General features: G+C 45.8%; 5 protein-coding genes and 2 non-coding genes across 9 annotated transcripts in view; 3 read left to right on the top strand and 4 right to left on the bottom strand.

Moving 5' to 3' along the window:
• Positions 1 to 5859, bottom strand: part of KIAA1522 (KIAA1522 ortholog) — a 20899-nt gene extending 15040 nt beyond the window's left edge. The window contains 2 exon segments of the mRNA XM_054691638.1: positions 5770 to 5832; positions 5835 to 5859. Coding sequence (XP_054547613.1) covers positions 5770 to 5832; positions 5835 to 5859 — 88 coding nt within the window.
• A 38422-nt stretch (positions 5860 to 44281) lies between these two features.
• SYNC (syncoilin, intermediate filament protein) lies at positions 44282 to 56050 on the top strand. Its single transcript, XM_037499763.1, has 4 exons — positions 44282 to 44334; positions 48764 to 50420; positions 55680 to 55804; positions 55957 to 56050. The coding sequence occupies exons 1-4, from the start codon at positions 44282 to 44284 to the stop codon at positions 56048 to 56050; spliced, it is 1929 nt and encodes a 642-aa protein (XP_037355660.1).
• A 2014-nt stretch (positions 56051 to 58064) lies between these two features.
• Positions 58065 to 78047, bottom strand: RBBP4 (RB binding protein 4, chromatin remodeling factor). The gene is made up of 12 exons (XM_037498300.1): positions 77942 to 78047; positions 77247 to 77394; positions 73033 to 73178; positions 67110 to 67283; positions 66311 to 66426; positions 66032 to 66192; positions 65816 to 65942; positions 65596 to 65673; positions 63874 to 63950; positions 63710 to 63767; positions 63512 to 63622; positions 58065 to 59070 (listed from the first exon to the last, which is right to left on the bottom strand). The coding sequence occupies exons 1-12, from the start codon at positions 77955 to 77957 to the stop codon at positions 59005 to 59007; spliced, it is 1278 nt and encodes a 425-aa protein (XP_037354197.1). The 5' UTR covers positions 77958 to 78047; the 3' UTR covers positions 58065 to 59004.
• Positions 78048 to 78308: 261 nt separating this feature from the next.
• On the top strand, positions 78309 to 88901 carry ZBTB8OS (zinc finger and BTB domain containing 8 opposite strand). The gene is made up of 7 exons (XM_037498228.2): positions 78309 to 78837; positions 83071 to 83095; positions 83625 to 83746; positions 83951 to 84033; positions 85084 to 85136; positions 85800 to 85836; positions 87451 to 88901. Exons 1-7 carry the CDS (start codon positions 78705 to 78707, stop codon positions 87535 to 87537), a joined length of 540 nt encoding a protein of 179 aa, XP_037354125.1. The 5' UTR covers positions 78309 to 78704; the 3' UTR covers positions 87538 to 88901.
• A 2719-nt stretch (positions 88902 to 91620) lies between these two features.
• On the top strand, positions 91621 to 91727 carry LOC119237398 (U6 spliceosomal RNA). Its single transcript, XR_005123323.1, has one exon. It is a non-coding gene; the product is annotated as a U6 spliceosomal RNA (small nuclear RNA).
• A 646-nt stretch (positions 91728 to 92373) lies between these two features.
• Positions 92374 to 140790, bottom strand: ZBTB8A (zinc finger and BTB domain containing 8A). Of its 3 annotated transcripts, XM_037498224.2 has the most exons (7): positions 140526 to 140790; positions 126599 to 126697; positions 102953 to 103776; positions 100912 to 101081; positions 99230 to 99558; positions 97390 to 97467; positions 92374 to 93618 (listed from the first exon to the last, which is right to left on the bottom strand). In XM_037498224.2, the coding sequence occupies exons 3-7, from the start codon at positions 103773 to 103775 to the stop codon at positions 93477 to 93479; spliced, it is 1542 nt and encodes a 513-aa protein (XP_037354121.1). In that variant the 5' UTR covers position 103776; positions 126599 to 126697; positions 140526 to 140790; the 3' UTR covers positions 92374 to 93476. The 3 variants fall into 3 exon arrangements, with proteins under 3 accessions (XP_037354121.1, XP_037354123.1, XP_037354124.1); XM_037498226.2 differs by lacking the exons at positions 92374 to 93618; positions 97390 to 97467 and having other exon boundaries at positions 98876 to 99558; positions 140526 to 140786; XM_037498227.2 differs by lacking the exons at positions 92374 to 93618; positions 97390 to 97467 and having other exon boundaries at positions 99297 to 99377; positions 140526 to 140787.
• On the bottom strand, positions 111740 to 111843 carry LOC119237296 (U6 spliceosomal RNA). The gene has a single exon (XR_005123246.1). It is a non-coding gene; the product is annotated as a U6 spliceosomal RNA (small nuclear RNA).
• Positions 140791 to 142595: the final 1805 nt, after the last annotated feature.

Below are 142595 nucleotides of genomic sequence, written 5' to 3'. Positions count from 1 at the left end.
GGCAGCTCCGAAGCTCGGATACAGTCCACCAGCACAGGTATGCAGGCACGCACCTCCAAAGTCTCCCACTGGGTCACCTCTACAGGTGGGTGCCCTCTTCACACGCTAAGACACTCACAGACTCACACAGGGCCCTGCCAGGTGGCCGTGTGTAGTGAAGGCAGGTGCGTGTATCTATCTCTGTGGGGCTTTTCTCAGCCAGAGGACAGGGTGGGAGGGGGGCCAAGGCCACGGGCATGGGCACATGCAAATGTGCGCATGCTTACACACTGTCTTGGCAACATCCTCCTGGGGTGAGGCCTCAACCTGCCCCATTCCAAAGCAAGGGGCGGGGGCGCGGCTCACCCACAGTCAGGCAGGTCTGACTCAGGGGAGAGGAATGAGGGGGAGGGCACATCTGCCCAGGTGGCCTTGCTCAGGAACTGGAACCCTCTAGACTAGACCCTGCTCCCCACCCTTTTCTCCCACCCCCACTCCCATGACCTCCCCGGTCAGGCCAGGCCAGGAGCGAGGACTCGGCGTGTTCAGGGCTCTGAGTCTCAACCCCTCGCTGCACCAGGTGGACCAGCCAAGGCCCAGAGAGGGCCGGGGCCTCCCAGAGGAGCAGGATCCAGAGCACACCCAGACTTTCTTCTCTTAGAAGCAAGAGAAAGGGAAATGAATGTAACAAAAACTTTCAAGTGAAAGTGCTTTACAGTTCTCTAAACACTTTCTCTTCTGTCTCAAAAAAGCTGGAAGGTGTGTATGACAAGCCCTTTTCACAAAGGAGCACAGGTGGTGCAAGCAAAGTGACTTGCTCAAGGTCACCCTACCAGGAAGCAGTCCAGCCTCGGTCTCACTCCCGATGAGTGGATGAGTGTTCCTAAGTCTGAGGAAGCTAAGGGTCAGGGGGCCACAGCCTCACTTCCTGTCCAAAGGGGGGAGTTCTGTACCCTGCTTCTAAAGACAGGGAATCCCCTCCTTGCTTCCCTCTGTGAAACCCCACCCCAGCAGGAGCAGAGCTGACAGGCCGGTTCTAAGGTAAATATTGGGGGGCAGGGAGTGTCAGGACCGGGAGGGGAGGATCCCATCCAGCAGGTGCCTGGGGGAAGAGGCAGTTGTTCAGAGAAGAATTAGCTACAATAATATTAATAAATGTCATAATGAGTTTCCGGGTAGGTATCTGCTCCTAACAATGACATAATAGTCTCTTTCAGTCAGGGAGCAATTTTGACTTTCCAAAACCCTTTCCTCTGTTTCTTCAAGGCATGATTATCCTCGCTTTATAGATGCTGGAGAGGTAGCAGCCATGAAGCCAGGTGTTAAAGGCTGGGAGTCAGGAGGCCTGGATTCCAAGCCATGAACCTATGAATCAACTTCTGGCCTCAGTTGTCTCATCTGTAAAGAGGGACTAACATCCACCCCACAGCGCCTGGGAGAGATAAAGCAAGCCAGGCAACCACGTGTAAACACGAAATCTGGTAACGGGGGAGGGGGCTTTCCTTCTCCAGGGAATGATAAAGAGCTCTCAAGCCTTCTGCCTTTCTACTTCCAACACAATAACAACTAGCAGCTGTTGAGTACTAACTGATTAAGACAGACACGGTCTCACTAAGTTGGCTCACTTTACAGATACTCCCCCAAAAGTCAGGGACTTGCCCAAGGTCACACAGCTAGTAAACACAGTCAGGATTTGCACCAGCTATGACAGGCTGCAAAATCTCCCCAAGTCACAAGAGGCCGCCTCTCCCACCCACTTCCGGAGCGCTCTACAAATCTCAAGTGGCATTAAGGGCCATTATTAAGATAAGGTCTGATAAGGGACACTTAACATGAGCTCCCTATCACTCCTCAATGAGTCCGCCCAATCCGGCAGCCCAAACCCTCCTCTTGGGGAGGAAAGGGGATTCTGAGCGCAGACCAGACCATCCTGGGAATCAGGAGCCTAAGTTTGAGCTCTTGGTGCCCCTCAATGACAGCATGATCCTGAGCCCATGATTCTTCACCTGTAAGGTGGGAGAGTTGAAGAGATAACCTCTAAAGAGTCCCTGGGAGGCAGGCAGTGGGCCCCCCATTTTTTTGGTCAGGGTTTAGGGCAACAAGGGCAGTGGGCTTATCTCAGATCTCCCAGACCAGAGACAGCTGGGCCAGCCCTTTATCTGGAAGGCCAGGGCTCCCACAAGTAAGTCTGGATAGCAAGTTGCTCTCACATCTGCTCCCCAGGAAAGGGGAGGAGACAAAAGAAGCAGCTGGCCTCCCCCTCTCCCCACTGGAGGAGCGGCCTTCTCCCAGCTAGGGGACCGGCCTTCTCCCACCTAGGGGACCGACCAAAGACCCTGGCACAGCAGCCTAGAGGCAAGGGGAGGGGTGAAAAGAATTCCAACTGGTCTGACTGTCCCAATGATTGAGTCTCAGTTTCTTCATCTGCAAAATGAGAACCCTAACCCTACCAGGAGGAAGGCCATCTGTGTAAAAGACAGTGCAATGCATGTGAACAGGCGGGAGGTGCTCCTAATTCGGGTCCTCCAGTCATCCCCAACCTGCCAGGACCAAGTGTCTTGGCTGGCCCAGGAGAGGGTTGGGTTGGATTCCTACCAACCAAAACCAATCAATCTCAGCCGGTGACGGCATCGTTCCAGTGGTGGGGAGGCCCCTCTCCATCCACCCTCAGTCTTCTCTCCCGTTCAAGAGCATCTGATCAATGGGCCCAGCGCTTCCTTACACCTAGCTTTCTTCTCCCACTTCCCACCTGCTCCGTCTCGGAGCCCATGGGGGCTTCACTTCTTCATCCTCAACCCCTGCTCTTCACCCATAGTGCTTTCTCCACAGAGTCCAAATCCCCCACAGCCTCAGGCTTTCTTTGGCCAGAAGACCTGCAGGCCCCTCATTCATAGATGGAAACCCATCTATCCTAAAACTGGGTAAGGGCGCAGGTTTTGGAATCAGACAGGTTTGGGTGTGAATCCCGGTTTAGCCAGCTTCGTGCTGAGCAGCTTTGGAAACTGCCTTCACTTCTCGGAGTCCTCGCTGCCTTCTCTGTGCAAAGGGGAGAATGGCTTCCAGCCTGAAACTCTGTTGAAAGGCTTAGCATAGGGTCTTACTCTTTATCTCTGCATTATTATCTCTGCTACCATCCCCCAGCCAAGCAGCCCAGAGCACAGAGCCTTGACAACCCTCTCGGGCCCTTACTGCCAACATCTGATTAATTCCCTGTCCTATCACTTCTGCCACCTCCTCCACAGCGCCTCCGTAGCTGCCACTCCTCTCCACTCCCACAGCCCTCACCCTGTCTCTGGTCCTCACCTCATCACCTCTCCCCTGGATTGCTGCAACAGCCTCCTGACTCCTTGCTGAGCTTCCACTCTCACCGCCCTGCACCCCAACCTGTCCTGCCTCCACCTGCCCCCACCCTGGAGCCATCTTCCCAACACATCACTGTCCTCGGCCCTCCTTTGCTCAGACACCTTCACTGGCTCCCTGTGGTCTGTAGACTCCATCCTGCTGGCCTCACATCCCTTCCCTCATCCTCTCAGGCTAGTCAAGTGGCTAAGTAAGGACGCAAGCCCCAGCTTCACACCTGAACCTGTGACAGCAGAGGCGGAGAGGAAGACCCCGAATCCTCAGCACAAGTCATTTACTCAAAGGGACTGAAGTTTGCATTCACAGGCACAAGGAAGGAGCCTCAGCTACTGTTCTCTCCAACCTCCACACTCACTCCTATGGCATCCCTGGCCATATTCTCACATTTAATCAACAATTCAGGACTAATTCCAACTCTGCAACTGCTCAAAGACCAAACTAAGAAAACTTCCCAGTTTTCTAAAGCAGACCCCCACCCAAAAGCCTTTTGATATATAACCTAGAAGATTCCCCAGTCCTCACACTTCTGTGTTGCCTTGACATTGGTTTGGGGGGTGGGGAAGCACCTAAGCTTGGTAGATCCTTGAGGTGCACCAGGAACTGGAAGAGTACAAGTTTGCTAGAAGCCTCCTGTCTCTTAAGGGCCAGCAGGGAGGAGACTGAAAACATAGCCCTCTTAATCTCTCTCCCCCACCACAAAGAGTCACACGTCTGGACCCACAGTTGCTTCACAGGAAAACACCAGATTAGCGTGGTCATGGGAGGGCAGATGAAAAGCCCGTGTCCAGTCCCATCCACTTAAGGCAGATTCTAAGAGACTAGCGGGCACAGTCCAGATTTCAGGATTGCTGGAAGGTCCAGGAGTCCCTCATCAACTCACCTTCTGGAGACTCCTCAGAACTTAATTAAGCCTTGTCCCGTTGTTTCGATTATCATTATTACTCAAACCCATGCAACACAATGACCTTGCACAAGCCCCCCCTTTTCTAGACCCCATGTATTTATCCACAAGAAGGTGAGCCAGAGCTGTAAGGGTTCCAAGAAGTCACCTCAGCTAAGTCTCCCCCATAATTTCACAGACAGGCCCCCCGTAGAAGCCAGGGAGGTCCAGAGACGTGAAAGCAATCCACTCAAGGTCACCAGAGCCCAGGCCAGAGCTACAAGGAGAACCCAGATCCCCTAGTTCCCAGCCCAGGCTCGTCTATCACCCCCTGTGTGGAGGGATGAGATCATCCAGCTCAGCTCCCGAACCTCTAGGAATGTGGGCCATCCTAGGATGATATGGGTGGATTCTCTCCACACAGCAGGGGGCCCCACCCCACCCCTTATGCGGGATTCTCTCACTCCCTCAGACCTCTGTTAGAGACCCCTTATCTTCCAAGAGGGTAGGGGCTGACGCTCCCCACCCCATCTCTGGATTCACCAGGTAAGGGAACTAGGCATGCTCCACAGCCTCTCCTCCTGCACCCCTTGGTACTCTGGGGGATACCACGAACTGCGGCACCGAGTGGGGGAAACCAACAACACACATACATCCCCAGCCCTCGGGTGGAGGCCTCCCCATTTTCCACCCTGCCCCCACTTGGAAGCAGGAATGTGACCCGCGGAGGGATCCCGCAGCAGGGCGGGCAGGGCTGCGTTCCAGCCCGGTGGCTGCACTGAAAGGGGGGAGATGCGACAGCCAGCGACCACAGGGACCGTGGGTGGGGGGAAGGGGGCGGAGAGCGGCAGCAGCAGCGGGGGTGGGGGTGGGGAGGGCGCCCGGAGAACCAGTCCGACTCCCGCTCGCGCCAGATGGAGGCGGCCCCGAGCCTCCAGCCCCGGGTTTCCTGCTTCTCCCCTCCACCTTTGTCTCCCCTCCCTCCAGCAAACTTTCAGCCTGTGGGGGGGCGGGGGGGCTAAAGCCTCGGGAAAGCACGCGCCCACCTGTGCGTGTGTGCATGTGTGTGCGTGTGTGTGCACGTGTGTGTGCACCCACCCTGGGGTCAGCCTTCGACCCTGAGCGCCCCGTGGCTGGGCAGTTCTGCACCGTGCGTGCATGTAGACGTTGGGCAACTGTACCTGCATGACCGATGTGTGAGTGCGCCTGTGTCTGAAGCTGTGTGCAGCTCGGGTGGCTGTGTAAATCGCGTGCATAGGTGTATGTACCTGCGGCTCAGGATCTGTGCAGTCAGCAGCGTGGCGGGGGTGGGCTGTGTGTCTGCACGTCCGCACGTCTGAGTGGGTGCTCGGTGTGGCTGCGAAGTGTGCACCAGGACGTGTGCCCGCCTGTGGGCATTCATGTGTACGTGTGTCCGTGTGCATGTGAGGGGTGGGGTCTGCGCGGGGCTTCCCGGCCCCCCACGCTCACACCCTCCAGGCCCCGGAAGGGGGCAGCAGCGGCAGGGGGCCCCCTCCTCCCCGCTGCCCCGCCCCCACCCCGGCCCCTACCTGCAGCTCGCTTCGCCGCCCGCCCGAACCGCCAGAAGCTGCGGACCCGGGGGCCGCTGGGGCCTTCCTCTTGTGGTGCGAGTTGCCCATGGCGGGCGCGGAGCCGGCGCGGAAGCCGAGCGCGGCCCACCGAGCCGGCCGCCGGGCCCGCAGCCCCGGGAGGGAGGCAGCGAGACGCGCTAGCGGCCACCGCAGGCGCCCCCGGCCCAGCGCGGCCACACCCCCGGCCGCTGCGGCCAATGGCCGGGCCGGGGCGGGGCCTGGCGAGGGGCGGGGCCTGGCGAGGGGCGGGGCCTGGCGCGCGTCCCGTCGGCCCCGCCCCCCGGGGCCAGGGAGATCGGCTGAGCTGCCCGCCCGGGCCGGCGCCCCGGAAAAGGCCCCGCATGCCGCGGTGGGGCCGGCTGGTGCCCCCCTCCCGGCGGAGGCCGCCCCTCTGAGGACTGCAGTGGAGCTAAAGAGCTAGGGCCCAGGCTCCACGAGGCGGGCCTGCTGCGGCCAGGGCCCACCACCTCTGTGTCACGTGCCACGTGCATCACCTGGCCCCGTGCCTGTGTGTACAAATGTACGGATCTGGTTCTGTGTAATGGTCAAAATAATCGTAACACCCTTTTACATAGTGCTCACTATGTGCTAGGCACCGTGATAATTGCCTTCAAGCATTATTTCGTTTCATCCACAAAAGTTTTGTGGGCCTCCTGGGTGGTGCAGAGGTTAAAGTCAACGCTGCCAGCCACTGCGGCATGAGTTCGATCCCAGGCTAGGGAACTGACCCACATGGTGTAGCAGACCTGACCTGTCTCCCCCAAGGCTCCCCTCAGCAGTGTATTCCAGTAGATCTCCCTGTTCTGCTCCTCACTCTGTCTCTGGTAAATACACACACACACCCCTCTGACCTACACCCCACTTCTTGTATGCATTAATAAATCTTAAAAAAAAAAAAAAAAAAAAACTTGTAAGGTGGGTCCTTTTATCATTCCCATTTTATAGATGGGGAAATTGAGGTTCCATGAAGTCAACTGACTCATCCAGAGTCAAACAGCAATAAGCTACACAGAATTAGTACTCAAATCCAGATTGACTCCAAACTTGATCTTGGCCAAAAGGCCGAGAAGTGATCAGATTGACTCCAATATCTACTACTCCATCCTGCCACCCCTCCACTTTATGCCTCTGTATGGCCTTGAAGGGGGGCATGTGATTGGGCATTTGTAATTGCACACTTGAATGTGGCTGTGTAGTTCTTTTATCCGAGACCCTGAACATGTGGGTCCTCTCTATGTGATCATCTATATGTGACTGTGTGCCTGTATCAGTATAACTATGTCTATTTACATGTCTGGATATGTGCTTTTGTGCATCTGCCTATGTAACTGCAATTGTCTCCAAGAGTGGCTAAATAGGACTGACTTTTATATGTTTAAGTGTGTAGCAGTCTGCCTGTATACATGTAAGTTTTTTCTATAAGACTGCGTAACTGTATGTGGTTTTGCATAATGTGTAATTGCAATTATGTTTGTAGAGTGTTTGCCCATATCTACATTTGGGGTGTGTGTGTGTGTAAATAATGAAGCCATAGGTAAACCTGTAAAACCACCCATGAGGAGCTGTGTGTCCCTCACCCAGCTCTCCTTATACAAGTCTTTGTTTTTCAAAACCCATGCCAAGTGCCACCTCTTCTGAAAGCCTTCCAGGCTGTCAGGCTGCCCCTCCTCTGTATCCTCACAGAGCCCTATTCCCAAGGCCCTGGGCAGCGCTCTCCTTCACCATAATTCTGCCCTGTTTTTCTGAGGAAGGGCAGTGTGGTGTAGCTGAGAGTGGGCTAGACTGGAGGTCCCAAGCCCTCATTTCTAATCCCCATATATTTCATCCTTTCTGCCACTTGGACAAGTCCCTTCACTACACCATGCTGCCTCTCATACCCAGGATACCCTGTTCCCTCCCTGAAAAATGGAAGGGTCAAAGCTGATTCCCACCCTCCCTGAAGCCCATCTCTTGCTAAGAGTCTGAGATTGACCACAGAACAGTCCCAGGGACTGGTGTTTTATTCATCCATCCAGAAAATACTATTGAGCATATACTGTATACCAAGCTGTCCCCTTGCTTTACACAAAGAGGGTCCTACTCTCAAAGCTGGAAGAGACCTCAGAGACCTACTAGCCCAATTCCCTCAATTTACAGATGCAGGCACTGAGGCCCATAAAGAGAATAGCTGGTATGGGGAGCAGAGATAACACTCCAGAGTAAAGTTCAAATGCCTTGGTTTGAATTGAGTGAGAGCAGGTATGCAGAGCCTAGAAGGATGTCTGGAGCATAGCAGGTGCTTTGACTTTTGCAGGAGGCCTTCACAGAGCTGCCTCCCTGCCCATACACACTCTCACTGGTTCAGCCACATCTCCTGCCTCACCCCTCTCATTCTTACATACACAAAACTGCTTGCCACTACCCCATGCCCTCCCCATCGACCTCCAGGTTTCACTAGTGTTCCTTCCTCTTTCACTTTTGCTGGGAAGACTCCTCGTTGTCCCCAAGACCCTGCTCGACAGCCTACTCCATGAAGTCTTCCCCCAGCTCAGTTCTGTGCCCCCAAAGGCATCAGCATTGCCCTCTGATCAGAGGCCTCCTCAGCACCCTGTGTACCACCACCCCAGCACTTGTCTCAAGACACCCATTTGTTGGATTATGTGCCTTTCCAGCCAGAAAACAAGTTCCTCCCGGGCAGTAACTGCCTCGCTCCTCTTAGTAACTCAGGCTCACAGCAGGTGTGCCAGGTATGTGAACAGAAATTGGTGGATGGAGAGGGTGGGCCTGCATACTGGCCGAGGTGGTGGTGACAACTCTGTGGACAGGGACATCTGGAGGACAGGCGGGGGAGCCCAGGACCCCCTCACAGTCTTTCACTGCAGTGGCTGTGATTGCTCCAGGATGCTGGGGAAAGAGAATCTGCCAACAGCCAGGAGCATGGGAGAGCCCGGGGCAGGACTGGTGGAAGGAAGAGGTGGCATGAACAGGGGATGGACAGGAACTCCTGGGACGACAAGACTGGGCTTGAGTGCCTCTTAGAGAATGATGGCAAAGGCCTCACCGAGATGCTACGGCTGAGGTCTATCCCCGGCCAGGGAGCAATGCACATGGCGCAGCAGACCTCTCCTGTCTTGCCCGCTGCTCCCCTCAGCAGTGTATTTCACTCAGTCTGCCTGTTCTGTTCCCCACTCTGTCTCTGGTGAATCCTCTCACACACACATCTCTGGCCTACACCCTAGTCTTCTATGCAAAAAAAAAAAAAAATTGTAAACACTTAAAAAATTATATATATATAAAGAGGCTCACCTTGGGACAGAGCCCACCAGGAGCCTCCCGGAATCAAGCACTTTGCCACAAGATGAGAAGTTTAAACGCTTTGCAAGCTGAGCTGTCTGTCTGCCCCTCATGCCACACACAGAGCGGGCACCTGTGAGGGGGGCTGACAGTCTTCCTGAGTTGGCACAGAGGACAGGAGAACACAAAAGCACAGAACACAGTGGAGTATAATAATGGGGGGGTGTGACAGTTCTCATCCTCATGCCCCAGTAAACTGCTGCCACCTGCTTCCTTCCTCAAGTCAGTCAAGGGGCTAGAAGTGATAGTGGGGTTCAATGAGGGAAGGTGGAGGTAGCACACCTGCTCTCCCACCACACCCCACTCACTGTGGCCCAAACAACACATACACAATGACTCCTCTCATTAGTTTTCTTCAGCAAGTGCCAAGCCAGGAGCAGCTGAGACAGTGCTGAGGGTTGGGGTTGGGGAGTTTCCAAGGGGCAGGTGGGTGAGAGGAGGCTCTCCCCCGACGAACAACAGAGTATAGATTTTGCTGGCCACAAGGTTTAGCTACTCCAGGCAGGCAAACCTTGCTGACAGTTATGCTTCCGGAGCAGGAGAAGGAAAAGCAGGAGAGAATAATAGGGGGAGGGTCCCTGATAGAATAATGGGGGGAGGGCCCCTCCCAACCTGAGGGGGATTTCCAGAACACTGGGAAGTGTGCCATGGTGGAGAATCGGGGCCTCCAACAGGAGGGAGAAGCAGCTGGAAGGAACCCCCCGAAGGCTCTCAGAGAGGAAAGGGATAAAGGCCTTTTTGGCCTTGGCTTCCTGCTCCTATCCCCCAACCCTTGCAGCCACCTCTCTGGGGTGGGATTTTCCATTTGAAGTCTGAACAAAGGAGAGGGGAAGCTGAGGTGAGCCTGACAGGTGTGGCTCCTGGCCCACCTCTAACACTGTCTAGCTCTAATACTGTATGACCTTGAGCAAGTCACTTCCTCCTCTGGGCCTTACCTGCCATCTGTATGTGCCATGAGGACTCCCTGTGACATCTCAGGTCATCATCTCTGAGTGTCTAGGATCCCGATGCCGAGGTTCTGGGGATCCTTATCAGGGCACCCACCTATCACCCGGCTCCTACCCTCAGAAGCTGAACAGTGAGGTACAGTGGTCCCCAGACCCACAGAACCCCAGCCAGCAGTCCAGCCCCAGCCTCTACCAGATGCCTCACCTGATTCCAGGACTGCAAATCTTTCAGCCCAGCATGCCCTCGTCCTACCATTTTTTTTTTCAAGATTTATTTTTATTTATGCATGCATGCAATACTGGGGTATAGGCCAGAGGTAGGGGAGACAGAGTGGGGAGCAGAACAGGCAGATGTACGTACTGAAATACACTGCTGAGGGGAGCAGCAGGCAAGACAGAAGAGTCTGCTGCACCATGTGGGTCACCTCCCTGGCCAAGATCAAACTCATGCCGCAGTGACTGGTGATAGATTGACAGTGCTGAGACTTTAACTCCTGCGCCACCAGGGACCACCCACCCCCCCTTCCATTTCAGCATACGTGTCCTCCTCAGGGAAGCTGTCCTTGATCTCCTCTGGGATCACTGTGTTCCTTCTTTTGTCACACTCAACCCTTAAGTAGTTGTTCAGTGTCTGGTTCCCCCCTTTCAAATTGTGAGGTTCAGGAGGTCTGGGATTTTGTCTCTCATTAATACTGAGGACAGTATCTGACACATAGTAGGTACTTATTACTTCAAATCAAATATTTAATAACTGTGAAATAAGTTAGTAAGGTTTACTCTCCATCTGCACCCAAGGCAAATACAACAGGGCTAGAAGAAGCTCCCCTATGGAAACTTCTTCCCTAATGGATGTGTGCCCTAGAGGAGGGACCACTGACCCTATCACACAGACCCAGGCGCAGGCTGAGGAGGACACTGAGATGCCCCTGCCCAAGAAAAAGTTTCCAGAAAAAGCACATACTGTCTAACTCCAAATCTAAGCACCCTGCCCTAGAGTCTGAGGGCAGTAATTTCAGAGTCTACCATGGATAACGACATTGGCGATGTCACTGGAGCCAGGCCTTGAGAGATAAAGAGGAGTTCAAGCTTAGAAAAGCACATTCTCGGTAGGGGACTAGCACATGTAATGGCAAGAATGCGGAAATACATGGAGTGTTTACTGAACAGCAAATAGATAACATCCTAACATCAGAGAGGCCAAGCGCCTACTACCCAAAATGCCTTTGGGTCCTCACTTTGCTGCAGAGATACACAGGCCCCTTCCTCTGCAGGGATAGATGGCATTGTTCACAGCGCATTTTCCTTGCCCACTTTCTATGACATTCAGGTCACTGTCTTACCCACCTGACAGGCCAAAGGTAGGCTCTCCTTTCCTGGACACAGCTCGCACTTCCATACCCCAGTTCCTACCAGTTTGTTTCTCCAGCCCATTCTCAAACTATAGCATTCTAGAACTAGACTGGGTCCCAAAGGCCATTAACCCTATCTTCGTTAAGGTAGGTCACATCTGGCCCAGGGTGAGGCAGCACTTGCCCAAGGACATACAGTAGATCAATAGTCAAACTCAGGAGTCTCTGGGCAGCCAAGGTCAGCTCTCCCTGAGTGGGTGCAGAGTTCATGAGGGTAAATCTGCTGGGCCTGGCAGAGTGGTTCCAGAATTTTATCAATAGATGGGATCATTCCTATTCCCATTCCCACCTCCAGCCACTGCCCAGAACCAGAGAGAAGCCAAACCTTCGGGCAGGCGATGGACTCCTTTCCCCAAAGCTGGTGCTAAGACTACTACAGTGACTCCGCTCCAGAGTCAGAAACACATCCAACCTCACTATTTTGTTTGGAGAGGGTGGCCTCTGGAAGTAGACCGATTAGCTCTGTCCTTGCCGTGCCTGTGAACGTCCTGTCCACGTTGGCAGGAACCAGGCCTGCTTGTCCCAAGTATTTGAATTACCCTGAGCACAGACTAACATATGATGTCTTTTTTGAATGAATGAAGCTGAGTGACCTGCATCAACTCACTGTCACCCTCTGGGCCTGTTTTCTCACCTACAAATGGTGGTTAGTGCCCGCCTCCCAGACTGTTGTGAGGACAAGGGAAAACATTCATGACAACGGCACCCAGGGCCGGCACACAGCATCCTTCATGTCCCCCTGCACATTAGCCATCACCTTGCCTCCTTCCACACTTTGCTCACCTCCTCCAGAAGCCTCCCCTGATTATCTACCAGGCTCCAGTCCTGGCATCTGTCCCAGAAACACTTCTTCCCCACATACTTGTCTAGAGATCAAGTGACATTTCCGGAAAATATGGATTCCTGTTTGTTTACTTTTCCTTGGGCCTAAATCTTTCCACTGGACACAAGTAAGACTCCACCTTCTGTGGATTCTATCTCAAAGTAAGCATCAGGGGTATCGGAGGCATAATTAACTGAGTTGTTTTGCAAACCTGGACCAGGATGAACTTTGCTAATACCCAGAACAGCATCAGAACAGCAGAAACCTGTGGCCACCTGGACCGTGCTCCACAGTTCACAAGGCACTTGCATGTCTGCGCGTTTCATTGGCTCCTAGAGACCTCCATAAAGCTAGGATTTATTATCCCTTATTTTACAGATAGGGAAACTAGGCTTTGGAGGAGTTAATAACCTGAGGGCATCACGTGGCCTCAGAGGCACACCGGGGAGGCAGAGTTGTCCTGTCAGCCTCAGAGCCTGTTCCTTCCAGACTAGGACCTCAGAGCTCAGGTGACTCAACAAACACACCAACAGCAACCCCTTATCTCTCTCTGGCAACTTCACTTGTACAGAATTTTCACATCCTCTTTTATAAGGATCTTGCAGAGACAGAAAGGTTTCAGATTCACCAATACATGCTCTAGTCAGAGGGGCTCCCTGGAGAGAAAGGCCCCTCTGTTCCCTGGGACAGTGATGGACTCAGCGAGCCCACCAAGAAGCTGCTTGCCCAGTGTCAGTGGGCTTGCTGCTAGCTGAGGCGGGACTGGAACTCGCATTTGTCTGACTCTGATACTCTTCCCACCCTATCACATCCCCTTGCTTGCCCTGGGCCCTTCCCATCTTTAGATCTTTAAGGCTTTAAGACACCCTGGTCTGAGTCCTTGAGAGAATCATGGAGACAGTAGCAGTTTTTGGAGGCCGATGATCTGAGTTCAAATTTCAATTTAGGAAAATCAATCAGTCTCTAAGCCTCAATATTCTCATCTGCAAATGGGTGCAAATGAAATCAGGGATACAGAGCTGCTGGTACATTCCGAATAATCAATAAACGTCAGATTTTCTGTACAGGGCAGTGAGGAGTAGAAGAATCCCAGAAGAGAAGTGTTCATTTTTCCCATCTTGTAGCAGGGGAGTCAGATTAGGGGAGCCAAGACCTGAATCTTGAGTCTTTGGTACGGAGACTGTGATGGAAGCAACAGTGATGTTCCCAGCAAAGGTCCCTGACCTCCCAGGAAGATCAGGGTATCCCTCCTCCAGTCTGAACATTTCCCCCAGAAAGAGTTAACTCCTCTTTGGGCTTCCCCTTCCTAACCAGTGGTGCCAGCAAAGATTAGAGAGATCGGATTCATTTCTCTTAATAAACAGAAAAGAAACAGCTAGGCGAGTGACAAGGAAACAATTGGAATAATAGGAGGTTGGAGCAAAAGGGAGCAGGACTTCCTCCCGTCCTACCTGGGGCCACCCCCAGACCAGGGAAACAACAGCCAGGGGCGTGGGAGGTGTTGCCCACGCACATGCTCTCAAATCAGACTGACCTGCTGCCTGGAAAGCCCAGCGCTACCTGATACCAAATACAAGGCAGGGGGAGGCCTGGCTACTGACCCAGTGACCCCAAACAGTCTGTTGGGGCTCAGACCTACAGTGTCAGCTTTTCCAACCTCAGCCTCCAGGCTGGTCTCCTAGGAGAAAAGGCTCCCCTACACCACTAGCCTTCTACCTCCAGTCCTGACCATCTGACCACAATCCATCCTTTTGAGCGAGATGGGGCAGACTGCAGAGCCCTTGGAAACACCCCTCATTCCACTCCCCTTTTCAGGGCCGGGCCCACCCACCCTGGCCCCAGCATCCTGACTTTTATTAGTGGCTGGGCCGCAGAAGAGCAGGGCCTTTATCCAAAAGGAAGATCAGGCCGGATGCAATCACACAAGAGGCTTGTCACCCTCTTCCTGACCCCTAAAGTGTTCCTTCTAATTCTCCTCCAGAGGAGGTGGGTAAAGGACACTGGGAGGGTAAATGCAGGCCAGGAGGAATGGGAAGGGCCTCAATCACAGCGCCATTTCCTCACCTCAGGCACCCCAGCGAGCTGGAAAGGTAGACATCAGAGGACAGCAAGTCCCAAGGGAGCCTCACCCTCTTGCAGAGTCATGCCCACCCCCAAAACAGGAGACAGGAAGGGGGGAGGGGGTGCGGAATAAGCAAAGAACTAAGCAAGGGGCCGGAGAAAAGTGATCCTAGCAGGTCAGGTCAGTCTCCTCTCCCCTCAGGCTGATCTTTCCTCGCCCCCAGGCCAGAGGGAGCCCAAAGGCAAGGAATTAGCTGCCGTCTCTAAGCACACCCCCCCTCCCCGCCCCAACCAGGTACAGCCTCTACCTGAACTTGAGCCTCGGTTCCCCCATGTGTGAGCACATTTCCCACCCTGGAGGAATGTTAGACTGTTGCTACCAGGGTTGGGGGAAGGAGGGATGGGGAGGGACCTGGGCTCACCTGCGTGCTCACCCCCCTAGAAGGTGGATGTTTGCGGTTTGGCCCAGGTGAGGGGGTGGGGGGTGGGGGGAGCGGGCGAGCGGTGGGAAAAGCTAACACTCTGCTCCGCGCTAGATCCTCTGTGAACTGCAAACCTAGATCGACCCGGTCGGCTGAAACACCCCTTAAGAGCCGTTGCGGGAACCCCCCTCCCGCAGACACCAGGTCCCCAACCTCTCCCATTGGCCCCAGGCCAGAGTCAAGTCTCCGACCCCCTGACTCAGCAGAGGGCAGAACCCAGGTGCGCCCGGGGTAAGGGGCGGCTTCCCCGTCCCACGACCAGACTCCGGCTTCCAGCTTAAGCCGGGGGATCCCTGTGCCCGCCTGGGGTCCCCTCGAAGTCCCTAGAGCAGGGCAAGGGGCTGAGTCTGGGAAGCGCTGGGGGGCAGCGCAGAAAGGGGGTGCTCAGGCCCCGGTCTTGGCTCTTGCGCCCCCAGCGCCAGCCCGACGGGGGTCACCCCCTTCCCACGCGGCGGACCCCGGCGGAGCCAGCCCGGCCGCACCCTCGGCGCCGCCCCGGCGCGCAGCCCAGGTGCCGGCCGCCCTACCTCGGCCTTTCCCCTTGGGCTTCCTGGCCTTGTCGTCCGCCTTCTTGCCCCGGGGGGCGGCCGCCTCCGAGCCCTCGGGCCCCGCCGCCTTCTTCTTGCGCCGCTTGCCCCGCAGCCAGCTGAAGGCTCGGCGCAGACTGGCCGCGCCGGAGCGGGACTTCTTCCTGCGCGGGGCGCCGCCGGGGCCCCCCGGCTCCTCGGCCGCAGGTGCGGCGGGGGGCGCGCGGGCCGCCATGGCGGGCCGGGGACCGGGCGGGGGTCAGGCCCCCAGCGGCCGGGCGCCCATGAGCCGGGCGGCGGGCGGGCGGGCGGCCGGCGGGGAGACGCGCCCGGAGAAAAGTTTGGGCGGCGGAGCGCGGCGAGCGCGGCGGGAGCGGCGCGGGAGGGGCCGGCCGGGGCGGGCGGGGCGCCGGGGCCCGCGGGGAGGGAAGGAGCCGGCGAGGGAGCGGCCGCGGGGCGGGCGCTGGGCTGCGCGGCCCCTCCCCGCCTCCGCCGGCCCCGAGCCCCGCGCCGGGGGCTCCCGCGTCGGGGGAGGGCGCGGGCCGGCCCGGGGAGCGGGCCCGGAGGCCCCGGGGTCGGCGGCCTGGCCCGGCCCGCGCGGGCGGGGTCGCGGGGCGGGTCCGGGCTGGGTGGGCCGAGCGGCGGCACCCCACGGCCCCCTCCGGGCTCGCCGGGTGGGGTGGGGTGGGCAGGAGGACGCCCGGGGCCGGGGAAGAGAAACGCTGGGCTTGGACCCCCAGAAAGCCTGGTGTCCTGAGTTTGGTCTGGGAAGAGATGGGAGGTCCTGGAATTATTTTCCTGGAAATAAGGGATTCTGAGAATTCTTTCCGGCACCCAGACAGTGTCGGAGGTTTTGATCTAGACACAGGCTTCAGACCCGCCGGGGACCCGGGAGCGACAGGAGACATTCCTCTCCCTTCTGGCCCCTGGAGTAGCCACACCTCTCTTTTCTCCTCCCACGCCACACCTCCCCCTCCCCAAGCCCCCGCTCCCCAGGCTCCAACAATCCTCCCAGGCCTCTGGGTTCCCACTCACCCTGGGTCCCTAGGATGTGGAGAGTCGTGCCTCAGTTACCCTTGAGCTAGGCTGGGAGGCCCCAGGACATCCTGCCTGGATCTGGAATTCCCAGGAGGCATGTATTCAGCACTGATTAGGGCTAATCTTGGGTCTAATGAACTCAGCTTATAAGGTGCTTTGAGATGTTCTGCAGGTGAGACGTGTGAGTTAGAAAGCTGGTAGGGAAGAAACCTTTAAGAATCATGAAAATGCTGTGTTCATTTCCTCCAGGCCTCTGGCTTTTTATTATAGCTGACCAAGCACTTTTATATCATCTGATCCCACAACAAGCCATGAGAGAAGCAGGCAGGGCATATTCCCCCATAGTACAGAAAGGAAACTGAGCTCAAGAGGGGCCAGTGATTGCCTGGAGCAAAGAGGGGACCATCCACAGAGTAGCTGTGACCAGCAATCTAGGTCCTGGCTTCACCTGGTCCCCAGGGGCTATAAGTTACCCTAATGGGGGAGCTGTTCCTGTGCTCTTGGACTCTCTCCCTGGTGTCCCAGAAGGCCACTGCGATCACTACCTGTTAGAATTTGAACCTGACTCCAGTCAGTTTTTCCTGGTCCTAGTCTCCAGGGCAAAGACCCATTTGGAGCCCCCCAGTCCATTAGCCCTGACATGATGTAGATACTACCCACTATAGAGTAGGATAGTTAAAGTGTGGCCTCCCTAAACTGCCTCAACCCCCTGGGTATCTCCAGCAACTCAGCTGTGGCAAACCTGGGCCACCAGTGATACTCCCCCAATCTGGCAGTCAAGGGCACATCACTGTCCTTGCTGGGCCTCAGTTGCCCCTCTAACTGTCATTCATTCCCATGTAGCCCACAGTCCCAGCACACCCATCCCAAATCAGGCTCTGTGCCAGGCACAGGGATCACACTGGACCTTGATCTCCTGGTGCTCTCTGCCCAGCCCACCACTGGCCCTCAGTTGGTCAGTGTCAAAGGGAAAGTGTTATAGACAAGTTGAGACTTGGAGAGAGAGGGATGGATGTGCAGCGCCTTGGCCTGGGGGAAGTCTTGGATGCATAGGAGGACAAAGGAAGGCAAACACTGACTTGGGGAGGGGCGATCAGAAGAGGTAGGTAGATAGCCTTGCACTCATCAGTGCCGTCAGCACCTTCGTCCCTGTGGCCAGGACTGGCTACTTAGTTTGCAGGGTCCAGTGCAAAATGAAAATGCAGGGCTTTTTGTTTGAGAAGTAGTAAGAATTTCAAAAAGGCAATAGTAAAGGATTTACCCAAGGACAGCGCCTTTCTAAGCAAAGGGCCATGTGTGACTGTGCCCATGAAGGTGCCTGCTGGTGGCTCATAGAATTCCTCAGTGAAGTCTCCCCTCAAACCAGAATCCCCAGGAGTCAACCCACAGATTGGGCCCCTGATTTGGAGGTGGGAAGAGAAGGAGGAGAGTGGGGATAGGTCAGGGTTATATTCCCTTGACTGCTCCCAAGCCCAGCACCCAGGCATTCCCACCTCCGTTCCCAACCTGGACCACTCTCAGGCCAGCACCCCAGCTTTCCCTCTTGTCACTAGGCCTAAGGGACATTCTTCTGAGACACCCAGAGAGGGCTAACCTGGGAAGGGCTAGCCTGCAGCCCATCATCTAACCCACGATTGCTCAGCTCAGTTACTTTCCCTGCTGGTCCTACAGGCAGCCAAGGAAACTGACTTCCCAGCAGCCCCTAATCAGCAGGGCCCAAAGTCCATCCTGGAGCCAGGTCAACACCTGACCAGGGAGGAAGCTGTCAGCTGTCCCCAAGAAGGAACCAGCAACGACCAGGTCTGCAGTAGCAGCGCTAGGGCCCTCCAGCTCTGGAAAACTGTTTTTGGAAATTCCAGGACCACCCCAATATTGCTGGGTGAGAATCCACCCAGCACTCTCCCAACTCTCACTCTTGAGAACCCTGCTTCTTACAGAGACCTGTCCCCTGCTCGGCCTGGCCTCCTCCCCACAGACTCCAGCCTGGGCAGCCAGCCTAAGGTGTGGCTGAGCCTCCCTCATTTTATAGGGAACACCAGGCTGTAAATCATGCAGCAAGAGCGGGGGGAACAATTGTGACTTTCCTCAGTTCTTGGACCAATTGGAGAGGCCAGAATTGTACTGGAGGGCAGGGCATTTCTGCAAAGGTTGAAGATGTTAAGAGATAATCGTGTTCCTAGTGCACAGACAAGCCTAAGGAGAGTTGGGTGAGCTGCCAACAGCCACACAACTACCTCTGAGCAGAGTTAGAATTTAAAATTGATTTGTGTTCAAATCACGTGTATATGCACGTGTGCACCTGTGTGTATATTTCCTAACTGAGCACTTGCTTAGTGCCAGGCATTACCCACTTCCCCCCCTACACACACACACACACACACACACACACACACACACAACTCCCAGGTTGCTTCCGAGAGTTGGCAGTTAAGACCCTGAAAAAATGGAATACTTTTCCTGGGGCCACAGTGGGGCCTTCAGGAACTTCCAGGAATGTTCTGCTCAGTTTTGAATGCACGTACGTGCCTGCTTTTTCCAGAGAAAGGGCCCACAGCTTTAACCAGATTCTCAAAGGGGCTCCTGTGTCAGAATGAACTCAGAATTAACCCCTTGATCCTTTTCAGCGGGAGGCGAAGCTAGAAAGGGGCGCCTTGCTTCTAATGCCCTCCTCGGTTCCTCCCAACCTAGTGGCAGGGAGCAGTGGGGAGGTCCCACCCCCACAGCTAGCATCTCTCCGTTCCCTGTGCCATGGCTCCTGGCACTTGTGGCAGCCTGTTAACATTCAGACAACCTCCTTGCTGAGGTCTTTGATCCTCCCAGCATCTCCTAGACTCAAGCCCCAAGCCTAATTCCACCCATCTTCCCTGCTGGGTTGAGAGGTGCAGTAATGCCCCAGGTGTTAGGGTGTGTGGCTGGAATGGAGATGTAGTCTTGTGGGCTCTGAATTGGTGCCAGCTTCCAGCTCCTAGGAGACTGAGGGAAAGGAAGAAAGAGAAGGGAGCCAAGGATGAGGTGCAGGAGACTGCCAGCTGTTGCCCCTGCCCAGTCTCCAGGGTGAAGGCACCTGGTTGCCTCCATTCCTCCAGCAGACACTCCTGGGCCCCAGGGGCGTGCACCAGGCTTCCAGAGATCAGCCAGGATTACTCTGTGACCGGATGTCGCTCCTTAGCTGGAGACTATGCAAAAGTGGTTTTCAAACCTTTTTAGCCATGGAACTTTTCTTTTCCCCCCTTAAACAAAAGTCACCCTAATTTCATCTGACATAAAATGGATAAAAGCATTATTTTATAAATAGACATTTTTCTTCTTTTACAAAACCAAACTTACAACCTTTATTTACCACAAAATAAATCAGCGGAAACAATGACGACATGCTGATAAACTCAAAACTTAACCGAGTGCCTACATTCTGGTGATGTTTATGGCAGGCCATTGGTTTGGCTCAGTCATTCAAAAAATATTTGTCTCATAGACAAGCAGGGGCAAATGGAAAGAATTTTAACAAATTGGAAGAAATGTCAGGAGAGGGCCTCCCTGGTGGCGCAAGAGGTTAAGTGTCAGCAGGAGCTGACCCACATGGCACAGCAGACACCTCCTGTCTCCCTGCTGCTCCCCTCAGCAGTGTATTTCTGTCAGTCTGCCTGTTCTGTTCCCCACTGTCTCTGCTGAATCCTCTCACCCCTGCACCTCTAGCCTATACCCCAGTTCTTGTATGCATAAATAAATAAAAAATAATCTTAAGGAAAAAAAAGAAATGTCAGAAGAAATTTTATTCTGAGGTCTGTCTAGAAATGCATTTATTATTCCAGCCATCCCAGCTTCGTGGCTTCTCAAGAGTTAGCCTACCCTGCTTCTCAGCTCAGTCCTGCCATTAGCCTGCTGGGTGTCCTTGGGCAAGATATTGGTTTTACCATCTAAATATCCAATGTCACCGTAGGAAAGGGGTGCGTGTGTGGAGGTATTTGAGGGGGGGTGGGAGGGTGGAGTGCACATATACAGAAGTTCTATAACTCACCATCCACCCCCATGCTAGCCCCAGGTCTGAAGAAGGGGCCACAAAACCACTGAACTGCCCAAGTTCCAAGGAAGAGGCCGGTTGCCATAGAGACATGCTTTGTTTCCCAACTGTCTGCCTACATCTGACAAGCACAGAAAGCCAGGCCAGATGGATACTGACCTGGGCCGAGAGAACAGGGATTTCCCAACCTTACCACCGCCCCAAGATCCACAGAACTCACTGGTCTCCAAGGAGAGAGGCTTGGTTCTCAGTTCGCACCCCAAAACTGGGGGGTGAACTGATAAGGCTTCATAGAGAGGCCACTGGGTGAGACCCTCAAGGTGTTTGCAGACACCCACTCCAACAGTCCTGAGCAGCAAGGCTGGCCCTGTGCCCACCGGCAGGGTGAAGAGGAAAACGCCCACACTCAGGGCCTTCTGGAAACTGGGGGATGGGTCAGGATGCGTGGGCAGTGCTCCCCGCCTATGGTCAGAGGAAACCACTGGATGTGGATCCTCAGAGATCACCCACCCCATCCATGCAGGGGCCAATACAAACACTCTGAGACACAACACAGCTGACATTCCCACATGCACACCCAGTACATGGATACACGCACCTCCAGTACATGGACACAGTCACCAAAACACAAACCCAGACACACCACCACATTAGATACCCACAAACTCGCGGATCCTCAGACAGACATCTACACACACACACACACAGTAACACACTGAAGCATAAACACAAATCCACAGATGCACCACACACATGCACATTTTTTTTTAAAGATTTATTTATTTATTTATTTATTTATTTATATAAGAACCAACCGAGGTACAAGCCAGCTTCACAAGAGGGTGAGAAGATTCACCAGAGAGAGAGCAGGGAACAGAACAGGCAGACTGATGAAACACACTGCTGAGGGGAGCAGCGGGTGCAACAGGAGAGGTCTGCTGCACCATGTGGGACCCTCGCTGATGGGCCGGGATCGAACCGGCGCTGCAGAGGCTGTGGACAGCCTCACAGCACGGCACTCAACCACCTGCACTAACAGAGGAGGCCCCACATGCACATTATTAACACACCCATACACAAGCTCATTTCTACAGGACATGCTGATACACAAACACACAAAGACACACGAATGCACAGATTCCCAGAGGCACACACCCTGGTGCACAGACATCCATGAATACCAGAGTAGACACAGATGCTCCCTGGTCCACAAAGGTATACACAGGCCTGTTACACAGTATAACTACAAAAAGACAAACCACTAAAGTAGAAATGCAGATACACAAATACCCAGCACAAATCCAGGCAAGGAAAGAGAAGAAAAGGGAACAAATACTTGATGCAGGTCAATTCTCCAAGCAGCCCTGCAGGTTGAGTTCTCAGCACTATTTTGCAGCTGGCAATATGAGGCTCAGAGGGGGGAAGACATTGGCCCCAGGTCACACAGGGGCCAGAAGGGCAGATGCCTGAAAGTTTTATCTGTAGGGTTTTTTAAAAAACCCTTCTGACAGGGCCTCGTGGGTGGTGCGGTGGTTGAGCACTGGGTTGCGAAGCTGCCCACAGTCTCTGCAGTGCCAGTTCGATCCCCGGCTGCTCCCAGGCCACTGGAGGAGGGTCCCACATGGAGCGCAGACCTCTCCTGCCGCCCGCTGCTCCCCGCAGCAGTGTACTTCAGTCCTTCTGCCTGCTCTGCTCCCCGCTCTGGCTCTGGTGAATTCTCTCACCCTCCCGCGCTTCTGACTGTACCCAGTGCTTGTATGAATAAATAAAAATAAATCTTTAAAAAAAAAAAAAGAAAAATATTTCTTTAAAAAAAAAAACCCTTCTGACAATCTGTGAAGCTGGTAGCATTAACCTGGCTTTTTACAAATGTGATCACAGAGAGGGGCCTCCCTGGTGATGCAAGGGGTTAAGTCTCAGCACTATGAAGCTATCCACACCCTCTGCGGCATCCCAGACCAGGGAGCTACCCACATGGCGCAGCAGACCTCTCCTGACTCGCCTGCTGCTCCCCTCAGCGGTGTATTTCAGTCAATCTGCCTGTTCTGTTCCCCACTCTGTCTCTGGTGAATCCTTTCACACCCTGCACCTCTGGTCTGTACCCCAGCTCTTATATGCATAAATAAATAAATATTTTTTCAAAAATGTGATCACAGAGAACAGACGAGCCTCTGAAAGGGCCAAACAATGTGTAAAGAACGTGAAACGTGCGTGTACCTCTGCACACACATCCCGCCCCACCCCAGCGCTGCTAAGGCTGGTGGGCAGTATATACGTATGCTCGGCATTGACACACATGCATTTAAAGACAAGTCTGGGCATTTTCCGCAGAGAGGTGAAGACATTTGACCAGGGTCATACTGCTAGTTAATAGCAGAATCAGGATTTGGATTGAGAGCTCTGGCTCACTCCAAAAGGCTTTCTGCTGCCTCGGCCCACAGACAACCACAGAGACACAAATCCGCAAAGGGGAGGCCCCAGGTGGGGGCCACGCCTCGGGGCTGCAAAGCAAGGGCAGCCCAACAGGCTCTCTGCCTGATTGCCCTGAGTCCCTTGGGTGGCTCCTCTGGTTAAAGGCGTTGTTCCAGTGAATACCTATTAAGAGGCAGAGGTATTCCTGGGATGGGAACCTTTGAATTATTGACCCCAGGTGCGCTGCAGGCAGGTGATTAAGTGATAGGTGCACTGAGCCAACCCCCAGAACTAACACACCTTCTCCACTGGATCCACAAGGCTAAATCTGGAGCTTGTCCCTACACTGTTTAAATTCTTTCTGTTGTTTCCAAGAGAAATTTCAGCCTCTTGGACACAGGACCTCTCCAGGCCCGACCTGCCTCTCCCCATTTTTCCACTTAGAAAAACACTTTTCCTTTAAGAACAACTCAAAGGCTCCTTTTGTCAAATCTTCCCCAACTTCCCCATGCTGAGTTCCTCCCTGCCTCCCAGCCCCACAGGGCCACACCTCACAGATTGTCCAGCAGATTGTCCACCACAGGGTTTAGCATCATCACCACCGTCATAGCACCCCCACGGACAGACTGACCAGGTACCAGGTCCTGCCCCAAGTACATCCCAGGGTCACCTCTCTTTATCTTGACAATAGCCCTAAAAAGATAAGAACAATTATCCCATTTTACAGATGGTCAAGTGGCGGTGCAGAGAGGTTAAGTCCCTTCCTGATTTTTTAAAAGGTCTGATTTTTTGTTTTTAAATAGAGGCATGTTTTATTTATTTATTTATTTGTTTGTTTGTTTGTTTGTTTATACATGCACTGGGTACAGTCAGAAGCACGGGAGGGTGAGAGAATTCACCAGAGCCATAGCAGGGAGCAGAGCAGGCAGAAGGGCATAAGTACACTGCTGAGGGGAGCAGCGGGCGGCAGGAGAGGTCTGCGCGCCATGTGGGACCCTCCTCCAGTGGCCGGGGAGCAGCTGGGGATTGAACCGGTGCTGCAGAGACTGTGGGCAGCTTCGCAACCCAGCGCTCAACCGCTGCGCCACCAGGGAGTCCCAAAAGGTCTGATTTTTTAAAAGATTTAGTTATTTATGCATACAAGAACTGGGGTACAGGCCAGCAGTGTGGGGGGTGAGAAGTTTCACCAGAGACAGAGTGAGGAACAGAACAGGCGAATCTACTGAAATAAACTGCTGAAGGGAGCAGCGGGCAGGACAGGAGAGGTCTGCTGCGCCATGTGGGTCACTTCCCAGGCCAGGGATAGAACTCATGCTGCGGTAGTTGCGGTTAGCTTCATAGCGCTGACACTTAACCTCTAGCACCATCAGGGAGGCTCCTAGGTCTGATTTTTTGTCAGTCTGTAACAGGGTGGTCCCCAGGAAAGGGGGAGGTTCCAGGTTCCTTTGCCAAGCCAGAGACACAGTATAATAAACACATTCCCACCGGACTCTCTGCCCACAAGAGGCCCCAGGAAGCAGGGGCTGGTCTCCTTCATTCCCGAGTCTCTGGTGCCAGCACAGGTTGGCACAAAGTGAAGGCCGCATTGCCGAATGGGATACCCCTTCATTTGCTGTCTTCCTGAGTGACAGAATAAGAGAGGAAAAAGAGACGTGTTGGAGGGCAGGGATGCCCTGGGAGGGTCCCTGAAATCACTGAAGGCAAGAGTTCTCCCAGGATCTGGCTAGGGCTGCCCCTGGAGCCCAGGGACATCTGCAGACCCCACTGAGAGAGCAGGTGTCCGCTGGCTCCTCCACCTGTCCCTTAGGTCAGGAGCTCTGAGTCAATCTGTTATTAAATATTTACTGTTTCCCACTCTGCTCAGCGTGGTGCCAGGCTCTGGAGGAGGGGGCAGGAGAGCAGAGGACAGGGAAGCTGTTTACAGCTAATGATCACCTGCCAGTGCCACCGTATCCTCCCAGCAGCCCTGCAGGTTGAGTTCTCAGACCTATTTTGCAGCTGGAGAAATGAGGCTCAGACGGGGGAAGACACTGGCCCCAGGTCACACAGCCAGTGAGCCACAATCCAGAGTCAGGTGTGTGCACACCGCTCCACCGCAGGATCCTGCACCCCACCTCCAAGCCAGGAGAGTGTGGGCTGGGCTCAAAGGAGACTCCAGGAGGCCATTTTTGAGGTGGGGCTGTGGCTAGATCACAGCCTGCCCTGGTGGATAACAACAGCTTGCATTTGTCCAGCACTTTCTTTTCCATTAGCTCATTCAGCCCTCCCCCAACATGCCCTCGGGTGCCTATTATTATCTCCATTTGATGGATGAGGGATAGAAGCTCAGTGAGGTCAAGTGATTTTCCCAAGGTTGCACAGCCTTTGCATAGCAAAGCAGGAGTATATTTTCTGATCCTAATTCTCCTCCCGGGTCTCCCTGCCACCTCCTCTTCTGCCCCCTCCCAGCACGCCCAAGGAGACTCTAAAACACAAATGTATGCTTCTACCTCTATGGCCCTGGCTTATGCCCTCTCGTACCTCACACCTTCACATCAAATCCTTGCCCATGGTTATTTCCTTGGCTCTCCTGACCAGCCCACCTTTCAAGCTCCCGTTCAGCCTCCAAGTGGCACTCAAATGCTACCGTCTCTAGGAAGGCTGCCGGGATTGATTTCTTCCATAGAAACCTCTAATAGAGCAATTATCTTGTTACATTTAATTGTCTCCCTACCAGAGTGAGTTCCTTACGGGCAAAGACAATGGTTTTTCAAGTCCATCTTCCCTGCACAGAGCTTTGCATTCTCAGCAAATACTTGGTGAATGAATGTACACCCATGAGGCCTGGGCCTGGTAGAAGAGGATGGGGCATTAACAGAAACAGGGGCATCAAGAAGAGAAGCTGAGAGCCTCCCTGGTGGCGCAAGGGGTTAAGACGCAACCTATGAAGCTATCTGCAGACACTGCAGCAAGAGTTCGATCCCTGGTCGGGAGCTACCTACATGGTACAGCAGACCTCTCCTGACTCTCCCGTTGCACCCCTCAGCAGTGTATTTCATTATATCTGCCTGTTCTGTTCCCCACTCTGTCTCTGGTGAATCCTCCCACCCCCCACACCTCTGGCCTACACCCAGTTCTTCTACACAAAAATAAATAAAATCTTTGTTAAGGAGTGGGTTTATAGAATACCTACCTTTAAGGGGGAGAGTTAGAAGCCACTATCAGAGTCCCAAAAGATAGGAGAGCAATGAGTGTGGTGGTGTTTGAGGCCAAGAAAAGGAACTCCAATAAGGGCCGGGTAGCAGGCCCCCCATCCCTGAGAAATCAAATTACAATTGTGAGGGACTTAGCAACTAGGAGGCAAACTTCCAGGGAGCCAGTGCCATGCGTTTCTCTTCAAAGAGTCAAAATAGGACTGGTCGAGTGGGAGGTGAGGAAGCGGAGGTGCTTTCGGCTGGAAGGAGGAGGAGAAAGAGAGAAGAGAGAAGACAGGGAGCATCTTCTGGGTATGCAGGCCTGGGGGGCGGGGCAAATGAGTTGGGGCTGGGCTAGAAATATTGGGGAAGCCGTGCAAGCAGGTGGGAGCAGAGGGGTGAATCTGAGAGATTTTAGATCGAGTCTGGGATGGATTCAAGTCCACCCTCAATCTCTTCCTTGAAAGCCTCTGCCATTGCCCCTCCTCCTTCTCCCCGAGCCCATCTTGCCGGCCAAGCCACCCTATCTTCACTCTTCCTTTGCTCTCCCGCCCCTACTCTGCCCCACTACTCCCCCTGAGGTTGTTCAGGACCTGCCACCCCCACCTCCAATCCGCTGTCTCACCCTTCCTGGCCCAGCCTGGTGAGGCAGGCAGGGAGGAGTTTCCAGGCAGGAAAGGGCTGAGTCACTCAGCTACACATCTGGTCTCAGATCTTGATACCCAGCTGGAAGGGGCAGGAAGGAAGAGGGCTCCTCCCCCACCAGCTCTCCTGGCCAGTCCTCTCAGTGCCAGCTGTGTGGGGCAGGCTGGGAAAGAGAGCCCCTGGCATATTAACCACCAGCATTTGCTGGGCTGCTTTGCCTGCTCCAGCTGCGAGTCTTTGCTTCTGCGATTGCAGTTTAATGCTCAGAACGGCCCTGAAAAGCAGGGGTTGTCACCTCTATTTCACTGGTGAGAAAGCTCAGAGAAGTGGCTGGGCAAGGTCACACAGACTTGGAGAGCGAGTCCTTCCGCGTCCCTGGCCCATGCTCTGGAGACACAGGAGAGGGCAGTGTTTAGAGACAATGGACAAAGGGGCCAAGGGGCTCAGTGGGTGATGGTTGCACAAGCTGGGTGAGGGAGGCACATGGTCCACACCCATGCCCCAAACAGGCCCTTCCCAAAGTCCCAGTGAAGGGAGGACCCTCCTTCCTCCCTCACCCCCTGTGGGACTCCTGCTACTGTTGGCTCAGCTCTGGGTGACCCCTACCCCTTCCTGAGTATCTTTTATCCTCTCCTCACTACTCCATGCTGAGAGGGGTAGCAGGGGCCTTGCAGCAGGTGTCCTGCCAGTCCTGCACTTTGCTGGGGCACAGTGTCCCATTGTCCTGAACAGGGAGTGGTGTCCAGGTCCTGGGGAGGGGCCAGGCTTCTGTTCTCTCCCCAGGCTGCCCAGCAGCCTTCTCTGCGGCCCAGGCTGTTTTTCCACAGGCCAGCCAGGGTGTAATTGGGCAAGTCACTTCCCTCCTCCCAAATGGGGGAATCCCACATATATTATAGAGAAGAGCATGCAAATCAGCATTCTTCCCTAGACCAGACTATCCCCAGTATAAACCGCTGATTGATTCACTAGTATATAATAATATGGCCTAGAGTCACAGCGGTGCCACTTACTGTGACCTAGGGACAAATGTCTGCACTTGTCTTGGTTTCTTCTTTTTCTTTTCTTTTTTTTTTTTTAAGGATTTATTTATTTATGCATACAAGAACCGGAGTACAGGCCAGAGGTGTAGGGGTGAGAGGATTCACCAGAGACAAAGTGGGGAACAGAATAGGCAGACTGACTGAAATACACTGCTGAGGGGAGCAGAGGGTCAGACAGGAGAGGTCTGCTGCACCATGTGGGCAGGGATTGAACTGGTGCTGCAGAGGCTGAAGATAGCTTCATAGTGCTGCATCTTAACCCCTTGCACCACCAGGGAGGCCCCTGGTTTCTTCTTTAAAATGGGAAATAGGGCCTCCCCTGGTGCGCAGCAGTTGAGCGCTGGGTTGCTTACGAGGCTGCCTGCAGCCTCTGCCGCGCCAGTTCGATCCCCAGCCACCAGCGAGGGTCCCACCAAAAAAAAAAAAAAAAAAAAAAAGGGAAATAACAGGGCCTCCTTGGTGGTACAAGGGATTAAATCACAGCACTATGAAGTTGTCTGCAGCCACTGCAGCAAGAGTTCGATCCCTGGCCAAGGAGATGACCCACATGGCCCAGCAGACCTCTCCTGTCTCGCCCGCTGCTCCTCTCAGCAGTGTATTTCAATCTTCCTGTTCTGTTCCCCACTCTGTCCCTGGTGAATCCTCTCACACACACACCCCACCCCCACATATACCTCTGGCCTATACCCCAGCTCTTGTATACATAAATAAATAAATCCTTTTTTTTTAAAGTGAAAAACATGCAAGATCAGATTGCTATATCAAGATCAAAATCTAGGGGAAAAGAACTGAGTAGCTTCCAACTTGCGGGTCACATGCTAAGGGGACAGGCTGGTAGAGCAGAGCCCGTATGAGAGAAGTTGGGTCTGAAAGCCTGAACAGTGTCCGGCATGTCCTCATGTTTCCATGGCTCACCGTGGTCAACCTCTGTGTCCTTCCTGCCTATGTTGTTCAAGTGATTTTAGATCTCCTGATGATCTGTATTTTATCACATCTTAGAATGGGATTCTATTGTTCTACTAAGGAGAAATCATTGTGTAGATTTCAGTCGGTTAGGCTAATAAAATATGTTCTACCTTGAAAGTTAAAAAGAACAACTAGTTTGCCATCCCAGCCTGAGCACTTATATTTTTCAATAAATTCCTACCCTGATTCTTAAAAAATAGATAATGCCTAAGCACACACATAGTCCTTTTTTTTTTTTTTTTAAATATAGTATTACTATTGAGGGACTTCTAAATATGAAAACAAATTCCTATTCAAAGAGAATCTGCAAAATGTAGAAAAGCACAAAGTTGTAAATAAATATTGCTATTATTCCACCCAGGAGCTTATGTGATGATTTTCTTTTCTCCTACATTTCTGTTTTCTCTTTTCCTTTTTTTTTTTTTTTGTTTTCTTTGTGGTTTTTAACTTGTGTGTGTGTGTTCTTTTGTATAGCGACTTTCTTAAACAATGTAGAAATGTCCTTCCTCATCCTCTGTAAGAATGGTTCTTGTGTTTCCAGGCAACTGTGTTCCTGATAGATATAATCTTCATTTTCTGCATCTTCTCTGGGCCTCAGTTTCCCTGTCTGGAGAGGAAAGGTTTGAACTCATCAGGGAATAAAAATAGATTTAATTTCAAGTACGAATTGTAGCTTCAAATGAAGTAGCTCTGGGCTTTACGGGGGAAAATGTGATCAATTAATCATGTCTGCCATGGATGCAGAAAGGATAGCAGTGGTATGTAAATCCCATGTGGGCTCTGTGTGGATGCTAAGGTATCCGAAGAACCATTCTAGTTTTTAACATCCTAAGAAGTTTCTCCCTTTTCTCATTCTATCTTCTCCAGATCCTGGCTTCCTCTGGGGGATGGGGAGGGAATCCTTGCCTCTTTTCCCACCCAGGGTGTCCTCAACATACTTCTGGGATTTAGTACCTAAACCAGCTCCTATTAACATTCCACATATCGTGTCTTCCCTGCAGAGTCCAATCAAGGCTCTCCCTAAGTCAGGTGCCAAACGGGATAACCCTGGGAAGCTTGAGAGGGAGGAGGGTTTGGATATTTTCCTTACTAAAAAGGACGTACGCAAATCTTCATATTAGCAGCCATTCCTCACCAGTCCAAGCCTGGACATTTGAATATTAAATAGACCTATGCAAATGAATGCAAATGAGCAGTTTTGGGCGTGATTGGGCCTCAGCCCAGGCAGGGTCCAGGGTCCAGCCAGACTTCCTTGCAGGTGAGAAAGTGCACCTGGAATATTCAACTGAAATATTCAAAATTGACTCCCACCTGGCATGAGGGCTCTGTGAGCTTGGGCTCAGTATGGGGACTCAGACCAGGGACAGGGGCAGGCGCAGTCAAGGGGGAGGACCTCTGTAAAAGAGATGGGGACTCAGTGATGAGGACTGTACTGGGGGTGGGGCTGGAGAGATGGAGTACACTGTGGGGAGAAGCCTCAGGGATCTGTGGTGTGGTCCCCCTGCCCAGCCCATTCTCCCCCTCCATTCTTCCCCCTCCTTTGCCAAGGGCTATTAACTTCAGGGCAAGGGGAGGTCCCCAAGATCCCTAGATATGCTCATGCAGTTTCATATGCTTTTCTTTTTCTTTTTTTTTTTTTAAATCTGACAATTTTTATTTATTTATTTATTTATTTATTTATTTATTTATTTATTTATTTATTTATTTATACAAGCACTGGGTACAGTCAGAAGCGCGGGAGGGTGAGAGAATTCACCAGAGCCAGGGCAGGGAGCAGAGCAGGCAGAGGGACCGAAGTACACTGCTGAGGGGAGCAGCGGGCGGCAGGAGAGGTCTGCGCGCGCCATATGGGACCCTCCTCTGGTGGCCGGGGAGCAGCCGGGGATCGAATGGGCGCTGCAGAGGCTGCGGGCAGCTTCGCAACCCAGCGCTCAACTGCTGTGCCATCAGGGAGGCCCTCAAATGCTTTTCTAGAGTTGCCTCCAACCTATAAGACCTCAGAGGTGGGAGAAACCTCCCTGAAATAAGAAAACCTGGGAACAGCTCCCTCATGTTCGAATGCCCCAGTCCAGACCTCCCTCTCACTGGCTTCCAGGAGCTCACTCCCTGGCCCCCTAACCCCTAGCCTCAGGGCTGTGTCTCAGGTCTGTTGGTGTCACCTGTCTGGGCCCCCTCCCAGCAGCACAGGTCCTAGTCCTCATAGGCAAAGGGAATCGAAATCTGGGGTAGGGACCTGAGCTGGGGTAGGAAGGGGGTCACTGCATTAATTACCCAAAACCTCTCTGCCCATTTCTCTTACTTCAAGCCCTCACTGAACCTCTGTCCTCTCACTGAACCCCACTCCTTCACAGAACACCATCCCCTCAGTGACCAGCTCCCCCTCACTGAGTGCCACCCCCTCACTGCATCCTGTCTCCCTCCAAACCAATGGGTTGGTAAATCTCTAGTTCCCAGACAGGCACTTGAAGCTGCAGCTCAAGAACCAGTGGCATGTGATCCAGATCCAGCACCCTACCAGATACACCCTTATCTTCCTTGTGGCCCAGGGCACAGGTCCTGAGGTGGAGGCGCCAGAGGCAGAGGGATCAGTAAGCGCCTGGAAGGAGAGCCCAGCTAAGGGCCTTCTTGGTCGGCTGCCATGGTGGCTCTCAGCCGGCTCTGCCCGCGGAGCGGATGTTGAGATGATGCCTCAGGCGGAGAGGCAGCTCCCCCTCTGGCCTGCCAAGACTCGAGCCAGAGGCTGGAACACAAGAGCAGGCATTGGTCCCACCCTGATCCCCTGAACAAGAGCTGCACTGTGCAAACCCCTCCTGCCCCCCCACCCTGCCCTGAGGCCAGGATGGGGTCAGGCAGGGCCACCCATGGAGGTCGGACACAGAGGACACCAGGCAGCAAGGGAGCAAGGGGGAAAGGCTGGAGATCCAAGGTCAGGGACTTATAGTCAGACTTGCAGGCAGAGAGAGGCTGTGTGTTCAGCCCTCGGGATCGAGTGTCGCAGGAGTAGCCCGGACACAGAGAATCAGGCACTTGTGAGGAGACCCAAGCTGGGATGTTCGAGGTGATGATTCTCAAGTGCCCCAGACAAGGATCCAGGAACCACAGGTCCCTTGCATCCCACAGCCTTCAACAGAGCCCCATGGCTCCTTGACTGACATTGTTCACTTGTCCATCAACACAGACATTGCACCTCAACTCTGCCATGCCTGTGTTTAGCACTGGGGCAGAGAGATGAGCAGGCACTGTCCCCAGCATCATACAAGCAGCCAAAAGCAGGATCTCAGTTCTAAGGGACTGTTGATGTTGATGCCTGCCCATAGTCCTTTCTAAGGGTCTCTTCCAAGGGTCACTGAGTGACCCAATTGCGTAGCCACTAACTGAACCAGAGGTAGGCCTGACCCAGGGTATGGCCCTCTCTCAAGTGGCCAGAGGCCAGTAGTCTGGGGCAGGAGCCCTAGCCACTGCCCACGAATCGGGGCACTGATATGGTCTGACTAGAGATAGCCCTCCAGGAATCACACTCACTGAACTAAGCAGATCCTCTGGGGGAGTAAGGGAGTGATGCAGAGAAAGCTGTCAGCAGCAGGAGGAGGCTGCAGACACCAAATGCAGCAGGGCCGCCAGGCAGGCAGCACAGAGGAAGACAGAGGAAGGCCCAGAGTGGCCCAGGCCTCTGTGACCGTTAAGTGACAGGCTTAGGAACGTGGGTGCTGCAGCCACAGCACAAATGAGACACCAGGGTCAAGGGAGGAGCTGTCCTGTTTCATCAACACCTGTGGATACCCCTGAGGCCTGCAAGTGAGACGTACCTCAGGGGCTTCCCTCCTCCCCACATGGCCTCATGACAAGCCCTATCTCCTAAAGCACTTGGGAGAGAGTTTCTCTGGTTCCCATCATCCAGAAGCATCAAGCCTCCCAGCTCAAGTCAGCCTTAGGATCCCCAGGGAGCCCTGGACTTGAAGTCTAAGAGTGAGATTCAAGCCCTACCTGTGCCTGAGTCTGCCTCCCAGAGCCTCATTTTCCCAGTCAGAAATATGGGAGGAGGGCCTCCTTGGTGGCGCAAGGGGTTAAGTCTCAGCACTATGAAGCTATCTGCAGCCACTACAGCACGAGTTCAGTCCCCAGCCAGGGAGCTACCCACATGGTGCAGCAGACCTCTCCTGTCTCGCCCACTGCTCCCCTCAGTAGTGTATTTCGGTCAGTCTGCCTGTTCTGCTCCCCACTCTCTCTCTGGTGAATCCTTTTATACACACCCTGCACCTCCGGCCTAAACCCCAGCTCTTGTATGCATAAATAAATAAAATAAATATTTAAAAAAGAAGAAAGAAAAAAAGAAATATGGAAAACCTGTTGCTCCAAAGGCTGTTGGGGAAATGAAATGAGACAATAGGTGAAGTCTTTCCAGCCTCCCCCAGGGCCCGCCCTTCACACTCCCTCTGGCCCTCGTCCCATTTTTCATTGCTTCCATCCCTATTCCAGAAGGGCTTTTCAGGATGTCCATCAATATGGGACTCCTTGAGGACAACCAGACTCCCTCAGCTGTCATGGGACCTCTAGCCACCTCTCCCAGACTTGGGTATGGATCTAAGAGGGGCCTCCAGGAGTCAGAGGCAAAGGGGTGGTGGAATTTCAAACTCTGTGACCAGTGGGTGGGGAGGTTGCTCAAGCCTGGACTCACTTAGTCATGTTTTCCTTTCAACCAGTGTTTCAGTCAGGGGAGGGGGCCGCAGGCAGAGAGCAGAACTGGGGTAGAACAGGAAGTCCTGCCAGGCTGTCCTTAGGCTCACATGAGACTGTGTCACCTTGGTGTTGGGTGTGAAGCCTCACGGGGATGTCTCCAGTCCTCGCTCCTCATTTCTACCCATGTCTCATCATCTGTTCGCCTTTTTCCTGGGGCCTGGAAGGCAGTAAGCCCTGCATGACCCCCACCTCAGCCCTGCACGACCCCCACCCCAACCCAGCATGACCCCCACCCTAGCCCTGCCCCTAGGAGCATGAGCTCCAGAGCTCCCTGCACCTGGCTTCAAACCCTGGTCCAGCTACTACCTGACCCTGGGCAGCCTCCTCACTTCTCCAGGCAAGACCAGAGTGAATAGATGACAAGAGGGGAAGGGCCAAGCAAAAGACTGAGGGGACCCTGAATGTCAGTTCCCTTTCCCCTTCCCAGGGCCTGAGCCCTGGGCGAGGGCGATCGATGAGGCTGGAGGACGCTAATCAATGAGGAGTCACGGGGTCAAATGCACGTGTCCACTGTGTGACCTGCAGAAAGTCACTGCAGGGCTCTGAACCCGGTGTTTTCACTTATCCAGTGGGGGTACACTAGAACGCTTAGCAAGTTAGGTCCCCCCTCTGTGGTCCCAGAAAGCTGCCTGGAGGAAAGGACTGAGACTCCCTTTGAATGGAAAGAGGGTAACCTGGGGCAGAGGGGAGTGGAAACTGGGCAAGAGAGGGACTGCCCTTAAAGGTAGGAAACTGGGGGGAGGGAGGGGGAGGAATGGATAAGGGAAGGGGCACAGAGCCCAGGCTTTTCTGAAGGGTGGAGAAAGCTTTATACCTTTATTAGTCAGGAATCAGTTAGAGGGAGACTGCTGGACAGGGACTGACAGACAGAGGCCCCTGCTAGGGACACAGTCACACACTCTGATCTACATGGTCAGGAGGCCCCTCTGCATCAACTCCCTCCTAGACAGACAGACACACACGCGCACACACACACACAGGCCAGTAGTCAGGTATACTTCTTCACCCACACCTGCAGCCACCCTCCCTCCAGCCAACTAGGCTCAGTCCTTTCTCTCCACCCACTTCCCACTGTCCTCTGGGGCCTCCAGGCCTCCCCAGAGCTGGGGGAGGGGATGGGACCGGGCTCACCCTGCTGATGTGGCAACTCGGGCTCACCTGCAGCGAAGCCACACCCTCCATGAGAAAGGCTTAAAGGAGCAGGAATCCCCAGTGTTAACCTCTCCAGGTCTCTCCCTTGTTTCTCACACAGGGACTGCAAGGCCCAGAATGGGGTCAGGATGGGGCTTGAACCCAGGGCGCTGGGGAGGGGATGTTCTCTCTGGGACTGGAAATGATGGGCCTTCTGCGTGCCGGCTGCCCCACTTCCCTGCTCCCTGCCTCCCTAACAGGCACTCCCTTTCCCTGGCAATGCCTGTCTCTGTGTAGCCAGCACCACAGGCCCAGCCAGAAACCTGGGCATGAGACACACACACACACACACACACACCCTCTAGCAGTCACTATAACCTGTTGAATCTATTTCCCAAATGTTTCTTAAACCTGGGCAAGAGGCAACCTGTGCAATGGAAAGCCCAGCTCTGCTGCTTCCCAGCTTTGTGACTTAGGGCAAGTCACTGCTTTTCTCGAGCCTCAGTTTCTTCCTCTATCCACCGGTAATGATCACGCCTACCTCCAGAATTGGACTGGCTAGAAAATGAAACAACACGATAGAGATAAAGCTGCAGGCCCAGGGACCCCGGACAGGGCTGGGGAGTGAACAGAAGACACGAGAATGTATTGAGTTGGGCCAGGATGTACTGAGTTGGGCCAGGTCACCTCCTGCTGCATCTTCTCGCATCCTGCTACATGCTAGGGGGATCCCGCAAGACCAGCCTCTCCCTCTGGCAGAGGGATTTGCCATTAGGTTTGCTGCTGCTGCTGCTGCTGCTACTGCCCCAAAGGCCCAGCAGTGCAGCCCTGCCCTATGGCTGTCCCACAGTGGGCCTGGGGCCTAACCACAGGAGAGGAGGGTGGTAGAAAGGGGGTGAGGGTGGTAGAGAGGGGTCATGGAGACACAACCATGCCTGTGGGGTCATCAGTCCTATTGGGGGAGGTCCAGCTCAGCTTTACTCCTGGAGCACCCAGCTTAATCAGACCATTCTGTCCTTGGGTCCCCAAGACTAGTTAGTGGGGAGACACAGGCCTGCACCAAGGGATCTGAGCCTGATGTCAAAGACAACCTGATCCAAGAGTGGGGAAGCATAACACTTCCCCTGGGGTTCACAGTCTGACCACAAATCACCCTCTTCTAGGGGCTACTAGGCTGGTAAAGGAGACACACCTGTTCTCAGGGACTCAAAGTCCCTGAATACATGCCCAGGACACAGAGGTGCCCAGCAACGGAAAAGCAGAAATGAGCACTGATGAGTTTAACTGTGTGTGTGCTTCTGCATACAGCTGTGACTTAGTGCATGTGACTGTGTGTGCCTGGGAGTGTTGTCTCTGTTCTGTGCCTGAGCGTGGCCCTTCCCGCTAAGGATGCTGAGAAAACTCAGGCAGTGGACTCAGCTGGTTCAAATCATTCATTCGTTGGGGGCCTCCCTGGTGGCGCAAGGGGTTAAGACGCAACCTATGAAGCTGTCTGCAACCGCTGCAGCAGGAGCTTGATCCCCAGCCCGCTAGGGAGCTACCCACATGGCGCAGCAGACCTCTCCTGTCTCGCCCGCTGTTCCCCTCAGCAGTGTACATTGATCAATCCACCTGTTTTGTTCCCTGTTCTGTCTCTGGTGAATCCTCTCGCCCCCCACACTTCTGGCCTGTACCCCAGCTCTAGTATGCATAAATAAATCTTTTTTTTTAAAAAAGAAATCATTTATTTATTGGACACACATTCAGTGAGCACTCACTTTGCTCCAGTCACTGGGCTCTGCTGGGGTCACCCCAACACATGCGGTGCACAAACAGGCATCTATGCTGTGACCTGTTTGGAGGAAGCCAGATGCTGCAGGAACCTAAAGAGGGACTTTCTAGAAGAAGTGATATTTATGCTGTGCCCTGAGTAACAGTTTTAGGACTGGGAGAAAGAGTGTCCAGGCAAAGGGAACAGCATGTGCAAAGGCTGTGGACCTGGGGAGAACCTAGAAAATGTTTTCTGGAAGAACTAACCAGCTGGATTTTGAAAGAGGAAGGAAGAGAGAGAAGGGGTCAGTTTGAGTGTGGGGGGGTAGTGGGAATTGCCAGAGGACAATTTGTTGTTTGCTGGCCTGAGTCTGCATCCGGGGGTAAAGGACTACGTCCGGAAGAGCCTGAGGGTCTGAAGGTGAAAAGGCAAGACCCAGGAGGAGCCCAGAAGCTGCCGGGTGGTGGTTTGGGAGCCTGGCCCAGGAATGCCCTCTGGACAGTGCTGGGAGAGACCCAGTGAGGCCCCGCTGGAGCCTCAATTTGTACAGGGAATTTGGTAATGGCGCCCTCCCAGGGTGGAAGTGGCCATTCCAGTAAATGTGCTTTCCCGAGCGGCTCTCCAGTGACCTCTCCGGGAGCTCATTTATTCCACCCAAGAATAAATGATTGTATTTCCCATTTTAAAGCTGAGGAAAGGGCCTCCCCGGTGGCACAGCGCTTGAGCGCTGGGTTGCGAAGCTGCCCGCGGCCTCTGCAGCGCCGGTTCGATCCCCGGCTCCTCCCCGGCCACCAGAGGAGGGTCCCACATGGCTCGCAGACCTCTCCTGCCACCCGCTGCTCCCCTCAGCAGTGTACTTCGGTCCTTCTGCCTGTTCTGCTCCCCGCTCTGGCTCTGGTGAATTCTCTCGCCCTCCCGCGCTTCTGACTGTACCCAGTGCATGTATAAACAAAACAAACAAACAAATAAATAAAACATGCCTCTATTAAAAAAAAAATAAAAAAAAATAAAGCTGAGGAAGCTGGTCTGAGAGGACCCAGGCCACCGCTCGGGGCGTGAGCATCAGCGATCTTCACTGGAACCCGTGTCTGCGACTAAATCTGGTTTCCTGCCATGAGTCAGAGACTCCCAGCACGCGAACGTGCCTTTTAAGTAACAACTAGTTAGGGGTGTGCCTGGTGCTATTATTATTATTTATCAACGTTATGCCGAAAATATCCTGATCCAGCCAGGGCTCGATCCTGAAAACTCCGGGCCCAGGCGGCCCCGCGCGGCCGAGGTGGGAACTACAACTCCCCTGGGCGCCGGGGGCGATTTGGTGGCGCCCCCTGGAGGCATCTATGGACATTGCCACGAAAGACCGACCAGCGAGCGCGATGTCCTCCACATCCAGGTCCAGGGTCCCCGGACAACGGACCCAGTGGGAAAGAAGGCGGAGAAAATAGTGAGAGTAACACTTAGCAAGCAAGAAGTTCTTGACTGGGAGGAATTGTCCACATTCTCTCACTGCATGCCCACCCACTCCACTTCCTAGAGGTTCAGAGAGTTTAAGTAACTTGCCCAGAGATGCAGACTGGATTTGAACCCATGTCTACGTCCTTTCCTAGGGCCCTCCACGATAAATCCGAGGAGGAGGACCTCCCTGGTGGCACAAGGATTAAGACGCAACGTATGAAGCAATCAGCACAATCAGCACTTGCAGCACAAGTTTGATTCCTGGCTGGTCAGGGAGCTACCCACATGGCGCAGCAGACCTCTCCTGTCCCGCCCGCTGCTCCCCTCAGCAGTGTACTTCAGTAGATCCGCCTGTTCTGTTCCCCACTCTGTCTCTGGTGAATCCTCTCACTGCCCCCCGCCCCCGCATCTCTGGCCTGTATCCCAGCTCTTGTATCATAAATAAATAAATACATCTTTAAAAATAAATAAATAAATCGGAGGAGGAAAAGACCACCAGATTCTCACTAGACTATAAGCCTCTGAAGGTCGGGTATAATGATAACCATGGTAATAAAAAGGAATTCTTCCACTAGTAGAGGCGGTGTATTGAATTTATGTCACCATTTCCTGCCTATATGACTTCAGTCAACTGAGTTGCTTAACCTTTTATGAGTCTCAGTTTGACCATCAGTAAATAAATTTTATTACAGGCCTTATGTCATGGGTTCATTCTGAGAATTCATTGCAAGAATGCAGATAAAATTTTTAGCTTAGCATCTGGCATGCAGTGCATGCCAGTTATCATTTACATATTCAACCTTATTTACAGAAAACCAAGGGACTAGGGGCACAGCAATGAAGAAATACAGATGTCATTCTTGCTTTAATGATTTCCTAGTCTCATGTTCCTAGGATCAAGCACCGTGTCTGGTTAACAAACATTGAAATGAATGTATGAAGGAATGAAGGAATCAGTGAATGATTGAAGGGACATACTGCAGCAAGTTAATCCCTGGTTGCAGTTTTGGGGAGAGTAAGGATAAAAAGGAGTTTAGGGCCTCCACGGTGGCACAGCAGGTTGAGCACAGTGTTGTGAAGCTGTCCGCAGCCTCTACAGTGCAGGTTCGATTCCCAGCCAGCCAGGCAGATATCCACATGGCGCAGCAGACCTCTCCTGTCTCGCCGGCTGCTCCCTTCAGCAGTGCTTTCGGTCCATCTGCCTATTCTGCTCCCTGCTCTGTCTCTGGTGAATCCTCTCACCCTCCCGTGCCTCTGGCCTGTACCCCAGCTCTTGTATAAATAAAATAAAAATCTTTTTAAAAAAAGGAGTTTAGGGCCTCCCCGGTGGCGCAGCGGTTGAGCGCTGGGTTGAGAAGCTGTCCGCGGCCTCTGCAGCGCCGGTTCTATCCCTGGCTGCTCCCCGGCCACCAGAGGAGGGTCCCACATGGCGCGCAGACCTCTCCTGCCGCCCGCTGCTCCCCTCAGCAGTGTACTTCAGTCCTTCTGCTTGTTCTGCTCCCCGCTCTGGCTCTGGTGAATTCTCTCACCACCCCCCGCGCTTCTGACTGTACCCAGTGCGTGTATAAACAAAACAAACAAACAAACAAATAAATAAAAAAACATGCCTCTATAAAAAAATAATAATAAAAAAAGGAATTTAAAGATAATAGTTGGTGGGCCTCCCCGGTGGCTCAATGGGTTGAGTGCCACGTTGTGAAGCTGTCTAAAGCCTCTGCAGCGCTGGTTTGATTCCCGGCTGGCCAGGGAGAAACCCACATGGTGCAGCAGACCTCTCCTGCCGCCCTCTGCTCCCCTCAGCAGTGTCTTCGGTCCATTCACTTGTTCTGCTTCCCGTTCTGTCTCTGGTGAATTCTCTCACCCTCCCGTGCCTCTGACCTGTACCCCAGTTCTTGTATAAATAATCTTTAAAAAAATAAAACAAAGATAATTGGGGGGCTTCCCTGATGGCACAAGGGTTAAGACGCAGCACTATGAAGCTATCCGCAGCCACTGCAGCATGAGTTAAGGAAGTCCTTCCAAGGAGGTGACCCTTGTCTCACATGCTGCTCCCCTCAGCAGTGTATTTCAGTAGATCTGCCTATTTTGCTCCCCACTCTGTCTCTGGTGAATCCTCTCACCCACGCATCTCTGGCCTGCACCCCAGCTCTTGTATGCATAAATAAATAAATAAATCTTTAAAAAATAGTAATAATAGTTGGGCCTCCCTCGTGGTGCAAATGGTTAAGTCTCAGCACTATGAAGCTATCCACAGCCACTGCAGCACGAGTTCAATCCCTGGCCAGGGAGCTACCCACATGGCGCAGCAGACCTCTCCTGTCTCGCCCGCTGCTCCCCTCAGCAGTGTATTTCAGTAGATCTGCCTGTTCCGCTTCCCATTCTGTCTATGAAGAATCCTCTCACCACCCGACCCCCCACACCTCTGGCCTGTACCCCAGCTTTTGTATGCGTAAATAAATAAAATAAACCTTAAAAAAAGAATGGGGGGGTATGAGACACCCAGCCTCCAGGGCAATTTCACTTCTGCTTGTACATGTGCTGGGGAGCTGAGGTTCAGGGGGGCTGGTTTCCCTAGGTCACGCATGGTGTGCTCTGGGGTCCTGTGAGATTCCTGGCAAGTCTCCCCTCCTGCCACCGTCTGGTACCGCTCTCCTGGCAAGTTTGCTGCCAGGACCTCTTAAGTTGGGCTGCTGCCCAGAGTGATGGTCAGATCAGGGTGAGACTCTGATCTGTTCAGAGCTTTTCTGATTCTGGTTTTGGGTGATGATTTAAAGAGATGGTCTCCGCAAGTTCTTGACAAAGAGCTCATCTTCCCTGGTTTTAGTTCTTCCCTTAGGAGCCTCAGCAGGACTTGGAGGAACACTCAAAGCATTTCCCAGAGGAGGTTAGGGAAGGGATTCTGCACAGAAGTGGGCTAGAGCCACTGCCCCCCACACCTGAAGGAACAAGGGGAGGGGGCACCTTAGCAAACCTGGTGAGAGCAGTACTGCGGATGCAGGCCACCCACCAGGAGCTGTTTTTGGTGGGGTGGAAGTGGCCAAATCACAAAGGAAGGGGAGCACAAATATCCTGAACTCACTCAGTTCCTTCCCTCTGATATGCCAGTGTCCTCTATTGGCTAAACTCCACCTGGAGCCATAAGGCAAGGGGACCCAGGTGAGACTGACAGCGGGAGTTGGCTGCAGGACACACGGTAGGGCAGGGGAGCATGAGATTGGAGATCAGCAGAGTAGCTGGCCCAGGGGCTTCTGGTCTCCTTCTGGGCCCAGCTTTGTGGAGCAGCTGAAAGACAGTGGCTGTGCGTGTCTTTCAAAGCAGTCAGAGCCTGACATGGCAACTGCCTTTCTCTTCCTTCCAGGCCCAGTTGACCCTCATCCAGGAGGCTGACCCCTGTACTGGAGCTAATCCCCCCCATCCTGGTTTCCCTGGTTTTCAATGCCTATTCTCTGTGTGGGTTTGTTTCCCAGGGAGACAGTTCTAGCATCCTCTACTGTGAGTTCTTTGCAATCATGGACATGGGCCAAATAAGGCCATTTGCTGCGACACAGGGCCTGGCATGGACCAAGTGCCAATGTTTGCCAAGTGAACTGAGTCTTATGTCCTCACTTATCTTGCTCTACCTTGGTATATACAACTGGGTGCATGTGGGTATCTGTCTCCCAGAGTACATGGGGCTCATGGCTAGGGAATAACAAAGAATAGGCATCAGGGCCTCCCCACGGGCACAAGGGGTTGAGCATGGCGCCATGAAGCTATCCGCAGCCTCTGTAGCATGATTTCAATCCCCAGCCGGCCCGAGAGATACCCACATGGTGCAGCAGACCTCTCCTGTCTCACCTGCTGCTCCCTTTAGCAGTGTATTTCGGTCAATCTGCCTGTTTTGTTTCCCACTCTGTCTCTGGTGAATCCTCTCACCCCCCACACCTCTGGCCTGTACCCAGTTCTTGTATGCATAGATAGATGTTTTTTTTTTAAAAGAGGGGCCTCCCTGGTGGCGCAAGGGGTTAAGATACAACCTGTGAAGCTGTCCACAGTCACTGCAGCATGAGTTAGATCCCCAGCCAGGGAGCTACCCACATGGTACAACAGACCTCTCCTGACTTGCCCACTGCTCCCCTCAGCAGTGTATTTCAGTAGATCCACCTGTTCTGCTCCCCACTCTGTCTCTGGTGAATCCTCTCACCGCCCCCTCCCCACACCTCTAGCCTGTACCCTAGTTCTTGTATGCATAAATAAATAAATCTTTAAAAAAAAAAAAACAGGCATTAAATGTCTGAACTGGCCTTGGTAGGGCCATCCTTCATTCAATCGTTTAACAATTGTTTTTGAGATCCTATGACATGCCAAGTCCTGTGGACGCAGCAGTGAACAAGACACACAGTCCCTGCCCTTGTGGGGCTTCTATTCTAGTGGGAGAAGAAAGGAAGAAGTGAGAGTAAACTAGATTTGTAGATTGTGATAAGCTCTGTACAGAAAATAAAGATGAAGGGGTAAACAGTAAATGTGTGGACGTTATGAGGATGGGGACACATCAGGGAAGGCTTTCTGAGGACACCTATGAGACATGTAAGCTGAGACCTGAGGAAGAATAGAAACTAGGAGGTGAAGATCTGGGAAGGGTGTTCTAGGCAGAGGAAACAGTAAGAAGAAAGGCTTAGAGATGGGAGAGTTTCTGGCACTGCGGGGGCCTGTTTCAGCCTAAAGGCCTTAGGGGGAAGTTAAGAGGGGCTAAGGAAGTCAATCTTGGGGACTCCCAGGATCAGCTCCTGGCTTGGGGGATTGGAGGTTTGGGGGATTGGATGCCACCTTCTTAATGCCACCCTTGTTGCCTGTTGCCTAGCACCCACAGCAAACAGTGCTGCTGGCAGTCCCTGGCCCTTCCTCCCTCAGCTCCCCTCTGACTGGCAGCAGCTGTCAAATGACCAGCAGCTGAGGCTTTGCCAACCTCCTCCCCTGGAATATTTCAGGGGTAAGTCAGAAAATAACCAGCAGCCTCCAAAACCCGACTTTTTCTCCCGTATACCTTACAAGGGTGTATTGGGCTGCCCTGGGTGTTAATCTCGCACCCCCTTGTTTAGACAGAGAGATATAAATACACAGCCTCAGGCAGCACACTAAGATACATGGATTAATGAACACAAGGTCAGGCCCTGTCACAGAGGACCCTCCATAGTGAAATGTCTGCTTATGAGCCCCACAACCACACTCACACTTACCAGCAGCCCCCAGTCACTCACAAGCACACAATCTCACCCAAGACCACTCATAGGCACACAATCCCACACAGGACCACACACATGTAGGGTCCCAACTGGTGGCCACACAGACACTCTCCAGACCAAATGATCAGCACACACAATTGCTCCCACAATTGTACAATCATACATCCGCATGCCCACACACAGATATGCAATCCACAGCCATCACACAGGACTGCGCCGGCACACAATCCCACATTGTCCCCCTCCACAACCTGCCGAGGGGCACATACATACAGCTGACAGTGGGCACACTGATCACAACACACAACCCACACATATCTAGTAGGGTGAAAGGGTGACCCTGCCCCCACCCCGACTCACCAGGCCTCTGATTAAGCACACACCAAGCCCCTGACTCGTGAGATGCACCGCATTCTTCTGGGATGGAGTCAAAGAACTTCCCAGACAGAAAGCTAAGCGGGGAAAGACATCAGAAGGGAAAGTGCCGAGGCCCAGATCTGGGCAGGCGCCCCTCGAGCCCCAACTTTCAGCTCTGAAGTCTGGCCCTGGTGGCTAAAGCCGTGGGGGAGGGGCGTGCCTCGGGCGGGATGACAGGTGGCAGTGAGACCCCAGGACACCTCCCGAGTGGAGGCACGGAGCGGAGTTGAACGTGGACCCAGTCTCCTGGGCCTGAGTCCCTCCCACGTCCTTCCCTAACCCAGGACCAGCTCCCGGGCTCGCAGCGTCCCCGACGCGCAAGGTGCGGCCTTCATCCCCCTCCCCCACCTTCGCGACAGCTGCGGGCCGCGCTCCCCCCACGGCGCGGGTGGGGATCCCGGGCGCCGAGCGCGGTCAGCACACCCCGACTCTTGCCGGGCGGGCGATGCTGAGTCCCTCTTCCAGTCCCCCCAACAGCCGCCTCCCCCCCCCCCCCCGGGGAGAGGGCAGTGGGGGAGGACGTGCCCTCCTGCGGCTGCAGAGCCTCCCCCCCACCCGGCCTCCACTCACACCCCCGCCCCCGGAGCTGGCGCCCTGGGGGGAAAGGTGGAAAGAAAGAAGGTTCGGGAAGCTCTCGGCCAGCGGGTTTGGGAGACGCCCGCGAGCACCCCACCCCCGCCGGCAGGTCCCGGGAGGGGCGGCTCTCCCCGCCCCGGGCCGCGCACCGCTCCCTCCTCCCGCGGGCAGGAGCCGGGCCAAGTGGGCGCGCCCGGCCCGGGCCGCGGGATCCGGTGTCGGCTGCAGCTGGCGGTGCGGCGGGCGCGGCGGGCGGCCCGCGGGGCTGGCTATTAATAACGCGGCCGCCGAGCCCGGGTCGCGCAGCCATGGCCAGCCCGGAGCCCCGGCGCGGCGGGGACGGCGCCGCCCAGGCCGCGAGGTAGGACGGTCCAGGGCCCGTGTCGCCTCCCCCTTGGGGAGGGGGTGCGGGATGGTTCCCTTCCCCCACCGCGAGCACCTTTCGCCGGGCTGGGGGCAGTGGTCCTGTCTCGGGGTGGGGCACCGGGCGGAGCCACCAGGCGGAGGGAAATCGGGGAGCTGAAGACCCAGGGTGCTGCCACCTCCGTTTGTCTGTGACTTTTTATAATATCCCCCCTCAGTCCCCGGCCTGTGGGAGCATTAACCCTTTCAGACTAGCGGGCATCAATAGTCAAATGCCATTTGGCCCATAATGGCCAAAGATGCCCCTAGTTTTCTTTCATTCCTCACCCCAAATGTCAAGTGGAGATGGAGGCCTCCAGTTGCTGAATTGTCTGAGGGGAAGACACTTGGTGCAAGCTGGACTTGTGCCAGGTTGGAGTTAAGAGTCTGTTCAGGCAGCCTGTTCTCTCCTGCCTGGGTCTGGGCTGGGTGGGGGAGGGCAACTGTCCATGACCAGCAGGAGGGCCTGGGCTTGGCAGGGCCCTGAGCAGAGGCCCACTCCCATCCCTCCACACTGTCACCTTAACCACTGGTTAAGGGAAGGGACCTGTGGCTGACCGGCTTGGGGTGAGGGGGGAGTATTTCAGTCCCAAGTCACTGTGGCCCTGGGACTTCTCAATATACCAAGAGGTGGAGGTGCAAATAACACACCCCACACCCCTTCACTGTCACATGTGGCACCCAGCTGAGCAGAGTCTTACACTCACCTACAGGGCCAGACACACACCAGCTCAGGCCTGCACTGTGTCACAGACACCCGCAGCCACAGTCCTGAGGAGGAGTTGGGAGTGACTGGAGTCCTCTGGGGACAAGGACAGAGTGGCAGAGGCAGGCTGCAGGGGCTCAGGAGCCTGTGGGCAGGAGTCACAATTGAGCTGCCTCTCTTGCCCCTCGGCCTCCCATAATTTACTTTCCCCCCAGCTCCTTCAGGAGAGGCAACTGTGTGAGGGCAGCATCTCGCAGAGACCTGGCACTGCGGCTGGGGTGGCTGAGGCAACACCGTGTGTGGTGACAGAGCCTGAAGTCAGGAGGCCTGAGTTCTACTTCCAGCTTTGCCACTCGACCTTGGGCGTTTCCTCCTTGGATCCCAGTCGGGTTCTGCCTGCCATCCCCAGAGCCCCACCCTGCGATCTGGAGAGAATAACTATACTTGTTCCGAGGAAACCCCCTGTCAGGGCAGACAGACCTCACACTTCTGTCTTGCATAGCACCTCGTGTGAAGGTGAGGTGCACACCAAGAGCTGGGAGAACACAAGACTGCAGGTTTTCTGGAAAATACTTCACCAAGGAGATGAGGTTTGGGAAGGACTTGAAGGATAAATAGAAATTTTTCAGGTAAATAGAAATATATTTTGGATGCCATGTACCAAGCTCTGCTGTACATGCCAAGGTCATTTTCTGCTTGTAGATCTCGTGGGTACCCTAAGAGGAGACCAGCAAATAGGAGCTCCCACTCTGAGGCTACACTGTCCACTAGTCCAGGATGCATCACTTAGGAATTACGGAACCTCTGTTTGTACGTGGGTTTCCTCGTCTATGAAATGAGGATAGTAAGGGAGCACAATATAGATAAGCCTTCATGGAAAATGCTTAGGACAGCTGCCGAAGTATAAAGCTGTACACCTGAAACTTATGCAATATAATACATCAATGTTCCATCAACTAAAAACAATTTTAAAACAAAAAATAAAAGGCTTAGACTACTGCCGGGGCAGTTAGGTGACAGCAGAGTGGGGAGCTCGCAGGAGCACGATGTGCGGGTTGTCTGCTGGGAAAGCAGGGGCTCTGCTGAGTATCAAGAGGGACTCTGGCTCACCGAGCAGGTGCATCCTTCCTGCCGCCAGGAGCTCTGCCTCTGGCAGCACAAGGCTGTTCTCTAGTCAGGGGTACACTGACCTGTATTTTCTCAGCTGGATCTGCTAGACACTGTGGGCTAGGAACAGGAGGTATATAAAGTTACCATATGTTTTGGATTGTCAAGCACCGGGGCCTACTGTGAGATGAGGCTAAAAAGGTATGTTGGGGCCACGTCTTCAAAGGCCTTGAATCTATATGAAGCCGTTGGTTCCCTGTGGGTGAAGTGAAGAAAGATGCCTTACTTGGTGTTGTAACAAGCCAGCAGCTGTAGCTAGAGAATAGACTGGGCTGAGGAGGAAGGAGGAGGAGATGGTGTATTGGAAGGCTGGTACAGAAATGCAGGTAACAGATGCCTTGGACTAGGGCCCTGGCAGTGGGATGGACATGTTTTTCTGAGATACAAAGGTCAGTTTTCGGCTGACTATACAGGGGAAGAGAGGGAAAGTGGTCTGAAAATTCTTTGCTTAGGCAACCTGGTGTATGGTGATGTGTTTCTCTGAGCTGGAGAATACAGATACAAGCTGGGGGAGGATGATTAGGGGGCAGTTGAGTTTGAGGTGCCAAGCAACATCAGGTAACCATATCAGAAAGTAGTTCCTTTCTAGTAAAGTGACATGAACCCACTAGATGATTACTGAAGTTGTCTTCAAACTTTTTTTGGTGTAGATGCTGGGTTACATGAGGCCGCTTTCCAGAGGGTCACCATGAGATGAAGAAAGGGAAGCCAGGGTTTCTTGGATATTAGGGAGGAGGACAGAGTACAAAATAATTTAGAATAGAAATAATCTATGGGGCCTCCCTGGTGGCTCAGGGATTAAAGACAGCACTATCAAGCTATCGCAGCCACTGCAGCACAAGTTCGATCCCAGCCCACCAGGGAGCAATCCACATGATGCAGCAGACCTCTCCTGTCTCGCCTGCTGCTCCCCTCAGCAGTTTATTTCAGTCAGTCTGCCTGTTCTGCTCCCCACTCTCTCTGGTGAATCCTCTCACCCCTGTACCTCTGGCTTACACCCCAGTTCTTGTACACATAAATAAATAAATCTTTAAAAATAATAATCTTTGTTGGGAATTTGGAGTTAAGATATAGAGCTTAACACCTGGACACAAGTAGGCTTGAGCAAATTACTTAGTCTCAGCTTCCTGACCTGTAAAATGGGGAAAATACATATAACTACCTCATAGAATTATGAGGATAAAATGAGTTGATAAGTGTGAGTATTTAGAATAGGGGCCGGTATATACAAAACCTCGGTAAATGTAATTTATCATGATTTTTTTTTTTTAAAGATTTATTTATTTATTTATTTATTTATACAAGCACTGGGTACAGTCAGAAGTGCGGGAGGGTGAGAGGATTCACCAGAGCCAGAGTGGGGAACAGAACAGGCAGAGTGACGAAATACACTGCTGAGGGGAGCAGTGGGCGCAACAGGAGAGGTCTGCACACCATGTGGGACCCTCGCCGGTGGCCTGGGATCAAACCAGCGCTGCAGAGGCTGCGGGCAGCTTCACAGCCCAGTGCTCAACCACTGTGCCATCAGGGGAGGCCCGTAATTTATCATGATTTACACAGTATTTTATGTTGCCAAGGAATTGCCCAGAGATCCAAGGTAGGTAAGACACATTTGAAACAGGAAAGATGAGGGCCTCCCTGGTGGCACAGGAGTTAAAGACAGAGCTATCAAGCTATCCCTATCCTCTGCAGCACAAGTTCGATCCCCCACATGGTACAGCAGACCTCTCCTGCCTCCTCCACTGCTCCCCTCAGCAGTACATTTAAGTAGATCCATCTGTTCTGCTCCCCACTCTGTCTCTGGTGAATCCTCTCACCCTCTGTACCTCTGGCCTATATACCAGTTCTTGTATGCATAAATAAATAAATCTTAGGGCCTCTCTGGTGGCGCAAGAGGTTAAGACGCAACCTATGAAGCTGTCCACAGCTGCTGTAGCACAAGTTTGATCCCCAGCCAGGGAGCAATCCACATGGCACAACAGACCTCTCCTGTCTTGCCCGCTGCTCCCCTCAGCAGTGTATTTCAGGCAATCTGCCTGTTCTGTTTCCCACTCTGTCTCTGGTGAATCCTTTCACCGCCCACACCTCTGGCCTGCACCCCAGTTCTTATATGCATAAATAAATCTTTAAAAAAAAAGAAATCTTAAAAAAAATAAAGAACTTACATAAAAAATAAGTTAGATTCTAGAAAGAACCAAATCTAGGTAAAAATTGCAGCAAAGGCTTACCTCAATAGTAGAATTTTCTCGTGGCCATGGGAACAAATAGTGGTGGCTCGGGTGTGCATTTCCTGTCCTTAGGGTAAGCAGAGACAAGACATTGGCATTGTGGGCATATCATCAGGGGAGCTAAGCAATGGGCTCTACGGGGACAGATCAATGGAAAGGAGGGAGCAGACCCATGCCCTCTGAGAAGTGAGAACCTGATGTAATCTAGGCTTGTGGTCTAATGGCTCCTATCACCCACCATTCTGGGATTGTGGCTGCCCTCTTACTTTAAATCATTTCTTTTGCAGGGAAACACGAGCAGAGGCCGATTCTCTCCTTCAGCAGAACCCTGAGTCCATGAATGAGGCAGGGACCGTCAACCCTGAAGTTACTCTATCTTTTGAAGGAAACTTGAACTTGGAGGACATTCTCTATCTGGGGGACACAGATGACCTAGATGAGACATGGTATGTGGAAGAGACTGAGAAGCCTGGGGATACACTGTTTATTGAGGAGACCAGGCCGCCAGAGGAGGCTCTGTACGTGGAAGAACCCGTGAAGCCAGAGGAGACACCATTTGTGGAGGAGACTGTGAAGCCAGAGGAGATCGAGTTTGTGGAGAAGACACAGCATCGGGAGGAGACCGTGATGCCAGAGGAGACACAGTGTGTGGAGAAGACACGGCATGGGGAGGAGACCGTGAAGCCAGAGGAGACACTGTGTGTGGAGGAGACACAGGGTGTGGAGGAGGCTGGGAAGCTGAAGGAGACACTGTGTGTGGAAGAGACACAGCATGGGGAGAAGACTGTGAAGTGCGAGGAGATGGAGTCTGTAGAGGAGACTGTGAAGCCAGAGGAGACAGAGAATGCAGAGGAGACCGTGAAGCAGGAGACACAGGGTGGGGAGACCGTGAAGCCAGAGGAGACACAGCATGGGGAGAAGACTGTGAAGCCAGAGGAGACACAGCATGGGGAGGAGACCATGAAGCCAGGGGAGACAGAGAACACAGAGGAGACAGTGAAGCCAGAGGAGACACTGTGTGTGGAGGAGACACAGCATGGGGAGGAGACTGTGAAGCCAGAGAAGCAGTGTGTGGAAGAACCTGTGAAGCCAGAAGAGACCACAAGCCCAGAGAAGATTGTTTATGGGGGAGAGACGGCCACGAGCATGGAGGAAACTACCCCTGAGGAGAACCTCAGAACGGGGCCTAGCCCCAGCACTGAGGAGAGCCTGAGCATAGAGGACCTAGAGTTGCTCGAGGGTCGTTTTCAGGAGTGTATCCAAGCTGTGTCCCAGCTGGAAGAGGAGCGGGATCACCTCGTCCACGAGCTGGTGTTGCTCCGGGAACCAGCCCTACAGGAGGTGCAGCAAGTCCATCAGGACATCCTGACTGCCTACAAACTGCAGGCCCAAGCAGAGCTAGAGAGGGATGGATTAAGGGAGGAGATCCGGCTGGTCAAGCAGAAGCTGTTCAAAGTGACAAAGGAATGTGTGGCTTATCAATACCAGCTGGAGTGCCGCCAGCAGGATGTGGCCCAGTTTGCCGATTTCCGGGAAGTGCTGACTACTCGAGCGGCCCAGTTGTCAGAGGAACTGGCCCAGCTCAAGGACACCTACCTGAAACAGAAAGAGCAGTTACAGCAACAACTAGAGACACCTCCCAGTCAGAGCAATGGGCACTTGCTCCAGGAGAGCCGACGGCTCTCTGCCCAGTTTGAGAACCTCATGGCAGAGAACCGTCAGGGCCTGGAGGAAGAGTATGAACCTCAGCTGGTACGGCTCCTAGAGAGGAAAGAAGCTGCAGCCAAAGCGCTACAGAAAACCCAGGCTGAGATCCAGGAGATGAAGGAGGCTCTAAGACCACTGCAGGCAGAGGCCCAGCAGCTCCACTTGCAAAACAGAAACCTGGAGGACCAGATCACGCTTGTGAGGCAAAAACGTGATGAGGAGGTGCAGCAGTACAGGGTAGGCCCGCTGGGCAGGAGCGGAAGTGTGGTGTTTGAGCCTGGGGAAGGAAATGGTGACTGGTGTCAAGTGGTTTTTGGGTTGAGGATATGATCATATCCTCAAGAGTAAGTTATTCTTGGGGCCATTCACTCACTATTCACTTCATTCATTTAGGCCCGTGCTAGGGGTCGAGTCATCTGTACTCTGTACACACAGCGTGCTTGTACCAATTATCTCATTTGCTCCTCTCATTAGTTCTTTAAGTATTATTTTTTTAATAGATGAGGCAACTGAAGCTGAGTAAGAGTAATTTGACCCCTGGTCTGACCAGACCCAAACATTTTGGTGCTCTTTCCCAATTCTCAGTGACTTACACTTGGATTTATATAGAGCAGATTCATTCTCTCCCCTCCCCCAAGTCCACCCTCAAATCCCACTCATCTAATCTGTCTTGAAGTTTTCACCTTAATCTATAAATCTCTTCCTCATTTTGCTTTTTGGTGCATTTGTCACCATTTCACTTATATTCATGCTATTTTTGAGTAAGGACGAGCCAGTTCTCATCTCTTTTCAGAACAGAGTGGAGTATAAATATTAAGTGAATAAACAATTATGCCTCTCCCCCCCAGACTCAACTTCTGAAGTTTAGGGAGTGTTTTCCTTATCTCTGCCACTCAGGCTGCGTGCACATCAGCTAAGTGCTCAGGCAGTGAGGCCAAAATGTGGTGCCTTTCAGAGCAGTATTCTTCCCTTTTGAAACACTCATTATTCCTTTGGTCGTAACACTAAATGATTTTAAACTCTATATACATGTACTCTCCCCCACCCCATACCCTTTTTGTTGGTTCACAAGCTATTGGAAGGGCACTTACTGGTTTGATTTTTTTAAATAAATATTCTTAAATATTACATTTATAATTACAATTATGAATGTTAAAATCCAGGGGAGAAATAACATGTAACTTGAGAGGTACACGTTAAGAGTCACATGGAATAAATCAAAGCTTCATGGAAGAAGAGATCTTATTTGAGCTGGTATAGGCAATATCTAGACCAGTTTTAATCAACAGAAATAGAATACAAGCTATGTAATTTTAAAAAATGTCTAATAACCACATTAAGTAAGAGAAATAGGTGGAGGTAGTTTTATTTAACTCAACATACTCATAATTAGTAACTTGGCTACATGTGAAAGGTGCAAAGCTGAGAGTTGAACTATAAAGGTAGGTCAGAGTAGATCATATCAGACTTTGAAATCCAAAGTTAGGGAGTTTGTACTTCAGTCAGTCAGTTGCATCAATAGAGGTACTTAAATCCAGGAAGTAACATGATTGTCTCTAACTTCAGAAAAAGTACTAGTGGCAGTGTATATACAACGAGCTAGAGACCCAGAGACCTTGCTGGGGAGACATTAGGAAGCTACTGTAGCTAAGAGGAAACAATGACAATGGAATAAAAGGAAGGGAGAGAATGCTAGAACAAATGCAGAATAAATCTATTATTAAATGAATGGGTCAGACAGGTAAGAAATCAGAGGATGTTGAGATTCAGGCAAGGCTGGTGGTGCCATAAATAGGGAATTCTTTGAATTATAGTTTTCTGAGATAGAATTTTCCTTGGTGATTTTCATCACTATACTGGATTTATTTCAGATTTGATCATCTTTCCATGAAAAACACTTTTGATGAGTGTCTCCTATTGCTATACCATAAAGTTGGAATCAAGGTCTAAGGAGGTAACTTGATTACTTTTCAAGGGTATACTTCACTCTTGTTGTACACTTTTCTTTTTATCATCATCATCTTTGTTGTTCAGTCAAAAACTTTTTTTTTTTTTTAAGATTTTTATTTATTTATACAAGAACCAGGGTACAGGCCAGATGCCCGGGAGGACTCACCAGAGATAGAGCGGGGAGCAGAAAGGCAGACTGACAAAACTCAACAAATATTTTCTAAGTTTCAACTTTCTAAGTACCACACAGTGAATTATGTGCTGGCATGAGAGGAGAAATGGAGGATGGAGAGGTTCCTGCCCTCAAGCACATTACAGTCCAGGAAGGATACCAGATAAATTGAACATAAGGTGTTTCAGCAGAGCCTTGAAGAAGAAATTCATTAGACAGGCTAAGGGAAAATAATTCCAGGCAGAGGGAAGTTATAGAAAAGTATAAGAACTCTTATGGGAAGTGAGCTCTTGGCTAGGTAAGAAATATAAGTAGAGGTGAGACTAAAGAGGTTAATTGGGACCAGATTGTAAAGGGCATTATATATTTTTTAGGCCAGTAGTTTTAAAAAAATGGTTTTCTTCACAGCCACAGACCCTTTTTTCCAAACAGAATTTTAAATGAAATGCCAGCATCTAAAACAGCATTCGAATTTGGTCTCTTCCCTGGGGTTTCATGGAAAAGTTTAAAGACTAGTAAGGAATGTATGGATGTGAAAGCAATAAAGCAGTTGAGTATGAGTTCTGGGGGCCTCTCTGGTGGCGCAAGGGATTAAGTCTCAGCACTATGAAGCTATAGGCAGCCACTGCAGCCCAGGGAGCTGACCCACATGGCACAGCAGATCTCTTCTGTCTCACCCACTGCTCCCCTCAGCAGTGCATTCAGTACATCTGCCTGGCCTGTTCTGCTCCCCACTCTGTCTGGTGAATCCTCTCACCACCCCACACTCTGGCCTACACTCTAGCTCTTATATGCAAAAATAAACAAATCTTTAAAAAAAAAAAAAAAAAGGTATGAGCTCTAAGCCACTGTCAAGCCCTGGCTTTACCACTTCCTAACTTGGAAACTGTGGACAAATGACTTAACCTTTGGCTCAGTTCCCTCACATGTAAAATGGGATTAGTAACCATAAGGCTATTGCAAGGAATGAACTAGTTACTATTTGTGGAGCAGTGCCTGGCATATAGGCATAGACTCTGAAGTGGCAGTGTTGATTGAAATAGCCTGGAAAGACTAAAGACTGAGAAAATGAGACATGGGTGGTAAAATTGGTAGAAATTGGTGACTGGTTGCAGAGGTGGGGTGAGCAATTTGCTGAGAATGTCAGTTTTTAGCTTGACATTGGTAGACTAATGCTGAAATATGGATATGCTTGCTATCTTTTCTTTTCCCATGTAGAACTGGGTGTAGGCCAGAGGTCCAGGGGCGTGAGAGGATTCACCTGGGACTGTATGGGGAACAGAACCAGATCTACTGAAATACACTGCTGCAGGGAGCAGTGGGTGAGACAGGAGAGGTCTGCTGTGCATATGGGTTAGCTCCCTGGCCACAGTGGTGATAGCGCTGACTCAACACCTAGATGACCAGGGAGACCCTTGCTCTTGGTGCTTCACATTAGCAGGCATGATTTGTAGGATGCTGGGCATGCTAAGAACCAGGAACCTCCTAATTGGAGGTAAAAAATTAAGAAGATATATAATAGAATGTAGATTTAGGCGACGTAAGTGGCAGGAGCAAAGGCAGAGGTATGGGTCAAACTAGAGCCTACAGCAGCACTGTCTGGAAGTTACCATGCAAGCCAGATACAAAAGGTGAAATTAATATTTCACCCAGCATGTGTAAGTATATCATTCCGACATCTGAGGTATTTGGCTTTTTTTCCCCGATGCGGTCTTAGCAATTGGCTGTTTCTTACACTTACATCTCAGTTAGTACTAGTCATATTCCAATACTCAGTAGCCAAATATGGCTAGTGGCTTCCATACTGGACAGTGCAGACTAGTGGAAAACATTCATGATGAGTAATGGAGGTCTAGATAAAGGTTATGGCAGGGATTGGGGTGGTGGGTGTGAAACTAGAGGGATGCTGAAATGTCAGACTAAAGAAAATGGAAAGCCTTTGAAAGATTAAAAGCAGTTTATAGAAAGTTAATCTAGTGGCACTACACAGGATGAAGACTGAATGCCAGTGACTTAACAATTTTTCTCTTCCTTCTGATACCTCCTCCCTGACAGTCTATCACTGATGGGGCAGACTGCCTTCCCAAGCATGTACTTTTGTGCTTCACCAATTTAACAGGCTTGCTAAGTGAGGCTTGGGGAACTGGGACACAGATGTATGATGAGGTTTCCCTTCAGATGACACTCTTAGGTAAAGCTCACCTACCTCTGTGTGTGCTGCTAGAGCTAGGCACTAAAAAAAGGCCCTTTGACACTTTATTCAAGTTGAAATTCGGCAAGAGAATCAAACACTGTAGACTGATGTGCCACAGGTATATCGAGGATGACTCAGAGAACAAATTATTTAGAGCCTTCTAATAATAGCATGTACCCAAACTGGATTCCTATCTAGTTATTCTTCAAAATCCAAGGTGAAGTCATTGCCCCTTTAAAATAGACCTTCCAACTTCAACCCTCCCTTTCCCAATTCCGACTTCCAAAGGATCCATGCCAGCCAGAGACTGATTGCTGGCATCTTCCTTACCTCACTCTTCAGGCAGAGACAATTTACATATGACGTTATGGTAAATACTAAGTGGAGATTATCTGACTTCAAGAAGATTAAAATACAAAACTGTATTTATATTGTTTTCCTCAATCTTCTATGAACTTCTATAAACTGAACTCTCCTAGAATTCTATTAATATTTAATATTGCTTCCTCAGGGCTTCCCCGGTGGCGCAGCGGTTGAGCGCTGGGTTGCGAAGCTGCCCGCGGCCTCTGCGGCGCCGGTTCGATCCCCGGCTGCTCCCCGGCCACCGGAGGAGGGTCCCACATGGCGTGCAGACCTCTCCTGCCGCCCGCTGCTCCCCTCAGCAGTGTACTTTGGTCCTTCTGCCTGCTCTGCTCCCCGCTCTGGTGAATTCTCTCACCCTCCCGCGCTTCTGACTGTACCCAGTGCATGTATAAACAAAACAAACAAATAAATAAAAACATGCCTCTATTAAAAAAAAATAAATAAAAGAAAAAAAAATATTGCTTCCTCAAAGACTTGGTTTCTTAGGACATTATAAAAACTATCGTAACAGAAACAAACCTGCACAAAGAGCAAGAATTTTAACTAGATGAATAGCATCCCCTAACACTTTAAAACTCTGAAACTAAAGGTCCCTAAGTCCCTGCCCACCTTTTCCAGCATTCTATTAAGCTGTGATTAACAGATAAGCCTCCTTTCAAAAGCAATGTCATTTGGTCAAAACAACCTCTTAGAATCTGCTTCTTAATCTCAATACTGCTATCAAGGTTTAAAATGTACAAGAAAAGTACTTTATAGATAATAGACAAGTCAAGCTTTCACTGTCTCATTAGAAATGTTCTTGGCCCCTCTCATATAGGAACAGCTGGAAGAAATGGAAGAACGACAGAGGCAATTAAAAAGTGGGGTGCAACTCCAGGAACAGAAGAACAAAGAGATGGAGCAGCTAAGGATCAGCCTTGCTGAAGAGCTTGCAACTTATAAGTCAGTTTTGGTTGCTACCCAAATCTCACCTAACACCGGCTGAGGGGGTGGTAGGGAGGGTAGATAGTGCTCATTTAACAGCGACAAAGATGTCTTGGCAAACAATTATGTTCATCCATGGACAGATGGAAAATGGCTCTCTTTTCTTAAAGGGCTAAACTACCCAAGAGCCCGGAACAGGCTAAAGATCCCACTCCTCAGGCAGGTGGAATTGAGACACCATCTCAAGGTGATCTTTGTGGGTAACAAGAGTGTTGTTTGCATTGTTATTGCTTTCCTAACAATACTAATGCCTTAAAAAAATATTAAGTGTGTAACAAATAACAAGTCTAATGGCAAAGAAGTCATTTACGGAATAACACATCTCCAAGCATTCGGGATTCATTTAGAATGCTTCAATTTCTGGGACTCAAAATATGTCCTAGTTATCACCAGGAATTCTGTAAACAGGATGAAACATCTAAGCCCTGTGCATTCCTTACTTTCCTCACCCTTCCCCACCCCATTTGTTCTTCATAGTTTTCTTGGAATAGCAGACAAGGCAGTTATGCTACCTCAGACTGGCAAAGGAGGCGAAGGCTAAATTAATCTATAACCATAATTTAAAAAATACTGGAGGGTGGTGTTTATAGGCCAAGGAATGGGGTATAACTTATGTGAATTAAGAAACACACTTGGCCCATTAACTTTATATACCAATATGTTCTCATATTCTTTAAGTCCTATATTCTCTTAGATAAGGAAAACTAGGAATACAAAGGTCTGTGTCAAGTTATATACTAGACAAGTTATAGACAATAATAAATTTTTATTAATTTCCTAGTCAGTCTTACATCTTGGATATAAATTCACAAATAACTGTTAATTGAAACATTTCTTCACTTGCTAGGACTTTCTATCACTGTTTATGTAGGCTTAACTTATTTTATACTTACTATTTGGGAAAGTCATTCCTCATTATATGCAAATCAGACTCTATTTCTTCCCCAACATAGAATGCACTAACAAACTTGAAATTGAGTGTTAAACTTTATGCTTTGTTATTTCAAGTAACAGAAAGTATGAACTTATTCTTTTTTCTCTCAACCTTACAGGGGCTGTTTAGAAATGTATGGCCGAATATGTAACCCAGAAACAACAAAAAAACCTTCTTAACAAAGGATCACTAAATACCACATACTTTTTTTTCCAAATAGAGAAGGGAGTGCCAGGGAATTGGCAAGCAGTTCCTCGGGAAAGTTACAAGTATTGGCTGACCTGTTTTAAAAAGATTCTAGGCCTGGCTGGAGGCAGAACAGCACCAGTCTGCTCTTAGTTGGATACTATTTCATAGACTGCAGTACTGATCTCAATGCAGAGAAATGGAAAAATGAGTGTCCTGTGCAGCAGCAGCAGCAACAATCCTCACGTGCACACCGAGTAAAGGATCCTTGCAGTGTTGTGAAGATGTATCTTGACTGGTATTGACACAAACCAAAAACGTTTTTTGGAGTACAGGAGGAATCAAAAAAAGGCAACCAATTTTTATCACATAGGTTTACAATTTGAATCTTTTCATAAAATGAGTGTTAAGACTTTGAATGAATCTTTTTACAGCATTTACTTTTAAGTCTAAATTGACTTATAGTTTACTTATAACTCATGATAACTTTCATAATTCTCTAAAAGAGTTACTGACTTGGAAAAAAGGAACCAACCCAGATTCGAACCTAAAAGCTAACTAAGGATATTCAGATTTCCCCAAAGATCTTACATCATGAAAATGACTTTGGGTCTGCAGGATCCACTCAGTTAAATCAAATGTGAAGGAACCAGGCATTTTACCTGGTTATGGCACTTGTATAAAGCCTATTATTTCTAACTTCTACGTACAGCCCCCAGTAAAAAATATACTGGGGAGACTCAACCTTTGTGAGAAAAGGTTCAAACACCTTTTGAAAAATGAAATTTTTGCCTTAAATTCTCTCTGCCACACTGCCTTTGATGTTCTCGAAAGTCCACGTAGTCCTCTAGAGAGATCAACTTCAAAGAGATGGTTATCAAAGACTAATCCATGTACCTCTGATTCACTGTTCTTATGTTTTTCACTTCCTGGGAAGGAGTAAAAACTCTTTTCTATTGCTCTGAGTCTATTACATTTAATTCTGCTCTTGAATGTCAAAGACCATAGAAAACAACTGTGACCTGAACAACTCTTCTAGAAGCCAGTGACTGGTGTTTGATGGATATTATATATTAAATAAAGCCCATCAGCATGGGGTTATGTAGAAAAGCAATTTATTCCATTGTAAGCACTTACACAAGTTAGTCATGGAGAGTAACAGGCCTGTTGGCAAAACAGGTCACCCAAACAGAGATGGTATCAAACTAGTGGTAAAGGACTAACTTCTATTTAAAAAAAAAAAAAAAAAGAAAAAAAAAAAGCAACTCATCCAGGATTAATTTAATTTTAAAAACAAATACAAGCTATCAATTCACTCTTCTCAACTTAACTGGACAGTCTACCTGTGGTATAACTGTCAGGTAAAAACATACATCTTTACAACTTGGTGGTCCCAAGTTTTGTTTTTTTTTTTTTTTTTTTAAAAAAAAAAAAAACCCATTTCACAGAAAGGAAAGAAATATGCAAACAGCTCAAGAAATACACTAACAAGCAAAAATATATGGGAAAAGAAGAACACATAGCTATGACTCAACTGAAGAAACTGAGAAAATGGTCTACATAGAAAAATGTGCATCCTGAAAAGTCAGGTCTGAAGATTTTAGAGTAGGAATTTATGACTCAAATCTCCCCCATTTCCTGAATAAAAAGAACATCTTGCAGTCTTTGTATTTCATGGCTCAGACACCTACCTCACTTATACCTTACTCACTCTAACCTCTATTTAAATGAGTCTGAAAAACTTGGGGATATAGAAGAAAAATAACCATACACAACATTCCCCTTTCTGTGGCTACTTTAGATCTTTGTTACTAGAAAATTCCTGAAGAAAATTTAAATATAAGTCTGTGGCTTTGCTGAATCAAGTCCTCCAGTTAATATTTAGAAAATACCCTCTTGTTTGAGCTAATAACATTGTTGAAGGTACCTAATGCAGAGGGTTAGCCGAACAAGTCTGAGTCTCAAAACCAGTGTTAAATCAATCTCAGGGTTGAGAGGAAAGAAGGGGAGTCTAAAATCACAAGAAGTACAGACAAATCTAGGACCCTTGTCCTTCTGGATCCACACTTCCTTCAGGGTCTTCATCATTATAAATGTTCTCTGCCTGCCCAAAAACAAGAAAAAGAGAAAGAGTGTTTAGCAAACCTAAGTTTTTTGAAGCTAAGGTTTCAAAATATATTAGACCAGGGAGACAGATTGTGAGCCTGACAGTCTAACTGAAGTATATAGTTTGTCTGGATAATCAACCATGAGTCCTTCTCCAGACATTTTATTTATAATTGTCAAAAACCTTTATAAGCAACACCAATGTTTACAAAGTGATGAATAAATAAAATACACACACTAGTATTACTTTGGCAATGTGTCAGTAACATTGTATGGCTGCATTCATAGTTATGTCTAGACTAGGCAAATTCGTAGACAAAAGTTGACTGGTATTGCCTCATGTTGGGTGGAATGGAGGAATATGGGTATAACCAATGAGTAGGGGGCTCTCATTTTTGGGTAAATATAGTGATGGTTGCACAAGTTTGTGAAACTACTAAAACCACTGAATTGTACATTAAACAAAGGGAACTTCCCCATCAACAAAAAACATGTTACAAATCTCAATTTACTTATATAATATATTTGAGAGATTTGTTTTGTTTATTTGTGCATACAAGAGCTGGGGTATAGGCCAGGGATGCGGTGGGGATGTGTGTGTATGAGAGGGTTCACCAGAGACAGAATGGGGAGCAGAACAGGCGGACTGACTGAGATACACTGCTGAAGTGAGCAGCGGGAGAAACAGGAGAGGGCTGCTGCACCTCCGTGGGTCAGGGACTGCTACAGTGGCTGCCGATAGCTTCATAGTGCACAGACTTAAGCCCTTGTGCTACCAGGGAGTCCCCCAATTTATTTTTATATATATATATATATATATATATATATATATATATATATATATATATATAAAGATTTATTTATTTTATTTATACAAGCACTGGGTACAGTCAGAAGCACGGGAGGGTAAGAGAATTCACCAGAGCCAGAGCGGGGAACAGAACAGGCAGACTGATGAAATACACTGCAGAGGGGAGCACCAGGCACGGCAGGAGAGGTCTGTGCACCATATGGGACTCTTGTTGGAGGCCGGGGATGGAACCGGCGCTGCAGAGGCTGCGGGTAGCTTTGCAGCCCAGCACTCAACCACTGAGCCACCAGGGGAGGCCCTCAATTTATATATATATATTTTTTTAAATAGAGGCATGTTTTATTTATTTATTTATTTATTTGTTTGTTTGTTTATACATGCACTGGGTACAGTCAGAAGCGCAGGAGGGTGAGAGAATTCACCAGAGCCAGAGCAGGGAGCAGAGCAGGCAGGAGGACCGAAGTACACTGCTGAGGGGAGCAGCGGGCGGTGGCAGAAGAGGTCTGCGCGCCATGCAGGACCCTCCTCCGGTGGCCGGGGAGCAGCCGGGGATCAAACCAGCGCGGCAGAGGCTGCGGGCAGCTTAGCAACCCAGCGCTCAACTGCTGCGCCACCAGGGAAGCCCCTCAATTTATATTTTTAAAAGAAAAACTGCTTTTGCATAAAATAAGTCCTACTTCTACTTCTTATGAAACACCTATACCCAAAGGCATAATCTTATATACAAAAACCATTTTTATACTGTTCTCAGCATCTGTCACATCTGTGCAGAAGTCACTAGCCTAGATGCCGCAGTGGATGGGATAGTCTTGTCTTCAAAGCTCTTATAATTTGACTATAGTGGTATGAAATATACACAACTGTGGTATCTTTTTCCCCGACGCCAATTTTCTAATTCTCCTACACTAACGGGGTCCTCAAGAATTCAGTTCAATCCTGACACTATGTGCCACAGTTCCGGCACAGATAAACTCCCTATATAGAAACTCATCAACAAATCAATGGTGTTTTTTAAAGTTTTCATATAGAGAGGTCCACAGCCCCTACCCCATTTACAGGTGGAATGAGACTGAAAGTTCTGTCTCTCTAAATCAAGAGTCTGGCCTTCATGGAGACCAGCCCCACCATGACACTAAATAGGGGTTCCTTTTTAAGTAGCAAAAGAGACTCTTACTACTCAGAAAATCCCAAGGTTTTAGGAACTCTATGCAAAACTCAATGTTTACTTCCTATACCACGACAATTCTAACAAAAAAGAGTCAAGTAACAACTGGGCTGGACATGATGCCCTTGAAGGTGATGCAGTCCAGACTGCTTCAGTATTCCCACAAAACCAGTACAACACCTTGAGCTGACCAACTATGCAAGGGGGCATAGCCCTTCCTGTGGGAACTCAACTTTTTATGTTAATATTTTGTGGGTGTATTACAAAGAATAGATGATGTGGATTTTCTGTTTATACATGCTTTATTTTTTTTTAAAGATTTTTTTTTTTTTTAATAGAGACATGTTTTATTTATTTATTTGTTTGTTTTGTTTATACATGCACTGGGTACAGTCAGAAGCGCGGGAGGGTGAGAGAATTCACCAGAGCCAGAGCGGGGAGCAGAGCAGGCAGAAGGACCGAAGTACACTGCTGAGGGGAGGAGTGGGCGGCAGGAGAGGTCTGCGCACCATGTGGGACCCTCCTCCGGTGGCCGGGGAGCAGCCGGGGATCGAACCGGCGCTGCAGAGGCCGCGGGCAGCTTTGCAACCCAGCGCTCAACCACTGCGCTGGGAGGCCCTATACATGCTTTAGATTTTACAATAAAGATAAAAGAACCCTATCACACTGTTCTTCAGTGTTTCTTTTCCTACTTTACAGTATGTGGTAAATATATTGCATAACTAAGCATACTTCTTTTTGAGACAGAAGATTCCAAAGTGTGGAGAGCATATGCCATTTACTAATGTAGGCTCACAAATACTTTTCTTTTTTCTTTTTTTTTTTTTTATAGAGGCATGTTTATTTATTTATTTATTTATTATATTTGTTTGTTTGTTTTGTTTATACATGCACTGGGTACAGTCAGAAGCGCGGGAGGGTGAGAGAATTCACCAGAGCCAGAGCGGGGAGCAGAACAGGCAGAAGGACCGAAGCACACTGCTGAGGGGAGCAGCGGGTGGCAGGAGAGGTCTGCGCACCATGTGGGATCCTCCTCCGGGGCCGGGGAGCAGCCGGGGATCGAACCGGCGCCACGGAGGCTGTGGGCAGCCTCGCAACCCAGCGCTCAACCGCTGCGCCACCGGAGAGGCCCTACTTTTATTTTTTCACCTTTGATTAATAGTGCTATTTAGTAGGAATCTTCTGTTTATTAAGACATTTCCCCTGGTGTTGACCCAAAACTTTCCCCATGACCAGAGACCACAAATGCTCTGGAACACATTTATTGGGCTTTCCATTATTCAAAAGTTAGGCACTTTTGGGCCTCCCTAGGGGTTAAGTCTCAGCACTACCACTGTGACAGCCCACTGCAAAGGCCTGAGTTCAATCCCCAGCCAGGGAGCTAACCCACATATGGCACAGCAGACCTCTCCTGTCTCACCTGCTGCTCCCTATAGCAGTGTATTTCAGTCAGTCCGCCTGTTCTGCTCCCCACTCTGTCTCTGGTAAATCCTCTTACCACCCTGCACCTCTGGCCTACATCCAGTTCTGATATGTATAAATAAATAAAAAAATCTTAAAAAAAAAAAAAAAAACACTATGGGCCTCTCCTGGTGGCGCAGCGGTTGAGCGCTGGGCTGCGAGGCTGCCCGCAGCCTCTGCAATGCCGGTTCGTTCTCCAGCCGCCGGGGAGGGTCCCACAAAAACAAACAAACAAACAAAAAAAAACCCCCAAAACCCAAAACACTATGAAAAAAAATCACTGAAGTGTGAAAGAAAAACAGGGAAGCTGAGTATTTATGCTGTATTTGTAAGGTAAGGGAGAAACATTGCAGACAAAGACAATGTAAAATCTGTGAACTGATGTAGACTCAGGCGAATAGATAATAGAACTCTTGAGTTTTCTGTCAGCAGACTAGGGAAACACTGGAGTCATATAGAAAATACAAAAGTCAGGAGGAGGGGCCTCCCCCGTGGCGCAGCGGTTGAGCGCTGGGTTGCGAAGCTGCCCGGCAGCCTCTGCAGCGCCGGTTCAATCCCCAGCTGCTCCCCGGCCACCGGAGGAGGGTCCCACATGGCGCGCAGACCTCTCCTGCCGCCCACTGCTCCCCTCAGCAGTGTACTTCGGTCCTTCTGCCTGTTCTGCTCCCCGCTCTGGCTCTGGTGAATTCTCTCACCCTCCCGCGCTTCTGACTGTACCCAGTGCTTATATAAATAATAAAATAAATCTTTAAAAAAAAAAAAAAAAGTCAGGAGGAGGAAAGGGAGAAAGGAGATGAGATGAAAAGTCTGATTTTGTGGCGTTTGAGATACTAGAGGGACAGCTATAGGAAGATAAAAAACAGGTAGCTGAAATGCTAGTGTGCAGACATGCAGGAGAAAACTAAACAGATGCCAGTTGTATTCATCGAGCATATAAATGTGAATTGACACTATGTCCATAATTTATCTAACCTCCCCAAAATAAAGGACTATGCAACTTACCATTTGCCACACTTGCATGATATTATCTTCTGATACAGAACAAATCACCCAAGGTTCATTGGGATTCCAGGAGAAATCAGATATCTTGGCAGTGTGACCCCCATGAATAAACTGAAAGAGGAAGGAAAACAAAGATATGAAAAGCAGAGGGTAATAAATTACAGCCCATTTAAATACCGTTTAATGTCTGTAACATACCAATAACTCCGGTGGCCCATCTTCTGCATCTTCTGGGGATTGTTCCTCTCCAATTTTACTAGTACAACAAGATTTTAAAAGTCAAAACATATTTACCCTCAACAATTAACATCAGAAAGTGTCAATAAAGAAAACTTCCCTAAAGAGCAATTAATAAGATTTACCTTAAGTCCCAGACATTCAGTCTGCGATCAGTACCACTAGAAGCCAAAATAGTCTCATTATGAGGCGACCACTGAACCTACACGTCAGAATGAAGAAAACAGAAAAGCTGTCAATTAGAAAATTGAGGGATAAACACCTAAAATACTGACATATACATAACTCATCATGTAGTACTAAGCCTAGGACATTAAGCTGTTGTTCCATTCCACCTGTATTTTCCAAGATCTTACCTTATCTATTCCTATGGTCTAATTCTGGCCTCTAGTAAAATATAATCCAATTCTGACCTAAGAACTAAAGTACAAATCACACATACAGAATTATTTTCCCAAGTACTTACTATGAATTCAGCATCACAAGTGATCAAGAACTCTTTACAATGATTAGTTAGCTAGTATACACGCGATAGTCACATATTGTTACAAATAACATCCTAGTTTCACCACGCAAAGAAAGCATTAGCTAGCAGTATGTAAGGAAGATTTTGGATATCCTTCAGGCCAAGAGCAGCACTGTAAGCAAGGGCAAAGAGATAGGGTGAAGACCAAAATACTTACTGGAGCAGGCAGAAGAACAGAAAATAAAGATTAAAAAGATTATGTGTGCTAAAGTACAGCTGACCCAGAGCCCAGTTCAGATGTCACATTCACACCATCAAAATTAATTTTGAGTATCTTAGGGTCCTTACACTTGACAAAACTAGCTTTTAAAATAATGACTTAAAACAGGCCTTTCCTCACAATAAAATTTTTTTTTAAAGATTTATTTATGCATACAAGAGCTGGGGTACAGGCCAGAGGTGTGGTGGGGTGAGAGGATTCACCAGAGACAGAATAGGTAACAGAACAGGCAGATCTACTGACATACACTGCTGAGGGCAGCAGCAGGTGAGAAAGGAGAGGTCTGCTGTGCCATGTGGGTGGCACCCTGGCTGGCCAGGAATCGAACTCGTGCTGCAGTGGCTGTGGATAGCTTGACAGTGCTGTCTTTAACCCCTGCGCCACCTGGGAGGCCCTCCTCACTATAAAATTTTAATGCTCTGACAGTGCCTTAGCAATAACCTTGAAAATACTGTAACAACTATATCTTGAATTGAGAAAGAGGGCATTTTATGTTAAAGAAGCTTAAACCAAACCAATGAGACAAAACATGGAGGCAGTGCTTCTAACTGAAATAAACAGACACGGAAAGTTATAAAGGGTGAAAGAATGGAAAAAGGAAGGAGACAAGTGTCAGAACAGGCTGATGAGATAAACAATTGTTTTCTTATTATCTCAAGAATGCAGATGAGCAATGATCGGTTTGAAGTACAAAAATAAGAGGTAAAACAATCCTAGTTCCTAAAGAGATTGGTAGGGTCATCTAGAGAATTTCTACTACTAACAGATAAAAATGAGAGGCATTAAAAGCAAAAAAATAAAAGGGCTCCCCTGGCAGCACAGGTAGTTGAGTGCCCTGCTGTGAGGCTGCCCGCAGCCTCTGCAGCGCCAGTTCGATCCCAGCCAGTTGGCGAGGGTCCCACATGGCGTAGCCAACCTCTCCTGTCTCGCCCGCTGCTCCCCACAGCAGTGTATCTCGTCAGTCTGCCTGTTCTGTTTCCCGCTCTGTCTCTGGTGAATCCTTTCAACCTCCCGCCCATCTGGCCTGTACCCCCATTCTTGTGTAAATGAATAAATAAAATCTTAAAAAAAAATAAGTGGCATTAGTTTAGTTCCTCTTACCTGGAATATTTCATCCTTATGTGATTCAAAGGAATGCAATTTAAGTTTCAGATTTCTCAGATCCCACAAGGCAACCGTCTGTGTACAAAAAAGAACACAAGAGCAATTACTAAGTTTTTTATGAGGAAAAGGAAACCCCAAACTAAGAGATCTCTGTATAGTCAAAAAGAAGCAGGAGAAATTCGCCCTATTATTTTCTCTTAAAATAAACCAAACTGACCTTGTCAGCTGATCCTGTGGCCAGAATGAACTCACTATAAGGATTGAAAGAAAGGCAGTTCACTTCAGCAGTGTGAGCATCCACTGAATGGCTTGGTTTAGAAGTATTGTTCGAGCGAGTATCCCAACTTTAGTAAATAAAAAAGATAGAAATAGGCGATTAAACCTAACATTTAGGTAAAATAAAAGAAAAAACTTAAGAATGGATTCTACTCACATCATAAGTTTCTGGTCATCGGCAACTGACCCAAACAGAGACTCATGGAGCAGATGCCAGGAAACATCTTCTACTACGGCTGTGTGCCCTGTGAAGATGGTCTTCGCATCCACCACTTTTCCTTCCTTTGGAACAGCACTAATGTCCCACAGGCAAATGGTCTTAAATGTAAAATTAATAATTACATTAAAAGGAAGGGTCTTCCGTCACCACATTCCCCAGAAAAGAAACCAACTGGTAACTAGCTCAGATTTATTTCAAAATGGGAAGGATACACACATGGTCATCCGAAGCACTAAGTAAGTGCCCACTGAGATTTGGGTTCCAAGAAAGCCCATAGCCTTCCTTCTGATGTCCACGGAGACGCAAGTCTGGGTTGCACTCTCCAGAAGGGTCTGAAAAGTAACAAAACACGTCAAGACTATCCGGTTTCCTGCCTCTTAGGGGCTATACAAAGTATAATGGAATTTTGATCAATAGGTCTAAAGTTCTTGGTAGTTATAAGCAAGAGAGACCCATTATGACCAAATATATAATGCTTAAGCTGCACCATCACCTTTTCTTTTCTTTTTTTTTTTTTTAATATTTTTTTTTAAAGAGGCATGTATTTTTATTTATGTATTTATTTATTTATTTGTTTGTTTATACATGCATTGGGTACAGTCAGAAGCGCGGGAGGGTGAGAGAATTCACCAGAGCCAGAGCGGGGAGCAGAGCAGGCAGAAGGACCGAAGTACACTGCTGAGGGGAGCAGCGGGCGGCAGGAGAGGTCTGCGCGCCATGTGGGACCCTCCTGTGGTGGCCGGGGAGCAGCCGGGGATCGAACCAGCGCCGCAGAGGCCGCGGGCAGCTTCGCAACCCAGCGCTCAACCACTGCGCCACCGGGGAGGCCCTGCACCATCACCTTTTCTATGTAAAACTATTTCCTTTCACCAAGGGAAGAAGGAAGACTATTTCTACATACCAATGTAAGCCACAAGATCCTAAATTATTCAAAGAAAAACAAGCAATTAAACTCAGATTGAGTGGACTACATTCCCGCAATGACTATTTTATGTGAATAGAAAAGGGCAGGTACCTGGTTTAGAAGGATGTTTCGTATAGTCAAAAACAAGAACATCACTGGATGGCGTCTTTGTAGCAATGATGCAAGGGTTCTGGGGCATATAACGTGCCCTGTTTACTTCTCCTTCATGGTTAATCTTGATTTCTATTTCAATTTTTCCACTAACTGAGCCAAAACCTCCAAATTCTGTAAATAAGATAAATTAATTGCAATTGAGGACAAAGCAAGAGCTACGTTATAGATGTTACTCAAAGTATGACACTAGCAATGTTTTTTGCCAGCTGATATAATGCTAGAAATAATGCAGCCATTTATTAGTACTATAAAGTCTTTCACACCCCTTATTTCATTTGATTTTAGTCCTACACAATAGGGGAAGACAGTTATCTAAAAAAAAGTTTTACTGGGAGAAGCTTAAGAGTACCTACATTAATTTGTTCATTAGTTACGAGACTATGGCAGAACCTTAATTCCCAATTTTCTGATTCCTAATCTAGTACTCTCTCAGTTATACCTACAATGACTAAGTAGTCACATGCCTAATAAGAAGTTCCACATTACCACCTGAAAGCAAGGAATACTGCTAACTCCACTTCAAAATCAGGTTTTCAAATCTCATTTAAAGTATAAAAAAAAGTGTACAGATTAAATAAAACCAAAGTTATTTTCGGATTATACATTTAGGAAACCGTGTGCCAGGTACTAATGAGTTTCTCTTCTACCATTTAACTGCAGCTCTAGTTTGGGATGACTTTTCTGAAATATCACACTGCATTCATTTCCCTGCAGCATTTCTTAGTCTGATGAGAAAAAGCAGAGCTACAACTGCTGGTTCCATTTTCCGAACCCCTCACTTACACTTGCCAACCATTGTCCTTGGTTGAAATAAACCAGGTAGGTAAGAACTAGATGAAAACATTTTTTATCCACATATGACTACTGTATGCACTTAGAGTTCTCCAAGTACCATTATAAAATGTATAATTTGTGACTATGTAATCTTGGCAAAGCAAGGTATAAACAAAGGTAGTTAATGATTAGTACAGGAATTAAAGAAGGAAGATTAAGGTACTAAGTAAGAGCTAGACCGTGGCCTAATAAGTGCTGCCACTTACGAGCTTGGTGATTTGGAAAAAGCCCTCAATTTCTTATCCATTCTTATCAATTATCTTATCCATTTATCAGAGTTGTGAGGGTAACTTATAAACAAAAAATGCTCTATCAATTAGCATTGTTATGCAAACACCACATTTTTGAAGGACAAAAAAAAAAAAATCTTTTTTTTTTAAAAGATTTATTAATTTATGCATATAAGAGCTGGGGTACAGGCCAGAGATGCCAAGGGGTGAGAGGATCCACGAGAGACAATGTGGGGAACAGAACACGCAGACTGACTGAAACAAACCACAGAGGGGAGTAGCGGGTGAGACAGGAGAGGCCTGCCTTGCCATGTGGGTTTCTCCCTGGCCAGCCGGGGATTGAACTCGTGCTGCAGAGGCTGCAGATTGCTTCAGAGTGTGGCGCTCAACCCCTTGCGCCACCACGGAGGCCCGACAAGAATCTTTTCAAAAAGGACATAGGTGGGTACTACAGTTGGCCTATTAGACAACTTCCAATTTCAAAATAATTTTGTAAGTTAAAAAGCAAACATTTCACAAATAGGCTAAACATGAAACATTCAAAGCAGACTCCAAAGACGCGAAAGAATAACAAAAAACATTAACCACCTCACCTAACTACAAACCACAAGCATCTACAATGTACAAAAAAGGCAAGAAATGACACATGATCTCAAGGAACTTTAAGTGATAAGCACACAAATATAGATGACTATGACAAAAAAGCTTAATAACTGCCAGCAAAGAGATACCAGTAGTAAGAGGAGCAATAGCTGGCATGGAGCTCAAAGAGCAAGGGGTAGTCATTATTATTTCGTGGATTATTTTGGTGTTGGGCAGTAAAAGTACAGTAGTAAGTCAGCTTACAAATTTATGATTTGAGGTTTTTTTTTTAAAAGATGTATTTTTATTTATTTATTTATTTATTTATGCATACAAGAAATGGGGTGTAGTCCAGGGGTACAGGGGAAGAAGATTCACCAGAGACAAAGTGGGGAGCAGAACAGGCAGATTGACTGATATACTGCTGAGGGGAGCAGCAGGCGAGACAGGAGAGGTCTGCTGCGCCATGTGGGTCAGCTCCCTGGCAACTTGTGCTGCAGTGGCTACTGACAGCTTCACAGTGCTGAGATTTAACCCCTTGCACAATCAAGGAGGCCTTCGATTTGAGGTTCTAAGAGGATTTATCTATTTAAAAAATAATTTGGGGCCCCCAAATCGAAGCTGATCCACAAAAAGCCAAATTTGAAGAAAATCTGATCAACACATAATTGAATAAATATCAAGGTCCAACTGTATTCCTATTTTATTTGCCTTTCTCTGCCTAAAACGCCATTGAAAGAAACTGAGGTATAACATAACACAGTAAAAGTTACTAGCCTAATTAATTTTCGCAATTGTATACATCAGGGGAACTACCACTCCAAATGAAAATATAGACCACATCCAGCATCCTCCCTCAAGGTACTAGCCTGTCCTACCCAACCAATACCCACCCCCCAAAACCAGGCAACCAGCATTCTGATTTTCTACTACTAAGTTACTTTCAGAGTTCATTAAATATTCTGAAACTAAGAAGTGAGTTCTCACATCCTGAAGTCAAATATTCAATTGCTTCACTACGATTTAATAACTTTAAATGTAATTGAGTCAAAAGAAAAGTGTTTAAAAAACATTCCCCAAATAAGTTACTAAAAATATATTTGTTAATATTTAAAGATTACGGTAACAGACTGAAGTAAAATTTCACATCTATTTTTTTAGGGCTCAAAATGTGACTACAGTTAGGCCTAATTAGTATAAACACAAATTTTATTTAATATCAATAGAGGCCTAAACCATAGTTCTTTCAACTTTGAATGATCAGTGACATTTTGAAACTGCGTGTCATCAATTACTTCAAACCAAAAGGGGCCAAATAGATAGTAATCAAGTTCAATCTGAAAGTCTAGGACATTTCATCTGAGAGCAAAGAGAGACTAGAAAGCTGTCCACCTAACCACCATGCAAGAAACTTCTATAAAACATCTGTAATGTCTGTTTTCTAGTGAGGATTAAATTTGGTGATTTACATAGGCAAATGCATGTATCATACATAATTGTTCTTGTATTATTAAGCATTAGTAAGAGGGACAAAGGTCTTAAGAGGACATAAAACCAAATCAGTTACCAGAAAGATTTGAGTGTATATCTAAAAAAGTCACGGTATTTAAAAAAATTGCTAAATATTTAGGAAAAAAGCTTAGCTTCCTATTCTAAATCTAACACCAAAACAAGTGTTCAAGATTATAAGAAACTGGGAAAACATTATCTAACAACCTATTTGTTGGGGATAACTTACTAAAGATAACCCAAAAGAAAAATGAGCAAAAAACAAATATAGATAGACAAAAGACAAAAATTTCAAATAAGTTAAAGTAAGATTGTAGGGTCTCCGTGGTGGCGCAGGGGTTAAAGACAGCACTATCAAGCTAGCCAAAGCTTACTGCAGCCTGAGTTCGATCCCCAGCCAGGGAGCTGACCCACACAGCACAGCAGACCTTTCCTGCCTGGCCCACTGCTCCCCTCAGCAGTGTGTTTCAGTAGATCCACCTGTTCTACCTCTGGCCTACACTCCATTTCTTGTATTCATAAATAAAAAAAAAATAAAGAAAGATTGTAATATTAAGTCTCTGTGCAAGGGCACAGAGACACAAATACATCTGCTTGTGATAGGATGGCCAATCTTTTTTGAAAGGCAATTTAGCAGTGTCAATTACACTTTTTAAAAAAATTTATTTTATTTATTTATGAATATAAGAACTGAAAGTGGGGAGAATAGACAAATCTACTGAGATACACTGCTGAGGGGAGCAGTGGGCAAGGCAGGAGAGGTCTGCTGCACCATGTGGGTTAGCTCCCTGGCTGAGGATAGAAATTGGGGATCGAAATTATGCCGCAGTGGCTGGAGATAGCTTGATAGCGCTGAGACTTTAACTCCTGCGCCACAGGGAGGCCCAGTATCAATTATACTTAAAAAATGTTCTTGCCTTTGACCTAACTTACCACTTAGAAAATTATCCTATAGCAAAACTATGTATGATGCCTGTACAAGAACTGTTTTTGAAGTCTAAAGATTGGCACTTAAATGTCAATAAAGGGGCCTCCCTGGTGGCGCAGGGTTTAAGCACCGCACTATGAAGCAATCCGCAGCCTCTGCAGCAAGAGTTCAATCCCCGGGCAGCCAGGGAGCAGCCCACATGGCTCAGCAGACCTCTCCTCTCTCGCTCGCTGCTCCCCTCAGCAGTGTACTTCGGTCCATCTGCCTGTTCTGTTCCCCGCTCTTTCTCTGGTGAATCCTCTCACCCCCTGGCATCTCTGGCCTGTACCCCAGCTCTTGTATGCATAAATAAATAAATCTTAAAAAAAAGATGTAAGCAAATGAGCTCAAAATATGGAAAAAAATAAAAAATAAATGTCAATAAAGGATGGTTAATTACGATATAGCATATAGCCATCAAAAGGTATATTGTATATGTTTACACAGAAGACACAGTGGGCTAGAAAAGCACATTTTATGCTATTATCTCCAGCACCAATAAAAATGCTTGGCATATGAGTACCTGACCCATTTGCTGAATGAAGTGTTTCAACAGGATAAATTATTCAGAAAAACCATATATCAACTTAACAGTGATCTATAGGGCTAAGTTTATGGGGGGGGGGGAGTATCGTCCATATTATAATTCCTTTTGATTTAAAGAATAATTTATTACATAACCAATCCGCACATTTGCAAGGTAGCTAAGCAGTCAAAAATTGCATTTAAAGACAATTTATCTTCATTTACTAGAAAGGAAACTGAGGCTCAAGAAGCTAAATTATTATCTCACACCACATGACTAGTGAGAGAACAACAGGGACTCAATCAGTCCTCTGATTCTTTATGTTCGATGTCCTTTCAGTAAGCGTATTTTACACTTAAGACACTTGAGTAAGTAACACAAAATCAAGTTTGTTGACTTTTATTCTATGAACTTATTTTGCATTTTGCACCATGCTAAGCTAACTATGGGATCATGTAAAAATTAAATAAATGTACATTACAATTCTGACAAAGAACTGAAGCCCCAAAAGAACTTAGAGCAAAAGAACAGATTCCACCAATCAAATGTAGTATTAAAAAAGGTAAACATCCATGGTTTAGAAGCACAAACAAGGAAAATTCATCTTCTATCTCTGGGCAATAATTTTAATTTTTAATTTTGCCTAATTTATAAACTAAACTTTATCCCAGGTATGTATACACAGGAAAAAAACAGTATGTTCAGGGTTAGGATAGTATATGTGGTTTCAGGCATCCACTGAGGTCTTGGACCAAATTTCCTGATAAGGGGAGGCTCTCTGCTGTAATTAAATGGCTCATTTAATCCTTATATACATAGCAAGAACTACTGTTGTCATTTCTATCATTTCAAACCTGAAAAGGGAAATTTAAGCAAATGTTGCTCAATCTTTTTGACACTCTTTTTGTCCCCTGCCCACGAAATTTTAACATCACCCTCTTCAAGAACCAATTTTCATCCCCTTAGGGGCAAAAGGTCCTATGCTGACAGTTATGTACAGTAGATTTTGTCTCTTTCATTCCAGAGATCCCCCAACCACAAACACAGTAGAGGAAGGTTTATAGGAAAGGTACAAAACCAAGCTCAAATCTTCTTTCTAAACTGAGAGACAATTTTATCAAGCTGTATGTCCTTTTTATATGACACTTCAAAACCATTAAAGGGGTAATCCATATGTTCATCATTACCCCTTTGCACCTTTAAGGGTCCTACCTCCTTTCTCACTGTCGTAGTGTGAAGCATCAAATTGAGCATCATCATTAGGGAGCTGCACACTGGCTATCACAAGGTGGTTTTGTTCATCTGATGTGTGGGTCCCGAGGACAAGGCGATGGATACTGAAATCTTTCCCTTCTGGTCTGTAATATTAACAGATGGTCACTATTCAAGTTAGTAACCCTAAGACAGACTGCAAAGTCCGTTATATACATGTATGCAAAAGGAACTATTACAATCAGGTTTTGAGATAAAAATCATTAAGAATCACATTTTCTACTTTTCTCTTCCATAGATACATATATAAGGATGAACAGAGGAATATACAGCACTTCACCTTATAACTCTTTCACAACTTGGCTCAAAATTTACGATTACTGAAGGGAAAAAGTCTAATGGAATAAAGCATGAATTAACTACTCATCCTTTACAATGGGTTGCACGGGGAGAAAGCAACTATAGGATACACTAATACTTTAGGTTACTTGGTAGGTTAACTTTATTCAAAGGGAAATAAAGATAAACAACAATATGTAAACAATTTTTTTTTTAAAAGATTTATTTTTATTTATGCAGATAAGAACTGGGGTATAGGCCAGAGGTACCATGGTTGAGAGGATTCACCGGAGACAGAGTAGGGAGCAGAACAGATGGATCTACTGAAATACACTGCTGAGGGGAGCAGTGGGAGAGACAGGAAAGGTCTGCTGCGCCATATATGGCTAGTTAGCTCCGTGGCCTGGGATCAAACTCAAGTCACAGTGGCTGAGGCTTGGTAGAGCTGAGATTTTAACCCGACACGAACCCTGGTAAACTAGTTTTTTAAAGACTTACTAAGTGCCCAATCAATGGACACATCGATGCAAATAAAATGTGAGTAAAAAGTGACTAAAATTTGATTCTCGTCCTCAAAAATCCAGGGACAATTAGTAGTCATGTAAACAAATGTAAAGTCAATATATATACACCACGTGAAGGAACACAAGAATATGGGAGTTTAGGTAAAGATTACTTCTGGAATTAAGGAAGTGTTCATAAAGAGGTCTCTCAATGGGTCTCAGAATGAGATATAAAACCTGGAAGAAGGAGCTAAGGGCAGTGGGAGATAGTATTCCAAAAGTGAGCAAAAGGAAAGGTTTATACACACACTACACACTTTATGTAATTTAAATAGTATGACTTCATATTTCAACTTAAAAATGAAGACACTTGAATTTTAGGAAATCTAAACAAATTACCTAAATCACACAACTAAGTTACGAAAGTAGGCCTGCAGTCCAAATATGACTTTGGATATGGGAAACTCAGTGGGAAAGGCTAGGAAGCAGATTAAAAACAGATTGTAGGGTAATTAAATGCCAGCTTAAGGCATTCTGAACTCTATACTGAAGGAAACAAAGAACCCTGGAAAATTTCTAAGTGACACAGCATCATTTGAGTTATTCAGGATTAATGTAACAGTGTAAAGAAGACTGCAGAGGTTTTTAAAAATGCATACTAAGACCAACAGTATCAGAATCATCTGTAAACTTAGTGAAAAACATTCTGAGATCCACTCCAGATCTAGTGACACAAAAACTTGGGGTCAGGTGCTTGGTGTTAAAATCCTCCCAGTTGATTATGATGCATGTTTGAGAACCCCCACAGGTGAGAAAAATCCTTTCTTACTGGGGAAGTACAATTCATTAGAGCTTATGAATGAATTCTTAAAGTGGAGAAAGAAAAAGAAAACCCAAGAAATGTCAAACCAAAATCAATTATGATAAAGAAAATACAACGGGGGGGGGGGGGGGGGGGAGAGACACCTCCCTGGGAAGAATATATGCAATTTGGGAAGAATATATACAACATACAATATGTACAATTTGGAACAAGTCATATCGGGGGAAAGATACTCCAGAGAGGACAAGAATAAGCAGATGAAAAATCAAGAAGAGGGCCTCCCCGGTGGCGCAGCGGTTGAGCGCTGGGTTGCGAAGCTGCTCGCAGCCTCTGCAGCACCGGTTCGATCCCCGGCAGCTTCCCAGCCACCGGAGGAGGGTCCCACATGACGCGCAGACCTCTCCTGCCGCCCGCTGCTCCCCTCAGCAGTGTACTTCGGTCCTTCTGCCTGCTCTGCTCCCCGCTCTGGCTCTGGTGAATTCTCTCTCCCTCCCGCACTTCTGACTGTAACCAGTGCTTGTATAAATAAATAAAAATAAATCTTTAAAAAAAAAAAAAAATGAAGAAAGAATAAAAAAAAAAAAAAAAAAAAAAAAAAGAAAAATCAAGAAGAGCCCAGAAGCTGGGTATAAAGATACCAATAAGAATTCCTCTGCAGGGGGCAGGAAGGGCTATTACAGAACTACCAGTACTTGGGGTTGCGTTTTTTTTTTTTTTAAAGGATATGAACAAATATATATATAGAAAAAGAACACACATAAGAAATTAAGCACTTGACATTAGGTATGGTTACTTAAAAATAAATCTTAAAAAAAAAATCAACATTGCTCTATGAGTAAATTTTTAAAAGGATAAAAATGGCAGGGTATTTGGATTAATGTCAAACATTGCTGAAAGGTTTATCTACCTAGATGTGCAAAAGCTGAAAGCTACTAAGATGATAGTGCAGATTTCAATGTCAGGGACTTGTGTATTAATTTACAGTTTTCCAAGTCTTGTTAACCACTACCTTTATATGGGAACTTTTTAAAATATTGGCTTCAAAATTTCATAGGTATGCGTGGGGTGGTTAGTATTTAGGGACCCACTGCTGGTCCAGTAGACATAACAGTGCAGGATTATAGTAAATTTGGCATCACCATTGAACTTTTTTTTTTTTTTAAAAGATTTATTTATTTATTTATTTATTTATTTATACAAGCACTGGGTACAGTCAGAAGCGCTGGAGGGTGAGAGAATTCACCAGAGCCAAAACAGGGAGCAGAGCAGGCAGAAGGACCAGAGTACACTACTGAGGGGAGCAATGGGCGGCAGGAGAGGTCTGCGCGCCATGCAGGAGCCTCCTCCGGTGGCCGGGGAGCAGCCGGGGATCGAACCCGCAAGGCAGAGGCTGCGGGCAGCTTTGCAACCCAGCGCTCAACCGCTGCGCCACCGGGGAGGCCTACCATTGAACGATTTCTCATTAAATACTCTGCCACAAGGTCCTAAATGGTTTGAACTGCCACTGACAGAAATATATAAATCCACTTATCATGAATTCAAATAACTATCAATTAGGAACTCCTAATCACGATAAAGAAGCTTCCAACTCTGAATTCCTAGGTGTTTATTTTATGTAACTTCCTCAGGTTAATTTCCCCATTTTTTTAATGCACTGCAAAGGTAGCCGACTCCGTCTTAAGTTTAATAAAATTTATATAAAATTTCTATTGCTGAGGCTTATAACCACTTTTGCAAATCTCTTGATGACTAAAGCCAAGCTTTGAGAATCCAATTATTTATATTAATACACAATATAATTTATGTGTCATTCTGAATAGTAAAGCAGTTTTATAATTAAAAAAATAAAAAAAATCCATTACATCATACACACATAAAAAACACATTATTCCAACAAAGCATACTGGTTTTGCCAAAACTTTATTCACCATCTTGGCATTGTCAATTCCTCCTGGAAGCTTTCCTGATAATAACTAAGTTGAGGAATTTTTCCATCCCCTGATCATTTTCTCTGTGCCATACTTATGTTTTTTTACTTTGTACCGTTACACCTTATATACACAATCAAGGCAGGAAATGTGCTTTACCTAAATAGCAAGCCCTCAGCTGTGGCTAGTACACCCTCAACAATGAAAGCTAAATTGATCATATTTCATCTCCTCTATTAGAATAGGCAGGGACGTCATCACATTCATTTTATGATTAACCAGCTACTACCAGTGACTGTGAGATTCCTGTTCTGTTGAAAGAACTAGAATCACAATACTTTTGGTAGCTGACAAGTTTTACATCACTGGTATCAACTATAGTTGTAACTCGGCTATTCAATATCAGAAAAAGGAAACAAGTTTCGTCTTATCAGCTAAATTACAAAATAGTTTTACATTTTGCCTTACTTTTTGGCCTAGAAAAAATGTCACCAATAGGTCTACATCACGTGCCCTCTACGGGTGACTGGAGAGAGGAAAACAGGGAGGAAAAAAAAAAAATCAATGTAAGAAATCTACTTTGACAACACATTAAAATAACGTTCAAGAGATTCATATCACCTGGTTACATCTGGAAGCCACTGTGCAGTTAGGCTGGGCCATTCCAGAGCATGGGTCATCACCAAATCGTAAAGAAAAGGGGTGTTCTTTTTCCATATTTTGTACTCTTCGTTGATCACACGTTCTTCCACTGCGTCATCAAAGGCTGCTAAACATTTTTTGGAGACATTAAGTTAGTGAACACAAATGGAACCCGAGTAAATATTTCCAAAGCTATCGGCACGGCTCCGGAGTCCGATTTCAGAAACAGAGACTTGCAGAAATCTCAAGGCGGAGGCACAAACGCCCCCCCCCACCCCTCGCGGGCCCGAACGGCCCTCGGGTCCTCCCCGCCAGACTCCCCGTTAGCCGTTGGGGCGCGGGCCTCGGCGCATGCTCCCCGCGGCGCTAAGGCGGCCGGACCGGCGAGCAGGCCCGAGCACCGACCCTTGGGGCTTGGGAGCCGGGTGGGGGGCACCCCGAGACAGGCGGAGCGCGGACAAGGACCGAACACCCCCTCGCGCCCCCACCGCCCGCTTCGCCTCCGCTCTCAGGAACGGGGCCCCGTTAGTCCGCCCCGCGCGGCGACGCCTTCGATGGTGGGGACGGCGCTCAGCAGAGCTGGGCCTGGCCGCCCTGTTAGGCCCTGCGGAGGCCTCGGCGCAAGCCCGGCATCCCCGCTTCCCGCCCTTCTGGGGCGGCCCCAGCACCCTTACCTTCCTTGTCGGCCATGGCGGGCGGGCGAGCCGGGGGGATCCCGGGGTCGAGCGTTGCGGGAGGGGCGGGGAGGCTGCGGGCGCTCGCTCTGCGCGCGCGGCCTCTATTGTTTCCTGCCGCTCCTGCGTGAGGGTCGACTCGCGCACCTTCGCGCCAACGTTAGCCAATAGGAGCGCGCTGGACGGCGAAGTGGGCGGGGACGCCGCATTCGTAGCCTATCCGGGCGCGCAGAGTCGCTTACCGCGGCGCCGGAGCGCGCGCTCCACCGCTGCCCCTACACCGCCCAGACCCCATTTCCTTCGATTGCGCGCGCGGGGCCGCCGCAAGTGCGTCCCCACCCCCCCACCCCCGTGGTCACGTGAGAGAGGTTCCCTCCGCACTCTCATGGGGGCAGCCATTTTCTTAAAGGCTGCTGAACTCGCGACCGCTTCAAAATACTCAGATGAGAAATCTGTGATGCTTTCGAGTTGTCAACGCCGGGGGTGAGGCAGCATCACTTAAACCTGGAGATGTCTGGCTGCAATGGCCCCCTACTCAAAGAACCTCCAATTTATCTGTTTCTTTAGACCTTAGAATTGATTGAAGAAGCAAGAGCAGAAAATGGGGGCTCGCTTTTTAAAGATGCGTTCCTAGCCGTGAGGCCTAAGAAGGGCGTCTGGGAACAAAGTGTGTCAGCCAGTGTAGCGGCCTGGCCCTTTAAAGGATGTGCGCTAAGGGGCGGGGCCTAGAGCGGAAGTTGTCATCAGGTCTGAGGTCTGGTTGATGAAGGGCGGAAGTAGGGTGTCTGATGCGGCTGTCATGGCGCAGGAAGAGGAGGACGTGCGAGATTATAATTTGACTGAGGAGCAGAAAGCGATCAAGACCAAGTATCCGCCAGTCAATCGGAAGTACGAGTGTGAGTAGGTGGCTCAGTTGTTTTGTTCCCTTTCCTCCTTGGGACTACCGGTCTCGCTTTCCACTTGGCCTCACGAGATGCTGCAGTCTGAGCCCCTGATTTCCTGTGCTTTTCCAGGGAGTGGAAACTGCCAGGTTTGAGAGTCGAGAAAGCTAAACTCTCACATTTTACAGTCTTTTAAAGTTTTTCCACATATGCCTAATAACTTGTGGGGATTTTACCAATGTGTTGATTTTAAATATAGCCGTATTTCAGGGTTGTCTTGTCCCCCCACCTCCAACACCACCCCACCCCCATTTCCAACAAAGGATTGGACTCTGGCTAGGTTAGAGAATTCTGAAAGCTGAGTATGAGTCTCTGAACTGTCCCCACCCTCAAGCCTAATTAGTTCCCTCCCCACTCCCCCCCCTTGAGTCATCTCATTAGCATAGCTCAAGGGTTGTGTGTGGGACTCATGAATAGCAAAAGACACTCTAATCACTCAGGAAATGCCAAGGATTTAAGGAATTGTGCCAGGGCAAAGACCAAATATATATTATACTACAAAAATATTCAGTAAAAAAATAGCAATTAAGATTTAGAGAAAAAGTAGACAATAGTTGAACTTTCTAACTTATTGTGAAGAAAGCGCCATCTGATCAGAAGTCCTCTTTATATTTTTTATGCTTCATGACTGCATCTATGGGGATGACCAAACTAGTGGGTTAATCTACATAAGACAAGCTCCCCACCTCCCCTTAGGAAAATTGGATTTGCCTGAAATAAATAGTGCTGCAGTGAGCATAGGACTACAAATATCCCTTTGAGTCACTGTTTTTGCATTCTTTGGGTAGATACATAAGAGTGAAATTACTGGATCATATAGTAGTTCTATTTTTAATATTCTGAGAAACCTCCATACTGCTTTCCATAAGAGTCAGTCTCCATCCCCACCAGTGGTGTTCCTTTTTCTCCACATCCTCTCTAACACTTGTTGTTTCTGGTCTTTTTTTTTAATATTTATTTATGCATACAAGAACTGGGGTACAGGCCAGAGGTGTGTGGGGGGGTGAGAAGATTCACCAGAGACAGAGTGGGGAGCAGAACAGGCAGATTGACTGAAATACACTGCTGAGGGGAGCAGCAGGCAAGACAGGAGAGGTCTGCTATGCCACGTGGGTTGCTCCCTGGCCTGGGATCAAACTCGTGCTGGGTTGCGAAGCTGCCCGCAGCCTCTGCAGCGCCGGTTCGATCCCCGGCTGCTCCCCGGCCACCAGAGGAGGGTCCCACATGGCGCGCAGACCTCTCCTGCCGCCCGCTGCTCCCCCCAGCAGTGCACTTCGGTCCCTCTGCCTGCTCTTCTCCCAGCTCTGGCTCTGGTGAATTCTCTCACCCTCCTGCGCTTCTGACTGTACCCAGTGCTTGTATAAATAATAAATAAATAAATCTTTAAAAAAAAAGATTTATTTATTTATGCATACAAGAACTGGGATACAGGACAGAGGTGGGGGGTGGTTTGAGAGGATTCACCAGAGACAGAGTGGGGAGCAGAACAGGCAGATTGACTGAAATACACTGCTGAGGGGAGCAGCATGCAAGACAGGAGAGGTCTGCTGTGCCACGTGGGTTGCTCCCTGGCCTGGGATCAAACTCGTGCTGTAGTGGCTGCGGATTGCTTCATAGGTTGCATCTTAACCCCTTGCGCTACCAGGGAGGCCCAAGAATCTTTACATTCTTAAAGATAATTGATTAAAAAAAGAGCTTTTGTTTACATGGATCCTATCTGTCAGTATTAGCCACACTAGAAATTTGCAATAGATCTTTACTGGAATTGGTGTGTAGAGAGAGACAATAAAAGAAAGGCTATTACTGGTAACAGCAAAGCCAGGGACTAAGTGTTTGCACCAAAGCTATGTGGACGCCCTGTCATTGTCTTTTTAGACTTTTTTAAAAGTTGAGTTACAATTTACATATAGTAAAAGTGCTCAGATCTTCAGTGTAAAAGTCCAGTGAGTTATGATAGATGGAATCATGTAACTTACACTTCATGTAAGCAGAGTCACACAATATAGATTCTTTTATGTATAGTTTCACTCAGTATCAAGCTGCTGCTGCTGGGCATTTTATTATTTATTTATTTTTAAAGATTTATTTATTTATACAAGCACTGGGTACAGTCAGAAGCTCGGGAGGGTGAGAGAATTCACCAGAGTCAGAGTGGAGAGCAGAACATCCAGATTGATGAAGTACACTGCTGAGGGGAGCAGCAGGTGGCAGGAGAGGTCTGCGCACAATGTGGGACCCTTCCCAGCAGCCGGGGATCGAACAGGCGCTGTAGAGGCTGCGCGCAGCTTTACAGCCCAGTGCTCAACTGCTGCGCCACCAGGGGAGGCCCCTGCTGCTGGGCATTTTAAAGATTTATTTTTATTTATTTATTTTATATAAGCACTGGGTACAGTCAGAAGTGCGGGAGGGTGAGAGAATTCACCAGAGCCAGAGTGGGGAACAGAACAGGCAGACTGATGAAGTACACTGCTGAGGGGAGCAGCGGGCGGCAGGAGAAGTCTGCGGGCCATGTGGGACCCACCTCCGGTGGCCCGGGGAGCAGCCAGGGATCGAACCGGCGCTGCAGTGGCTGCGGGCAGCTTCGCAACCCAGCGCTCAAACGCTGCGCCACCAGGGAGGCCCTGCTGGGCATTTTAAAGCAGTGAAAAGATTTTCATTCGGTGACTACTGACAGTAAAGGAAAGAGCTGAACTCCATTCTGACTTGTGCAGAGGTGATTGGGTCTTTTAAAGGGAACGTGAAGGTTGGGGATAGCAGGCCTTAGAAGCCTCTCCTGAATTAGAAAAGTGAAGAATTACAAAATTTTAATCACAGTAAATTGGTTTAGGCCAGCTGTGTTTGCTAGTTATCTAAGTTGGGATTCTGTCCTCCCACAGAGAAATTTCAAAGGAATGCTTCTGGGGTCCTTGAGAAAGACTGTCTGATAGAAAAGATACATGTTCACAATTGCAAGCCCTTTTTAGTAAATGTTCTAAGAAAGGGAGGTCAAGAGCCTATCAGATGCAGGCCTGGAACAAACAGTAAATTGGGGGGGGGGTGCCAAGGGAGGGTGCTGTGGCATGGATTCAAGTCTTTTAGTGCAGGAATTTGGATAGGTTTGTAATGTGCCAAGAGTTCTTCAGTTTTCACTTAATGTTTCTGAGATTCATGTTAATGCATATATCAGTAATTTGTACTTTTGTTTTAATTGCTGAGTAATTTTTGTATTGTATTCCTTAATTTATCTGTTCTTATTGGACATTGAGTTTTTAATTTTTAAAAAGATTTATTTTTATTTATTATGCATAGAAGAACTGGGGTGTAGACCAGAGGTGGGGGTCAGGAGTGAGAGGATTCACCAGAGACAGAGTAGGGAGCAGAACAGGCAGATCTATTGAAATACACTGCTGAGGGGAGCAGCAGGTGAGTCAGGAGAGGTCTGCTGCACCATGTGGGTCAGCTCCCTGGCCTGGGATGGAACTCGTGCTGCTGATAGCTTCATTGTGCTGAGACTTAACCCCTTATACCACCAGAGAGGACCGAGGTTTTAATTTTCTGCAATAAATTTACTGTGAACATTCTTAAATGTGTTTTTGTGAACATATGCTTTCATTTTTCTAGGGTTAATTTCTAGGGTCATTTCCTTTTGTTTGTCATCTCTTCTGATCATTGAGCCCCTTAGTGCCTAAAGGTTATTAAGTTCTTGGTAATATTTTAGAATGAATTAGAATGAATTTGAATCTTGAGTGCCACCAGAAGACTGTGTTATAGTGCAGAGTACACTACATAGGAATCAAAAAACCTCTTTTCTAGTCCCGCCTCTGCCTTTAATCAACAATGTAGTCAAAAAAAAACACAATCTCTTTGGAATTTAGGTTTCTTCTTATAAGTAACTATTTAGAAAAGACATTGATTTGTTTTGAGGAATGGCATTTGTTTGAGAAGTTACCATGTATATTGAATACTTTTTAGTTCATGTAGAAGATTCTGGTCCTGCTACCTTCCAGATATTGTCATTTGCTTAAATATAAATTTAGGTTAAAAAGTATTAATAAAGCAATTTTGTTGTATAAATGGATTGCAAAAGATGGGGTCTACCCCACTTTTTTTGTTCTTCAGGGGTGATGATCTTAATAATGGACTAAAGTTATGTTGTGATTTGTGAGTCAAGTTTAATGACTTATAAGAGTTTTCCCCTCTCTCCCTCAGATTTGGATCATACAGCAGATGTCCAGTGAGTATAATTGGAGTTTATCCCTATGTCCTTAAATAGGAAGGCTGATTTTTTTTTTTAAGATTTATTTATTATTTATACAAGCACTGGGTACAGTCAGAAGTGCAGGAGGGTGAGAGAATTCACCAGTGCCAGAGAGCGGGGAGCAGAGCAGGCAGAAGGCCCGAAGTGCACTGCTGAGGGGAGCAGCGGGCGGCAGGAGAGGTCTGCGCGCCATGTGGGACCCTCCTCCAGTGGCCGGGGAACAGGCGGGGATGGAACCAGTGCTGCAGAGGCTGCGGGCAGCTTCGCAACCCAGCGCTCAACCACTGCGCCACCGGGGAGGCCCCGGAAGGCTGATTTTTTTAATGTTGATGTTCCTAGTGTTAATCTTTTATTTTGATTCTTTTAGAACATGAAAAAGATGGCTTAAAAGCATCCAATTTCAGTGCTATTGGTTTTTATCATGTTGATTTTCTTTTGATGTTACAGTCAAGTTTTCTCTCTCGCAGTGGATTCTATTACATAGGACATGAATGTATTTCTTTAGGTTACATGCATGGGGAGATACCCTGGAGGAAGCATTTGAGCAGTGTGCAATGGCCATGTTTGGTTACATGACAGATACAGGCACTGTGGAGCCCCTGCAGACAATGGAAGTAGAAACCCAAGGTAGTCAATCTATTCACAATAAAGAAATTGTCATACAAATGCTCAGTGTTCTACGGAATTATACATTAAGAAAAGCAAAATTGATTATGAGCCTCTTCTTCCTCTTTCAGCTAGCTTAAGAAATTCATTGCACTTTTAAGTACAAATAAGTTTTTCAAGATGGGTTATTAAACAGCTGTTATTGTTCTTCTTGATCCCCTGTAGGAGATGACTTACAGTCTCTTCTGTTTCACTTTTTGGATGAGTGGCTTTATAAGTTCAGTGCTGATGACTTCTTCATACCCCGGGTAAGCAAGGATTTTTTGTTTTATTTTTAATTTTTTTTAAAAGATTTATTTATTTATGCATACAAGAACTGGGGTATAGACCAGAGGTGCGGGAGGATGAGAGGATTCACCAGAGAAAGTGGGGAGCAGAACAGGCAGATCTACTGAAATACACTGTTGAGGGGAGCAGTGGTCGAGTCAGGAGAGGTCTGCTGCACCATGTGGGTCAGCTCCCTGGCCGGGGATTGAACTCATGCTGCAGTGGCTGGTGATAGCTTGATAGCACTGAGGACTTTAACTCTGTGCCACCAGGGAGGCCCCTGGATTCATATTTTAAACCGAATAAGTGATTTAAAATAGAACATGTGATGCAAAACCTAGCTATACAGATGATAGAGATTTGCAGAAACTATAATGACCATAGGCACTTCCTGGTAACTGGAGTTTGCCTATAGACACACGTTTTGTATTTAGATCTCTTATTATATACTTGTCACTAATCACGAGTGTGTGATAGGAAAGCACCTGTTGTCTTCATCCAGTCACTTTTTATGTCTCCCAATTTTGAGCTATATTTGTATCCATCCATATGCTTCTTTTGTCCCAAATGAAATTTAGCAGCTCTGTCATGTTGGCCTAAACTAAGAAATTGCTGGTTTTCCTGAACATGAAAAATAAAAAGCCACATGAAGGTTGTTGCCATCAACTTCTCAAAGGGAACACCTTTCCAACTTCATTGTTATCTTACATGCACAGCTCTCCCCGCTTTCCCCGGGTCATTTGTCTCACAGAGTTCAAGTGTCTATAATATTATATAAAAACAAGCTGAGCGCCTTGTCAGTTATACCTTAGTAAAGCTGAAAAAAAAAAAATAGGCTGAGAGCAATTGGAAATATATGACATCATCCTGATCTTTCAGAGAAATTCTTTTGACTCATGTTTTTGGATTGTACATTTTTCAGGAATGCCTCCCTTAAATGTGTAAGAAAAAATCTACTTCCGTGAAATATATTGTTGACCTGTTAATGAACATTTCATTTTATAAAATATAATTTTTTTTTCCCCCTTTAGGAAGTAAAAGTGCTTAGTATTGATCAAAGGAACTTCAAATTACGGTCAATTGGGTAAGTTTTGAAAATCTTTTAAGTAGTAAGTCATGAACTTAGTGGGCGGGAAGACAAATGGAAATGTTGTTAAGTCACAGGACCAGTTGTATCCCAGAAAGGCCTTGCAGGTTAAGCTTTGTGGGGCACCTACAAGCCAGGCCTCACCTCAGTTTTGGAGAATCAGAAACTCACCAGAACAAAGTTGGTTCTGGTTGTTAATTCTGAGTCCCAGTTTGTTGATTTTTAGTGCACGAAGCACGCGCGCGTGCATGCACACACACACACACTATATATATATATATATATATATATATATATATATATATGTAAAATTGCTGGGTGGCACAGGGGCACAGATACTTGCTTGGTCATGGTGAATGGGGGACACTGACACATGCTTTCTCGTTGATCCTCACATTTCATTCAAGCCAGTTCCATTAACAAATTTTACTTTTTCTTCAAGAGCTCACAAACACGTGTTTAGGATGCTCTGATTGGATTTAGTGTTCCCTGAGTTTCTCTGGTCCCTTAATGATAGCTTTTATCCCCTCTAACATACTCCCATGCCTTTTGGCTTTCTTGTATCTTAACCACATTTATAAGCTTATTTTAAAATACATAAGAAGATAACAAGTGTTAAATCTTGGAAAACTTAATCATGTTTTAATTTTCTGTCTCAAGGTGGGGAGAAGAATTCTCATTGTCTAAGCACCCTCAGGTATGTTTTTAAATCCAGCCATGAAGAACATTTTCATACTTAACCATAAAGCAGTAAATTTCGGCAAGCACTAATAAATTGGTGTAAAGTGGTCAGTTTTTCTCAGACTTCTCTGAGAAAATACATAGGACTTGGTGGATTAGGATTCAGCATTTGGGTTTTAGGGCCAGGTTGATTACAGATTGTGGGACTTAAATTTCACTGCCTTTTCAAGTTGTGATATTCTCCCTTATAATGGAGGTGTTAGACTAACTGTTCTTTAAAGTACCTGCTACCTTCTGTGCTTCTCTGGATTCTGTGTTTGCCAACCTGTATGACTTGACTCAGTACTAGTTAATTGTGGGGAAAGTGTAAGCTGAGAAGCCAGCCTCTGAGGGGAGCAGGTACGGGCTGCTCAGTGTGACAGGAGAGAGGGCCAGAGTGAGTACAGGTTCAGTAGGATGGTAGGTTTGATGGGGGAGATGAGTCGATTCTCACTGGTTGCTTTTACTTTCTTTGGGAAACTTGTTGGTTGATGGTGGGAATGAAGGAGGGATGCTAGAGGGAAGAGGTTAAATAATTGTCTTGGAGAGTGAGAAAGTAAACTTAATGGCAAGTGTAAGATTACTGGTCAGTGCTCAGTACTCTTTTTTTTAAGATTTATTTATTTATGCATACAAGAACTGGGGTACAGGCCAGAGATGTGGCGGTAGAGGGGGGGGCAGGGAGGGGGTGAGAGGATTCACCAGAGACAGCGGAGAACAGAACAGGCAGACTGATGAAATACACTGCTGAGGGGAGCAGCGGGCGAGACAGGAGAGGTCTGCTGTGCCATGTGGGTAGCTCCCTGGCCTGGGTTTGAACTCGTGCTGCAGTGGCTGCGTCAGCTTCATAGGTTGCGACTTAATCTTGTGCCAGCAGGGCACAGTACTCTTTTGATGTGTGGACAGTTAAGGTGATACAGTTAGTATGGTATGTGCTGCTGTAGGCCTATATGACTGAATTTGATTTAGGTTGTGGCTTTGCCAGGTGATTATGGCAGAGGGAAAAAAGCAAAGGTGGTGCCATTCAAATCCTTCTGTGAAGTCTTCAGGTGTCTCTTGTGCCATAGAGCTACCAAATACCAGTTACCGATTTGCTGATATATTTTGTAGTGCACAGAATTGTGGTAGATCCTTTTCGAGAACTGGGAGGAACTAAGAGAACACTTAATCCTGTGGCTCCAACTGAGCAGGGTAGAGGGGAGTGTTGGAAACTTGGCGAGAGAAGAACTCACAAGGCACAGCGAGTGATGGCGGCTGCAGAGAGAATAGGTTGAGTTCCTTGGGCCAGGTTGGACTCAAGAAGTAGAAAAGCTGTGTGTTTTCTGACACATCCCATTTGATAAATGAAAAAACTGACGTTCGGAGGTCAGAGACAGCTTTCATGTCCGGTGGGTACAAAACCATCTCCTGACTCCAGTTCAGTGCTTTCTGCTGTGGACACGGACCTTTCATTTGTGGCCCCTCAGTGCATGATGCTGTCCTAATTCAATAACTAATTGTTTTGTGTGAGTTTTTTGTTTTTCATTTTCTGCCACTTGTTGCTGGAGTTAATAATACTGATTTCAATGTCCTATTTTTTTTTTCTCTTTAGGGTACTGAAGTCAAGGCGATAACATATTCAGCAATGCAGGTCTATAATGAAGAAAAGCCAGAGGTTTTTGTAATCATTGACATTTAAGATACCAGGGAAAAAAAGACTCCTATGAAGAACTGCTTTTTCTCTTCCTTTGGAGAAGATACCATAATATAAATCCTACTGTATCTGTTGAAAACTTGGAGATTTGCAGAACAGAAATCATTTGCTTAAATTGTGACTTTCAGAAAAGGAAAGTCAGGACACAGCCTTGGTGTGTGCTACCCAGATATTCAAACTTTAAAGAATTCTTTCCATGGCAAATATGGTCCTTCATTTATTCTTTCCCTGTTAGAGCAGCAGGCACCTTACACCTTTCCAGTTAGTGCAAACCCGAAGGCCTCCTGGTGTAAGCAGCAGCCTGAAGCTCAAGAATCATTTGAGAAATCCCACACCCAGGATTTTACTTTTCTTCCAAATTAGTTAAGACATTTTTCCTAATGTACATTAAGAGAGCTTGTATTTTAGATTGTGTACTACAGCGCCCACCATCTTGTATTCTAGCTGGTTTTCTTACAAATAATTGTAGTTGGTTAAGAGGGCTTCTCTAGAAAGAGCCCTGAGTTTCTCTCTCATTTTTAAGCACTGATGTACTGACAGTTCTCTCTCAGTGCCCTTTCAAATAATCCTTTCTTCTGACATGTAATTTTATTTTAAAGCCAGGCTATCCAGTCAGGGAGGACAAGGAAGAATTTCCCTCACTCCATTTTTCAAAAAATTATATAAACTATTTCCAAGGAGCCCAGGGAAACAATTTTTAAATGATCTGAACTTTTCAAAGGAGATAGCTTTGAGAAGGAAAATAAAACAAAACTGCTTTAATTTGCAGCATTGTTCTATTCTCTATTGATTGATCTAGAGTTTGCAGTATTATCTATTCATAATTACATAAGAAAAAATTCCACTGGATGGTGCCAAATATCATTGTTAATATGCTGAACTTGACCTAAAAGGAAGAGATTGAACTTCCTATGGGTTTTCTTTGAACACTACATTATTTTTAACAGAAAATAGGGGTATTGAAGACTAGACTAAGAGCCTGTGGTCTGAATAGCAGCACTGAAACATTGTATAGCGATCGAGTTTCCTAACCTTTCTTACCTCAGGTGCATTTTGTATGTTTGAATTGTGGCCCTCCAAGCATAGAATGTCTGGAAGAAGCTCTGCACCTTTTGCTGGAATGGATTTCTAGCTGACATGAGGCTCTTGTTTTCAAGGACGCCTTTGTAGATGCTGAACTACAGGGTTGTTGACTGTGGAAATGAATAATGCACTATCATTCAGGCAGTGTCAGAGTAAGAAGAGCTCTTGGGATATATTAAAGCCGATTTGGGTTCAAACCTGACTGGGAAAAGAAGCATAAGTTAGCCATGTTTCTTACCATATACTGTGTGATGGGGTTCAATATATTATGTAATATAAATTATATTTTTATTCAAAATAAATTTATAATTTATGAAAAAGTTTAAATTTTAGTATGTGTTTTTTAAATATCCCAAAACAAAGATTGAGAAGGAAAGTAGGAATACAAGAATCACATTCGTTCCATCAGCAGAAGCACATGTTTCGTGTATTTTTAGTTTATTTATTGAAATGTCTGCACTGGGCTCTCACCAGACTCTTCTGCTGATCTCAGATATGTCGTGGCCTGGGGAACTGATGATCTCTCATTGCAGAGCTAAATCTCCCACCGATAACACACTGCTTTGTCTTGTCCCTTTTCTGGGCTGCCTTTCTCAATACTGAAAACAGGGGTAGCAGTTTCACTGCCCAGGGAGTCAGGCAGGTAATGAGAACAGGCTGTGGGTGTTTTGCTGAAGGTTTACTCAGTGGCTGCCTCTAAACCCTAGCCCTTCTAGCTTGTGCGACTGCTAGCCCAGTATTGCAGTTTTTATGACATCTCTGAAATTGGAATTTTTATGTGAAAGCCTCTCAGGTTTTAGAAAGAAATAACCACTATAGGTCATCACAGTAAAGTAAAATTGTATGTGGGTTGACTCTGGACCACAGGTTGCTAGTGTACAGCAAGCTATGCTTTTCTCCTGCCTAAATTCACATTTCCAGAAAGCCTCCCTCACCCTTCCAACCTTCAATGATCTCTGAACCATGCCCCTCTAATTAGCTTTAAAGGTGGGCCAGGGGCCTCCCTGGTGGCACAAGGGGTTAAGTGTCAGCAATATGAAGCTACTGGCAGCCACTGCAGCATGAGTTCAATCCCTGGTGGAGCAGTTAAGCCACATGGCACAGCAGACCTCTCCTGACTCACCTGCTCTCCCTTCTCCAGTGTGTTTCACTCCATCCGCCTGTTCTGCTCCCCACTGTCTTTGGTGAATCCTCTCACTCCCTGCATCTCTGGCCTGTACCCCAGTTCTTGTATGCATAAATAAATCTTTATTTATTTATTATTTATTTATTTGTTTATTTATACAAGCACTGGGTAGTCAGAAGTGCGGGAGGGTGAGAGAACTCACCAGAGCCAGAGCGGGGAGCAGAGCAGGCAGAAGGACCGAAGTACACTGCTGAGGGGAGCAGCGGGCGGCAGGAGAGGTCTGTGCGCCATGTGGGACCCTCCTCCGGTGGCCGAGGAGCAGCCGGGGATCCAACCGGCGCCGCAGAGGCTGCGGGGAGCTTCGCAACCCAGCGCTCAACCACTGCGCCACCAGGGAGGCCCAAATCTTTAAAAAAAAAAACAGGTGGGCCAGGGTACTTGATTTTGTAATTGATTGTTCGCCAGTCTTGTCCCTCTGAATAGCACACACAGTCCTAGGTGGTACATGATAAATAGATGGTCAGTTACTATTCAGTGGTCAGTGAATTAAGCATCTTAGAGTTACAGCAAACTTGGGCAGAGACTGCAGCTCACCTGTGCTTATTTGCAAAAACAAGAATTGCAAGTCACAAGCCTCAAGTTCTAGCTTTTGCTCTACTGTCTGACCTACTTCCTCATTTAGGTATTGGTGATTTCTCAATTTTTTTACAAAGTTTCTGTAACTCATTATCCTTTAAACCACCAAGAAGAGATTGAAGGTATGTGCTTCTGAAACAGTCTTTGGTTGTTTAGTATGAAAAGAATCAAATCTTACTCACTAATCAGCCTTTGTCCAGATTCTTACCTGCTAATTTTGTCCTTTTTCAGTATAACTAGAAACTTACCTCCTAGAAGTCTTTTGGATTCATCCCACCTGCTTGATCCTTGCAATACCGGGTCCTCTCAGTTCCAATGAAATGGTCAGAGCAGATTTGTCAAATTGCTGCACAGGGTGCCTTAAATCAACATGTAGTCAGAACTTCACCTTTAAATTGCAAACACGTTAGGGAATGAGGGACCTAGCTCATGGTTATTTTGTGTACTTTTGAAACTTCTTGTCTTTAATGGCCTGTTTAAGGGACACTTAATGCAGAGCTTCCCGATTCCAAGGGGCCAGGCCACATGCTGCTTAGGAAAAGGTCCTTGATGTCCAGTTTTCATAACAAAATTCCACATTCTTTGTTTCATTCAAAAGCACCCCCATTCTCCAGGCTGCAAGCATGTTGGACTCTACTTCCAATCCCTGCACTCAGCTGTTGCTAGCTGCTGTGCCAGAAAACGCAGGGCAGATTCTCTATGGGTCCAGGAGATGTGTAAAGGAGAATCCTGGAGCCCTCAATGGCTTTTTCAGGCTTTTAATGATCTTTCTACACCATTTGTAGTGCAGCAACCAGGTGCAGGACAGGCAGGGGAGCTGGGGGGCCAGAGGCTGGCAGGCCTCCCAGCCTGGGACTCCCTGGTGGTGTCTCATGGTCTCTTCCTCTCATTGTTCCACTGCTGTCCACCGCTCTGTTGTGCCGTCCTCTGTGATGCCGCCCTTATATGCTCAGCCTCCAGGCCCAGGTGTGCGCACTTACGCACACCCACATCATACTTCAGGTGTTTACCATGAGGCTCATGTACCCCCAAGCCCACGCTCCCAAGCACCTCCTGCATTCAAGGCTGCAGGTCATAGCCACAGAGGCCAATGGTGCAAAAGCCTGAGCAATCTTTATTTACCCTATGCCAGCTTTCCTCATGGATCAACTCTCACTTCATTGTGTTTCCTACTCGTATGTCCCTTCCATTCTTCAAGGTATAACTCAAAATACCCCCCCCTTGTGCTCGCTTCGGCAGCACATATACTAAAATTGGAACGATACAGAGAAGATTAGCATGGCCCCTGCGCAAGGATGACACGCAAATTCGTGAAGCGTTCCATATTTTTTACCATGGAATATTACTCAGCATTCAAAAAAGATAAACACATGCAATTTGAAGCAACATGGATGGCACTGGAAGGGATCATGCTCAGCGAAATAAGCCAAAAAGAAAAAGAAAAATACCGGATGGTCTCACTCATAGCAGGAATCTAGAAAACTTAAATAAGGGACCAGGAAAATGAATAACTATAAGAAAGTGAAAATCAAAATCAACAAAAAACTATGAACCAGAGACACTTTTAGGGGGGCAGGGGCGGGAGGGGAGGGATTGGGGTCAGAATGGGGGCGCTGCAATTGTATGGGGAATATAACAATAAAATTTATTATCTAATAAAAAAAATACCCCCCCCTTTTTTAATATCAGCAGACATTATTGGCATGTTGGGATTTTTTTTTTAAAAAAAGATTTATTTATTTATTTATACAAGCACTGGGTACAGTCAGAAGCGCGGGAGGGCGAGAGAATTCACCAGAGCCAGAGCGGGGAGCAGAGCAGGCAGAAGGACCGAAGTGCACTGCTGAGGGGAGCAGCGGGTGGCAGGAGAGGTCTGCGCGCCATGTGGGACCCTCCTCCGGTGGCCGGGGAGCAGCCGGGGAGCAGCCGGGGATTGAACCGGCGCTGCAGAGGCTGCGGGCAGCTTCGCAACCCAGCGCTCAACCGCTGCGCCACCGGGGAGGCCCCTGTTGGGATGTTTTTTAAATCTGTACTTGTTTTTGTGTAAAACATTAATGTGATGCTCTCCCCTCCCAAATTATTTGAATTGATGCTGGGGTCTGGGGATTTAGAGGCAGCTGCAAATGGTAGATACTAAGATACATATTCAATGAAGAAATACACTTCTAGCACATGGTACTTTCTCCCTTTATCAGGGCATGGGTGGGTAGGGGAGGGTGGTGTGTGTGTGTGTGTGTGCGTGTGTGTGTGTGTGTGTGTGTGAAAATTGCAAGTTGCAAATGCCTAAGGCAGTGAAACACTTTGTTGGTCACACCACAGTATAGTAGGCTCCCCTGAAGGGTGAGGACAAGGTTCCAAGAGCCCTGCCCCAGGTGCCTGAAATCAGCTTAGTGTGGAACCTTATATATACTATTTTGTTCATAGTTTAATTTATAAATTAAGTACAGTGACAGATTAACAATAACTCATAATAAAACAGAACAACTGTAGCAACATAGTGTAATAAAAGTTATGGGAATGTGGACTCTTAGTGTCTTATTGTACACGTTTTCGGATGGTGGTGATTGACCAAGGGTAACTGAACCAGGTCCAGCGAAACCACGAGCTCTACGCGGGGCTGCTCCATTGTAGCCTAGAGCTGGGGTGCAACAGGTCAGCTCTCCCCTTGCAGAGGCACGGCTTAGGTTTTAAGCTGTGGTAGTTACCCCTGGGCCGGGATCCCACTATGCCCTGCCATCGTGGGTGACTTTGGGGCCACTCATTCCACTTCTGAAGCCTGTTTATTCCTGGTTTAAATGGGGACGGCAGGAGTGCCTCCTCGGAGGACTGGGACTCAGCAAACGTGGGCTCCTTATTGGGCACCCACCAGGCGTGACAGAACATTTTCCATCCAGCCCACCCCCTCAGTCTAACTTTAGGGGTATGTCTGGTAGGTCGCAGGCTTCTCTGGGGTGTAACTGTCGAACTCTGATAACTTACTAGGAAAAGTAGTCATGGAGGGAAACAGGACTGAAAAGAAAGATTCCTACTCCTCAGTCCCACTCACAGCTGGCGTCTTCCCTGGAAACAGCACAGCAAGTCAGCTGGCCGCCCGCCTGGGCGCTGGGTGGGGACAAATCCTTGGCTTTCGTTCTTCAACATGGACTCTAAGTACTGGAGCATCCGATGCCAAGGTTACAGGCGCCGGTTTTCCACTGCTGTATTCCTGGTGGATGTATTTCCTCCAGGGGAAAAAAATAGTTTTAAGTGAAGGCAAATAGGCACACAGTATCTACTTTTATTTCAGCAGTTAAACCTTTTTGAATGATGTAAGAAAAATGCCACTTCATTATTGGATAAAACTTTTTTGTGGGTGACTCACCAAGGGAGTGTCTGTGTATACACTACACTGCTAATGGGATATGCCTGTGTTTGAATTTCAAACATAATGAGGATGGCTTCATGGGAGTGAGGATGGCTTCAAGTTATTTAAAAATATTTAATGGCAATACATGCAGAAGAAATTTAATGTTGTTTCTAAATTTATCCAAAGACATTAAATAACACATTTCAATATTGACTCCTACTTTTCCAGTGACATTTAACTTGAATAAAAAATGATTTAATTTAATTTGCTGACGGAATTCTAATGGGTAACAATTAAGCTTCATAGTGGTTGGACAGTGCACTGGTTTCTTTTTCAAAAGCAAAAACATGAAAGCTGCAAAATGTAGGGTACAGTATTTCAGTCATGTATTCCTGACATAGTTTTCTAATAGTCTGAAGCATTGTTTGAATTCCCAGAATGTAATACCCATAATCAAATAAAAGGCAAATGCATCTCAAATAAAAATAGGCTATTTTAAGACCACCTGATAATTTAGAGTATTCATCTTATTTGTCCCTAACAGATGTCCTAAATTTGGAATAAACACAGTATCTTGAAATTTCTGAAAAATTACTATTATTTTGGACTGGGCATCTGTAATTTTAAAATGTTTAATGACAGGTAAATATAAAAAACACTGGGAAGATTTAAATATTTATACCCAGGTCCCATCTGCCCAATATTCTTACATACCTAAGCATCTGTATTTTTATTTATTTTTAAAGATTTATTTATTTATGCATACATGAGCTGGGGTACAGGCCAGAGATGCGGGGGGTGAGAGGATTCACTAGAAAGAGCAGGGAACAGAACAGGCAGATTGATTGAAACACACTGCTGAGGGGAGCAGTGGGCGAGACAGGAGAGGTCTGCCTCGCCATGTGGGTTTCTCCCTAGCCGGCTGGGGATCGAACTTGTGCTGCAGAGGCTGCGTATTGCTTCATAGTGTGGTGCTTAACCCCCTGTGCCTCCAGGAGGCATCTGTATTTTTAAAAGCTCCAAAAGTTATTCTAATATGCAGCCAAGGTTGAGAGCCCCTGGTCTAGGCAGAAATGTTGCTCGATTTTTTTCCCCTTATGGCTGAATAAAAAGAAATTATTCTCTAATAACGGAATTAAGTAGTTAACAACAAGGAACTAAAAGACTTTCCCAATGGGAAAGCCAAGAAACTATAAGATGGATTTGTGTATCTAAAAATCTGAGGAACGAAGCAAAGTAGAATAAATTCTTCAGATGTAATTTACAAGCTGTATTCAATGTAATATTTTTAAATGATCTAATCAAGTTCAAAAGTAAAGTGGTGTCTGGCATTATCTTGGCCATTGTTTTTCTATCAAAAGGCTAATAATTGTTTTTGCTGACATAAGAAAAACAAAAAGGAATAAGGAAAAGTGTTTATCAAGCTATTTAAATGTGAGTAAAAAATATTTTGCCTTAAAAAGTTGAGTCCCTTGACTTCTTTTGTGTATGCTTTATTGCTTATTACCATATTGACCTTTTTGTTGGAATTAATACAAGCTTTATAGGGAGAAGGTTGATATATTAGGAAATGACATTTATAGATTTCTGTGGATTCCATGCAGTCATTAGCATGAATAGTTAAGGAACTACTGTATCAAAATAAAATATTATTTATACTTCACAAAATATAAAACAGCTGCTAAGAAGTGCCATTTCTTTGATACACTGAATTTTTATCATTGAAACTCTTGTAACTAAAGTCACATCCTTTATATGACATAAATTTATTTGTATAGGATTTATCCACATACAATGATGTCAACTTTAAAACAACTGACCATTATTTGTAAAAAATCATCTTATAAAATAGTGACACATAACACACCTTAGTAAACAAAATGATATTCTAGGAATCAGAAAATATGATCATTCTAATTCCTGTTTTTGTCATTTTTTTCTCTAGGTTGTATTAAGTAGGTGGCTTTACTGTTCTGTCCTCAATTTCTTTACCTTTCATATGGGATAACTGTCTTATTTTATAGATAAGTAAAGAATAACAAAAATGATTTAAATATTTGCAAATATAAAATGCTATAGAAATGATAAATAGTAATACTGATCTATTCTAATATAAAATAACAGAGAACTTTCCATTTATAATCTAAAGTTTGGTCCTCCAGTACCTATTATTATCACCCTTCCCAATTAAACATATCTTATGCTCTACTATTTTTAATGATTTTTCCATAGCATTAACTTTAGGACCCAAATACACCTATACACACATATACACATATATGTATACATGTATATATACACATACATATATAAAAATATGCATGGATATTTCAATATATCTAAGCATGACTTAGCAAAATAACGCATAAATAACTAAAACACAGAGATTTTTTTCATCCATTGAGCACATAAAAGAGTAACTTTTGATTTTATTACACAAAAATACAATATTGAAAAATTTCTTCTTGAAAATCTTAGGGTAACTACAGAACATTATATACTAAAGATATGATTTGCTGCTCTAAGAGACCCTTTGACTACCTGCTTACAGCTCAGTGAGAAACAGATGTAATGAAATGAGATTGGAAAACTCAAAAGGAATTCAAGTTCCAAGGTTTTCAAGGCTGTACTAGTTCTGCAGAGGTATCTGGGGATGGTTCACAGCGGGGCTTTAACCAGAAAAATTCTGATTTTAGAGTTTCTCCCTTAAATGCTGGGCTTCTCTATGAAACAATTCATTTGAAGAAAGTTTTCTTGGGTGAAAAATCTTTTAAACTGCCGACCTAGTTCATTTTGCTTCCTATAGATGCTAGGTCAGATTGCAGTGGGGCTTTATCTCTGTAAAACTACATCCCATCATTCACTCTTGAAGACCAGAGAGTGAGAAGGGTGTTCAGAGTCTGATAAACAACATCCCTGTGAGAGCAAACTTTGGTCTAACCAACCCTCATTATCTACCTATTAATACTGAAAAAAAAAAAAAAAATCCTTGGCATAAAGCTTATTTTAACAGATTACACCCCTATGTACCATTTTCCCACATTTAAAAGTCAAAGAATTCCATTTTCTCTGAAACCATTAATAGACAGCTTCACTCCAGAAAAGAATTGGTCTTTAAAATTATATATATTATATATACGTATATATATATATTATATATAGTAAGTGGAATTATTATTTACAACTTAGAAACATATCACGATTGTTCTTTTATGATACTAAAATGATTTTGATTTTATTATTACTCATCTGTTCTAACAGATGAGCTGTCCTAGGTTGGTAAATTTGATAGCTGTTTTGTGGGGACTGCCTGATACTTGTTATAAAAAATTATGAGAAAGCATTATTTCTGAAAGAATTACCAGATGAGTGCTGGTGGCACTGTGTTCAGTGGACTTTGCTGACATTCATGCTGATGTATGGAAAGTTTGCATGCAGAGAGAAAAGCATGAAAGATTTAGATCATAAAGTCTATTAGAGATACACATGCAAGCACCACTTCACTTCTATGAAAAAAACTCAAATCACTCATTTTCCCTATTGACCCCAACAACTAAATATTAGATTATAATTTTGAAAGCTGTTCATATCGTTCTGGTGAAACTATAGATGCTATGTTTCCCTCCATCACTTGGATACCACTTACTTGTTAAGATTCCCCATGCAGGAAACGTCATGTTGGGACAAGGGCGAAGCTGATGTACACCATCTAGCCTTGAAGCAACTGGAAATTTCAAGGGAATCTTGAAAAAGTTTCAGAATTAAGTGCCATAAAATAAAGTGGTTGCATTGATTTATAAGAAACACTTTTTTTATAAATTAATTGTTGTAGCCCGCAAATTGGTATCAAGGACAATCATTAAAGAACAAGAGAAACATATTAACAAAAAGTAGCATGGTGAGGTAAGTCATTGCTTCTAGCAAAATTAAATGACATAAAGCTTAATTGTGCTAATTCATAGAGACCTCTGTGAAGTCCAGTTCTCTATTTCTGGTATTTAGATTTTATCTTTAGGACAAAAATAATACCTCTCCAATTCTAACTGTAATTTTGGAATGTTTCATAATCTATACAAGGAGGAGTTTAAACTAAACTTTATATCCTAAGAGAAAAGTTCATTTTGAAAAATTATATAAACAAGGGAAACAAAATTGCTTACAGTTTTTGGTGGGACCCTCGCAAGTGCCAGGAATCAAACTGGCGCTGCAGAGGCTGTGGGCAGCCTCGCAACCCAGAGCTCAACCACTGTGCCACCAGGGGAGGCCCAAAACTGCTTACAGTTTTTAAGAGAATAACTTGTTCAAATACTTTTGGATATAAAATTTACTTATAAACGACATAGAAACATGTCAATACACACTATTGGGACCTCACTCAGCCCTATATGCATAACTCTAGTTCAAGATATTGTAAGTTGTTGAAGATGATTAAATTCTCTGCCTCATACTTTCTAATTCTAATAAGCTTATTTTTATAATTACTCACATTGGTGATGTTTGACTTAATTCTTTGCCAGTTCAGGAGACATACAGAAAGAGGCTGTTGAAAGAGGACTGTTTAAAATAAAACCTGTCCAGTCATCAGTCCCACCACTTAAAGTTCTGACCTTAATTTCCTCATTTGTAAATCAGAGGCCATATCCACCTTGCTGATTAAGAAAATATGTGATATATCAGTACATAAATGTTAGAATTACTCTTTGTAATTGGTAGAACTTTCAGTTTTCTTGTTTTATTTTTTCTCTTTAGAGAGGAAGAGAACTTACTGACAGGTTCTCTTTACACGTTACCCTAGCCTTTAGGCATTATATCTTTCCTGCTTTGGAAAACGATGTCTGTAGGTAGCCTCTGGTCAGCCTCTACTTTTGGTTTTTAGTTTTGACAATACTGACTAGTTAAGAGTAATTTTTAGTTTCATGAAAGATTTGAGACATTTTTGACTAGTCTTCTGCTGTAATCCTAAAACATTTAGGATATCCAAATAATGATAGGTTGTTTTATATCTTAATAGAAAGATTTACTAGTTCAGTAATGTGGGTTGCCAGACCCTTAACTACCTCTTACTTGGTTCCCTATGAAAACTGAGTATTGGTAGTTCACATGTTTTAGAAACACCTTGAAATTATCTTACATAAAACTCGGTTGTGGTAATTTTATTTAAAATATTTCCTTTGGAAAAAAGATTGCTAAGTAGATATTCCAAGATGGAAGAAAAAAGGTATCTGTAATAAAAGCAAGAGGATTAATTAGTCTTCCATCATGCCAACTCAGGCTAGGTCTTTCCAGTGCAGCAATGTATTTTAGGGCAAAAAAGTTCAGAATGGATACAGTGGCCTGTTCAAGAAGCATGCAAGTTATATCAGATCATTACTCTCACATCAGTCTGATGAATGTGTTAACCAGACTCTGGCTGTAGAAAGAGAGAGCTACAGGAAGTCAATGGAGGTTGCAGACATGCCAGCTCTGTTGGGTCACATGACAGCTACCTAATGTTGGGCTTCATTTCCTTTTCTTCTTCTTCTTCACTATCGTCAACCTGTTGGATGACCAGATCAGCAGACCCGTCCTCTACGATCTCCACGTATGATCTATTCTCATCTTCACTCAAGTGCCATTTGGAATCTTTATCTCCATCTGATGGGGACATAAGATGCTGTTCAGCTTCCAAATCAATGGGGAGGCTGTCTATGCCAACTTCAGCAAGGCACTCATTGCACAGTCTATAGCGCCTGGTTCCTTCCTGCACCACTTGCCCAGTTAGATCAGTTACATGGCGTTTGCATTTTCGGCAGATTAGTTTGCATGCTTGGTGAATCTGTGTAGAGATTTAAATGGTGATAAAAAAGGATTTTTCAAAAGCAGGACAGTCTGCTATTCAAGGTAATAGTTCATAACTTAAGAGGTTCAAAGTCAAACATTAATATTAAATTAACATCTGATTATTAGAAAAACAATCTAAAGTTTTGCTAAAATTTGACATCACAGAAATTTTAAACACCATTTTTCTCTAAATAATGGCTATAGTGTTTTTATAATTAATACTACATACTGAATAATTTCACATATCCCTTCATCTAGTAGTATTTTGATATCTGAGGTAATAGGTGGCACCTTCCTGGAATATTAATAATTGCAAACACTATATGTACTATTTTAAGGACTTTGAGAGGAAAAAGACCTCTTTTGTTTCACAAAACAATAAATTATATACATAATTTAATTTTCATGATTTGCTAGAGAAAGAAAAAATATTGTCCCTAACCTATAAAAATAATTTCAGATAAAAGGATTACTGGCCATCTTTATTAATGAAAGATCTAGTATAAATAGGACTGGATTAGTCACTGGGAAGCTTGGATTCTGGTCCTGGCTTTTCATTTACTAGCCTTGTCATTTATTAACCATGTATTTTTGAAACATGTAATTTAAAACATTATAAATCTGATTCCAAGGTGATAGTCAAAAATATTTAACAATTGGTAATGCATGGGTACCACCCAAAAAGAACAGAAGCCTGACTAATCAGAATGGACACCGGTGTGAACATTCACAGTGGTGGCTCTATGCACCTGCTGAGGTCCCCAAGTGCCTCCGTCTTACTCTTGAAGCTTTAGTCAATAGCTATTAGAGCAGTAGATTATGGGTTTTAATCTAAAAATTATTTTAGTTCAATATTCTAGAAATGAAATCTTAACTTTATTCTATAGAGGAAATAAAGAAGTTACTCTAATTTTCGTACATGCTAAATACTTTATTGAAATTATTATAATTAATGTATAATGTTGAATTCATGTTTAGGCATACTCATTAATCTAAAGTCAGAACAGTAGAGAAGTAGGACATCAAACACACATAGACAAAAAAACCCAAGGAAACGAATATAGTCTGGTAACATACATTTAAGAAAATGTATGTTACTCAATACACTTATTATCTTCTGCTTAGCCACTAATATATTAATCAGTAAATATTGAAAGTATGCAATTTGAGTGTACCCTTATATCCCCCAGGAAACAATATGTGCAATATGTGCAAAAACCACTTAAGTGGGAATAATTTTTAATATGGTGGAGCTGTTGGGAAAGATTTTCCTTGGTAAATCCAATGACCCTAAGGCAGATAAATGCACATATTTCTTAGAAGGAAAATGATGAAAAATCATACATACTGTTCGAAAATGGCTACTTAGATGGTCGAGCCTGCTGAATCTCTTTCCGCAGGCTTGACACGGGTAGGGCCTTTCTCCTGTATGACAGCGAAGGTGGCGCTTCAGGTCTGCTTTCCGCTTCACCACATGTGGGCAGTACGGACACTTGAATCGCATCCTGGGCAGGTCATCTGTCAGGAAACAGTTGGATTAAATCACCAGAAAGTCATAATATCGATTCTAATAAAATACATACAGTATCCAAAAGGAGTTGATGCATCCAGTCTTGGAAAGAGAAAAGGAGAAGACAAGATTGTCAATATCCTCCTATGCAGAAAATCTAACTTCAGTACTTGATGTATTTACAAAGTCTGAGTAAATTTATAAAGTCTGTCACTCTTATCTTTTTATTTAATGCTGTAGTTACTAGATTTTAAATGTAAAAAGTAAAAACTGTAGGCAAAATCCAAAAATAAGAATATTTATTTACTAATTTTTAAGTAACATATTTTATTCACATTTTTATTCACCTGGCTTTATTTTTCATATACTTGTATGATTTTTCTTTTAAAGGTGAAAAAATTTCAAGGGTCATTAATTTTTTTGTTTTAAAACTCAGGTGTATTCAAAATGTTAACTGTGATTGGAGGCAAACTTCATCATTTTAACTGTTAAATTCAGCTGTTCATTATCAAAGTTAGATTAAATAATCTAGAATATTATAAATGTGCAAGGTCCTAATAAAGAAAAGGTCACTTTTATGCTGTTTTAAATGCAACAAGTATTTCCCATTTTGCTGTCATTTCTGTAAGCTTTGGTCAATGGTCAGAGTTCAACATGACTTTAAGTAAGGTCTGTAATGTACAATTTCATATATTTCCAAGTTAAATGTCCTATAGGAAAATGTGACAAGTAAAAATCAATCAGGCTGCTGATTATTTTTAAATGTTATCCACAGACAACCACATTATCTTTCAAGATCTATATGACAAATAGGGAAAGAAGACTACTGTCTGGTTACTTAGTAATATTAAGGACTTGTTCCTTTTGTTTCAGTACCATAATGGTATTCAGGGGTTTTTAAGACTATTTTAGGAACATATTTTGAAGTAGTTACAGATGAAAACATGATATCTGAGGTTTGTTTCAAAATGATAAAGGGAAGGATTAGGGGTAAAGGTACAGATGAAACAAGATTGGCTATGAGTTCAGAGCTGCTGGAATTGGGTGATGGATACATGGAGGTTAACTATACTAGTTTATTTTTGTATATGTTTGAAATTTATCTACATTAAAAAATGCAAATATATAATATAAATTTATAATCTGCAGGAGTTCCGTTTTATCAGAATTTTCCTTTAAATTGACATGTAAACTATTAAGCAAATTTGCTAACAGATTAAGTGGGGGGGGGAACTAGAAGATATGCATTTCTAATCCCGATTCTCTATTTTAATTTTATGGGTGTGAAGGGAGGGTTACTTTAAAACTATCAACCTATATACTCTCTCTGTATTTTACTACTATCATAAAAATTAAGTGTCTCATGTTGCACATAGAATTATACTATCAATATTATGGGTTGCGCTATTTTTAAAATTATGTGTTTAAAAATCAGATTTAGTCTAATTTCTTTTAGACCTTGGATTTGTGAACCTATGCAAATATGCCTAGTTGCTCTCCTCAACTTTTATGAATAAAAACACTCCTCCTGAGTGAAAACTCACATAAATGTTTAAAGTGAAAATATGCATTGCAGGGATTGAATCATTTAGAAAAGAGCTTTAACCATCTAACAGTAATCTAATCACCCTGTTCAGAAAATCATAAGTTTTGACCCTCATCAGAATTTCATTGTTTTGACTATTATTACATTTACCTAATGTTATCTTAAATTACAATTTTCTTTTATTGTATGTTTTATAAAACACATTTTATATTAAAGTATCACTCTAAAATAAATCACTTAGCTCCTATCACATCAAAATTAAGGGAATGCTTGAATAGGATTGAATAGGAGTCTTAGAAGCTGATTGAGGGGACTGATTCTCTTTCTGGGTACCTGGAAAACTTCTGGGTATGACATCAGATCCTTGACCATACTGATAGCCAATAGGAGTAGAGTCCATTTCAGGATCGGTTTGTGCTTGTTCTTCTGACTGGGGCATGTGGGTAGAAGAATCAGATGTCCGTACTTCCCGCTTGCTTGACTTATAATGAGCAACTTCAGAAGGCTGTGTCAACCTCAAATGTTTGGTCTTTTTAATGGAATCTTTCCTGTGTTCATGCTTGAGCAAAGCTTGTTGAGTATTCCTTTGGGAGACTGGCTGGTAATTATACTTACTCCAAGATTTCCCACTTATTACACCTGTTCCCTGCTCAGGGCTTAGGAGAGAATGTGGAGAACCACTTTCTTCTTGCCAGGCACTGCTATAAAAAGAGGAACGTTCTATGCCATTTGAATTGGCGTCTTTATCGGATAGACTGAAATAGCGATCCTTTTCTTTTTCGCTAATGTCTAATGAAGATTTAATAAAGGTCTTACATACACTAATGACGTCAGTCATCTGAAGGAAGCTAGCAGCTGACATCACTTCTATAACGTTCTGACCGGTTAGAGAGAGTTTTCCAGAATAGACGAAGTCCAGGATGACAGTGAAGGTGTCAGGGGAGAAAGCCTGAAAGGTGGCTGTAGTGGGCTGGCTTGTCTCCTTTGAATTCTGGGAAAGCAGCATTTTAAAGTAGCCACTACTAGCAAATAAGACATTTCGATGTGCTTTGAAGACCTTGCCTTCGACTAGAATACTGCAGTCACAAAACACATCTTGCCTGCGCTGCTCATTCAGTTGCTGCAGGAGGTGAGACTGGTGAGAAGAGATCTCCATTCTAAAAAGAAAAGACACACATGGTTACCAAGAGCAAGATCACACTGCTTTTCCAAGGTGGGTCAACTAAAATAATGATGAGAGACCGATCTATTTTTCCATTAAAAACACTTTCTTCTCCTACATTGTTTGTGGGAGTGCAAACTAGTCAAACCACTATGAAAAGCTGTCTGGAGGTTCCTCAGTCTACTAAAAATGGAGCTACCATACAACCTGGCAATTCCACTACTAGGGATCTACCCAAAGGACACAAAAACATTGATTCAAAAGACATCCTGTACCCCTATGTTTATTGCAGCACTATTTACAATAGGTAAAACCTGGAAACAACCCAAATGCCCAAAAATAGATGACTGGATCAAGAAGATATGATATATATACACAATGGAATATTATTCAGCAATAAAAAAAATAATCTCATGCCATTTGCAGCAACGTGGATGGAAGTAGAAGGAATCATACTCAGTGAAATAAGCCAGAAGGAAAAAGAAAAATATCGGATGGTTTCACTTATAGCAGGAATATAGGGGAACCAAATAAGACATCAGTGTAAAAAAAATAATAACAGTACAAAACACAACAAAGCAAAAACAGACAATTATAAATCAGAGACATCCTGCAGGGAGGGAGGGAGAGAGATCAGAGGGAGGGAAGGAGGAGCACAGAGGACTGTGGTGATGGTGCACAGGTGCAGTAGTGAAGGAAACTCTATGGGGACTATACCTGAGGGGTGGGGGGAAGCAAATATTGTTTAAAAATGAACAATGATGTAAAAAATTTTTTTTTTAAATTAATATAAAAAAAACACTTTCTTCTTAGAGAAGAGCCTCTAAGCCACAGAGTTGATGCTTATCTATCACTCAAAACCTCTTAGGGCATGTACTAAGTACTCTATAAGCATTAGGCTCTCACCTTTTGCTCTGCTTTACTATTAATATCCACAAGAAAAGACTCCAGGAAAAAAAAGAAAAGGTAGGTTTGAAGAGGAACCAAATGAACTTATATAAAAATGTAATTAATGAAATAAAACACCTCATGTTACAAGATGGCTGCTCCACCTCCAGTCTTAAGTCCCCATTTCTGATAGGAAGAAGAGGAAAATGTAAAATGCAATTGCCAGAGGGATGGGGGTGCCAAAACAGGGGAGGGAAGAACACAAGGGAATACAGTGATAGTTCACTGGTGATACAGTAGTGGGAGAACTATGGGGACTACAATGATGTAAGAAAAAAAATTTAATTAATTAATTTTAAAAAGGGTGGGGGGCCTCCCTGGTGGCGTAGCGGTTGAGCGCTGGGTTGCGAAGCTGCCCGCAGCCTCTGCAGCCTCTGCAGCACCGGTTCGATCCCCGGCCACCGGTGAGGGTCCCACATGGCACGCAGACCTCTCCTGCCGCCCACTGCTCCCCTCAGCAGTGTACTTCGGTCCTTCTGCCTGCTCTGCTCCCTGCTCTGGCTCTGGTGAATTCTCTCACCCTCCCACACTTCTGACTGTACCCAGTGCTTGTATAAATAAATAAATAAATAAATAAATAAATAAATAAATAAATAAATAAATAAATCTTTTTTTTAAAAAAAAAAAAGGTGGGGGATGTGACTGCCAGTCCAATTTAGTTTGCTTTTATCAGGGAAAAAAAATATACTTTCCTGGGTGCCTCACCCAGGGGCTTATCCTTGGAACTCAGTGGTCAGAACCATGTCCCTGGTTTTTAAATGTGCCCTCCCACTAATGGTGTATATTAGTTTCCACTTCTCATCTTTGTCAACACTTAGTATAATTAGTCTTAAAATTTTTGACAATCTTATGAATATTTAAGGACATGTCATTGTTTTTATCTGAATGCACTGAATAACATTTAATGTTTATTGACCATGATTCAGTGAATTGTTTGCTCATTATGATGTTGCTAATTAACACTGTATAACAACTAACAAAAAAACAATGTTGTACAATAATAAGTATTTATTTAGCTTATATACCTGTGGGTTGGCTCATTTAGGCTAGACTGCTGAAATTGCGTGGGCAAGATCCAGGAGTCAGCTGACTTAGGCTGGACCTGGATGGCACAGCTTGTCTGGATTGGTTGCGTTATTTATTACTGGTTTCACATCTTCCTCCTGGCTAGCCTATACAATTTCTTTTCATGACAATGGCAGAAGTACAAAAGATCAAGTAGAAATACATGAGGCCATTTAAGGTTTAGGCTTCAACTGGCATACTTCCTATCTATCATATTCTAATAGGCTGAAACAAATCACACAGTCAAATCCAAAGTCAAGGGAAGAAGAAATATTCTCTGCTCATTAGTGGGAAGAACTGCAAAGTTATACAACAAAGAATGTGTGTGGCTGCAGGCACATGGGCTATAGGCAGGTGTGAAGAACGAGGGCCAATAATATGGCTTTGTTTTATTTTTATTTTTTTTATTATTTTTTTTTTTAATAGAGGCATGTTTATTTCTTTATTTATTTGTTTTTGTTTGTTTGTTCTGTTTACACATGCACTGGGTACAGTCAGAAGCGCGGGAGGGTGAGAGAATCCACCAGAGCCAGAGCGGGGAGCAGAGCAGGCAGAAGGACCGAAGTACACTGCTGAGGGAGCAGCAGGCGGCAGGAGAGGTCTGCGCACCATGTAGGACCCTCCTCCGGTGGCCGGGGAGCAGCCGGGGATCGAACCGGCGCCGCAGAGGCCGCGGGCAGCTTCGTAACCCAGCGCTCAACCGCTGCGCCACCGGGGAGGCCCAATATGGCTTTGTTTTAAATTGAGCTATTCGTCTCTTTCTTACTGATTTTAGGTGTTCTTTATAGATTCTATATACTAATTCTTTATATGTTACATGCCCTGCAAATATCTTCTACTAGATGGAATCTTATAACCATTATTAATAACTTTATTGCAGACAGTTTTCATTTAAAAGATTTTAGTTTTAACTTAGTCAAATTTATCATTTTTTTTTTTTTTTTAGAGGCATGTTTATTTATTTATTTTTTTGTTTGTTTGTTTGTTTATACATGCACTGGGTACAGTCAGAAGCGCAGGAGGGTGAGAGAATTCACCAGAGCCAGAGCGGGGAGCAGAGCAGGCAGAAGGACCGAAGTACACTGCTGAGGGGAGCAGCGGGAGGCAGGAGAGGTCTGCGCGCCATGTGGGACCCTCCTCTGGTGGCCGGGGAGCAGCCGGGGATCGAACCGGCGCCGCAGAGGCCGCGGGCAGCTTCGCAACCCAGCGCTCAACCTCTGCGCCACCAGGGAGGCCCAAATTTATCAATCTTTTAATGGCATGCTTTTCAGGATCTTGTTTAAGAAATTCTCCCCTAACTCAGGGACATAAATATATATTTTTAAGTTGTTTTTCATTCTTAGGGCTTTAATCTAGAATTTATTTTGTATTATGGTATTTTTTTTTCATTAGATAAACAAATTTTCTTTTTTTTTTTTTAAAGATTTATTTATGCATACAGAACTGGGGTACAAGCCAGAGGTGTGGGGGGTGAGAGCATTCACCAGAGATAGAGTGGGGAGCAGAACAGGTGGATGGACTGAAATACACTGCTAAGGGAAGCAGCGGGAGAGTCAGGAGAGGTCTGCTGTACCAAGTGGGTAGCTCCCTGGCTGGGTATTGAACTCATGCTGCAGTGGCTGCGGACAGCCTCATATGTTGCATCTTAAACCCTTGCGCCACCAAAGAGGCCCCAAATTTTCTAGCACTATTTATCGAAAAGTTTTTCCTTTCTCCACTAATTTGTTAAAGCTACCTCTGTTATAGATCTAGTTTCCATAAATTCATAGAGCAAGTTCTGAGCTCTCCATTCAATTCAGTTGGTCTTTCTGCCTGTTTCTGCACCAATACTTTACAGTATTGATTACCAAAATTTTAAAATGTTTCCCTCTTGAGCTCTTCTTCAAATGACGTTTTTTTTACTCTTATTCTCATCTTCATCTATACTTCTTCATGTGAAAGACAATTACATGTTTTTTTTAATAATAAATTTTATTTTTATATTCCCCATACAATTGCAACCCCCCCCATTCTGACCCCAATCCCTCCCTTCCCGCCCCCCCCACCCCCAAAGAGTGTCTCTGGTTCATAGTTTTTTGTTGATTTTGATTTTCACTTTTTATAGTTATTCATTTTCCTGGTCCCTTATTTAAGTTTTCTATATTCCTGCTATGAGTGAGACCATCCGGTATTTTTCTTTTTCTTTCTGGCTTATTTCGCTGAGCATGATCCCTTCCAGCGCCATCCATGTTGCTGCAAATTGCATGTGTTTATCTTTTTTGAATGCTGAGTAATATTCCATGGTGTATATGTACCACATCTTCTTGATCCAGTCATCTATTTTTGGGCATTTGGGCTGTTTCCAAGGCTTAGCTATTGTAAATAGTGCTGCTATAAACATAGGGGTGCAGGTGCTCTTTGTTTTTTGGTGTTTTTTTAAAGATTTATTTATTTATTTATACAAGCACTGGGTAGTCAGAAGTGTGGGAAGGCGAGAGAATTCACCAGAGCCAGAGCAGGGAGCAGAACAGGCAGAAGGACCGAGGTACACTGCTGAGGGGAGCAGCAGGCACGGTAGGAGAGGTCTGCGCGCCATGCGGGACCCTTGCCGGCGGCCGGGGATCGAACCGGAGCTGCAGAGGCTGCGGGCAGCTTTGCAGCCCAGCGCTCAACCGCTCCGCCACCAGGGAGGCCCTCAAGTTACGTTTTTAAAAAAATGTTCTTGTATATAAATATTAGGATAAATTTATTGTATTTCACTAAAATAAGAAAAATATCCCATAGGATTTTTTCCCCTGGGAATTAATATAATTTATAGATTAATTTATGAGAAAGTTCATATCTTGATAATATTGACTGTTATTGCCCATAACCAGAGTATAATTTTCTGTTACAAGGGCCAATAAATGCCCTTTACCTATCCCAATTTGAGTTGACTTTCCTTTTATAACCTGAGAGAATCACAATTTATGCTATTTCTGAAGATTCTGAATTTTTGGGTAACTTTAACCTTAATTCTTTTTTAAAGATTTATTTTCTATTTATTTATACAAGCATTGGGTACAGTCAGAAGCGCGGGAGGGTGAGAGAATTCACCAGAGCAGGGAGCAGAGCAGGCAGAAGAACCGAAGCACACTGCTGAGGGGAGCAGCGGGAGGCAGGAGAGGTCTGCGCGCCATGTGGGACCCTCCTCCGGTGGCCGGGGAGCAGCCGGGGATCGAACCGGCGCCGCAGAGGCTGTGGGCAGCTTCGCAACCCAGCACTCAACCGCTGCGCCACCGGGGAGGCCCACCTTAATTATTAATGCATCTTTTCTTTTAAATCCACTCCTAACCTTGAAAGTAATCGAACTGGTTTCATAGAGGAATGATTAATTGATATCCAAGTCATTGCCAGTTCTTTTTCAGATATGAAAGTATTACATAAAAAACATTAATTATGTTCTTAAATGTTTTATAAAAAATTCATTTGTTGGGGAGAAACAGAATTTTTTAAGTTTCAATAAGAATTTGCTTTCCAAGCAATCTGTAGGCATTTTAAGTGAGCATGTGTATGGTAAAGCGTTGCAAACAGTAAGTCCCTGGGTGCAAATTTAAATAGACTCCTAACTGAGAATTGATAGGGAGTGGGAGGATGTTTAACTGTGAAAGTAAGGGGGAAATTTCATTCTCTTCTCCTGACTAGAAAGGCTTGAGACTGCCTTTGCCAAGTGGAAGGAGGGACAGAGGACCTCTGAAAGAAAGGCTGAGAACCTTGGGAACTGCCTTTAGCAGCAGGTTGTGTCAAAGGGTAGTCACAAGGTCATTCACAAGGTTTTTCCCCAAGTGAAACACCCCAAGTTGGTAGCTGAATTCCCACTGCTATATGCTCGTGAAAAAGATATAATTCCAAGACAGGATTAAGAGTGAGTTTAAGGGGTTTCATTAAAAGACTCTAATAGATAAAAGGGTAAAGGGAATTTATACATACAAAGAATCACAGCTATGTGTCCAGGTGCAGAAAGAACCACTAAACATGAGTCGAAGGTTTATGGCCTGTGTACTGACAGAATAGAGTTGCTACTTACTGAAATGGGGGAAGACCAACGGAGGAATAGATTTTGAGGGCTGATATCTGGAATTCAATTTTGGACATGTTAAATTTAGCATGTTCTATTATTTGTTCAATAAGAGATAAAGGGTGGATAGATAGATATACGATTAGAATTGAAGAAACAGGGCCTCCCCTGGTGGTGCAGCATTTGAGCGCTGGGCTGCAAGGCTGCCCGCAACCTCTGCTGCGCCAGTTTGTTTCCTGGCCACCGGCGAGGGTCCCACAGAAAAAAAAAAAAAAAAAAAAGAATTGAAGAAACAGGTCCAGGTGAGGGATATAAAGTCAGGTAGGATTTGTATAGAGATGGTATTTAAAGTCATCAGATTAAATATGATCACCAGAGACCTTCCTGGTGGTGCAAGGGGTGAAGAAACAGCTCGATGAAGCTATCCGTAGCCACCGCAGCATGAGTTCAATCCCCAGCCAGTGAGGTGCAGCAGACCTCTCCTATCTCGCCTGCTGCTCCCCTCAGCAGTGTATTTCAGTCAATCCGCCTGTTCTGGTCCCCACTCTGTCTCTGGTGAATCCTCTCACCCCTACATCTCTGGCCTACACCCCAGCTCTTGTATGCATAAATAAATCTTAAAAAAAATTAAAAATAAATATGATCACCAAAAGAAGCAGGCTACACAGAACAGAGATGAGTCCCTGGCATGCCAATATTTAGAGATCGGAGAGATGAGAAGGCTCAAGCACAGCTATGAGAGAGGAAAGCCAGAAAGACAGGAAGAAACACATCCCAGAAATAAAGAAATTGTCTTAAGACAGCAGGGACAATTAATTGTGTTAGCTTTGGTAAGATAAGGACTAAGAGTTGACCACAGGATTTACTAGTGAAATGTGTGTGTGAGCGTGCACGTGTGCGCTTGGGTGTGTGTGTATGTACATGTGAATGTATTAGGATGGGTGTAAGGGAGAATGGGATAAGAGAAATCATATAAAAGGAGTACATACAACCCTTTCCAAAGAGTTTTGCTACAAAGAAAGAAAATGAAAGACATGATAATAAAGGGAAGTGAGGCTGAATGAAGAATTTGAGTATTTGGGAAAGAAAAAAAAAATAAGAAATTCCCAGATGTAACAAGAAGGGATGAGATTGAGAACACAACTAAATGATTATCATTAGAAAGGACAAGGAGGGATGGGCGAAATTACCTCCTTTGTAATGGGAAGAGAAAGTGAAAAGTGCGCGGATATTCTAAATCATAACATTGAAGAATCTCAGCAGAAGCTGAGTGTGAACAATAATAGTCAGTGAATTTCTATTGGTGAAACTATTTAATTAGTAGATACAGCAACTGACAGGCAGAGGCTGCCATTTTTCTTGAACCTACATATCAAGGTCAGAATACGCTTGTTAATTTGCTCCGTAAGGAAGCAGGGCCTTCATAACTAAGGGAACTGGCTTTGGTTTCTGCACTACTTATCTATTGCCTTTTTTATTATTAAATTACTTTCACTGAATTAACATCGGCTTACAATGATTCAGGGGTATAGGTCTCCACAACTCTTCAGCTCTATGTCACCACACCACATCCACCACGATAATCCTCCACCATAATCCACCACAGCCCATTGGGCCCCCTACCCGCTTTGCCTCTGACCTATCATCCTTCCCCTCCAGTACTCTCAATTCTGTAGCTTTCTGGGATTTGTTTTAGTTTAGTTATGTCTGTTCCATTGCTTTCTTTCTTTATACTCCATAGGTGAATGAAATCATCCACTATTTGTCTTTCCCTTGACATTTCATTGGGCACAACCCCCTCCAGTTCCACCCACATTATTGCAAATGGTAAGAATTTTATAAATAGCTGAGTGGTATTCCATTGTGTATATATAACACATCTTCCTAATTCATTCACTTAGGTTGTTTCAAAAACAAAAATATTGATGATTTGCATACCATCCTTGTGCAGGGACGATGCTAGTCTTCTCTGTACTGTTCCAATTTTAGTATGTGTGCTGCTAAAGCAAGCACTTACCTTTTGTTTTTAAACCTCACAACTGCCTTTCTATATTGTCTTTCTTCTGATGGGCTGGGAGTTTGCAAACTACAACACCCAGGAACTCTCATCAGCAGGCCTCCTGCAGGATATGCCCAGGGGTCACTGGTGGGAGAGCAGAAGACCAGCAAGAGGGAAGTTCCCTGCCTCTCGTTCTGAGAACTGCTGGTGGTGCCTGCTGTAGCAGCAGGTAGGATGGTTCTGGATGGCAGCAGCTCAGGCAAATGCAGAATCTTTTTGGTGGTTCCAGACCTGATAGAGGTGGCATCCTTCCAGCAGACCCAAGACTGACTGTGTCTTCCCCAGCACAGCAGTAGGGCCAGGCACCTGGGCTCCAGCTTCCATGGGCATAGGCAGCTTGTGACCTCTAAATGTTTCTCCAGGCTCGATCCTCATTTGTGTTCTTCCAGGCCTTTCCACACCCTTGTGGTTTTCTGAATTAAATGATCTCTGTCAAAAATATCTACAATGGCTTCTGTTTTCTGGCTAGGACTCCTACTACATAATCTCAACGACAGAAAAGGTCACAGGAAATAGACTTACCAAAATAGAATTCTGGGATTGGTGTGCTGACTGAGGTTGAACAGAGCACTGACCTCATTGTCAGTGGAAAACAGAAAGTCCCAGCTTCTGGGATGTAGTGGCATTGTGATTACTTCCCTCATGACCTGTGTTTGCTCAGGTTGAAGTCCTACTGAAGGCAAGGCTTTCTGACACCAAGTGTTCTCATCACTTTGACCATCATGCTAGTAATAATGACTATGAGGACTTGGGGCTGGCGGCTTTTGCCTGTAGCACTTCAGAAAGGAAATGACACACTTTAAATTCTCAACTTACTCACCATTAGGGAACCAAAGAACTTTGATGGTGGCCCAAAAGTGCCTCTGTGAAGGCACTTATCATCAAGGAAATGCAAATCAAATCCACAGTCAGATACTAGCGATACCTCTGAGAATGGCCCATACCAAAAAGAACAGAAACAGGGCCTCCCTGGTGGCGCAAGGGGTTAAGACACAACTTATGAAGCTATCCGCAGCCCCCACAGCACTATTTGATCCCCGGCCAGGGAGGAACCCACATGGCGCAGCAGACCTCTCCTGTCTGGCCCGCTGCTCCTCTCAGCAGTATATTTCAGTCAATCTGCCTGTTCTGTTCCCCACTCTGTCTCTGGTGAATCTTCTCACCCCCCCCACACCTCTGGCCTGTACCCCAGTTCTTGTATGCATAAATAAATATTAAAAAAAAAAAGACCAGAAACAACAAGTGTTAGAGAGGATGTGGAGAAAAAGGAACACCACTGGTGGGGATGGAGACTGATTCCTATGGAAAGCAGTATGGAGGTTTCTCAGAATATTAAAAATAGAACTACTATATGATCCAGTAATTTCACTCTTATGTATCTACCCAAAGAATGCAAAAACAGTGACTCAAAGGGATATTTGTAGTCCTATGCTCACTGCAGCACTATTTACAATAGCCAAGTTATAGAAATAGCCTATGTGTCCAAGAAGAGATGAGCAGATTAAGAAGATGTGATATATACATGCAATAACATACTACTCAGCTAATGAAAAAAGATGGTCTAGTGCCCTTTGCAACAACATGGATGAAATTGGAAGGGATAATGCTAAGTGAAATAAATTAGAAAGACAAACGCAAATAGAAAGAAAAGGACAAATGCAGTGTGGTTTCACTTATATGTGGAATATAGAGAAATAAAACAAAGGGTCAGATAAAACCAAACTAGTAACAAACCCTAGAAATCCAACTATAGACTTGAGGCTACCAGAGGGTGAGGAGGAGGACAGAGAGCACCTGTGAACAATGGGGAGGCCTATGGGTACCCTGGCGGTCGGTCTGGTGTGGTAACATGCATCTGAGTACCCAGCACTCAGGGTGATGTGGTTCTCAGGGGATGTGATCCTATGCCTACAAATCATATAGTGTTGTACCCCAATGTTATCTCAACAAAAGAAAAAACAACAAACAAAAGCCAGAGGCATGCCATAAGGTGGGAGGCAAAACACTATCAAGACTGAAGGTCCTGCCAGCAGAAATGTTTAGGTGTCAGGTGTTCTAGATGTTTTCGGATTAACCCAGTCCAAAGCGAACAGTCCAACTGCTGTACTTTGTACCACTCCCCATAAAGAGATACAAGTTCTAGGAATCTTTTGATTTTGCAGTCAACTATATAGCTCTCCTTTGGGTGTCTTATTCCAACCTAGATATCGAGTAACTTACAAGTTGGCCACTTTTAATTGTGGCCCAGAGCAAGAAAACATTCTGCAGAAGAACATTCAGGCTGCAGTGTTGTAAAGCCCTTAACAGTTACCAAGCTCAGCAGTATCAGATGTGGGTAGTAAATAGGAGATACTGTACAGAGCCTCTGGCAAGCTCTAGTAGGGGAATTATAACCCTTAGAATTGAGAGAAAATCCATGGCCTCTTATATTAGTTGGTACTCTCCAGAGAAACAGAACTAATAGATGCATATACACACAGGAAGACATTTATTTTAAGGAATTGCTTCATGTGATTATGGAGGCTAACAAATCTTAAGCTGTGCATTTGGCACATTGGAGACCCAGGAAAATTGATGGTATATTTCCAGTTCAAGCCTGAAGGCCCAAGAGACAGAAGAGCCAAAGTTTCCATTTAAATCCAAAGACAGAAAAAAAAAAAAAATCAATGTCTCAAGTCAAAGCTGTCAGTCAGGAGGAAATACCCTCTTATTGGGTTGGGGGTGAAGGATCAAAAGTGGAATAGGCCTTTTGTTCCAGTCAGGCTATCAACGGATTGGACGAGGCCCACCCATATTAGGGAGGGTCTTCTTTACTCAGTCTATTGCTGTAAATATCAAAGGCACCCAGAATCATTCTCACAGAAACACCCAGAACAGTGTTTGATCAATTACTGGGCATATTAGAGACCAGTCAAGTGACCTATGAAATTAACCATCACAACTCTCCAGTAGATAGTTATTCTTCTGAAAAGAGCTTTGGAATGTTACCAGGATCTACAGAGCTCGATGCCTGACCATGGGACACCAAGCAGGCACATGTGAGTTGCCAACGATGGGTGCTATCCAAATGGATGGGGCATATTCTTTTACCCAAAGGCCAATGTCTGATGCTATTTTTCCCTAAAAGCTAGAATACTTTTAGAAATCAGGGGGGGAAAAGTTGTAGTGCTTCCTTTCATTTTTGACCCACTTAAAGAATTTTGCTTTCTGTCCCTGCAGAGGTCTTAGCCCCCAAACCTGCACCAGGGGAACATTGCATGGTTGGTTGAAATGGGTTGTGACTCACCAAAGAATTAACATCATCTGTTTTACGGAGGAGGTGACGGCATCTTTGTATAAATAATAGCTGCATATTGTAAAACAGACTGGTGAACTTGTTTCAAATCTTACATATGGGAAAAGTGGTGTGTGCAGATGCCAAGTTGCCAAAGAGTGGACCACGTTGGTCATTTACCTGTCACCTCTCAGCTCTACTCTCACCTCACACTCTACTCTCCTGATGGGACTGAGATTCTGCAAAGGACATATCCCAGACTTCCTTCCTTCCTTGTAGCTGGCTTCCTGTTAGATTCTATCAGTAGGAAGCACTGATAGGAGATCAGAAAGGAAAAGAAGTTTCCTGCTCTGGGCAACAGTAATGCAGCGAGTGCTGGTGCCTGGTGGCTGTTGGTGGTGGGCAGAGGGGTAGGGTGACTCTGCACTCCAGTAGCCTTTCCATCCTTTGGACTTTGCATCACTGATAGAAGTGGCATCTCACTGGCAAGTCCAGAACTGACTGTGACAGCAACTCCACTGCACAGCCACCAGCACAGACCGGTGGGCTCCAGTGCAGGACACAGCAGCTTCTGGTCTATGATGAGAGTCTTCCTTCTAGTACCCCACCAGCCTCCCTTCTCCCTTTTGGTATTCCAGCCTTTCTTTGATTTTTGGAACCAATTTCATAAATTAAATTCCCTCTCTTTGAAATACATAGGCTGACTTCTGTTTTCCTGAGCAGATCCTCACTGATAACATTTCCAGCACCGAAATTAGATAAATCCGTTCTCTAAGAAAAGAATCTTTCCTGAGACTTGTCTTCCTGCACACATGACACAGAACCTTCCCTCTCAGCACCTCTTACCTTTTACTTCTCATAAACAATCACAGTTGATTAGGAACCACTTTTATTTTCTTGCTGCTATTATTGATGTTGACTTCTGCAAGCCAGTTTTTTTTTTTTTTTTTTAAAGATTTATTTATTTATTTATACAAGCACTGGGTACAGTCAGAAGCGCGGGAGGGTGAGAGAATTCACCAGAGCCAGAGCGGGGAGCAGAGCAGGCAGAAGGACTGAAGTACACTGCTGAGGGGAGCAGAGGGCGGCAGGAGAGGTCTGCGCGCCATGTGGGACCCTCCTCCGGTGGCCGGGGAGTGGCCGGAGATGGAACTTGCGCTGCAGAGGCTGCAGGCAGCTTCGCAACCCAGCGCTCAACCACTGTGCCACCGGGGAGGCCCATGCAAGCCAGTTTTTAAATACCAAAGCAGAGACAGCAAAAGGAATGCTCATAAACCTATTACCCAGCTTCATCGTTGATCAGCTTGCTAATTTTGTGTCTTCTATCTGCCTCCACTCTCCCCTCTAGAATATTTAAAAATATAATCACAGGCATCAGGTCATCTTACAATCTTCTGGGTTTAGTTTTTAAATGCATCTTCTTCCACTTTTGTTATATGGCAGGGCCTCTGTTGTCTTCTGCCTGCACAACTTCCCTTCCTCTTCCTCAGCATAGAATTTCTCTTTTTATCTTGGAATTGCCTTCCACCCTTCGGTGATGTTCATTCCTTGGCTTTACCTACTCTCCACCAGGAGGGCACATGAGCTAGATGGGTCAGTCTGAGTCATCTGGGGCACAGCATGGGAGTTGGAGCATGGTGTGCTGAAACCATGAGAACATGGGTCTCAAGCATCATCCAAGCTGAGAACTACAAGTGGCCTTCATCAGTGAGGAAGCCCATCGGGAATGATGCAAGCACAGAAGGAAGCCAGACAAAACCATGTTGGGGAAGTCCTGATGACATTATTTTATTTTAACTCTTGAATCCAGCTGTGCCTAAAGCCAATGTTCCCTCTGGACTTTTTAGTTAGATGAGTATAAATTTCCTTTTCTGCTAAAATCTATGTTGGATTCCTATCATTTGCAACCAAGGGTCATTTATTCCTAATTTGTGACACCATCCAAGGCTGCAGTAATAGCCCATTCAAGACTATTGTATTTAGCAGGGAGGAAACATTTTTATAAATGGAATGTTAATGGAATCAGTGCATTTAAGGTCATCCTATCTCTATGTTTCATCAGTATAGTCTGTTGTTGTTATATTGCAGTTATTTTTTCCTTCGCATTCCCTGAAATTCTGGTGTGACTCCAGGCAAAGTCTCTTTCAACATTGTTCATTCAGATAGTGTGAGTCTCAGGCTATAGAAACTTTTATGGTAACTTTTATGGTAACTCTCGTGCTATCAAAAGTCTTCTGTCAATGTCTGATTAATGACTGACCAATTTTTTTTCCTTTGTTGGTCTTTTGATCAATTTTTTTGAAGGTGAAAGTTTCCCTGGCTCAAGCCACTATAACAATAGGCCTTTTAACATTATTCTTTTTGCTCAGTGCTCTCATAGTAGTTTTCACTTGACACCTGTACACCTATAAGTCATTAAGGGTCAAAATCATTCAGCAGAACATGAAATAATGACAGAGAGTAAGACCATGGCCTAGAAACACAAATAGATTAGTGAGGTCTCTCAAATTCAGGAACATGCAACTGCTAAGTCAGCTCTCATTAGTGCTAGCTGGATTGAACTGGCTGAGTAGTTATTTTTTTAAAAATGCATTAACTGGGCCTCCCCGGTGGCGCAGCGGTTGAGCGCTGGGTTGCGAAGCTGCCCGCGGCCTCTGCGGCGCCGGTTCGATCCCCGGCTGCTCCCCGGCCACCGGAGGAGGGTCCCGCATGGCGCGCAGACCTCTCCTGCCGCCCGCTGCTCCCCTCAGCAGTGTACTTCGGTCCTTCTGCCTGCTCTGCTCCCCGCTCTGGCTCTGGTGAATTCTCTCACCCTCCCGCGCTTCTGACTGTACCCAGTGCATGTATAAACAAAACAAACAAATATAATAAATAAATAAATAAAAACATGCCTCTATAAAAAAAAAAAAAAATAAAAATGCATTAACTCTAATTTAGTACTTTATCAAATGTATTAATGTGAACATATATAGAGATGAAGAGCATTATAATAAATTGGTACTCTAGGAGTTATGTCTACAATGACATGTCTTCCATGTTTAAAGTAATCCAGGTTCTAACTAATAAAGGGCTTCAAGATCCCAAACCTCTTTGAAATAATTATATAAAAATGATTGAATTGCTTGGCTGGAGATTGGGGCCTTCACATTTTCATGACGGGTCCAAAGAGCTAGCTTTTGTTGAGTCCTTACATGACCGTGTCTCCAGATGCAGACAAACCAGGGATACTGTCTAACAGCAGGAGAATATCTCAGGCTTATCAGCCAAGAGCCAAAACAAGATATCTAAAAATACTACCAGAGAAGCATCACATCAATAAGCAATTTTTATTGTTATATCTTATCAGTTAAAAGCTAGTAATTCCTTTGTTCTCATGTGAAACATGGATCATGATTTTACAATTTTTTTCTACTATAAAATAATGCTGCAACAAATACCTTTGCACATAGATCCTTAAGCATTTGTGAAAAAATTTGATTCCAGGCCTCCCTGGTGGCGCAAGGGGTTAAAACACAACCTCTGAAGCTGTCCGCAGCCACTGCAGAACTGCAGCACTGGCCAGGGAGCTACCCACATGGTGCAGCAGACCTCTCCTGTCTCACCCACTGCTCCCCTCAGCAGTGTATTTCAGTCGATTTGCCTGTTCTGTTCCTCACTCTTTCTGGTAAATCCTCTCATCCCCCACACCTCTGGTCTGTACCCCAGCTCTTGTATAAATAAATAAAATCTTAAAAAAAATTTTTTTTTATTCTAAAAAGTGGAGTTGCTAAATGGGTACACATATGTTACCTTATCAAAATATTCTATCAATTTATATCTTCACCAATAACATTTGATAGCACCCTTTCCCCCTACATTTTCAGTAATCCTGGATATCGAATCTCTAAAATGTTTTCCCATTTACCCTTAGGGGGAAAATATTGGGAAAATATCAACACTATTATTTAACATTGTCCTGGAAGTAATAACCAATGAATAATGGGTACTAGAAAGGATAAAACAATTATTGTTATTGCAGATGATGCATATCTTTTAAGATGCAAAAGTCAAGTTAGAAAACTATTAAAGTAAAACTGTTGAGCTTTTGCTATGTTGCAGTACTGCTACTAGACTTGACCTTCTGCTACAAACAATTAGAAAACTGGTTAAAATGAAGGTTAAAAAATTATCTTCAGACAGTGAATGCAGGGAAAGTACAACTGGGTACCCTGAAAGAAGGGGATCAAACATGTAAGCCCTATTTATTTTACTTTCTGGGTCACGATACAAGGAAGGGGGATTAAAGTGGGTTGAGCAGAGTTGGTGTTCAGGAAAGCTGAGATACCCAAAGTACCAGAGGGGCAAAGTACCAGAGGCAGAAGAACAGAGACAAAGAGATCAATAAATCTGTATGGGAGTGTTCTAGAGGCTGTGCTGAACACTAGTCTGTGCTTGCATGGGATGAAATCCAAGTAAAGAACTATTGGGAATTTATTTACCAACTGATGGCATTTTCTTTCTTTTTTTTTTTTTTTTGTTTTGTTTTGTTTTACTATTTTGTTTGATTTAATTTTTTTTTCTTTGTTTTGATGGATTTTTTCTTTCCAGTTTGGGGCTTGTGTAAATGAAACTGCTATGAAAACTCCTATACAAGTCTCTTAGTAGACATAAGTCTTCATGTCTTTTTGGTAAATATTTAGGAATGGAATTACTGGATTACAGAGTAGGGTTAATTTTCTTAGAAACTGCTTAAGTTTTCCAATGTGGTTACATTGGTGGATTTTACAATCCCACCAACAATGTATGAGATTCAGTTTCTCTATATACTTGCCAACACTTGATATTGTGAATCTTTTCAGTTTTAGTCACTGCAGCGGGTATGTAATGACATTTACTTTGTGGCTTAATTTACATTTCCCTGATGGTGAGTGATGTTGAACCTCTTTTTATGTGCTATTTTTTATTGTATTTCTTCTTTTGTTCAAGTCATTTACCAATAGTTTGTTGTCTAATTATCTACTTATATGAGTTCTTTGTATAATCTGAATACAAATATCTCAGATTTCTTTTTTTTTATTTTTTTTAAAGATTTATTTTTAATTAATTAATTAATTTATTTATTTATACAAGCACTGGGTACAGTCAGAAGCGCGGGAGGGTGAGAGAATTCACCAGAGCCAGAGCGGGGAGCAGAGCAGGCAGAAGGACCAAAGCACACTGCTGAGGGGAGCAGCGGGCGGCAGGAGAGGTCTGCGCGCCATGTGGGACCCTCCTCCGGTGGCCGGAGAGCAGCTGGGGATTGAACCGGCGCTGCAGAGGCTGCAGGCAGCTTCACAACACAGCGCTCAACCGCTGTGCCACCGGGGAGGCCCTCTCAGATTTCTTTTATTTTTTTTTATTTTTTTTTTTTTTTATAGAGGCATGCTTTATTTATTTGTTTGCTGGTTTGTTTGTTTTGTTTATACATGCACTGGGTACAGTCAGAAGCGCGGGAGGGTGAGAGAATTCACCAGAGCCAGAGCGGGGAGCAGAGCAGGCAGAAGGACCGAAGTACACTGCTGAGGGGAGCAGCGGGCGGCAGGAGAAGTCTGCACGCCATGTGGGACCCTCCTCCGGTGGCCGGGGAGCAGCCGGGGATCGAACCGGCGCCGCAGAGGCCGCGGGCAGCTTCGCAACCCAGCGCTCAACCGCTGCGCCACCGGGGAGGCCCCCTCTCAGATTTCTTTTAAAGAGCAAAATTTATAAAATTTTTCTTTAGGTTCATGCTTTTTGTGTCCTAAAAAATCTTTGCCTATCCCAAGGTCCTGAAGATTTTCTTCTAGATTGTTAACTTTTTACATTTAATGCTATGATTCACGTCAAGTTAAAATTTGTATGTGGTTTGAAGGGTCAAGGTTATTTTTTCTATAATGTCTATGTAGTTGTTTTTACACCATTTGTTTGAAAATTTTAATATTTCTTCCCACACTCTAAGCTTGCTGGTTTTGATGTTTCTCAAGAGCCAGTTCACTACTGATGGCCCGTGTTAAGAACACCCTTCACCAAGATCTTCACATCACCATCCTCCAACTGTATACAAGTCCTGGCTTCCATGTCACCTTATCAGAGGTTGTCTAGACAACCTACTCATCAGTAGGGATAGTCCCAGCTGATGGCTGTAGTTCACTAACTACTGTCATATGAGGCATGGGTTAGGAAACAGAAAGGAATAAAAGGGAACCTGATAGTGTCTTCCAATACTGAAGCCAGTTAGGTGGAAGAGGACTTATCTTCTGGACTATCTAGAATGTAGATTCCAAAAGGGTGAGACTATTGTTCACCTTAGTATCCCTAGCACAGAGTATAACGTCTAGCACATAGGTGCCCTGCCCCTATTTGTTGAATGATATTTAATGGGGTTCTTAAAAGCAAGATGGACCAATGGACATGCCTAAGGGAGACAGATTTTAGTTCAATATAAAGAATTTTTTCTTTTTTAAATGGCAAGTTAATGGGGTTTTTAGAGTTCAGGTAATCAGATCCAGTGTCTTCATATCTATATGTAAGCAAACTAAGGTTTTGAAAGTTTTAAGTCAATGGTTATCATCTTGCTTGTCTGAATCCACTTATGGGTTTTGAAATCACTTTTTTAAAAAAAGATTTATTTATTTATGTATATAAGAACTGGGGTACAGGCCAGAAGCGTGGGGTGGAGGGAGGTAAGAAGATTCACCAGAGACAGAGTGGGAAACAGAACAGGTAGATTGATTAAAATATACTGCTGAGGGGAGCAGCGGGTAAGTCAGGAGAGGTCTGCTGTGCCATGTGGGTAGCTCCCTGGCCAGGGATCGAACTTGTGCTTCAGTGGCTACTGACAGCTTCATAGTGCTGAGATTTAACCCCTTGCACAACCAGGGAGGTCCCCTGAAATCACCTTAACTGATCACAACTAGGACTTTAAAACACATACCATAGAATTTAAAACAGTAGAACTTACTGCAAGTACTAAGAATTCGTAAATGGGGTTTTTTGGTTTCAGATAGAGTAATACGCAGAATCACACATATATGTGTATTGGGCCAAGATGTAAAATGTATTTCTTACTGGAGGCTTTGGTAAGAAAACTGAGATACACTGGGTCAAGCTGTTCAACAAGGGAATTAGCTTCCTCACAAAGTAACAAGCTCTATGTTGCTGTTAGTGCAAAACAGAATGTCACCGATTTAGGTTGAGGGCAATTAGGTGTGGTGGGTCTAGATGATCTCTGAGGACTATTTAAATTTCTATACTTTTATTGTAGTTAAGTGTTATACTATATATATATCCATGTTTTTTACAAGAGGATCCTGAAATAAATCAAGTTATAAGATGCCAGGATAAGAGCTCGTTATGTTTCTTTAGTCTCTCAAAATGATAGAAACTATTGGTTCCAACTCTACTATTTTAGTTTACTGTTGAAGATGTGTACTTCTGCTAGTTAGCCTTTTCTGGTTGAAGAGAGATTACTCTGAGAAATAAATCCTTTCTCTTAAAGAACTATAGGTCAAAGGCCTGGTTGGGGTAGGGAATTTGTGAAAAAAGCAAACAGAACAAGAATTTCATTCTGCTTTTGGATAATTCTGTTGAAAACGGGCACTTTACCTCATTTCCTTAGACATCTGTGTTACATTTCCACTCAGCTCAGTCTTAAAGTGCCCAAGGAGTTTCATGGTTGCATTACAGCTTTTAAAATAAAAATTCTAACATATCAATCATATCAAAGAAGTAGTGAAGATGCTGGCACTGTGATGGAGTCGGTATGGCAAAATCCCTTCTTAGAAGCTTTCAGGAGGAATCAATCTGGTGGCACTGTTTTCTAGGGAGTGGAACCCTACTTAAAGCAAGCAAGTCCTTTGTGGCCCCAGGCTAAAAAGGTCACAGATGAAGGCACCAAGATGGCATGACAGGAGGCTCTGGCTTCCCTCCTGCACCAAAAATACAGCTACACACTGATCAGCTCCCTCTAAGAGGCATCCAGAAACTAGCTGCAGGACTCCCACATATTGAATGTCACAGGATGTGTAGACAAAGCTGAGACACACACTTGCCATAGACCCCAGCCCAGGCATAGCACCTTACAATTGGGAGGGAACTCCCAACTCCCAGCTGGGACATTTAATGGTAGCACTATTTTTCTGGAATCCAAGGCAAAAAACCACAAACAAAAAAGGATTTACATAGTGCTCACATCATCTGCCCAGTCGAAATGGAGCATTTTTCTGGCACAAACTTTTAGGGGAATTTGCCATGTGAATTCTTCTATGGGGACATTAAGTGTCGTGCTAGAGAATTTTTGGACGAATATAACAATTGGTCTTCCTAATTGGTCTCTGCCTTTTGTCCCCCTGAAGCATGTTGTATCTCTGGATTTTGCTGTATAATATTCTCTAATAGCTCCTTCTTGCCTACTGGATAAAGTCCCTATTTCTTTTTTTTTTTTTTTAAGATTTATTTATTTATGCATACAAGAGCTGGTACAGGCCAGAGATGTGGGGGTGAGAGGATTCACCAGAGACAGAGTGGGGAACAGAACAGGCAGACTGACTGAAATACACTGCTGAGGGGAGCAGCGGGTGAGTCAGGAGAGGACTGCTGCACCATGTGTGTTGCTCCCTGGCCGGCCGGGGATTGAACTCGTGCTGCAGAGGCTGTGGATTGCTTCATAGGTTGCGTCTTAACCCCTTGCACCACTAGGGAATTCCTAAAACCCCTATTTCTATGAATGGATTTAATACACTGGGGACCCAGTTTCTGCCCATCTCTCCTTGCATATCTCCTACCACCTGCCTCTCCTCCCACTCTTAAATTACATGGCACTTCCTGGCACACTGTGCCCTTCATGCTGCCAAGCTTTTATATGTATTATTCCTGTGCTACAATCAAACCACCTTCTCAATCTGAGAAACTCTTTCTCCTTCTTCAGAGTCAGTTCAAACAGAGCCTCCCTTGGGAAGTGTTCCTCAGCTTTCCTGGTCCGACGTTAATTGTTGTTTCCTATTTCCTCTACACCCACTGTACACTATAAATAATATACTTCATGACAACTGTTGGACTGCATTCTACTTGCCTGTTTGGATGTATGTTTCCCTTCTGTACTAAGATATCTGTATTAGCAGAGACTGAGTCCATGCATATACCCTAGGATGCATACAGTCCTAGATTGATGTTTGGGATGTGAGAGGCATTCAATAAACATCTTCACCAGTGTCCTTCCTGAACTAACAAAGGCTCTTTATATGACTTTTCTCCGGACCTAGGGACCATGGCGCAAGCCATTAGCCCTAAGGGTCACTGCAGGGGGAGGTGCAGCACTTTTCCTATATGTTGCCTCTAAAATCAAGGCCGTCCCATAAGTAATTCGATGAAAACATTTCAGTGGCAAATTAAGCTAACATGTTTTGAGTCCACAATTCTTTGGATTTTAACTTGAATGGGACTCAAGCTGATTAGCTGTCACTGCTCTTTGTGTCTCATGGGATACTATAAATGACTTTACTGTGACACCTATATACTTGTCAGCTCTTTGAAGGCACAACAGGGATTGCCAACTAAAGGTGGGTAGGATCTGGGAGACAGGATAGAAGGATGGGAGGAAGACTTTACGTGGTATACTTTTTGATATTTTGAGTTTTGAATTCTACGAATATATGAAACATTAAATTTTATTTTATTTCATTTCATTTTTGTGGGACGCTTGCCAGCAGCCGGGGAATGAACCGGCGCTGCGGAGGCTGCGGGCAGCCTTGCAGCCCAGCGTTCAACCACTGCGCCACCAGGGGAGGCCCCAAAACATTAAAAATTTTAAAGTTTGTCATACAAGTGGGCGAAATATTAACTATCAGTCTCACAATTTGCCAGACCTCAGTTGTAATTCATGATTATGAAATCATGGGAGCTCTCAGAATAATGATATTCAGTGTCTTCACTTAATCAGCCTTCACTTCACTTCAGCCCTGGTAGCCCTGGGCTGAAGTCTTAGCTCTATCACCCCTATAGCTTGAGTTTGATCCCCAGCCAGGGAGCTAACCCACATGGCACAGCAGACCTCTCTTGTCTCACCTGCTGCTCCCCTTAGCAATATATTTCAGTAGATTTGCCTGTTCTGCTCCTCACTCTATCTCTGGTGAATCCTCTCACCACCACCGCCCCCCACACCTCTGGCCTACACCCCAGTTCTTCTATGCAAAAATAAATATATAAATCTTTAAAAAAAAATTTCATGTGCTACTAAAGTGACAAGGTGACATCCATTTCGAAAAGTCAAGAGGTTGTATACTTGGGGAACAGAGAGAGAGAAAAAAACCAAGCTACTTCAGGGTGAACAAACTCTATTGTAACTGTCAATGTGGTTAATGCCCTGAATTTGGTGATGATAGCAAGGATGGAATGGAAGGAAAAGTTAAAAATAAACAAATGGGAAATAAATTCCTGGATCTTGATGGATGACTAGCTGTGAAAGGCTAGAGATATAAGGATAACAGGGATTTTTATAGCCTAAGTGTTTAAAGGCATTGCTGACAGATATTAGGAAGTCAGAAGGAAGAACTGGTTTAGAGGAAAAGCAATGACTCTGGTTTCAAGTTCAGTGTTGGAGGAGAATGGGGAATTATGTAGACATGGCCAGGGAGCCACTGGAAATGCTGGTTGGAGGTTCAGAGGGGAAGTCAGATTTAAAATTAGTGATGTGTTGATATCTACAAACAGAGAAGGGGCTCAGAGAAACACCGGATGAGAGAAGAACCTGGAGGATTGCCCACAACAGAGGAGCAAAAGCCAGTTTAACAGGCACAGGTATAGGGAGAACCAGAGAGCACTGGGGCATAAGAGCCAGGGTGGGCAGATTCAAGAAGCAGGGAAGCAGAGAAGTGAAAGGGCCACAGGCAGAAGTACAAGCAGCAATGAGCATTAAGTCATTGAAATCCTCACACACAACAACCAATCAGGTAGGCGGTACAATCCCCATTTTACTGAAAAGGTATTAACCCAAACAGTGACTGCAAAGCTTGCAGGATGCGCCAGCTGAGCAATACTCCTTTATCACTGTTGTGGGGAGAGCCGGGAGATCAGAGACTAGTTAGCAGTTCTTCCGCTAAATTAACTATATGTCCATGGATAAGTAACTTTACCTTTCGGGCCTAATTTCCTTCTCTGCAAATTGAGGAGCTTGGTCTAAATAATCTCCAGCTCTTATGGAATGTGAGTCATTGATGAAGGTGGAATGGAAGAGAGGCATCCACCAGAGAGGCAATGAATTAAAAATTTAGCAATAAGTGAACAGGGGTAGATCAGAAGTTTGAATGTTTTATACAGTGAATTTTTAAGCAACAAATCCATATTGAGGTAAAACCTGATGTAAAATAATGTCAAATCTACAACCGTAAAGCTCTACTTTTTAATATATGTATTTAAGATAATATCAAGAATTACAATTTTCATACTTGCAAATTTATGAATGCTGCTCTTGAAATTCTGCCAAGTCAGTTGAATGAAGTAAAAAGGGAAGATCCCAAGTCAAACACAATCTTTGTAAGCTTGTCCTGCAGCGAGAGAAAACAGTTATTCAAAATGTACTTTTATTTTTTTCAAGATGTACTTTTAATACATGACATGGGAACACTTATCAGGTATCATTTTCTAGCATGGAAAAATAGATAACCTGACAAAGATTATTTATTCATGAAAATCTGCTTGTTTATAACTTGGACCTTCATATTAAAGTATGCAAGAAAAGATTCCCAATATTTAAATATATTACAGCAAATTGAAAGCAAACATACTGTATTACTTTGAATAAAACAAACTTATTAAGATGACAACTATTCAAAGGCAGGCCAGAGATGAAATACCAAGCAACATTATATGACCTACTGCCTCTTCCTGCAAGTGACGTCAATATGATTTACAAGAAAACCAAACAGAATAACTTCCAAGAATCTTGAAAAATTCAACATCTTAAAAACTGTACGCTTAAGAGGGAAATAGCAAAATAAATAAATAAATACATACATACATATATATATATATATATATATATATATATATATATATATATATAGGGCCTCCCTGGTGGCGCAAGGGGTTAAGCACCGCACTATGAAGCAATCCGCAGCCTCTGCAGCACAAGTTCGATCCCCAGCCGGCCAGGGAGAAACCCACATGGCACAGCAGACCTCTCCTGTCTCACCCACTGCTCTCCTCAGCAGTGTATTTCAGTCAGTCTGCCTGTTCTGCTCCCCACTCTGTCTTTGGAGAATCCTTTCACTCCATCCCCTCCCAACCTTTGGCCTACACCCCTGTTCGTCCATGCAAAAATTTAAAAGAATAGAGAGGTTTATAAATATGGATTTTCTAATTTCAAAATGATTATTAGTGGTACAAATGATCAACATAAAAGTAAATCTAACGAAAGCATTAGGATTTTCAACTATACTTCTAGGAAACAAAAAAAACTACAGTGAGATACTATTTTACCCCTACAAATCTGCAAGATCAAGCATTGCTAAGTGATGAGGGACACCAGTCACCTCCTTTGTTTCTGGGGGGTTAGAGAGGGTACTTGATACCACCATTTAGAGATAACTTCCCATTTAGAGATCCACGGTGCCCTTTGACCTAGCACTTGTACACAAAGGAGTTTAGCCTACGGAAATATTCTGCCTTGGGTACAAAGATATTTGTATAAGGATAGTCAACCTCACTTTGTTTGTTGTTACAACAGACTGGAAAGATCTAAATTTCTACCAACAGGAAACAGGATAAATAAACTACAACACTAATAAAATACAGCAGCCATTAAAATCAATGAGTTCAATCTGTATGTCCCAACCTACAGCAGAGTCTCCACACTGTGTTGAGCAGAAGGATGGCCTGTAAAGCCACTAGATGCACCTGCACAGACTTCTCTGTTGATACTTAAGAAACTGGAAACCAGGCCTGGGAGGCCAGCAGTGAGAAGGACACTGGGTTTTCACCAGCCAATACCCTTTCATACTCGGGATTTGTTATCTGTATATCTAAAGACATTTCTGTTCAATTCTAAATTGTTGCCTGAACTTGCTATAATACAGAGCCCCAGCACTCATGAAACTGGGCAGTCTGAGTCCGAAGACAACACATTGTAGGCCAACATTAAGGCTTTGGGGAAGAAACACTGTAGTCTCTTAGGCATACTGGAAACACCTATGGGCAGAAGACTAGGCTGCCACGGACATGTCATTCATAAAGTGCAGCCTGTGCAAAGGCACTGTAGCCAGGGTGTAGGGTAAGGAAAAATGTCAGGCTCTTCTGCCCTCCCGCCATCAGGATAGATGATGGATCCTCGCGGTCCTGAATGCATGCCTGATGGCGGGCACCTGGAGTAGGGTGTGGTCATGGGTAGACAGGATTCACCTGGGCTGGGACTGGGCTTTTGGGGGCGGCGTCACAGGGACGCCAGCAGCAGCAGGAGAAGCCAAAGGAGAAGCAGCAGGAGAAGCCAAAAGAGAAGCCAAGAAAGAAGTAGCAAAAGCCGAGAGAGAAGCAGAGAACGCCGGAGAGCCTAGATAGAGTGAAGACTTGCTGGGGGCTGGGAGGCTGGCAGGCCTCCACTACAACTGGGGGAGTAAAACTACATACCTCCACATATACATGCTTCATTCACCTTCTACAAAGCTTCACTGGGGAATGTCTGACGCCTTCTTCCCTCTCCCTGCCTCCCGCCCTCCCCCAATCAATTTGATGGTTGTTAATTCTATCAATTAAGCTTTAATCCCAGCCTCCCAACCCCCCAGCACCCCTGCCTGCCATGTACCTGGTAATCCCAATAAAAGACCTGCAAAAAACCACTGAGGACTCTGACTCCTCCTTTGCCCGGTCTGCTGGATCGGAGAGCCTGCACTGTGCCCATTCCTGCCTCTACACAGGGGAACACCCATCACCCAACAGTTGGGTGCACAGGTGTGTTCTCCAGTGAAGACTCACCTCACCTTCAGTTTTGCTTATAAATATTCTTGTGATAAAAAAAAAAAAACTCCAAGTGGTAGCTCCTGGTGGGAAGAGGAAAGGCACCAATGGCTTGACCACCCATTCCCAGCACAAGGTACTTTTCTGTGTCAGAGGTGGGTAGGGTGGAACTCCATAGCATAAGGGCTGGATTGCCCAGAGGCACTCAGGAATGGGTAAGCCAGCGTGGACAAGATGGGAGGGCTCACGAGGAGAGGGCTCCCTTTCGGGTCCCCCCCACCCTCTGTGGAGGTCTCATGACGCCACTATGACAGAAGCAGCACTTCCTGTGCCCGGAGGGCCAATCTGAGCACTGAGCACCAACTCCCAAGTGAAGGCAACAAAATCTCTGCCCAGCAAACTGCGGTTTGGCATAGCCTCCTCCCCTCGCCTGCTGTCCACACGCCTCCACCCTAGGCCAGCCCATTCTGAAGCCAGGATACCGGGAGCAGTGGGCAGGGCCAGCAACCAGAGGGTCCAAGCAACCATTTACCACCCACCTCCTTAGGGCTGCCTCTGCTTCCATCCCAAATCTTTCATATATAGTTTAATACGTGGTTCTGGCTTAAGTTACTCCATTTGCACCAGAGTGTACTACAATTTGTAACAGCAGCATAATGAAACTATTCAACTTTTTTTGATTGACTGTGAAGTTTTGTTACTATAGAGAGTGCTGTTAATGTTTTCTGTTCATAGGCAGTGGGAAATGAATTTTTTCTCCCGTTTTATTAATTCACTAATTGTTTACATGACTATGTAACTGGGGGAGTAAAACTACACACCTCCACATATACATGCTTCATTCACCTTCTACAAAGCTTCACTGGGGAATGTCTGACGCCTTCTTCCCTCTCCCTGCCTCCCGCCCTCCCCAGAATCAATTTGATGGTTGTTAATTCTATCAATTAAGCTTTAATCCCACCAAAATAATTTTGATTGAATTAATACAATAATTTTTAATTTATTATAATAGTATTATATACTTATAGAAAATTTAGAAAATGCACAGGCAAGTATAAAGAAGAAAACAAACTGAAATCGTTGAAATGAGCATCCTGCAAACGCCACCAGAGAGAGCAGAACTGCTCAGATACACTTTAAACTAGTAAAATAAATACATCAAATACCCACTCAGGAGGAGGGCTGAATTCTGGTCACTTCAACTATTCAAAATACTGCCAACCTAGAGGTTTACCAAAAAATTTCTGAGCAGCAACCAATAGAGAAAATTGCTAAGAAGTCTGGAATATTCCACAAAATGCAATGTGATTCCTGTTTATTATTAGCAAAGGGTAATTTTTTAAAGTTCCTTAGTCTCTGTCACTGGGAAGAGTGGAATAAATAAAAAGAAAAGTAAATAAAGAGAACCAAGGGCCTCCCTGGTGGCACAAGGGGTTAAGACACAACCTATAAAGCAATCCGCAGCCACTGAAGCATAAGTTTGATACCCGGCCAGGGAGCAACCCATCTGGCACAGCAGACCTCTCCTGTCTCTCCTGCTGCTCCCCTCAGCAGTGTATTTCAGTCAATTTGCCTGTTCTGTTCCCCACTCTGTCTCTGGTGAAGCCTCTCACTCCCCACACCTCTGGCCTATGCCCCATTTCTTGTCTGCATAAATAAATAAATCTTTAAAAATAAATAAATAAGGGCCTCCCTGGTTGAGTGGTGGGCTGTGAGGCTGCCCGCGGTCTCTGCAGCGCCGGTTCGATCCCCAGCTGCTCCCCGGCCTCCGGAGGAGGGTCCCACATGGCGTGCAGACCTCTCTTGCCGCCCGCTGCTCCCCTCAGCAGTGTGCTTCGGTCCTTCTGCCTGCTCTGCTCCCCGCTCTGGCTCTGGTGAATTCTCTCACCCTCCCACGCTTCTGACTGTACCCAGTGCTTGTATAAATAAAAAAAAAAAAAAAATCTTTTAAATAAATAAATAAATAAATAAATAAATAAATAAATAAAGAGAACCAAGGCAAGTTGAAAGCTAAAGTTGATGGAGCTGGAAAGCAAAACTCTGGCGGTGGTTATCAACACTTTCCCCCCAGTCTTACTGAGAAGTAATTGACATCAATATTTTTAAGTGTTCCAATTTATAGTTAAGCACAAAATTGGCTGGGAAAAGGATTTTAAGAAACACCTGCAATTAAAATAGCAGGATCAGATTTAGGAATAAGCTAGGATTTTGCAATCAGGGGACAAAAATACATATTTTTAGAACTTCCTACACTAAAAGTTCACCTATCATGACCCCCAATGAGCTAGGAAGGCACTAGAAAGCGTATTTAAATTGTGTAGTTTTAGCTTCACTATTTTTACATCACCACTTAAGAGCATACTAACTAGTGCTGTCCAGTATTCTGGGTCTGCTTAGTGACAAGCAAAAGTTAATTCTGTGACTTTTTATTTATTTATTTATTTATTTATTTATTTATTTATTTATTTATTTCCCCCCCTCCTTTTTTTTAAGATTTATTTATTTATTTATACAAGCACTGGGTACAGTCAGAAGCACAGGAGGGTGAGAGAATTCTCCAGAGCCAGAGTGGGGAACAGAACAGGCAGACCAATGAAATACACTGCTGAGGGGAGCAGTAGACACAGCAGGAGAGGTCTGTGCGCCATTTGGGACCGTCGCCCGGGGGCCGGGGATCAGCGGAGGCTGCAGGCAGCTTCGCAACCCAGCGCTCAACCACTGCGCCACCGGGGAGGCCCAATTCTGTGACTTTTTAAAAGAACCAATTTTCGAACATATCTGTGCCCTGAAACTGTTTTTACATACTGACAAAATGTCATTTTTAGGGAGATCCACAAAATTCTATCCTAGTAGATATTAGAGTAGATTTGTATATTAACTTAGCATCCTTTCTAACTTTCTTCTGGAAAATTAAAAAGTACATTTCCAGACTCCTTTGCAAGTCTTTGTGGAATTGCATCCATGTGGACTGGGGTCCATGGATCAAATGTCCTTCTGTAAGACTTGGACAGCAGAAATTAAATAGAAGCCATCTTTTTGCTATTTTGCCTGTGAATGCAGCCAGCACATTTATGGAAACGCTAGGTTTTTCTAGAGCAGCATTCCTGTGTCCGGAGATTCAGAGCTACTGAGAGACAGTAGTGGCCATAAGCCACCACTACAGTTGGTGAGTGCTGGGGGGCAGTTTCAGGGTGAGGATGTTCGACCCCTGAATTGCATCTGGTGACCGCATCTGAAATTCAGCTGAACCAGTAGTGGCCCTGATTCCTGCCCCTGGAGGGCCTGTTTGGCAGTCTGTTTCTGGGAATAATTTCTGAAGGCCTAGACTGGAGGCCACTCCTCTCAGCCCTTCCAAAGATTTGGTAAGCATTCAATTCCCTTTGGTAAACGAATTAAAAACTAGAGTGGTTTCTCTTTCTTACAATTGAACCTGGACAACATATCATTTGCCTCGAAACTGAAGTAAAAGGTGAGTGGTCTGTCTGTGAGCAGGGGTACAGGCTCTGGAACCAAGCTGTCCAGTGCAAATTCTGCCACAGCCACACGCTGACTGGGTAACACGGGAAGTTACCTCTTTGTACCTCTGTATCTTTACCTGTCAAATGGGAATAGTAGTAATATCTGTAACTTCTAAAGTTGTGAGACAGAGCAAATAAGTAAAATGTTCACCATAGTGTCTGACTTATAACAAGCCCTTGATAAATGTTGGCTATTACAGTAATAATAGACACTATTATTATTAATTATGCAGACCACTTTAAAACACTGTTTTAACTGAGTAGAAAATGTAAACAGTTTAGAATTTTATGACCACACATTTTCTTGTGGCTGGAAAAACAACTGAAAAAAAAACTTTTTTGATTCAATAATTACTTTTATACTGTTCTGAATTCCATACAGCTACACGTTTTTTCCCTATTTTTTAAAGGAAAATTCTTTCCTTCTATTTTTTATGAGAAGGCAGATAGATAATCACACTGAAAGGTGAAATGTATTCATTCAATACTTATTTATTGAGTTCCTACTCTGTCCCAGGCAATTCCTGGGCCTGGAAATTCAGAGATCAAAGGTCAGTGCTCTGGAATACCTTAATGTCTCTCAGGAGACCACATCCTAAATGATTCAATTCATATGAAAGTCCAGAACAGAAAAATCTATGGACCAAGACAGTAGACGAGTGGTTCTAAGGGCTGGAGAGGTGGAAACGGGAGACAGAGAGCAGGGGTGCTGCCACCACAGCTAAAGGGTCCTGAATTTCCCTTTGAGGTGATAAAAATGTTCTAAAACTGACTGTGGTGACAGTTGTACATTTTTATGAACATGCTAAAAATCACTGAACTGTATATGGTGAATAGATGAACTGTATGATATATGAATATTTCAATAAAACTTTTTTAAAAAGTTATATGATCCAGCAACCCTACTCCTAGATATATTCAAGATAAATGGAAATGTGTCCACATAAAAACCTGTGGGAGTGGTGGTTCATCCTCCATGGATGCAGCCTCATAGAGCCCACAGCCTCATGGAGCCCCCAGGCTCAAGAAGCCCCAGCCTCGGGTCCCAGTCTTCCCATGGTCATCCCTGGGGTGACCTGCCCCAGATTGGGGCCCTGATCATTTCCAAAGACTCTAGAACCCCTTTGGGAGCAACAGGACAGAGGGACTAGGACTCCTGGAGTGTGGGCTTCTGGGGGCTGCTGCCAGTGGCAGGAGTCAGGGCTAGGTTTTAGCCAAGCTCCGTCTAAGTGTACCCAGCCCTGTGGTCAGAGGGCAGAGTCACACCAACTGGGACCCTGGGGCCAGGGCTCTGCCTCAGTTGTTTGCTCAAGCATTGACCCAGCCGTCTTTCCACACTTATTTCCAACATCAGTGGGCTGGCTCACCTTTCACATTTACTTGATACCATCAGTTAGGCCCAGAGGCTTCCTGGAAAAGGAATGTAAACAGACAGCATGAGGCTGGGCAAAAAGGTGGTGAGGTCTAGAAAAGACCCAGGAGACAGTAAACAAGTTCAGACTGAAAGGGAATTTGTGTGTTCCCAAGAGCTGCTGGAGCAACTGGAATCAGTCTGCCAGGGGTCCATGGCTACCCACTGATCTAAAAGAAGCTTTATCACATGGTAGAGACCAGTGGTCCCAAAGTTGTAGGGCCTTACTCCTGGAAAATGTACAGAACACTCCAAAACATTCTGCTGCAAATATCAAAAAGAAAATCCCACAGCATCTGTACTTTAATTTAATATTTTAAATAAATAATATAAATTATAATTTAATAAACAAAGTTATTAATTTAAATATATTTTATTTACTTATTTATTTTTAAAAAGATTTATTTTTATTTATTTATACATACAAGAACTGGTCTGTAGGCCAAAGGTGCAGGGGGTGACAGGATTCACCAGAGTGGGGAGCAGAATGGGCATATCTACTGAAATATACTGCTGAGAGGGGCAGCAGGTGAGATAGGAGAGGTCTGCTGCACCATGTGGGATAGCTCCCTGGCCCGGGATAGAACTCATGCTTCAGTGGCTGTTGATAGCCTGATAGCACTGAGATTTTAATCCCTGTGCCACCAGGGAGGCCCTTATTTACTTATTTTTTTTAACTTGTACATGAATGTTCATACATGCATTATTCATAATAGCCAAACAACCCAAATGTCCATCAACTGATGAATAGATAAGCAAAATGTGATATAACTGTTACGGGGAAAGGATGTCCTGAGCTAATTCCATACAGTCTTTGTGGACTCCACCCCCACTCCAGACCAAAGCCATCAAGACACTGGATGACAAATCCCATTATCACCAAAGGGAGGGTTGCTGGGACCTGAGGGTGGAGCGAAGCAGCCAGGTAAGGTATAAAACCAGACATGTGGGCCTTGGGGTCCTCACTTGGCTTCACAGCTCTTGGCTCACCGCCAGCTCTTAGCGGACCATTGGGTTTCCAGGTCGGTGGAACTGGTAGGACGCATTTAAGACTTTATCTCCTTCTTTTCTCCCTGAGTTGTACATTTCATTTCCCCTTCCCTTGTAAATAAACCTTTTATTAACCTTTTGTGTGTGCCTGTAGTGGAGTATTAATAAGTACCTTCTAAGCACAAGGGTGAAGACCCACAGTCAGGCAACCCGTTTTATATCGGGGTTGCCCTGTAACATAACTACACAATAGAACATTACTCAGTCCTAAAAAAAGAATGAAGTGCTGATCCATGATGCAACTGATGAACTTTAAAAACCTTTGATGAACTGCCACAAAAGTTCATATATTTTTATTCATTTGTGTGAAATGTCCAGAATGGGCAGATCATAGAGAGTAGATGCTAATTATCAGGGGCTAGGGAGACCCAGGAATAGGGAGTATGTTAAAAGGGAACAATAGGTCCAAAATGGAATCATTTAAGACAAACTGCACCAAGACTTAATACCCAACCAATTTTCAACCTCTCCCAAAAGTGGAATTTTAAGCCAATCAATGTGGAATTCCTGACCAGCACGGAAGAAGTAACTTGCATGGGAGCCCCTGTCTTCCATTGAGGAAGGTGACTTTGCCTGAAATACTTTTCTTTGGTGTATAACTTTGTCTAGCTTTCTTTATGACTATAATTTTGTATACCTCTTTGCAGTGAACAAAAGATCTTCAACTTTATTCAAGTGAATTTTTTTAAACAATGGATATAGGGTTTCTTTACAAAGGGGTGAAAATGTTCTGTTGGGTTGTCAGAAAAGTCATGATGAATTTCTGCTTGAAAAGAGAAAAAATACAACATGACTTTTCCAACAACCCAATAGAATTAGAAGGTGGCAACAGTTGCACAATTTTATGAATATACTAAAGATACACTGAGTTGTACACTTTAAAAGAGTGCATTTCATGAGCTATAGCTGATTAATAATAAATAGCTACTATCTGAATGCTTACTAAGCATTTTACACTCTATCTTATTTCAGTATTCATGACAGCCTTATGAGGTTAAGTACTGCTATGACCCACACTGTACAGATAAAGAAACGGAGACACAGCAAAATTAAAAGAATTCTCTTCCAAGATTACACAAGGAGCAATTACATAAGAAGAAATCTGAAGTCAGGCTGACTGACCCAAAACCAACACTCTTAAGACATGCATTCTTCCGCTGGCCATCACGTCCATGAAACGCCTAGCACAGTGCCTGGCACGCAGCCAGGGCTCAACAACATTGGGTGTTATTGTGATGATCCAGTTTACATACTCAGAAGAAAACCTGAGACATGGTCAGTGAGTCAGGGTCAAAGAGACTCAATTAAAAGGTCATTAACCTTTAACTTTGCAATTGTCAAAGTAAGAAGTGGTGAAGAACTGAACTAAGACAATGGCAAAAGCAAAAAACTTTTTAAAGAAAATAGAAACTATCCTTTAAATTGGGCTCAGTTGCAACTCAATAACATTTATATCTATAGGACACTAACCTAACTTGCATTCATAATAGTTCCCAGTATCATCCAGAAATGTTTGTTATTGTCAAAATGTGTGAATAAGTCATGGAAATGGGTACAGGATTCCCACTATGCAGAAGTAGAGCGTTCGATTGAAAACTCCTGTGAGCTGAAATGGTGTAAAGTGAAAAAGCAATTACGGGCCTCCCTGGTGGCGCAGCGGTTGAGCGCTGGGTTGCGAAGCTGCCCGCAGCCTCTGCAACGCCGGTTCGATCCCCAGCTGCTCCCCGGCCTCCGGAGGAGGGTCCCACATGGCGCGCAGACCTCTCCTGCTGCCCGCTGCTCCCCTCAGCAGTGTGCTTCGGTCTTCCTGCCTGCTCTGCTCCCCACTCTGGCTCTGGTGAATTCTCTCACCCTCCCGTGCTTCTGACTGTACCCAGTGCGTGTATAAATAAATAAAATAGTTAAAAGCATATTTAAAAAAAAAAGAAGCAATTACCACTAATTTATGTAGAAAAAAATTTGAACATTCACAAATCCCAAAAATAACCTAGCAAGCCACACCAAATAATACATAAAACCTAAAAGAACACTAACATATAGTAAAAGCAGGAATGATATGATGAACACAGCCTGTATAAAGTCATTCCTGGGGGAGAAGGTTGGCAGTGTCACTTGCTATTCAGGGTACATGTTGCCTACACTATGGCTGCTGTAGAACAAATACTGAATGCTATTTTCACTCTTCACCTGTTGTAAAAGCAAAACCCTCTTTGAATTTCCTTTGTTTAGCAAAAACAGGGACTAGTGTAGGTCTTTCATAAAAGTGAAGTGACATAACGTTATCTAACTTTCAAAAAGGTGGGGGGATGGGAAGAAGTACCTGCAACAGGTTTCAAATTTTCTTCTTTCAGTAGACTGACCTTATAAATTGAAATGAAACTTATACTAATTCATGTGGGACATCCAAAATTCAATTGGAAACATTTCTAATATCTGTAAGAATTAAATATCTGTAATAGCCTTGCAAATATAAAAAAATTCAACATTCTCATCAAATTGAAGGTCTTTAAAAGTGTATGGAAAAGGTAACTAAATATTTTAGGTACCATTAAGTTCAAAGTTCTTTGGAACTGAAGGAAAAGACATGTCAGTAGACAGAAGGTTTGCCTAGCAAGCGCAACTTGAATTAAGATTGTGGATTAGAGGATCCTCTCTTTTAAGATAGATAGCCAATAATGTAGAATTTGGTCTATTCCATCAGAGTCACAAAACCAAATCTCATTAGGCACTTTAGTAAAAATCCAGTCATAAGGAACTTCAGCTAACTAGCATAACAACTGTATTTTTTGGTGGATAAACAGCTTTTTTAAAAAAAGATTTATTCTTATTTATTTGTGCATACAAGAACTGGATGTAGGCCAGAGGTAGGTGGGGTGAGAGGATTCATCAGAGAGAGTAGGGAGCAGAACAGGTGAATCTACTGAAATACACTGCTGAGAGGGGCAGCAGGGCAAGACAGGAGAGGTCTGCTGTGCCATTTAGGTTAGCTCCCTGACTGGGGATCGTACTCATACTGCAGGGGCTGGTGATAACTTGATAGTGCTGAAACTTTAACCCCTGTGTCACCAGGGAGGCCCTGGATAAACAGCTTTTAATCCTGGAAATACCTAGAAGTAAATCTAAAAATGACTAAGAGATTCAAACCCAAACTGCGAACATTTCATTGAGAAGATAGCATTTAAGTAAAGTTCCAAAGGAGGTGAGAAAGTCTTGTGAGAATCTGGGGGAAGAGTATGTTCCAGACAAATGGAACAGCAAGTGCAAAGGCCCTGTGGTAAAACAGGCAAAAGAGTCTAGGAAAACATCAAGGAGGGAGAGCAATGAGAGATGGAGTCAGAAAGGAAGGCAGATTATGACAGGGTAGGACATCATGGGGCTGTCCCTAGGGAGCCTTTGGTTTTAATCTGAGTAAGATGGGGGTGAGCCACTGAAGACGGAGAATCACTGATTTTGGGCAATGTGGCAAAAACTTCCCTCAAGGGAATCTCAAAACTTACACCAAATTCTTTAAATATTATAAACATGTCACTGAAAAGGTTAAGTCTAAAGAAGTTGTTTTATCTAGAAAATAAAATTGAAATGATATAGGATAAGCCAAGTGTTAGTCCCACCTTACAAAGTTTTTTTTGGACTCAAATTGTCAACAGCAAAGCTAATGATTTCAAGGCCATGAGATAAGGACTGGCAGGGTGCCCTCCTTCATGAGGTCAGAAATCTACATACCTGGAAAGGTGCTCAGGTACACAGATATCTCCTACTGACATTTTAGAGCCTAACCCACACTGTCCATTTGGCCATGGTAGAGTCTCATTTTCCTTTACACTAGGGTAGGTAGTCAGAGGTTTCCAGGAGTGAAGGGCTCTTGCTGCAGGGGTCCCACAAATCCACCCAAACCTGAGGCTTGGGGGAATATAAAACTGGAAAGGAAGTTTGGACCTAGCTTCTTCAGTGGGCAATTTTGGACTTCTTTTTTTCCTGATAAAGATCAGTTACAGCCTTGCTTTCCATACGACTCTGGCCATGCCTTTGGGCAGGAATGGAGAGCAAGACCAGTTGGCGAAGGCGTTGGGAGACTGCCACCATCCACCGTTGGCTTAGGGTGCTTAACTGAGCATTTCCTCTTCTGGAGCGTAAAATAACCATCGGCCTGACCGAGTGGTTGTTTTATGCAAAATTAAGCGAAATAATTCTTATAGATGAAGCACTCCATTTTCTAAATAAAGTTTTGCAAAGATAAACCTTTATTGAGAGAATACTGATTTGTGTCGTTAAAGCCCACTAGGTGGAAATCTACCGCTTCCAAACAAGTCTCAGATTAAAACTAGTGCAATGTTGTATGTCAGTTATATCTCAATTTAAAAGAAAAGAAGAAAAATCAGTTCTTCCAAAGACGTGGAGTGGGGCTGCTGGCACAATCGGCCAAAAATCTGCGCCTCTGAAGGAGGAAGGGACCAAACCGCTAACTTACAAGAGCGGCAGCCCGGGTAGGTAGCAGAGGCGCATTCTACCGTCATGTTTTATGATTCCGTCATAAAACAATTAAGGCTCAATATCTGTGTGATGCAGAAAGTCCGTCTCCGGCTCTCAACCCAGTCTGTCGCATGATGATACAGGGCTAAAGGCTTCGGGATGAACGGAGAAGTCGGGCTGCTGGCCCGGGAGCCACCTCCCCAAGGAAGCGCCCGGCGCCGCGGGGGCACCCAGGGGCCCCGACGCGCGGGTCCCCGGCGGGCCCTGCGGGCTGACCGCCCGCCTCCCGCGCGCAGCCCGAGCCCGCCGGCCGCCGCCCCTCGGGAGAGCCGGCGCCCGACGGCTCCAGACACGCCCGGCCCCGGCCCCGCGCGGGCTTCCCGCCGCCGCCAGGAGGCTCCGCGCCTTCCCGCCTTCCCCGCGCCGGGCCGGGCCGGGCCGAGCCGAGCCGGGGCGGGAGGGCGGGCGGCCGGGCGGGCGCGGGGCTCGGCGGGCGCGGGCGGCGACGGCGCGGCCATTGTCCCGCAGCCCCTCCCGGGCGCGCCGGAGGGGCCGGCCCCGCGGGCGGCGGGCGCGGGCGCGGGAGGGGCGGCGCGGGCTCCAGGAGCCGGTGCGCCCCGGCGCCGCCCGCCGCCCCCGCGCCCCGCGCCCCGCGCCCGCCGGGGCCGCCGCCCGCGGCCCGCGCCGCCTTTGTGGCCGCCTCCAGCCCCTCGGAGCCGGCGCCGCCGCCGCTGCGCCCGCGGCTGCAAATGGCGCCCGCTCGCCGCTGCGCCTCCCGCGCTCGCCCGGGCCGGGGGCGTCTGCGGGCGCCGCGCCCCGGGCCGCATCCCGCCGCCGCGGCCGCCGACCCCGCGCGGCCGGAGCCGGGCACCCCCGCCCGCCCCGCCGCCCGCCGCCCGTCGCCAGCCTGGCGGGCCCGTCCCGGGCAGCCCCGACGCCCCGCCCGCCGCCGCCCGCCCGCGCGCAGCCACTTACCGCGGGCCGCGGCGGGCCGGGGCCGAGTCCGGGTTCCCGGGGGGAGAAGGGCCCCTCTCGAAGCCGCTCCTTTGCGCCCTAAAACAAGTAGCCCCAACGTGAGAGAAACAAAAGGTATTTGCTGACGTGGGCGTTGGACAGAAACGCCCGAGGGCTGGGGACACAATTAAAGGGGCAACGCACAGATTTCAGGCACCAACCAGCAGCTTCGCCCACTCCCCCGGCCCTGCCGACGCCCGCAGCACCCTCCGGGGGTACCGGGCGCCCAGGCTCCCCGGTCGCTGGCTACGGAATCATTATTTGGGCAGGAGCTTAAATTTAAAATTGTACTTTACGTTGGGAAAGGCGCCTCCGGAGGGCAGAAGGGCTGGATTTCTAGGATCTGGGGAATTTGGTTTAGGAAAGAGGGAGGGACTTAGGCGTGCCCACAATTACTGTGTGAGTGCATGTGACATTATTGTACTTAAGTTTAGCAACGGCCGGTGTCAGAGATTGCCACAGAATTTTCCCCCTTATTGAAGCGCTTGTTTTACTCCGGGGTAACCTTTCCTGAGCCAGGTCACGAGCAGTTTATTTGAAGAGGAAAACTCAGAGGCTGAGTTTAGAAAATAAAGGTTTAAATATAAAATGAGTGAAAGTATCAGGTTCTGTGTTTTCAAATCCAAAATCCACCGTCTATCAAGCCTTATGGATTCATGTTGCTGATAGAGTACAAACCTCAGGTTCTATCTATTTGCTAAAATCGTAAATCATTGGATTTCCAGTTAAAGCATTAGTTCTATAACTTAGTTTTCTGATTCCTTAGGCTGGGATCAGGTATGAAAAGTAATATTGCATGGTAAAACAGAAAAGGAATCTTAAATTTTCAAACCACTTTTTAAAATGGATTTCTCTCCTATGTCATAATCAGTCGTATTGGACAGTTTATTACTTTGATTTCATCAATAATTGGCTATGCATTTTGGAGCTCATACTCTATGAGAAGAATAAAAATGTTCAGAACTATCAGTAACACTTCTGTATTGCTCTAGAGGTGTTTTTCTATTTTGTTGTATTTCCTCACATTCCAAACAGCTAAATGTTGACACGTTTGGAAATCATTAGGTGTCAGGAGTATTGAATGTACTCAAGCTACGCTGTTAGTATCCTCATTAAGATTCTCTGGTGGCTCAGATTGGTGGTGGGAATTTTACGCGGCATACACCTGACTAGGAGAAAACATTCAAGCATACATTGTACAAAAATGAACAATGATGTAAAATATAAATAAATAAATAAAACCTCGAGGGGAGAAAAAATGAAAAAGAGATTCTCTCAGAAAGACCTGGGCATTGTTACAGCAAAGGGTTTTATTTTATCCCTGGTTAAATTAAAATATCCAAGAGTTTTACAGACTTCTTATTCAAGAAAACACATCAGATCAGAGATACACTACTTGTTGCAAGAAAGAAGTCACAGGAGTTTGGTTTTTTCCCCTTACCTTTCCCTTCCTTGCTTCCGGAACTTATTTGTATATTTGGAGAGTTCCTTTCCTTATGCTTAATTGGTGGGAGATAGAATTTGCCTTCAGCAATAGCATCTGAGATTTTACACAGTCTCTTGCAGCTAGGACAATGGCCATGGTCTCCACTTTGATAATCACTACCACGTGCCAGGGCTTTGAAGAGAGAGCTCCCACACCAAAAAACAGGGATCTGAGAGAATCTTTTCTGGCAGTGGTAACAGTTACAGCAAAATAATAGCCTGGTGCCATGGAGGCAGGGCTGCTGGTGGCTAGTGCTACTGTAGTGCCAGCTACCATGTCTCTGCCCAGGGCAGTGCTGGTCTCCTACCAGGCCAGTTCTGTGGTATGACTTTGGCTATTGTTTCTGCCTGTTTAACATCAGCTCCAACCGTGGTGTGTCTCTCTTCTGGTAATTCTCTTAATTTTAATACATTCACATCTTCTTATATCAGCTAAGAACAGTCACTCTGCAGCTAAGAACCCTGGCTAGTACAAAATGTTAAGAAGATATCTAGACAAAAATTAAGCTGGAGTTTAATTGATAAACTTCAGATAAAATTGGGAAG

This window comes from Talpa occidentalis, unplaced genomic scaffold, assembly GCF_014898055.3.
Source record: "Talpa occidentalis isolate TD23 unplaced genomic scaffold, MPIMG_talOcc4v2.1 talOcc4.9, whole genome shotgun sequence".
NCBI lineage: Eukaryota > Metazoa > Chordata > Mammalia > Eulipotyphla > Talpidae > Talpa > Talpa occidentalis.
Note: the sequence above shows the minus strand (reverse complement) of the source record. Positions and strands in the feature narration are given on the sequence as shown.

Coding starts and splice junctions, on each gene's coding strand:
- ZBTB8A (XM_037498224.2), bottom strand. CDS start 103,775: ATGGAGATCTCTTCTCACCAGTCTCACCTCCTGCAGCAACTGAATGAG. Junction 101,082..102,952: donor CATACCCAGAAGTTTTCCAG/GTACCCAGAAAG, acceptor GTTTCCTGACAG/ATGACCTGCCCAGGATGCGA. Junction 97,468..99,229: donor GAAATGAAGCCCAACATTAG/GTAGCTGTCATG, acceptor TGAAATTTCCAG/TTGCTTCAAGGCTAGATGGT.
- RBBP4 (XM_037498300.1), bottom strand. Junction 63,768..63,873: donor CTGAATGTCTGGGACTTAAG/GTAAATCTTATT, acceptor TTGTTGTACTAG/TAAAATTGGAGAGGAACAAT. Junction 63,623..63,709: donor ATGGGCCACCGGAGTTATTG/GTATGTTACAGA, acceptor TTCCTCTTTCAG/TTTATTCATGGGGGTCACAC.
- ZBTB8OS (XM_037498228.2), top strand. CDS start 78,705: ATGAAGGGCGGAAGTAGGGTGTCTGATGCGGCTGTCATGGCGCAGGAA. Junction 78,838..83,070: donor AGTCAATCGGAAGTACGAGT/GTGAGTAGGTGG, acceptor TCTCTCCCTCAG/ATTTGGATCATACAGCAGAT. Junction 85,837..87,450: donor CATTGTCTAAGCACCCTCAG/GTATGTTTTTAA, acceptor TTTTCTCTTTAG/GGTACTGAAGTCAAGGCGAT.
- SYNC (XM_037499763.1), top strand. CDS start 44,282: ATGGCCAGCCCGGAGCCCCGGCGCGGCGGGGACGGCGCCGCCCAGGCC. Junction 44,335..48,763: donor GGCGCCGCCCAGGCCGCGAG/GTAGGACGGTCC, acceptor TTTCTTTTGCAG/GGAAACACGAGCAGAGGCCG. Junction 50,421..55,679: donor AGGAGGTGCAGCAGTACAGG/GTAGGCCCGCTG, acceptor CCTCTCATATAG/GAACAGCTGGAAGAAATGGA.